This window comes from Rhinopithecus roxellana, chromosome 8 (genome assembly GCF_007565055.1).
Source record: "Rhinopithecus roxellana isolate Shanxi Qingling chromosome 8, ASM756505v1, whole genome shotgun sequence".
Taxonomy (NCBI): Eukaryota; Metazoa; Chordata; class Mammalia; order Primates; family Cercopithecidae; genus Rhinopithecus; species Rhinopithecus roxellana.
Genome location: NC_044556.1, coordinates 31,388,272 through 31,513,213, shown reverse-complemented (window position 1 = coordinate 31,513,213; position 124,942 = coordinate 31,388,272). Strand labels below are relative to the sequence as shown.

The following is a 124,942-nucleotide window of genomic DNA, read 5'->3' as shown; positions in this document are numbered from 1 at the left end:
CCCAGCTACTCGGGAGGCTGAGGCAGGAGAATGGCGTAAAACCGGGAGGCGGAGCTTGCAGTGAGCTGAGATCCGGCCACTGCACTCCAGTCCGGGCGACAGAGCGAGACTCTGCCTCAAAAAAAAAAAAAAAAAAAAAAAAAACTTCTGTTATTAAAAAATACTGTGTTACTCGCTAAGAAAAAGCTTTTAAGACCCGGTGACAAAACTAACCTGCTTAGGAAATGACAAAGTTGATACATGTGCCTGTACAAGTTTAACACAGTTTGATCCTAGGTCTTCATTTAGAAAATAGTTTCCAGCTATAAAAATTTAAAACCCTCATTATGTTACTGGTAATAGAAAGTTGCTTGCTGCTCCCCTGTGTATTACACTTGTTCCTTCAAATGATAAAAGGTTTTGTAGCTACCATAGTTCATCAGAAAACTTCAGCACAAGTGTATTACATAAAACACTATCGCTCTGTCTCCCAAAGAGACTCAGAAAGTAAAAATAAAAGTGAGAACTCCCACTAATTAGTGAAAATTCTCAAAGTGGGGGTTAAGGAAGGAGACCACTACTACTCCTGCTGCCTTCCTCCTCCCACCTTGCCTAGTTCACAAGACAGGAGGAAACAGAGAAAGAAACAAAAGTGAGATAAATAGCCAGACAACCTTGGCACCACCACCCAGCCCTAGGAGTTAAAAAAAGTAATAACAATAACATCAACCCCTGACCTAAACTATTGTGTTATCCGTAAATCCCAGACACTGTATGAGAAAAAAAAGCATTGTAAAACTTTTTGTTTTGTTATCTGACGCATGTAGCCCTCAGTCATGTTTCCCACACTTGCTCGATTTATCACGACCCTTTCACGTGGACCCCTTAAAGTTGTAAGCCTTTAAAAAGGCCAAATATTTCTTTTTGGGGAGCTCGGCTCTTAAGACGCGAGTCTGCCGACGCTTCCGGCTGAATAAAAAACCTCTTCCTTCTTTAATCCAGTGTCTGAGGAGTTTTGTCTGCGGCTCGTCCTGCTACACCTCCAGGTAGCTGGTGTCAGAATCAGAATAGAATTCAATTATAGAATGCTCAGCCAATATCCCCTGGAGAATCTCTTGGTGTGTGAGGAACTTACCCCCCAGGGCCCCTCACCCCTGCTTCTGGTCACAGAAATGTTGTATGTTGAGTGTGGGTCTTTTTTTTTCTTTTTGGCCTCTTGCACTATCCCTGCTCCCCAGAAAGCCTCTGCCAAGCCAACCCTGAAGTGTAGGTCAGGGCTAACAACAATGATAGAGCTAAGTAGAGACCCTGAGGGAGGCCGAGGAAAGGGGCTTGTCTGGGTGTGCTCCCCTTGGTTCAACCTGCCTACGGTGTTAGATTTAAAACCAGTGGAAAGGAAGGGTGAGGAGCTGTAGTCTCTGAGGAAAACATCTAAGAAGACTCTCCCCAAAATGTTGGGTTCCCTAAAACCTTCTAAGGGCAAGGTCTGTGATGGGGGCGCTGCCTGCTTCCATGTCATTGAAGGCACCGTCAAAGTGTATTGCCAATTAAGTTTCCAAAATGGTGACAGGTGTTTCTGAGGCTGAAGTGGTCCCAGGCCTAGGGGAGGAGGGCCACTGGGTCAACCCTTTAAGGAGGTCATCAGTATCATTCAACAAGTGATCTTAAAATTCTGATCTCTCCAAATTTATTCATGAATTTTCACAATTAGTCTTATCATTAGATTACAAACATCTCCCTTTAAAATATTCATGTGGGCAGGGGTGGTGGCTCATGCCTGTAATCCTAACACTTTGGGAGGCCAAGGTGGGTGGATCACCTGAGGTCAGGGGTTGGAGACCAGCCTGGCCAACATGACAAAATCCCGTCTCTACTAAAAATACAAAAATTAGTCGGGTGTGGTGGCACATGCCTGTAATCCCACCTACCTGGGAGGCTAAGGCACAAAAATTGCTTGAACCCAGAAGACAGAGGTTGCAGTGAGCTGAGATCATGCCACTGCACTCCAGCCTGGGTAACAGAGCGAGACTCTGTATCAAAAAAGAAAAAAAGTTCACGTTACCTGATGAGTACGATAAATTAACGTAATAGCATACTTCATCAGCTTAGAATTGTGGGAGTTTTACAGTTGGAGGGGAGCTTTAGCTATCTGTTAACTTAATAATTCCCGATTTTTTCATCATCGTGTCTCTCATATTTTGAAATATTTTTGTCTAATGAACATGATTTTTTAAAAATAACTTTTTGCCTTTTTTGTTAATCAGATCTATATGGCTGCCAACTAGAAATTCTGATCAGCAGGAAATAGGCAAGTGTTACTGCACCAAGTAACTCCTGCCAGAAGCTAACACAAAAACAAATCAACAGAAAAACTTGGGTTACGGAGTGATGGTGTGAAGCCCTGCCACCTTTGGATATGTGATTCCTGTTAGCCCTTACTACCAAGAATGTTCTTGAGCACTGCCTCTGAGGACGGAAGTGTTCAAGAAGCCCCGACTGGAAACAGTCAGCCAGGCTAACCCTTTTATTTTCTGTATAAGGAAACAGCCCCAGAGAAGGTGAGTGATAGAATCAGAACCAGGACACAGGTAAATACCGAAGATAGCCTCATGTTTGGGCTTTGCCCTTTTACTAGCATTCCTCAGCAGAAAACAGGTCAGTAAGGACCCTGACTATGCTATGGGGCCTGATCTTATAGGGTAGAGACCATTGCGTATTTGCGTTTTTCTCCTCACGGGACCTAGCACACCACCTTACCCATGGTAAGTGCTTGTTACATCCTCCCTGAGTGAGTGGGTTGTGAGGGAGTAGGCTGAGAGGGTGGTAGCTTGTTGCAGGTCAGTGAACCAAGTCCTGGGTGAAGATACTGCCTTGGGGATCCTGGGCAGCTAGTGGGCAGCCTAGGGGGAAAGGACAACTGCAGAGAGGGAGCAAAAAAAGAGGGTGCAGGGTACCCAACCAAAGCTGCCTACCTCCATTTTCCCAGTTTGGAGCTGGCTAACTCAGAAGGGTTCTCTTAGGCCTCAATGTGGCAGCCCTTTGTGTTCCTCTGTCTTGGATTTGGAGGAGGGTTTCTCAATGTTCAATGAACAAGTCCAGTCCTGTCACTCCCTTGCTAGAAGTCTTCTGTGGATACCTGTTACCCTCGGGGCATCCAAACATGGCTGGCAATGCTATTGATGATCTGTCCCTACCAGCTTCTCTAACATGTTCCCTCTTTATACGTGTGCGTGTGCGTGTTTGTGTGTGTGAGAGAGAGAGACACAGTCTCACTCTGTTGCCCAGGCTAGAAAACAGTGGTACAACCATGGCTCACTGCAGCCTCGACATGTCCAGCTTCAAGGGATCCTCCCACCTCAGCCTCCCGAGTAGCTGAGACTACAGATGTGTGCCACCGCACCCAACTAATTTTTGTATTTGTTTTTGTTTTGGTAGATATGGGGCTTTGCCATGTTGCCCAAGCAACATGTTGCTCGAACTCTTGGGGTCAAGCAATCTGCCCACTTTGGCCTCTTAAAGTGCTGGGATTACAGTCATGAGCCACTCTTTATCTATTATCTCTTTATCTCTTAACATTTCCCCCTCATAGTCCCCATTCCAAACTTCCTGTGGCTCCCTTCCTTCCCTCTGAGCCTTTGGTTGCACAAGTTCCTTCTACCTGGAACTCCCTTTCCCTTCTCTGTTCCTTCTACCTGGCTAATTCCTTCTTTCTCCTGGAAGTCTTCTCTGACATCCTATTTACCCCTTCCTGCACATTGGTTAGGCATCCTTCCGGTTTCCCACAGTACAGTAGTATTGATGATACTGTTACAGGAGGAATTGACTACCCAGCCTCCAGTTCTGGCTTACCCATTCCCTTCTATCAGAGAGACACAGTAACAAAGGAGGTCCATGTTGCTGCCCTTCAGCAACTACGCAGGAATCATTTAAAAATAGCGTGAGTCCGGGAAAGCTGTCAGGACCTGGGGGAACTTTGATCCAGCCTCTCCATCTGATAGAATTGGGGTGCGAAATCATTTCTCCCACCACACCATATTATACAGTAGTCCCCAGTGGATGCCTGAAACCATGGAGAGCACAGATTCCTACATATACTGTGTTTTTTCGATCTGGGAACTGAGATGGCTGCTAAGTGAGTAATGGGTAGATAGTGCAGACAGTGTGGATACTCTGGACAAAGGGATGGTTCACATCCCAGGTGGGAAGGAGTGAGAGGGCACGAGATGTCATTATGCTACTCATAATGGCATACAATTTAAAGCTTATGAATTGTTTATTTTTGGAATTTTAATTTAATATTTTTTGACTTAAGTTGACTTTGGGTAACTGAAACTGTGGAAAGTGAAAGTACTGTTAAGGCTGAACTACTCTATAGGGAATTGCGTTTTATGTGGGATTGTTAACTTTGGCACTGAGACAAAATTAGTTTATGTTCCAAATTCTCTTTGAATAGCTCTTAAATTATTCATAAAGTTTTGTATTGCAACCCTAAATCAATTTCTCTATCTCTTAATACTCAGTGTTGCTCTGTGCTTCCCAGTTAATTGTCTTCCTTAAGATTGAGACCAAGTCATAAGTATGTTCTTGCCTGGTCACCTGATAATGTATTTTACTTCTTTGTCAGTGATTGGGAAATTCTTAAAATCATTTCCACATCATTACATACCCCTCTCCCTGCCCCGCAGTTTCAAGCTTGATTTTCTGTTGCATTGCACAGTATATGGTTGAATTCATGAAGACTCATAGCAGCACTCCCATGGGATTGTTTTCACCCTGTTATTTCCCACAGTGGGATGACGTGGAAGGCAGAGTGGGATCTGTGAGGTGAAAAAGGAAGCAGAGGGGCAGAGAGGAGAGCACATTCTAGTGCTGGAGGCATGAAAGTGCTTATGACTCAGAGACCATCAAAAACTTGTGTGGTTAGAGTAGAAACAATGTTGGGAGGGTGAGCAGGGTGGGCTGTTAGGGATCTTGTAGGCCACATAACTGAATCTGTTGGAGACACAGTTTCTTCCTCTATTGTAATGGGGATAGTAGCTGCCTCCAGGACTGTTCTGAAAATGAAAAAAGGCAATGCCATGAAAGCATGAAGTCCAGGCTTGACACAGAGATGCCAAATGAATTCATTTTCTTTTCTACTTTCCTTCTTAGAGTTTGGACTTTATGTTATAAGCAGGGGTGATGTTCAAAATATTTAACCACCAGTACAACCCAGGTACCACCCAGTCAAAGCAGATGTGGGTCATAAACAACCAGCCTTGGAGTGTCGGTGGGGGCTGCTGCCAATTGCTCCTGCCTGGCAGCAGTAAGGAGCCATCAGAGATGACACATTTGAGTGCCATCAGATGTATTAGAAAAACGGCTCTGAGTGTTCCAGCTCTTTTAGAATTTTTTTTTTTTTTTTAAACAGACAGGGTCTGCCTCTGTCACCCAGGCTGGAGGGCAGTGGTGCAATCCACAATCACAGCTCACTATAATCTCAACCTCCTGGCCTCAGGCGATCCTCCAGCCTGGCCCTCCCAAAGTGCTGGGATTACAGGCGTGAGCTGCCACACCCTCTTTGAGAATTTGGTTAGCAGGTTTTCTGCCTTTTACCAGAAAATGTTTCATGAAAAAAAGATCTGGCTACAGAGCAGGGGGTTGATACTGGCGTGGGAAGCACTGGCGGGGAGAGGCCTGTTTGAAGGCTAGAAATTACCTAAGGACCCTGAAGAAGAACATCTGGCACTTAGTGCATTCAGTCTGAAAAGTGTGACGTTCCCAACTCATCTATTACTAGCTGAAAGAATTATTTTTGGGGATCAAGTGCCCTCAACTAGAATGAAGTTCTGAAGCAGAAAAATCCCTCCAGGCACGCTGGCTCACGCCTGCAATCCCAGCACTTTGGAGGCCAAGGTGGGCAGATCTCTAGAACCCAGGAGTTTGAGACCAGCAACATGGTGAAACTCCGTCTCTCCAAAAAGTACAAAAATTAGCTGGGTGTGGTGGCACATACCTGTAGCTACTCAGGAGGCTGAGGTGGGAGGATCACTCGAGCCCATGAGGCTGAAGCTGCAGAGATTGTGCCACTGCACTCCAGCCTAGGCAACATAGTGAGCCTAAAAAAAAAGAAAAAAAAAAAAAGAAAAGGAAAAGAAAGAGAGAAAAAGAAAAAAAGAAAGCAAAAATCTAGTGACCCTGGGAAACGGTAGGCCCTTGATATCGTCTAGGATTTTCTCCACATCTAGTCTGTAATAATCTACCTCACACCCAAAGAAGTTAATTTTGCTTCTACTTGTGGATTTATTGTTATGTGGCTGGCCTCATGCTCCTCGAAACAAACCTAAGCAGGCCGGGCGCGGTGGCTCATGCCTGTAATCCCAACACTCTGGGAGGCCGAGGCAGGCGGATCACGAGGTCAGGAGATCGAGACCATCCTGGCTAACACGGTGAAACCCCGTCTCTACTAAAAAATACAAAAAAAAAAAAAATTAGCTGGGCTTGATGGTGGTTATCTGTAGTCCCAGCTACTTGGGAGGCTGAGGCAGGAGAATGGCGTGAACCTGGGAGGCGGAGCTTGCAGTGAGCCAAGTTCGCGCCACTGTACTCCAGCCTGGGCAACAGAGTGAGATGGTTTATGAGTTATCTCTTTTGAGCTCATTCAATCTTGGGGTGTTGGGTATCATTAGATGCATTTTATTATTGTGGAAACTGAGGCTTTGGTTATTGACTGATTCCTCAACAAGCAGTGGGAGGTTTCTAGCCTATGTCCATCTTGTTCCAAAGTCTGTGCTTTTTTCTCTGCCTCTCTGCGAGTGTGGAATCCTTCTCCTCTTTAGTTTAAGCTTCCAGGACATTTACATTTCCCACTCACTCCTCCAGCCACCCAACCCATGTTCAAGAAAAACAACTTGTAAGGTATGTTTTTATTTTACAAAAACAAAAAAAGTGACATGCAATACCCATCTTCTAACAAACTATTAATGCTTGGAATACAAAGTAAAAAGGAAATCCAATCAGTCCTGATGAGACAAAAATTCGATTTCACAAAGCTGAAAAAATCTATTACAAAGTTTCTGTTGTATAAATATAGTCAGTCTTATCTTTAATGTAGTCAGACAAAAAGAAGTTTTGTTGGCATTAAAAACAAAAACAAAATCCCTGCTGCTTGAATACACCATAATCTTCATTTGTATTCCCAGCCAAGTACAGGTGATGACTACAAGATGAGAGTTACTGCGTGTTCCAGGACTCAAGGTAACCAAATGAGATTTAAACATTTTATCACACTCCCTCTACCAACAACAGCTTGGACAGACCACTATAGCCCTGGGTCAAGGACTAAAGACTTTGTTCATAGAAAATTGAACATGTAGGCTGGGCGCGGTGGCTCACACCTGTAATCCCAGCACTTTGGGAGGCCGAGGTGGGTGGATCACTTGAGCCCAGGAGTTTGAGACTAGCCTGGCCAACATGGTGAAACCCCATCTCTACTAAAAACACAAAAATTAGCTAGGCATGGTGGCACATGCTTGTAATCCCAGCTACTGGGGAGGCTGAAGCAGGAGGATCGCTTGAACCCAGGACCGGGAGGCTGCAATGAGCCAAGATCATGGCACTGCATGCCAGCCTGGGCGACAAAGCAAGACTCTGTCTCAAAAAAAAAAAAAAAAGGAAAAGAAAATTGAACATGTGTTCACTCTCAAATGGGTGCACAACTCTGTGAGTAGGCAAACGCCACTGAATGGTATGTTTTGAAGGTGAATTGTATAATATGTGAATTATATCTCAACAAAGCTGTTAAAAACATATGACATATCTAACTTGCTAGGGGAGCAACAGGTGACCCTGGTAGCGTAACTCAGGAGTTCCTGACAGGTCACAGGGCAGACCTGCAGAAGTCAGCACAGTAAGGGGTAGTAAAAAGTAGCTCCTTAAAGTATTATGGCTAAAATCAGTGGAGTCAGAATAAAGAAGTCAAAAACGTATGTACTTTTCCTACTGTTTCCAGAATAGTCTAAGGGCTGTCTGTGGCCTTTGTCACAAAAGAAAGCTATTCAGTGAGATGGCAGGTGCCTGGGTATTGCTGAGGCTACAGAAGATTTTAGGCCCGAACTCAGGAGCTGCATATCTGCATCCACACTGGGGGGAAGTTCCAACATGGACACAGGTTCTGAGAGCTTGACTCCTACAGAAGGAGGGAGAATGTGGATACCCAAAGAAAAACTGGATTTATTAAACCAGAGGGACTCCCTGCCATCAGCAACACTGTTGATGGCCAGGGACCACAGCATTGCTCTAGTTCTCATTGACTCTTACAAAGCCATCACCAGGGCAGCAGTGGCTAATCAGATGAGCATTTTGTGGCAGACCAGTCACTTGCAAATGCCATCCCCTTTCTGTATCTACCATCTGTCACCAAATGGTTACTGGAGAAACGACACAGGCACAAATCATGGGCAACTGGGGCTTGACCAAGGGAAGGTCACCCTAGCCTGATAGTGATGGAGGCAGAATTGCCAGTAGAAGAAAGAAGGTAATTTTATTTTATTTTATTTTATTTTATTTTATTCATTTATTTTTTGAGATAGAATCTCGCTGTGTCACCCAGGCTGGAGTGCAGTGGCGCAATCTCCGCTCACTGCAAGCTCCGCCTCCCAGATTCACGCCATTCTCCTGCCTCAGCCTCCCGAGTAGCTGGGACTGCAGGCGCCCGCCACCATGCCCGGCTAATACTTATGTATTTTTAGTAGAGACGAGGTTTCATCATGTTAGTCAGGATGGTCTCAATCTCCTGACCTCATGATCTGCCCTCCTCGGCCTCCCAAAATGCTGGGATTACAGGCATGAGCCACCGCGCCGGGCCCCAAGAAGAAGGTAATTTAAAGTCTTGCTCTGGTTTTACCCGTTCTAGGTACTTAAAAGTTCATTGATGCCGGGCGCGGTGGCTCAAGCCTGTAATCCCAGCACGTTGGGAGGCCGAGACGGGTGGATCACGAGGTCAGGAGATCAAGACCATCCTGGCGAACATGGTGAAACCCCGTCTCTACTAAAAATACAAAAAACTAGCCGGGCGACCTGGCGGGCGCCTGTAGTCCCAGCTACTCGGGAGGCTGAGGCAGGAGAATGGCGTGAACCCGGGAGGCGGAGCTTGCAGTGAGCTGAGATCCGGCCACTGCACTCCAGTCTGGGCGACAGAGCGAGACTCCGTCTCAAAAAAAAAAAAAAAAAAAAAAAAAAAAAAGTTCATTGATAATAGTTGGTGTAAAATTGGGGAAAACGGTCATAGAAGACACCCACTCTACTCACCTTTCAGAAGGGATGTTGCCAGAAATTGGACCAGAAGTCTCTTTAGTTTTTTATCACACAAAGCAATTGAGAATGAAAAAAAAAAGAGAGAGAGAAAGATAGGGGCTTGAAAGTGAGAAGTATCCCAGCATGGTGAACACCTTGTTTATTTTTTAATTTTTTAGAGATAGGGTCTCACTATGTTGCCCAGGCTGGTCTTGAACTCCTGAGCTCAAGCGACCATCCTGCCTTGGGATTACAGGTATGAGCCACCATGCTGGGCCGGTGAACATCTTGTTAAACTCTCCTAGCCTTCCTTCCTTGAAGACTGGTTTGATTCTGCTGCTGGGGTATGGGCCTGGGATTCAGTTTCTTTTGTGGCCAGTCTAGACATTGATTCTGTGCCTGAGCAGATGGGTTAAGCTTAGAAGCAGATATCACGGCCACTGCAGGTCCATGCCATTGTGGGCTGGATCCCCTAAAGTGCCCCATTAAAATCTTGGCCTCCCTGTGCTCTTTTCAAATAAGAGACCCCTGTTCCATAATATGGCCCAAACTTCTAGGATGGGGGCACTCAAGGATGGGGAATTTTCCTCGCTGACAGGGGTTTGCCATCTCTATGGGTAAACCCAATTGAGGATAAGGCTGGAACATCTGGGTTTGGGGCTTACCTGGTTCTTTTCAGTGTCATAGAGTGATAGTGGGAAGTTAAAAAAAAAAAAAAAAAAATAGGGAGATGTATCCACAGGGCTTTGGGCATTTTCTTCATGAACTTTTTCCTTTGGCTTCAGTGAGAATATCTATCATTTACTTAAGAGAAGGGAATGAGTTACCTGGTTTAAAAAACAAATAAAAGGCTGAGTGCAGTGGCTTATGCCTGTAATCCCAGCACTTTGAGAGGCTGATGAGGACAGATCACTTGAGCCCAGGAGTTGGAGACTAGCCTGAGCAACATGGTGAAACCCAGTCTCTACAAAAAAAAAAAAAATACAAAAATTAGTGAGCCTAGTGATGCACACTTGTAGTCCTAGCTACTTGGGAGGTTGAGATGGGAGGATAGCTTGAGCCCAAGAGATTGAAACTGCAGTGAACAGTGATTATGCCATTGCACTCCAGCCTATGTGACAGAGCGAGACCCTGTCTCATAAACAAAACCATTCCTTGTTGCCTCTCTTTGTGCTTTTCAAGCCTTTTCTTACCCAGACCTTACTCACCTTGCCCTCAGACTGCCCATTTCACTCCCTTTGAGCTGGTTATCCACGGGAAATGGATCCAGGCTGCTATGAAGATTGTCCACCAGGGAACCCCGACACCCTCCTCACCCAGCCTCTCTCCTAAAGAGATCATGAGCTGAGGGCATGCGAGGAAAACTCCCAGCTGTTTCTGCACTTAAGTTAGAGGACAGAGGAAATAGTTTCTATACTTAAGAAGAGAGAAATATCTTCATTCCAGAGCTGTAAGAATTATGAGCAGACAAAGCTATGGCTCTGGCGGATGGGCCATTTTGGGAAACAAGATACAAGCAAGGGCATAATTTACAAACAAAGTGTGGGTATATTTGGCAGGTTTGAGGCAAGCAGAAAGGAGGGTTTGGGTACTCTATAAAAAAAAGATCTGAAATTCAAACATCTGATAAGGCCACAATGAAGAGATTTCCAGCAGTGGGTGTTGCAGGATGCTGGCACCCAAATCGCCGCAGGCTTGCAAAGGTGCTATGTAAGGTGAGGAGGCAGGTGAGGCAGGCAGTGCCTCTCACAGGTCCATGTCTGGGCCTCCTGAGGATGTCTTCAGCGGCACTGAGTCAAATCCATCAGGAGTCCTCTGAAAGAGAGATGGTGACAGGAGCTGGCTGCTGCATAGGGGCAAGTTTGGGGACAAAGGAGAGAAATGGAAAATAGGTGACAGAAGGAACCCTTATGAAATTACCGTTTCAGTGGCTTTGTGGAAATACAGAAATTAGATACCCTCTATTCTGCTTGCTCCCTTCAGTGTCAGTTGGAGAACAATAAAAATATTTTTCTTTTAGGCCGGGTGTGGTGGCTCATGCCTGTAATCCCAGCACTTGGGAGGCCAAGGCAGGCGGATCACCTGAGGTTAGGAGTTCGAGACCAGCCTGGCCAACTTGGTGAGACCCCGTCTCTACTGAAAATACAAAAATTAGCCAGGCATGGTGGCAGGCGCCTGTAATCCCAGCTACTCAGGAGGCTGAGGAAGGAGAATCACTTGAACCCGGGAGCAGAGGTTGCAGTAAGCCAAGATCATACCACTGCACTCCAGCCTGGGTGACAAGAGCGAAACTCCATCTCAAAAAAAACAAATTTTTTTTTCTTTCAAAAAAATGTTTTTGGCCAGGCACAGTGGCTCACGCCTGTAATTCCAGCACTTTGGGAGGCCGAAGCAGGCAGATCACCTGAGGTCAGGAGTTCAAGACCAGCCTGGCCGACATGGGGAAACCCTCTCTCTACTAAAAATACAAAAAAATTTAGCCAGGTGTGGTGGCATGCACCTGTAGTCCTAGCATCTAGGGAGGCTAAGGCAGGAGAAATGCTTGAACCCAGGAGGTAGAGGTTGCAGTGAGCTGAGATCACGCCACTGCACTCCAGCCTGGGAAATAGAGCAAGACTCCATCTCAATAAATAAATAAATAAATAAATAAATAAATAAAAAATAAATACATGTTTTTTAGAGACAGAGTCTCGCTCTGTTGCCCAGGCTGGAGTGCAGTGGCACAATCATAGCTCACTGCAGCCTCCAACTCCTGGGCTCAAGTGATCCTCCCCCCTCAGCCTCCCAAGTAACTAAGAGTACAGGCATGCTCCACCACACCCAGCTAATTGTTTTTCATTTTTTGTAGAGATAGGGTCTTGCTATGTTGCCTAGGCTGATCTTGAACTCCTAGCCTCAAGAGATCCTCCAGCCTGGGCCTCCCAAAGTGCTGGGATTACAGGCATGAGCCAAAAATCTTAAAACTCCTCTGCTTTGCACCTTTGCTGAATTCTAGCAGTCCCAGATAGACTCAAGAGTCCCAGGGTGAACTGTTCTCCCATTGGTTTAAAAAAAAAAAATCGCAGTCTAAGGAGGCCAAGGGAGTCTCCCTAGCAGGTCAGCACAAAGGAAACAAGACTCAGCAATCTAAACACCCAAGCACGGTCCTTTCTTCACCACCTTCCAATACCCTCCTTCCTCTTTCTGCCCTCCCAACCCACTCCTATTGGGATGAACTGGTTCAGAGCAGTAGTCAGATATGGGCACTGGCAGAGTGGGGCTGCAGAGGGCTATAGCCCTGGAGGACTTACTTGAATGCTCTCAGCTGGCCCCCACGCCCAGTGACAGTATTGTCTGTATTGCATTTATGAGCTTCATAGTCACTCACCCACCCACACAAACTCACCCAGCCCTCCCAGCTCAGAATTGCTCAGTGGGGAACAGCTGAGACTGAATTATGATTCAGCTCCCAAAGGACTGGACCCAGATACCTGGAGGACAGCGCCCCCCACTGGTCAAAGGAGAGCCTGACTTCTATCAGAAATTGATCCCAGAGATCATCTTTTCCCCCTTTCAGTGAAAATAAAAAAAGGGGTGGGGGATGATTCTTACAACATGGATGGTTCAGTACTCCTTCTGGCAGTGAAAAGGCCCAAGCAGCTCACTAACTGGAGTACATGTTGAGATGTTGAGAGAGAAGCAGCCTGATCAAGAGCAGCCTTGGGCCCCAGGAGGGAAAGAGTATTGGTGTAGAAATACAGAAGGCAGAAGGCAGGATTTTCAGAGTGGGGAAATGGAATTGTATGGGGCGTGGGGAGCAGGGTGCCCATCCCTGAACGGTACAGGACCATTCAGTGTCTGAGGAGCAGTGTCTCCTCCAGCCCTCCAGGCTGACCTCAGTGCACTGGCCAGGCCCCCTACCTTGGAGGTAAATGATTTGATCTTCCCAAAGAGTGACTTCTTGCTGGTAAAGATGAGGTCGTCTTCCACATCCTCGCCTTCCATGATGGCACAGCTGTCAGCTGCTGGCAGGTCACAGTCCTTGAGGGTAGCATTCATCACCAGCTTGGAGTACTTGTACTCTAGTCTATAAAACAGGAGGATGGGAAAGAGAAGATCCCAAAATGTGGGAATAAGGGGGAAAGAGGTAGAGAGGTTGGGCTACAAACAGGTCCTATTCCCATGCCATGGGTAAGGAGACTGAAGCATGGTAAAATGGTGTCAGGGCTGCAGGACTAGAAGGAATCTTGGTTCCCAGTTCAGAGATCTTTGTTCCTTAAGCCTGTTTCTGTGATCTCAAAGTTTAATAGAAATATCAAAATCTTAATGTCATTCTCTGTATTGTTAAGAATAACAAATTAAGGATACTCTTTGCTTTTGAGAATTTAACATCCATTTATAGACTGCCACATGGTACCATCCCTGTTCAGGAGTCAGGATAACCAAACCATGCACTGGATAAGTGGTTCAACAAGTCTCTGGCCAGAGTCACAGAGTCTGTATGTAGCCAATTCCAGGGAAAACCCCATTAATTTACACTTTCAGATATTCTCCCTGATCAATAATCCAACCCTGTCCATCCCCAAACTCCAATACCGCATCATGTACTTTTGATTCTTTTTCCAAAAGTAGCAAGTCAAGACGGTGAGCAGGATGGCAGTACAGGTGCCTGCAGAGATGCCCACTTTCAGCCAGAAATCTATGGTTTTGCAGATGGTGACTCTCTGCTCAGGCAGAGAAATGCCACCAAAGCATAGCTTGGGTTCTCGCCACACGTAAGTAGTCTTCTGTTGGGGAGAAAAACAAGGAACTCAGATCTCTCATTCCCTTCTGTCGTGGGAGTGCCCGATCAGAGGGAAACCCACCTGGATCCCAGCCACACAGCTGCTGACGATAGCGTGGTAGTCAGCCACTGAGCAGAGCGGGCAAGCAGCCGCACTCTCCCACAGGAAGTGGAAGTTGCAGCCATCACAGGTCCCATCCGAGCATGTTCTAGCAAAGCAGAAAAGAGACCTGAGCTCTCACTTGCTGGACTGGTGGGGAAGATCTGGTTGGAGGCCTGTTGTCTCATAGCTTGCCTGATTCACCCTCTCCCTGCCCAAACCATTAGCCCTACCAGGATCCTTCCAACGAGTCCTTAACACAGGTTTTGATCTCTGATTTCACTGATAAGAGGCCTTCCTGGCCTCCAATGGGCTCTCCACCCTCTGCCTGTTTATGTTTTTGCTGACATCGTATGAGAGCTATTGTAAGGTGTCTGAGCTCCAGCATGGCTGTCCCAACAACCCCTTTGAGGTTCCTGTCCACCCCACAGACTTGTGACATTTGCAATAGCCACTTTGATGCAGCTTCCTGGTGATGGGATTGGAGTTGAGGTGGGGTTCAGGAATGAGCTTCTGGTCATGGATACCTGTTATGCACTTTATTGTGATGTTTACAATGGCAAGAACAGGGATTTGACACTCAGACACCACTACTGGGTCAAGGCGCCCTGCTTTGCTCCCCATCTCCCCAGTCAGTTGTTTAGGCACAGCATATCCAAAATGTCTTCCTCGAGACGCCAGTGCCCGTCAAGATGTTAGTTGCTGTTATGCAGGGAGGGGAGGGGTGTCCTGTGGTCATCTTCATTTGGAACTTTTTGATTTAGTTCACTCAGCTATTAAACTCAGAACTGGGTATTTTCATTGCAGAGAGATTCCTAGGATCCCTAAACCTTTATTAATCCTCATAATAGCCAGAGATCACGAAACGTCCTAAAGTCTCCTTGTCTCATTTCATCCTAAAAACAACCCGCTGAGGGAATTTAGCATTATGCCTATTTTTACAGATAAGGAAACAAGAGGCCTAAAGAAGGTAAGAAATGTAGCCATGATAACATAGCTAGTTAGTGGAGGAGATGATTCAGTCTGGCTCTCAGCCGAGCTGTTGGTTACTGTGCTACGCAGCTGCCACCATAATGGACCAGGAATATGAGAGTAGCTTTCACTCTTCCTTCTACCCCATTCTTGCCATATGAAGATTGAGGGTCTGGGGCCATGACTCTGCCCCTAAGAGCCCATTAATGGATCTCAAACTCTTTTCTTTTTTCTCCTTTTCACTAATCTCTGGATCTCAGGATGGAATGACTTCAAGAAAGGGAGATTTTGGACTTTGTCAAACCCCTTTGCAGGGCTTACCCTGGCAGCGACAAACTTCCAGGGACAGTTTTCTGTGGACTGCACCTGACACGGATGGTGGTTGATCTCCCAGAACTGCAGGACTGGGTCACATCATTGGACCTGCAGAGAAAGGCAGCCCCCATGGGGGAATGAGTCACTCAGCTGTGTTCCTGGACAGCCACCAAGTGAAATCCGCATGGAGCAATTCCCTTGCTGGGGAAGTCGGGACTTGGGCTCTAGCCTGGCACACAGGGAGTGAACAGGCCTTGGTTTATACGTGGAAAGGGTGGGGATCAACAATATGTAGTCAAGGGGGAAATGCCCTGATTTAGGAAAGTCATGGCTAGCATCCACTGGAGCCTGCTTAGGCTGGAAGGGAAGTCCACTGCAGATCATCCAATATTTCTCCTTGCCTCAAGGGCAGATCTGCTCCAATAATATCCAAGAAGCTGGGATCAGGAACTCCCAGCCTTTAGCTATCATGACTGGGCAGATCTGCTAGACCTCAGACATGTTCTGGCTTGATAAGCAGTAGGTGGCTAGAGAGGGAGGGATGCGGCAGAAATTATGGAGGAGTCCTAGGTTTCACTTGCATAGCCTAGCCTCTCATCTTCACCTATAAAAGAAGATCACGTCCGGTATTCCCAAGGACTCCGGGTGGAAAAGTTCAGCGGGGGAGGTGATTCCATCCAGAGTCATATTTGTTGTCACCCCTGCCAAATTAGAGCTCCTAATTAGTTCTTGCTAGTAGCATTAGCTGGCAACCACTTGAATTCTTCCAATACTTGTCAACATCCAACCTCACTTCATCTCATCACATCCCTGATTGACTTATGAAAGGGTGAAACAAGGGTTTGTCAGAGTCCCCGGGAGCACTTTGCACACAGAGTGGAATAGAAAACACAGGTCAAGAGGTTGGGCCCCTCATGTGGGGCCTTTTACCTCCCAGCCTGGTAACCTCACACTCTCTTACACATACATACACACATGCACACACTCTCTCTCTCTCAAACAAGGCTGAGGCAGGCAGCAGAGTTACTCACCAATAAGTCGGTCAGCAAGGCTGACAGGCTGTGAGGAAACCCCAGCCTTGTAGCCTGTCACCTCTGGGGGGATGATGACTGCCTGGCAGACGTAGGCTGTGATAGATTTGGAGAACCCTGACTCACCCTCAGGAATCCGGAGGTCAGTGACATTGTCGGTGCACACAGACATTTTCCTGCCCTGGTGGGGGAGTGGGGAGGAAGAAGTGGGAAGAAGTGAGTGGTCACAGAGGAATTCCCAGAAGGGAATAGGGAAGGCTTTTTTACATCTAAATTTTCAGCGTTCCAATGCTATGTTCCAGGGGAATGATTCATCCCAGGTCTAATGACGAGACAGATTTGATTTTTTTGTTTTGTTTTGTTTTGTTTTGTTTTGAGACAGGGTCTTGATCTATTGCCCAGGCAATGGTGCAATCATAGTTCACTAAAGCCTTGACTTCCTGAGCTCAAGCAATCCTCCTGCCTCAATCTCTCAGAGTGTTGGGATTACAGGGGTGAGCCACTGTGCCCAGCCAACATTTTCAATGTTATACATTTTATTATAAATGGTGCTGGCCGGGTGCAGTGGCTCACACTTGTAATCCCAGCACTTTGGGAGGCTGAGGCAGGTGGATCATGAGGTCAAGAGATTGAGACCATCCTGGTCAACATGGTGAAACCCTGTCTCTACTAAAAACACAAAAATTAGCTGGACATGGTGGCATGCACCTGTAGTCCCAGCTACTTGGGAGGCTGAGACAGGAGAATCGCTTGAACCCGGGAGGCGGAGGTTGCAGTGAGCGGAGATTGTGCCACTGCACTCTAGCCTGGCGACAGAGTAAGACTCCGCCTCAAAAAAAAGAAAAAAAAAAAAAGTGCTAAATCTGGTGTCTCAGCCTTTTTTTTTTTCCTCTAGATTATAAGAAGTAGATGAGCTTCAAAACTGAAGGAAACCTTTACATTACAATAAAATAAAGAGTTCTTCTGTCTTTGAACTAAGGATCTGTAGTGTGGCAGTACACTATAAGCATTTCTAAACAGGAAAGGAATAGAGAAAAAAATACACCATGGGCCGGGCGCGGTGGCTCAAGCCTGTAATCCCAGCACTTTGGGAGGCCGAGACGGGAGGATCACGAGGTCAGGAGGTCGAGACCATCCTGGCTAACACGGTGAAACCCCGTCTCTACTAAAAAAAAAAATACAAAAAACTAGCCGGGCGAGGTAGCGGGCGCCTGTAGTCCCAGCTACTTGGGAGGCTGAGGCAGGAGAATGGCGGGAACCCGAGAGGCGGAGCTTGCAGTGAGCTGAGATCCGGCCACTGCACTCCAGCCCGGGCGACAGAGCGAGACTCCGTCTCAAAAAAAAAAAAAAAAAGAAAAAAATACACCATTTCCCCAAATCACCACCTTCGTTGCTCTCCATAATTCGCTGACTCTTTTGCTACATGGAGCCTGCTTTATTCAGTCTTATTTCCTAAGTGATCATGACCTGTTATTTCTGAGGCTTCATTTTAACTGCTTCGAAGACTTCTGAAAACAAGATAGAGATGCCTATCTCCAATCTTTCACAGATTAGTTTCTTTCTTGACACATTCTCTAAACACCCATCAACTTCTTTGCATGCTGCAGAAGATGGGTCAGAGCTCTATGATGTGAAGGCCTTACCACCAACAGAGTCAAAGACGAGATGCTCAAGATGCACTTTATATTGTAACTTTTTTTAGATGGAGTCTTGCTGTGTTGCCCAGGCTGGAGTGCAGTGGCATGATCTCGGCTCACTGCAACCACTGCCCCCTGGGTTCAAGTAATTCTCCTGCCTCAGCCTCCCGAGTAGCTGGGACTACACACGTGTGCCACCATGCCCGGCTAATTTTTCTATTTTTAGTAGAAACAGGGTTTCACCATGTTGGCCAGGCTGGTCTCGAACTCCTAACCTCAGGTGATCCGCCTGCCTTGGCTTCCAAATTGCTGGGATTACAGGCTTGAGTCACTGTGCCGAGCCTATTTCGTAACATTTGAAATGAACTTTCCAACTGCTAATCGTGGCTTGCTTGCAGTTTAGTCAAGTGCAGTGGTGGGATTAACCTTTGCTTTTCTGCCTTTGAATTTTGGATCTGAAATATTTGCAGCAGCATGAAATGGCTGATGGTGACAATCTTTCCTTATAAAGCATTTCATTTTACTTGCTTTCATGCTGTCAGCAAAGAGACATGTGGATGAACTAGAAACAGCTGATTTTATCCAGCCCCTAGGAAACAAGCAACAAATGCAGTGATTGCTGAAGACTGCTTTTTCAAGAAAGGGAAAAAAACCTTTCCTCCTGCGTATTTCTGGGTTTTCGTCTGTTTGTTTTGTTTTGTATTGTTTTTGTTTTGTTTTTTGAGACGGAGTCTCACTCTGTCGCCCAGGCTGGAGTGCACTGGCGTGATCTCGACTCACTGCACGCTCCGCCTCCCGGGTTTATGCCATTGTCCTGCCTCAGCCTCCCAAGCAGCTGGACTACAGGTGCCCACCACAATGCCCAGATAATTTTTTGTATTTTTAGTAGAGACGGGGTTTCACCGTGTTAGCCAGGATGGTCTCGATCTCCTGACCTCGTGATCCGCCCGTCTCGGCCTCCCAAATGCTGGGATTACAGGCATGAGCCACTACGCCCGGCCTTCCTCCTGCATATTTTTAAATAGACTCATTCTGAGGAAATAAAGGTCAGGTAAGAGTAAAAGAAAACCTTATTTTATTTTATTTTATTTATTTATTTTTTGAGACGAAGTTTCAGTCTTTTTGCCCAGGCTAGAGTACAATGGCGCCATCTCAGCTCACTGCAACCTCCACTTCCCAGGTTCAAGTGATTCTCCTGCCTCAGACTCCCGAGTAGCTGGGATTACAGGCATGCGCCACCACGCCTGGCTAATTTTTTAGTATTTTTAGTAGAGACGGGGTTTCTCCATATTGGTCAGGCCAGTCTCAAACTCCCCACCTCAGGTGATCCGCCCACTTCGGCCTCCCAAAGTGCTGGGATTACAGGCGTAAGCCACCGCACCCAGCACCCAGCAAGAACACATTATTTTAAACATCTATATTTTCTTAAGTGTTTATAATCCTGATTATTTAACCTGAGGGAAAAAAGTCCTCAGGGAGAATAATATTTAAAAACCTTTGAAGCTCCTCAACCCCCTGCTGCCTGAAGAATTTCTGATTTTCTCCTGTGTCTGTCTCTGGCCTTTGATCTATGGGCCTCCCCCATTCAGTTCTCACCCTGTCAACTGGTATACCTTACCTGGTTTCCACAGAGACTGAGGGTAAAGTGATGGAAGTATTTCAGCCCTTTGGAAGTGAAGCTTGGCCCTCCAGCAAGAGTGACAGTGTTTGCCAAAGCGGAGAAGTTGTAGTTGAAAGTCCTGGTCGGAGTGTTGCGTGAGAAGATGCAATCGTTGTAGCACAGAGAGTGGATCTGATGGGGAGAGGGACGGGTCAGGCCCACTGGTCAGGCAGGGCCTTGAGGGGCCGCAGCCGAGAATAGCAGTTTTCTCCCCAGTCTGGTCCCGCCCAAATGGGGTCAAGAGGAGGAAGAAAGGTTTAGGGGTGACTAGCAAAGGAAGTAAAACAGGCACTAGGGGATTTATGTACATTTGCCATTCAGTTATTAGCACATATGTGATGGACAAACCCAAACCTGTTATTGTTCAGAAGGGAGTTTGGTCAAATTCTATAGCCTTATTCCTGTGTCTAGATTATAGAAGCCTCTCAAGACACGAGGATCCTTTTTACTTTCCAGCAGAAGACAATGAGGTACTAACCAGAAAAGGGTATCTGAGATGGAAGAAGAGAAATTTTTCTTGCTCCCTCCTCACCCCCTCACAGTGTAAAACTCACTGAACTCTGCTTCCTGTTTCTCAGGTTCTCTGTAGGAAACTGAACTCCGAAAGGGGCTTTTCTTCCCATAAACCCGTTCATTGCTCTGTTTTAGGGTCACCATTCAGCGGCAGCCGCACACAATTGTCATTCCCTCCCACAGCAGCAGAGGGAGCTCCAGGGAAGGAAGGTTGTAGCAAAAGTCCAGGGTACTGGAAAGAGGTTGCGAGGGGTCTGTAGAATCGCTGCACTTCATTGCGCAGATGAACTAGGCAACGTTTGCAGAGTACATATTGATAGTGCCTTACAGATGTATGTGCATGTAGTTGTGATCAGTAAAATATAAATTCATTTAAAAGCATCGATTAATAACTGAGAGCTTTTAGTCTAAGTACTTCTCAGATGCAGAAAGTACATGGGGGCAACAACACTGCTCCCTACTTTATTTATTTATTAGTTTTTTAAGGTGCTTTTAAAATTTTATTTTGTAAATTAGAGACAGGGTCTTGCTCTGTCACGCAGGCTGGAGTGCAGTGGCACAATCATGGCTCATGACAACCTTGAACCCCGGGGCTCAAGTGATCTTCCCACCTCAGGCTCCCAAAGTGTTGGGATGACAGGTGTGAGCCACTGCAGGCAGCCTTTTCCCACTTAGGAAAGGAATCCTTATACTTGTAAAGCTGAGAAGCCACTGGGATAGAAGACAGCAATGCCACTTATCATATGTCCCAGCAATGGCTGGGTTTCTATCTTCCCAAAGAAGGGGCAGATTTCCATAATAACAGGATGGATTGAACGATGCTGAATATAAGCCACAGGCCCCACCCCACTGTTCCTTCCCTCTAGGTCTCTGCACATCTGCCAAATAACCCTCTGGACCAGACGGTCACCAACCTCTCTTACCTGCCAACTAAAGAGGAGACTTGTCAGTGACTGAGTCCTGGACCCTGGAAATCAAGCCCTGCTCACCCTCTACAGTCACAGCCTGGATGGGTGTCCTCCAGGACTCCAACCTAGGAGTATGCTGGGGGAGCACTTGGGTATCAGCCTCTGAAGAACCCCACCCAGGACCCAGCATCTTCTGAGCTCATCCAAGCAGAGGGTCAGGTTTAGGATAAATGCCAGACTGCAGGTACCTTGTTGTTCTTGGTCCCTGGACCACAGGGCACACAGGCCTGGACACCGTAAGGCTGGTGGGCTTTCAGAATGGTGTTAGGGGGGCAGGAGTGGCAGGTTCCTGAATCTCGGTCAATATAGTAACCAGCAGGACAAGAGGTGCAGGAGGAGCCCACATCAGAGGCCTCTAGAGCACAGGGACGGCAGTAGGAGGCCACACCATTCATAACATTGGTGACATTGATGGAGTAGATCTTGGCAACGTCATTGGTGTACTTCCTGCTCTGAAGACAAGTAGACAAGAGGGGAGAGGGGAGAGGCCTGAGACACCAGCAACAATTGAGCCCTCTAGAAAGAGCAAGGTACTTAATCTTCCATCCTGTGATACTCAAGAAGAATGTTAGAAGCATCTGACTCTTTTTACTCACCAGTAGCTCTTCATGTGCATTTGGTGATTTTATTTTATTTTATTTTATTATTTTATTTTATTATTTTATTTTATTTTATTTTATTTTATTTTATTTTATTTTATTTTATTTTATTTTATTTTTTTGAGACTGGAGTCTTGCTCTGTCGCCCGGGCTGGAGTGCAGTGGCCGGATCTCAGCTCACTGCAAGCTCCGCCTCCCGGGTTTACGCCATTCTCCTGCCTCAGCCTCCAGAGTAGCTGGGACTACAGGCGCCCGCCACCTCGCCCAGCTAGTTTTTTTGTATTTTTAGTAGAGACGGGGGTTTCACCGTGTTAGCCAGGATGGTCTCGATCTCCTGACCTCGTGATCCGCCCGTCTCAGCCTCCCAAAGTGCTGGGATTACAGGCTTGAGCCACCGCGCCTGGCCTGGTGTCATTTTAAAATGAGACTGAACCATTTATAGGACATATGAAAATATTAAGTCCCATGGGGAAAATACATAATATATGCTGTTTTATGAAAAAAGCAAGTCTTCTGCTTGTAAAAGAGAAAAAAAATGTATTTGTACAGAAACAGTGTATAGGAAATGGTCCAGATGTTAACTGGTTTATCTCTGGGTAGTAGGATTATGGCTGATTTTATTTCTTATTTTTGTTTATTTCTATTTTCTGAGTCTTCTGCAATGAGCCTCTATTCCTTTGAGTTAAGAAAATAAAACCAGAGTTGTTATTATTAAAAACAACAAGTATGGTACCACATGTATCAGGGCAGGGACTACAAGGAGGGCCAGCTTATTTCTTACAGTGTCATCTTTCCAGGAAGTCATCTAGACAAGATGAGGTGGTCCTCAGAGGGCTGGGTTAGGCAGTTTTCTGCTTGACTCCCTAAGATCCTTCTAACCCTTGGATTCTGAACTTCAGACTCACACTTAAGCTAATGCTAGGAATCCTCCTGGGTTCAGAGGGTCTCCCCTGGGAGCTGAGGGTCTGAGGAAGGGGAGGAACTTACTGCCTCATGAAAAGTGGTCCTCTGGAAGGCCCAGGTGAAGCTCGTGGTCGTGTTCTCCTCAATGATGTAGGTATAGGACTGTTTGCCTTTGGAACCTTTCCACGTCTCCACAGGAGTGTTGGTCCTAGAATTCACACCCTGAACCCACGACAGAGAAGTGAAGAAGGGTGCGATGGCCAGAGGGGAAGTGGGTGCCCATGTGGCTGCCATCCCAGGTGCCATCACGGTTGGTGAGACCCTTGTTAAACTGTGAAGTCCCTGCCTGTCAGTCTGGGCCTTTCCTCTGTGGAATCACTACAAGGGAGGTGTCAGTCACGTGGACACACCAATGGGGCAGACGGGGGTAACCCTCCCCTGAAGGCCCTCTAGCGGGCAAAGAAAGGAAAACGTACCACCATGAAGTAGAGCTCACAGTTCACAGAACAGACGGTCTCAAAGACAAATGTGATTCTGGCCACCTCTTTATTCTCTGTGTCTGCCATCACCGACTGCGGAGGTCTACAGGGGCAGAAATTAAAAGTCAGTTCTAGAGGCCAGGCAGTGCTTACTGAAGAGCCCAGACAACAGCAGAGGGTCTGCTGGGGGACAGGGTTAGGTTCTGAGTATGATGGAAAGTGTGTGGACTAAATCCAATTGTGCCCTCCTAGCTATGTGACCTTGACCTAGCCAAACCACAGTTTCCTCATCTGTGAAATGGAGGTGATGAAATACCTTTCTCACCTACCTGCCATCACTGCAGGGAGACCTGAATGCATGACAGATGTGGTGGTCCTTTATCAAATGCTGTATCACCTCACTAGCAGAATATGGTCTACAGACCAGCAGCTTGACCATCTCCCAGAGTTTATTAGAACTGCAGAACCTCAGGCTCCTCCCAGGCCCAGTGAATCGGAATCTGCATGTTAATACGATTCCCAGGCGATTCGTGCGCACATTTAAGTTTGAGAAGCACTTCTATCATAAGACTGTAAATTGTCAACACTGACTCAGCAGCTCTCTCTCCAGCACTGGGGAGATTTGCCGGGGTTAAAGGAGCGGAATTTGTGATCCAGCAAAGTCCTCAGTTTGGTCCTGCTTTTGGGAAATGAGAGCCATGCCCAGGCAGACTGGGGTGGTAGTGGGGATGAGGCAGCACTTTACTGTGGTGATGAGATTTGCAAATTGGAAAGTACTTTTTGAGTGTTATTCCAAAAAGTCTAAAAAGTTTGCTCGCCTTGCAAACACAGGCTTTATCTGGCCAGCTCTGAGTAATGTGTGTTAAGGGAAGGCAAACTGAGCACCATCCCAGGGATGGGAAGCAGGGACCTCGAAGGAGGGAATGAAGGCGTCAGATTGGCACTTGGGAAGCATATTCGGTGGCTGCCCCTTATCTTAAAGCACATATGGGCAGAGGAGTTCACTTTGGCCTTGGAAATGCATTCACGGCTTTCCTTTTGGCTTTAGCCATTTCCTGAATTCTGAGGACCTCCAGTTCTCAGCTTATCTCTATGCAGTTGTGTTAACCAGTGGGCTAGAAAAACCATCTCAACCTCAGTTAGTCCTAAATCACACACTGGTTTTATGGATGAGGGTCCCAAAGCCTGAACAGGTGAAGTGACTTTTCCCAAGGTCGCACAGCCAGTAAGCAGCAAAGCACAAGTGCCCTGTCTTCCAGTCGTGTTCCTTCCACCACACCACACTGCCAGGAGGTGTGTTTGTGTGTTTGTTTAGCGGGAAACAAATTTTCTTGTTGCCCTAGGTCTTCCTGGGATATGGGGACAAATATAAGAACAATCCTTCCCAATCTTCTTGCCCCAAATAAAGATGAACTGTCTACTGACATTTCTGATCCTATTCATTTTTTTATTTTATGTTTTCTAATCTTAAGTGATGCTATGTGGTGGAAAAATTTGAATAGCATGTGGCTAATGGAGGGAGAAGCTATACAGGATGAGACAGCGGTTGGTAAATCAACACGGACAGCAACTTGAAAAATGTATTAGCATTTGGTTACATTGGTCAAATATGACTGTGCCCTCTGTTCTCAACTGACGTTTGAAATGAAATGAAACACAACCCCAGAAGCCCTCTCCTCTACAAGATTCCAAAATACGTGGGAATCGGATATGGCCAAGCTGGCCTGGACTCCCCTGTGCTTTGGATTCCTCACCTAAATCCTGGCACAACCAGAGTGAGAATCATGAAGTCATTGTCTGAGGCTCCAGCAGCTGTGTAAATGTGATCACTAGCCACCTCCCAGCCTGAAAAGGAAAGGGAAGAGTTAATGCCTTGTGCTCTTGGGTGCAAGGCAAATGTGCACCCAGACGACACTCTGGAAGGGAGGTTTGACACTATCTTTTGAGGCACCCAGAACCACCACTGAACAGGAACCATGTTACTTATCCTGCCACTTTGGTCAAAGACCCTGAAGCTCTCAGAGCAAGACCTTTGAAGTGCACGCTCATGTTTCTAGCTCTGTTCCTTCCTCTAAAGCTGTCTTGGCAGAACATATGTCCATGAGGAATGGAACTTTCAAGGGAATGCATGACATAGTTAGCTTATTTTTCTGACATCACTATTATGAAGAAATGTGAAGTTGGAAGAACTGAGGGTGTGCAGGGAGCTGACAGCTCATGGCACAGGGAGAGGCAATTACCTGTCATGCCCTTGTACTCGAAGTTGATCCCACTGAGAACGGTCGTTTCCATGTTTGTGGGCAGTGTGTTCCACCATTTGTATTCAAATCCCACAGCAGGTTCAGTCCCCGCAGGGCAGTGGGTACAATCTGGGGAACCACAAGATCCATGCATTCAGCGGGAAGGCTGCAGTCACTCTGACTGGAGCTGCTGCCACACAGACAAGTGGCAACAGTAGTGGGCAGCCCACAAGCCTGGCTGCTGAGTACCACTGCAGGCAGTTGTATCAAGTTGACTCAAAAACATTCTGACAATGTATTTAGCTAACTCAAGATGTAAACACTGAGCTTTCGTTCCAATATGCCAACCATCCTATTTGCCCACCCCAATTTTCATTTCAAAACGTAGCTGTACCTTCTAGTCTGATACATGTAGTTCATATTATTGTCATATTATCATTAAATGCATTCATATTAACAGGTACACAATCACCCCAAGGCAGCATGGCTTATAGGTTTTGGTTGTGTCGAGCTGGTCATCCCAGCCCCTTAAGCCTTCTAGTCAGCATCTCTGCCATATGCTGGAAGCTCTGCTTTGAGGACTGGGCACTTTCAGGCCTGAATCACATTTGCAGTTGGAGTGAGGAGGAAGGAAGGCGGCCTCAAGTCTGACTCTGACCTGCAGACGAGGCCAGCCCTGACCTCTCTTCTGAATTTAGTCCTCAGAGGTGGCCTGGTCCTTACTGCCTCCCTTGGAAGGGCGGGGTCTGCATTCAGCTGGCCACTCTGAGTGCCCACGCAGCCCACCCACACAGTCGATGTGGGGATGGGTGTGCTGCAGGGAGTGGGGTGGTGAGGAGGTTACCTGAGCCATTGGAGTAGGAACCGTATGGGCAGGGCTGGCAGGTGCTGTTGCTGGTTTTGAAGAAGCCTGGGTTGCAGGGTGGGCAGCTGGTCTTCTCACCAGAGGCAGGTAGCTTCACCGCCCCCTCAAGGTCCTCGCTACAGATTTTCGGCTTGGCCCATTTGTACATGAGCTGTGTCTGCAGAAATGGATTAAGCACAACTCAGCCTGTGTGAGATTTAGGACGTCTTTGGACTCTGCCTTGAGGATGGGGGTTGGGGGCAGAGATCCAGATTCTGGGCCACATAAGAGCTCCCCCGGGGTGGGAACTTTGTGTTGGTCACAGATGTATCCCAAGCACCTAGTGCAGTGCCTGATTCCTGGTTGTGCTCAGTCACTATCTGCCAAATGAATGTTGCCTGGGTGACAAGGAATAGCTCTAATGAAGACTTTATGACAGAGAATATGGGACCAGTTGTCTTAGAGAAAGCTCCGATTCCACTGTAGAATCTTATTGCTACCAAGGTCACAGGAAGAGCAGCTGGTGAAAATCCCAGAACACAGAAAGGCACAGGGTGGAGGTGGCTCAGATGCCCCCTGGGGACTGAGGAGGTGGCAGAGATGTCCCAACTTATTTTTTGAGGGATGCATTCTTTGCTCTTTTATTTATTGGGTAAACGTTTACAGAAAGCCTAATGCATCTATGTGCCAGATCTGGTGTCTCAGAGATGAATGAAACGTGACCCCTGCATTGGGTGCAGAAGTGGAGATGACCCACAGGAGACTCCGGCTGAATCAGGGGTGAAGGTGGGCAGCTCCATTCTTCCCACATGGCCCTTAGATCGAGTCACACACAAAAAGGTGCCCTTATGGGTTGCACTGAGGGGTTGGTGAACATGATCTGTGCAGATACCATACATGTGAAAAAGAAGGATGAATGAGGCCTCTGTCTATATTTTTCAAGATAAGAAACAAGCCCTGAAGGAGGGACACAGACTGCTTTAATGATGGGGAGCCCTGGGCTCCTCCTTCCCCTGCTCAGCTCAGCCTGCTGCCTGCAAAGGGCTGCGGCAGCCAGAGCCCCAGGCTTGAACCTCACCTGACTCCTGTGAGTCTCAGGGAGAGGAGGGTCCCAGGAGCCGGCAAACTGACTCGGGCCAGCTCTTGGAGCAGCACATTCAGTGGCCCCACTGGATGGGCCATCCTGGTCCCTGAGAAACAACTGTGGCACAGCCAAGGTCAGAAACATAATCACAGGAGCCAGCTCAAGGTGTGTCCCTTGATTTTAGAAGACTGTTCAGAAGACAAACTGAATCACCAGACTGAGCAGAACCAGTGCGGGAATGAGGCACAAAGCAGAAGTCTACAAGGAATGGCTGAGGAATGCATATTCATGCGCACTCCCGAAAGCACACGCTTCAGTGCTCCTCCTCTGAGCTGGGCCTTGGCTGTGCTGCAAGGCGGGAACGCAGGCTTTGGTCTGAGCCAGCATCTAAAGGCCCTGGCAGGGGTCAGACCGAGGCAGACACCCGGGCTTGCAGGCAGCAAGCACACTACTGACCCAGAGGGCCTTGGTGTGAGCCCAGAGAGGGAAGAGAATGGGGCAGAAGGGAGGAAAGACAGCCACATTCAGTCACAGGAGGGAGAAGAGGATTAATTGTCCGCCTTTTATTAGTGAGTCGGCTGAGACCAAGAAAATGAAAATAATGTTTACAACGTCATACAGAATTCCAGACACCACAGAACTGAGTCTAAGGTGCAACTGACAAGACACAGCCATTCTCTCTTGGCTGCTGGGGAAGGGGATGATGCCCCAAATATGTGGGGGAGGTGGTGGTGGTAAGACATGACCATGCAAAATATTCATTGTTAAGGACCAGACTTTAACCCACGCTTAGTTAGGAAAAGGAGAATTCAGCCAGCCGCCCAGTCAGCAAATATTTATGCACCTAAGAGCCAAGCATCATGCTTAGTGCTGAGTACAGAATTCCCAGCTCCTAGTTCTATCCCCTTGAGAATCTCTGGCTTACAGACAGCTCAGCCAGATCCTTCTCCGTGCACCCTCAAGCCCTTCCCTGCTCACTTACACTGTTTCTCCACCCACCAGGCCCAGCCACCGCCTCCTCTCCTGCTGTGTCCGCTGCCTGGAAAACTCCATGGTTCCTCCCTCATCTCCTTCAGGTCTCTGCTCAAATGTCAGCTCCTCAGAGAGGACATCCCTACCCTTCTAAAATAGCGGCACTACCCTCCGTCATTCTCTCTCTTCTAATCCTGGTTTATTTTTTTCCTTTCTACCACTTACTACCATTTGCTATATTATACAGCCATATGTTGTCTATTATCTCCCTCTCCACTCCCTCCCCAGCAAGACTTAAGCTCTGTAAAGGCTAGATGCTCCCTCAGTTTTGTTAAGTGATGCATACCTAGCACCTAGCACCTCGCGCCGTGCCTGGCACGGAGTTCCTCCTTGATAAATATTTGTTGACTGATGAACAAATGGCCACCTCTGAGAGACTTTCTCTGCCGCCCCCACCCCATGTCCTGGTCGCTCCTCCTCTGGGCTCCCTCAGTTCCCTGCACATCCCTCTGGTTGCCTTGACTGGGCCTGTTTTTCTCCTCTCTCCAGCCTCCCATACAGGACTGTGAGCTCCCTGGGGGCAGGAGCTTGTTTTAGTCATTTCTGACTCCCCGGCCTATAGTGCCAGGTCTGACACATCAGTCAGCCTCAAAAAGTGCTTGCTGACTCAGTGACAGTGTGGACTAGGAGGAGGGAAAGTTCTTTTCTGAAGCAGAAAGCCTGGAGGAAAGAGAAGCAACAGAAACGGAACAAGTCAAACCATAGGCAGGAATCCATTCCCAGTGCCAGTCCACAAAAGCAGTGCCGAGGGGGCGAGCCTGAAGAGCCCTGGGAGGACATTGTGCACGGACAGGCGGGTTCTGCCCGGAGTAACTCAGCAAATAGAAGAAACCAAGCAAGAGAGAATGAAGTGGGTTTTTGAAACAGAACATAACGTGCATAAACTGTGAAACAGATGCCGCAAAAACAGTTTCTGACCAGAAAATGAATGAAGAGGTCTTGTTTTGACCCCACCCCACCTAGCCCTAGGATCACCTTGAAGGCCTGTGGAGTTTTAACTGGTGCCAATGTCATTGACCACTGAAGCTCCAAATGGTGGCAAAGCTCAGGGAGTGGGAGACAGTCCATCTGGGGCTAAGGGGTTCCAAGACTGTGTTACCCACCTGTCCGTTGGCATCACAGGCTGTGTGTGTGCGGAAATAATCTTTGTCTGTGCAAGCTGGGCGCACGCTACAGGAAGAGGATCCTTTCTCTAAATTGCCAAAGCAAGAAGAAATATTTGGAGTTACATAAGAAAGTTGAGCTCCTGGCCTCTTCATGGCCCTGTAACTCCCAAGCCCCTGGGTGCACTGCCATACAGATATTGCCGGAAGTAGAAAATCCTGCACACTCACCCTTCCCCTTGCCTCAATAGTGTCATTTCCAGTTCCCCAACCCTGCTCAGGCTTCCCTTTGCACCTCTTCCAGGTGCTGATGAGAAACCACTGTTTGCCGCTCCCCCTCTCCCGCCCCATGGGGCAGGGGATGGAGAAGTGGCCTGGTCAAAGGACCAGCAAGGAGGGTAGATGGAGACAGCCTCTTGCAGGTTAACCACTGCCAACCCAAGTTCCCTGAAACCTGGGGAGGTTCAGAAAGTTCACCATCTTCCAGGTCCCTTAGTGTCGACCGTGGGTGTGGTTTTTCTACTCCTGAAGTGTTGAAGTAAAACATGACTTTGCTTTCATACTCATTCCAAGTCTTTCTATGAATGTTCTAATATATGCCTAGAATGAAGGCCTTCCACCTTGGAAATTTCCTTTTCTTTATGCAACCATTCTACACAAATCAGGTTTGTAATTTCCTTGGACTCCACCTAACACACAAGGTTCTTCCCACTTGCCTCAACCCAAGCATCCCAACACTATTATTATTATTATTATTATTATTATTATTATTAAGATGAAGTTTCACTCTTGTCGTCCAGGCTGGAGTGCAATGGTGTGATCTTGGCTCACTACAACCTCCGCCTCCCAGGTTCAAGCGATTCTCCTGCCTCAGCCTCTCGAGTAGCTGGAATTACAGGCATGAGCCACCATGCCCGGCTAGTTTTGTATTTTTGGTAGAGACGGGGTTTCTCCATGTTGGTCAGGCTGGTATTGTGATGTGCCCTCCTTGACCTCCCAAAGTGCTGGGATTACAGGTGTGAGCCACCGCACCTGGACTCTTTATTGTTATTTTATTGTTGCTATTTTTTAGAGACAGAGTCTTGTTCTGTTGCTGAGGCCGAACTGCAGTGGTGCAATCTTAGCTCACTGCAGCCTGAAACTCCTGGGCTCAAGTGATCCTCCGGCCTCCCGCACTGGCCCAACACTATCTTTAACTCTTGATTTATACCTAATGAAAAATGTTAACTGCTGGGCATGGTGGCTCATGCCTGTAATCCCAACACTTTAGGATCTCTTGAGCCCAGGAATTCAAGACCAGCCTGGGCAACATGGCAAACCCTTCCTCCACAAAAAATACAAAAATTAGCCAGGCATGGTGGTGCAGGCCTATAGTCCCAGCTACTTGATGCTGAGGCAGGAGAATCGCATGAGCCCAGGAGGTTGAGGCTGCAGTGAGCCATGATCATGCCATTGCATTCCAGCCTGGGCAATAGAGAGAGACTCAGAAAGGAAGGAAGGAAGGGAGGGAGGGAGGGAGGGAGGGAAAGAAAGAAACAGAAAAATGTGAACTATCAGTTTTCTTCTACTGTCTGAATGTTCTCCTCAAGTCTGTGTTAGCTCTGTGCTAACCCTTGAACATCTGGATAGCGGGAACTACGTCTATGAATCTCTATTCATTATTTATTTATTTATTTATTTGTTTATTCTTCCCATCACATGGGTTTGTTTTCTTTTTTCTCTCTCTCTTTCTTTTTTTTTTCTTTTTTTCTTTTGGTAGAGACAGAGTCTCGCTATGTTGCCCAAGCTGGTCTTGAGCTCTTGGCTTCGAGCAATTCTCCGGCCTCAGCCTCCCAAAGTGCTGAGATTATAGGCATGAGCCATTGTGCTTGACTCTCTCTTCAAAGCAGTGGGTTTAACTTGTTTTGAATTTAAAAATTCTTTTTAAAATTTGAAAAAAAGAGATGTTTCTCTCTACCTAGAGCAAGATGCATAATTCAGCACAGAGGGACCCGTGGACTCCTGCTTTTGACTGACTTGGCCAGGAACAATGTGGGGAGGGAGAGAGGCTGAAAACATGGGGAGGTGCCAATTCCTAGGTCTAGAAAAGTACAAGTTATGTGTTAGAAAATGCATTCTGCACCAAGACCTTTCTCTGCTTGTCAAATATTTGCCCAACCTGACATCCTAGCTCTGGGATTTAGCAAAAATGGCTCAGCTGTTTACACACTGATCTCTGTTAAGGTGGTTTTAATAAATGATTAATCAAGATGCTGAGACTGACCTCCTTTCCCAGCTTGGGTTTCATCAAGGTGTTTAAATTGGATGCCAGTCAAGTTTGGAAGATGGGCCTCTATGTTTGGTTGAGGGAGTGAAAAGTGACTTAAGTAGGATTGGCCCTGGGCAAAACTGGAAGAAGATAAAGTTTATCTCAGGGGCTCCAACTACTCTTTCTGCACCTGCCTCCTCCTTTCAATATCCTCCCACCCTGCCCCCTGCCTCCAGGAGTACAATGTTCTCACTGGGATCTGTTTTATAAACTAAAACATTTCTCCTGAGGGTTTCGGTACTGAATGGACACCGGCAACTGACAGGCACTCAGAATATATTTGTAAATGCATGGACCTTCTGTCACTCCCTGCACACACAGTCTATCATAGGCTATCATCAGAGTCTCCCTGCATTCTCCCAGTCTCTCACTGACCCTGTATTCTGGAAGAGTCAAGTCTCAGAGAAACATGACTCTCTTTGTACCCCAAGATGGTGAAGTTGTCAACAAGTTGACCATGTTCCTCATAGTAAAAACTCACTGGTCAGGTGAGGTGGCTCACGCCTGTAATCCCAACACTTTGGGAGGCCAAGGCAGGTGGATCATCTGAGGTCAGGAGCTCAAGACCAGACTGGCCAAGATGGTGAAACCCTGTCTCTACTAAAAATGGAAAAAATTAGCCGGGCGTGGTGGTGGGCGCCTGTAATCCTAGTTACTCAGGAGGCTGAGGCAGGAGAATCACTCGAACCGGGAAGGCAGAGGTTGCAGTGAGCTGAGATTGTGCCATTGCACTCCAGCTTGGGCAAGAAGAGGGAAACTCCATTTCAGGAAAAAAGAAAGAAAAAGAAAGAAAGAGAGAGAGAGAGAGAGGAAGGAAGGAAGGAAGGAAGGAAGGAAGGAAGGAAGGAAGGAAGGAAGGAAGGAAGGAAGGAAGGAAGGAAGGAAGGAAAGAAGAAAAAACTCACTTCTCAGTCAATGGGGCACATTGAGAAATCAGTGGCAGAAGGAAAATAGATTCCAAGAATTCAGACTCCCAACCTAATGCTTTTATAACATCACTCTGGATAAAAATCAGCTTACATAGAGTTGATCAAAACACTCCTATGCAGTTTTACTAGAACCACCTTGCCATTCAAACCCTTGCCCAACTGCTGGACCAGTAAAGGGAGCCAGAGATTTAGACTAAGAAAGGTTGCTGTTGATAGAAGCAGAGTGGGGAAGAGGAATAAAAAATGCAAGTGGAAAAACAGGGATCTAGACTTACAGATAAAAACTTCCCCCAAGACCTAAAGATGTCTGTTTTGGTTGAAAACTACACCCATTTGGCAAGATCTGTGTAGGTGAATATGACTTTTGTGTTAGGAATAGTGTAGAAACAAGCAATTTACAAGGTCAGTGGCTGGTCTTGGCTGAGCAAACACATACTTCAACATCTGTGTGAAGTTTGGCATGTCTTTGTAGGGACAGGTGGGTCTGTCTGAGAGAGGGCCTCGTGCTGGGTTTACATTTAAACTGTGTAAGAAAGGAAAAGTAGAATAGTTGTGTTTCCAGGGAAAAAGATGGGACTGTTTCTCTCTCCCTTCTTGTTTGTTTCAGAACCTGTCTTGGAGACTGGCCCTCATACCAATGTCTGGACTGCCTGAGCAGAAAGTCATCCGCTGGCACTGCCCATCTCACACCAGAGCCTCGATACCCCCTGGAACTCCCTCAAATGACCACGTCCTATTTTTCAAATTGGAATGCTTTAGGAAGCTATCCTCAAACTGTAAAAACAGGCTGCTTCCAGCTGTCCCCTTACTTTCCCTCAAAGCAGTGGTTTGCAAATTGTGTTCTGAGGAACCCTAGATTTCCCAAAATGCCTGATTGGACTTCAACGAATGCTCTCAGGCTGATACAAGATTGTAATTTGCATCTTTAGACCTTGTTATCAAAATGTTTTTGTTCCTCAATATAGCCTCATGAAATTAACTTTGATAATAATTGTTATATGTTAACATGTATAAATTTATACGTTTTAACTCTACCGTATCTACTGTTTATATTATAATCTTTTTTTTTTTTTTTTTTTTTGAGACTGAGTCTTGCTCTGTCACCCAGGCTGGAGTGCAGTAGTGCGATCTCAACTCACTGCAACCTCCACCTCCCGGGTTCAAGTGATTCTCCAGCCTCAGCCTTCCGAGTAGCTGGAATTACAGGCACATGCCCCTACGCCCAGCTAATTTTTGTGTTTTTAGTAGAGACGGGGTTTTGCCATGTTGGCCAGGCTAGTCTTGAACTCCTGATCTCAAGTGATTCCCCTGCCTTGGCCTCCCAAAGTGCTGGGATTACAGGTGAGAGCCACCACCCCTGGACTATATTATAATCTTATACAATGTTTCACTTAAAATTTCACCACTGGCCAGGTGCGGTGGCTCACACCTGTAATCCTAGCACTTTGGGAGGCCGAGGTGGGCAGATTACCTGAGGTTGGGAGTTCGAGACCAGTCTGGTCAACATGGTGAAACCCCATCTCTACTAAAAATACAAAATTAGCCAGGCGTGGTAGCACATTCCTGTAATCACAGCTACTTGGGAGGCTGAGGCAGGAAAATTGCTTGAACCCAGGAGGCGGAGGTTGTGGTGAGCCGAGATCATGCCATTGCATTCCAGCACTCCAGCCTGGGCAACAAGAGTGAAACTCCATCTCAAAAATAAATAAATAAATAAATATAAATATAAATATAAATATAAATATAAATATAAATATAAATAAAAATTCACCACTTAAAAAATGACTGGACCGGGCACAGTGTCTCATGTCTGTAATCCCAGCACTTTGGAAGACCGAGGCAGGAGGATCACTTTGAGGCCTGAAGTTCGAGACCAGCCTGGGCAACACAGTGAGACCCTATTTCTACAACAGCAACAAAAAGATTGCAACCCTTTCCTTAGCTTTCCTAACCCCTCTAGCTCTAAGCTGCTTTTTCCTTTTGACATGACACCATGGCACTTTTTACCATCCCACATACTATATAATGTATTATATATGTGTCATCTATTTCTTTTTGTTTATTGTCTCTCTTCCCCACACCCCCGAATGTAAACCCCATAAAAACAGGGAACTCTGTCTGTTTTGCTCTGATGTAGCCCAAGTACATAGAATAGGGCCTGGTGGACAGGAGAGGCTCAATATTTATTGAATGATTCATTTTTATTTCATTTTTTTAGAGACAGGGTCTCACTCTGTCACCCAGGCTATAGAGCGGTGGTGCGATCATGGCTCACTGAAGCCTCAACCTCCCAGGCCCAATTGATCTTCCTGGTTCGACCTCCCAAAGTGCTGGGATTATAGGCTCACAGCTTGAGAGGCTGAGGCAGGAGGATCACTTAAGCCCAGGAGTTCAAGACCAGCCTGGGCAACTAGCAAGACCTCTGTCTCTATAAAAATAAAAACAAATAATGAGATGGGTGTGGTGGGGCACGCCTGTAGTCTTAGCTACTCAGGAGACTGAGGCGGGAGGATTGCTGGAAATGGGGAGTTTGAGGCTGCAGTGAGCCATGATTGCACCACAGTACTCCAGCCTGGGTGATAAAGTGAGATCCTATCTCAAAAAAAAAAAAAAAAAAAAAGACAAAGTGATTAATGGATATATGGATTGGCAAGAGTATTCCAGGATCCAGAAAGGAAGGGTTTAAGAATCATCATCCTCAGCTTGACCAGAAGATGGCTCTATTCCCTGGTTTCTCCTTGTGTGTTTTGGTGGTACCCTCTATCTCCAAACTCCTCCCACCCTCAGAAACATCACCTGAGTATTTGTCAGGGTCACACTGGTGGCAAGAAGTTTCTCCTTTATTTGAATAAGAGTTGGCTGGACAAAGTTTGCAGAAAGAGGAGCCCTTTTTGGATGCATACGTGCCGGGTTTGCAGGGGAAGCATTCTGAAGTGTAGGCCACCCCTAGGGAGGAGGAAGAGCCAGAAAAGCAAGGATTCAGCCTGGAGACTGAGTCCCCAGGAGACTGCAAAGTCAAGAGCCCAGGGAGTCAGTAACCCTGGTCTCAGTACCTGTTATGGCGATGTTTCTCACCAGCACAGGCTTGGATACTTTGGACCATACCGAGAAGGCTGTGGTTCTCCAATAGAGGACATTATTGCCTCGATTTAGCTCCACCTAAAAACCACAAACAGGAGTGTTCGTTCATCACAGAGAGAAATCTCGTTAATCTGTCGGTATAGCCTCTTGTTGGGACGACTCCTCTTACTAACTGCATGGTAATGCTTCTTCTTCTGACCCTCTTCCTCCTTGTCCTCAGCTCTGCCCTTCCTCCCAACTTAGCACAGCTCCTCTCTCTTTCTCAGCCTCCTCTTACAACCCTTCCACTGCTCCCTGGATCACATATACCATGAGCATCTCTTATGGTGAGACCAGTAAAGAGACCTGAGGATCCTGACAATAGGGTGACTGGCACTCCCTCATTCTTCTGTGGTTTTGCAGGAGACAGCCCCCCTCCCCAGAAGGCCCAGTCTTAAAGCTGAAAAGCTGCTGGTCTTTGGAGTCAAGCCATAGAAGCGACAAGTCAGCTCCCACCCATATTCTGTCAATGCTAGAGGACAGCAACTACAGCATCTTCATCATATCACACTCCTGCCCTCCAGGGACATCAGGGTGGAGGCTCAGACTGGGAGGAAGCACTCTCTGACGAAGGCCCCTGGGTCCCTTTTCTGGGATCTCTGGGAGAAGGCTGGTGTGATACTCACACTGTGGAATTCCCATCCTTTCTCTGTGGTCTTCATCCACCTGGAGTCATCTGCATTGGGCTGGCACTGGTCATTCTGAACCTGACATAAAAGAGTTTGGAACCAGAGTCTCAGCTTTCTAAGGAAATAGATATCTTTCCCCACGTTGCACCAGTCCTCCAGAGGGCCCTTCTTTATATGGGAAGAGTTGCCAATTTCCTTTAGGGACTGAGCTCAAAACATATGAGCCTCAAAGTAGGGCAGGAATTAGTCACATACACAAAATGAGCATTGACACCAAAGAAATAACTTGTAACTCAAATATGCTGTTTTCATGTCTGAGCTGGATAAAACACTTAGAAATCTCCCAGACAACTCTTCCCCCGAGTCCTTTCACTTTTGCCTTTTCTCCTTGCCTCCTGGGGCCTCAGCTCATTTTGCCCACAGCTCTCTCCAGAGGGAAAACAACAGTGATTTCCCAAGCAGGGCTACACTCACGATGGATTCCTCAAATGGATCTGAGCCCCAGAGAGACTTTAGCTCCCACCCTCCACCTTGGCCAGGGGCTTACAAAAAACTCAAAGATGATGCTGGAGTCTGGGTAGTAGTATTCGAAGTTAACGGTGCCGGATTGCTTCAGGTTGACGGCGTACATCAGTGTGGCTGTGCATTCGTCCGTGTTGGAGGCGATGTAGTCGCCCTGGGGAACCCACTTGGACCTGTGAAGGAACAGGAACCAGGTTTATAGGCAGGAGCACAGCCCACCAGGCTTTGTGCCGTGTGCAGGTCTCATGTTCTGCTGGGTCTTTGGGAATTTTCAGGCTTGTGATTCACAAACTGAAACTTGGACCTGAAAATGCTCAGTGAAGAAAGACAAAAGAAGCTCTCAGGTAGGTCAAGGACCTGGAGTGCAGCTAAGAAGAGGAAGGCAGACAGATGAGGAAGACAAGCAGGCTTGCCTCCACATTGTGCAGAACTACCTGGGATACGGGTGGCAGGTGAAGTTGGGGAGGGATAACTTTTTTTTTTTTGAGGCAGAGTCTTGCTCTGTCTCCCAGGCTGGAGTGCAGTGACGTGGCCTCAGCTCTCCGCAACCTCTGCCTCCCGGGTTCAAGTGATTTTCCTGTCTCAGCCTCCCGAGTAGCTCGGATTACTGGCATGCACCACCACACCCGGCTAATTTCTGTAATTTTTTTTAGTAGAGACAAGTTTTCACCATGTTGGCCAGCCTGGTCTCGAACTCCTGACCTCAAGTGATCCACCCACCTCGGCCTCCCAAAAGGCTGGGATTACAGGCGTGAGCCACTGCACCCACTCAGGGAGGGGTGACATTTATTGGTTGCATACTACCTCCAGGCATTGCACTACGTGATTTATATTCATGATTTATTTTCATCAATAAGAGGAAATGTTTTTCCTGTTTAAGAGATGATGAAACTGGGGCTTGGAGAGTGCCAAGCCCAATATTATGAAGCCAGCGAGTGGCAGGGCTGAGATCCGGTCTGCCAAACTCTAAAGCTGTCAAATAACTCAGTAGACACAGACATTCTTCAGAACTCAGACATCCACCCAGTCTAGTCTACCTGTTTTTCCAGAAATGTCTACTATAAAGATGCCACATGTAAATGGTTTTTATGGAAAGGGGGAGGGCCAGAGAACCCCGGAGACAGCCGACCTGGTCATGTCTGTTTTGTCTCCTAAATATGTGTTCACTCTATCCACCCTGTCCACGGGCTGTCCCTGTGCTCACCACCACAACATCTATGAACTAGCCCCCAAACTTGTCTCCCTGAAGCCAGTCCCGCATCCTCCTAGCCCTCTTCATGCTGCAGCCCAGCAGACAGATCCTCCAGAATAAACATCTGACCATGGCACTCCCTTGCTTCAAATTAAAATCCCTGGGACTGACTCTCTGTGGCCCTTAGGATAGGGTACAGATTCCTGATGCACTCTTTATACTCCAACTCTATGACATTTCTTTCAATTCCTCTGCCAAACTTTCTCTTACCTCTGGGCCTCCTGACATCCTCTTCCCTCTTCCTGGAACAAACTTCCTCCTCTCTCTCTCAGTTTAACTCCTACACTGTCTTAAATGCCACTTAATCTAAAAAGTCTTCCTTGATTCTATCTGCTTCTGCTATGGGTGCCCTTAGTTCTCTTTGCTCCCCTTCTCGTAGCCATAATCCCATGATATTTTATTTATTTTTAGTATATTATGAAATATTTAAGACCTATACAATGGTATAATGAACATTCACCGACCCACCACCCTGCTTAAGAAATTCAACACAGCAGAAGCCTCTGTGTACCCTCCGCTAACCTCATCTGAGCCTTTTCCTGGAACACACTGCCTTCCCCACTGCCAAGTGACCACTTTCCTGAATCTGGTGTTTAACATGTGCATGCGATTTTCTACATATATGTATCTCTAAACAATAAACTGTATGGTAGTGCTTCGCATGTTTTAAAGCTTCACATAAATGGTATTATATTTATAGGCTCTGAAACTCGCTTTGGGAAGGGAGGGACTTCAATATACTAACTGTGAGATTCATCCATATTCACACATCCAGCTCTTCTGGCTTCATCTTTACTACTGCATAACATTCCTTTGCATGATTCTACCATATTTATTTGTGCATTACTTTGATGGACATTTGGATTGTTTGCAGTTTCGTGTGCACATTCTGCTGTGTTCCTGTCTCCTTAGGCACATGTCTGAGTAGAATGCCTGGGAGGAGAACTGTATGTGAGCCTCCCATTTACCAGAGACTGCTGCACTGTTCCTGTTGCTCCACATCCTCTCCAAATTTGAAACTGTCAGACCTTAAAATCGTTGCCAATATTATGTGAGGGAAGAGATCAAATTTACCTTGCTCACTAAAGTATTCCCAGTACCAGTCTGGGCCTGGCACATAGTGGGGACTTGCGGGGTTAAAGAGCTGAACGTGGAAACAGGTAATCAAAGACCATCACACTATTGCACTGTTTTGCCTGAGACCAGCCCAGGTTTCCAGTTGCTTGGTAATGGTCAGTTGGGTGGGCATGGTGGCTCATGCCTGTAATCCCAACACTTTGGGAGGCTGAGGCAGGGATCACCTGAGGTCAGGGGTTCAAGACCATGGAGACCAGCCTGACCAATATGGTGAAACCCCATTTCTACCAAAAATGCAAAAATTAGCTGGGTGTGGTGGTGCATGCCTGTAATCCCAGCTACTCAGGAGGCTGAGGCAGGAGAATCACTTGAACCCAGAAGGCGGAGGCTGCAGTGAACCGAGATCATGCCATTGCACTCCAGCCTGGGTGATAAAGCGAGACTCCATCTCAAAATAACACTACTACTACTAATAATAGTAATAGCCAGTTAAAGGATTCTCAGATTAGCCCACAGATTTCCCCGTGTTTGCCAGAATAATATGGTTATTTTCAGCTCTTTGACAGTCAGTGTTATTCTCAAAACGAAAACATATAACATGAGCTCATCCAAAATATCCCAGCTAACCTAACAGCATTGACTTCTCCTTGTGGAGAGAGATAACCTTTAATGCTCATGTGCTCAATGATGTCAGCTATAAATAACTCTTGAAGTTTGATGAATAATTAAAAAGATGCCATAAGTGGGTTACATTTGCAAAATGCATCACAATTCTGATTTTTGTCAGAGTTGCCCCTGGTGAAGACATTTCATATTCAATAATAACAACATGTTTTGATTGATTTCTAGTGTCAGGCATCGCTCTAAATTCTTTACAAGTATCATCTCATCGATCCTTACCTCAACCTATTAGAGTACTATTTTTACCATCCTTTGTAGAATGAAGAAACTGAAGCCCAGAAGTGCTTAGGAAACTTACCCTAGGTCATCCAGTTGTGATCTGCATATAATGTTTTTCATTTTTAATGTTTACATTTATCTCTCATTCTTGTTTCACTGTCACAGTCTTTGAGCGTCTGCTCAATCTTTTCCACTAATATATGACATTTTTTCTATTGCTCCCACGTCACTCCTGTTCCCTTAGCTTATGCTAGTCTCTGATCTCAGACTGTTGCCAGTACCTTAGCCCTGGGACATCAACCCACCACCCATGGAGGATCCCTGAAGGCTCAGGATCCTGCCATGGAGATTCCATTCAGCTGTTTTGTCACCAATTATTTATTTTGTCTATTTTGGGCCAGACACTATGTTAGATGCTGGAGACACAGTGATGAACAAGACAAGTATGATCCTTTCCCGCTTGGGGCTTGCATTCGCTTTCTAGTTGAGGAGACAGCAGCTTAACTAATCACACAATCACATAGGAATGACTGTGATAAGTGCCACTGGAGAAATGCAGGATGATAAAGAGCGTATAACAGGAGTCTATGGGGTCAGGGATGGTTTCTTTGAGGAAATGATTTTTAGGTAGAGACGTGAGGGCTAAGTAGGAGTCATAGAAGAGGGGACAGAGAGTCACATGTTCAAATGCCCTGAGGAGGGTAAGGAGTGCGATGGTCAGTGTGGCTGGAACACAGCAAGTGAAGACAGAAGGTACTTGGGAGAGGCTGGGGAAATGGGCAGAGGGCAGAGGGCAGGGCAGCAGGGCCCTGCAGGCTGTGGGAAGGTAGTGGACATTGTCCCAAAAGCAATTGGTAGCCATTGAATCTAGGGTTTTTAGCAGGAAATTATTGTGACTGGATTTAAGGAGATGAGGCTGGGTGTAGTGGCTCACACCTGTAATCCCAGTACTTTGGGAGGCTGAGGTGGAACGATCATTTAAGCCCAGGAGTTTGAGTCCAACCTGGGCAACGTACTGAGACCCTGTCTCTAGAAAAAATAAGAAGTTAGCCAGGTGTGGTGGCGTGTGCCTGCAGTCCCAGCTACGTGGGAGGTTGAGGTGGGAGGAAGGTTTTAGCCCGGGGAGGTTGAGGCTGCAGTGAGCTGTGATTGCGCCATTGCACTCCAGCCTGGGTGACAGAGTGAGACTTTGTTTCTAAAAAAAAAAAAAAAAGAAACAAAAGAAAAGAAAAAAAGAAAGATGAATCTGGCTCTTGCTGAGTGGACAGGCCTGGAGGAGGCTGGGAATGGAAGCAGGAGACCAGCTTGGAGTCTCTTGAGGCAGAGAGCAGGCAGGATTTGGGTAGTTGCACAGCTGAATAGGAAAGCCAAATACTTGCGCTCTAGGTATCAGCTCAATTATTGCCTTTCTGAGGGATGACAGGAAAACCACAAAAACCTCTCCAGATGGCCATTTCCTCTCCATTGAGGGAGAAATATCCTCTTCCTCCCTCCCAGGGATGTGGTGGGATGCCTTAAGATGCAGGCCCTGAAATAGTCCTGCCGTGGAAACACAAGTTGTTATTAACCCGCCCACATCCTGGCTCGCTGAGAGATAATGATTTCTGGACTCTCGGAGCAGTCCCCAGAGCGAGAATACATCCTTCCTTTACATAGCTAGGAATTGACTGAGCCAGGTCTGCACCTTGTCCAGGGCCTAATGACAGTCTCCATTAGGACTCAAATGGGGGTTGGTTGTCTTAACCCACACATTCCCGCTCCTTCCAGCTTTAAAGCTCTCTAGCTTTATCTCTGCCTCCAGTGTTGTCATGCTAATGAATTTGACACTTCAAATTGAACTCTAAAATAACATAACATTAAAATTGGACTACAGATTAAATAGCCACTGCTTGGCTTAGACAAGATTTAAGTATAGGAATGGGAGACATTGCTCCCAGTTTTTAGAAATCCAAGTGTAATACAATTCTTGAGTCCTTTTTATCCATTTGATTGTTTGGGTATAAACGAAACTTTCATTTACTTTCCTCCTGTATTCATTGTCAATATTTAATAAGGAACAATATGACTGCCTTTCAAATCCCCATATTGCCCCCATTTTCGCTCCCTAAGACCCAATATTTCCTTGCCCATAATGAATGTTATTTGAATGTGGCATTATGGAGCAGTGGAAGCTTGGGTTTGAATTTCAATCTCGCCAGCTGTAAGCCAGATAACAAAGGGCAGGTCATAACCTTGCTGAGCTTCCAGTTCCTCATCTCTGTAATAGAAATAGTAATGCCTATTTCACAGGGTTCTTGTGAGAATTAGAGAAAATAATATATATAAAGCATCCAGAATAGTGCCTGGCCTACAAAAGACATATCTGAAATAGATATCCAGTTCTCCAAGCACCCTGGACTGAGCTTTCCAAGAAAATTTTCTAGTTACTGGGATCTCACAGCGTTTGGAAGATTTCAGCCAGCACTGAGCAAAGGCTAGGCAGAATCAGTTTTAGAAGTTAGCACCCAAAATGGCTCATGCCTGGAATCCCAGCACTTTGGGAGGCTGAGGCGGGTGGATCACCTGAGGTCAGGAGTTTGAGACCAGCCTGGCCAACATGGTGAAACCCCATCTCTACTAAAAAAATACAAAAATGTTAGCTGGGCATTATGGCACACACCTGTAATCCCAGCTACTCAGCAGGCTGAGGCAGGAGAATCGCTTGAACCTGGGAGCTGGGGGTTGCAGTGAGCTGAGATGGCACCACGGCACTCTAGCCTGGGTGACAGAGTGAGATTCTGTCTCCAAAAAAAAAAAAAAAAAAAGTTAGCACCCAAGCCAGGAAAATACCCAAGCTTTGCATATTGTGTTCCAGTTAAGCTGAGAAAGTATATTGGCTGATCCAAAATTCTGTGGTGGAAATCCAGTTGTGTTTTTTTTGGTTTTCATTTTTCTTTTCCTTTTTTTTTTTTTTTTTTTTTTTTTTAAGACGGCGTTTCGCTCTTGTTACCCAGGCTGGAATGCAATGGTATGGTGCGATCTCCGCCCACTGTAACCTCTGCCTCCTAGTTCAAGCGATTCTCCTGCCTCAGCCTCACGAGTCACTGGGATTACAGGCGCCTGCCACCATGCCCGGCTAATTTTTTGTATTTTTAGTAGAGCCGTGGTTTCACCATGGCCAGGCTGGTCTTGAACTCCTGACCTCAGGTGATCCACCCGCCTTGGCCTCCCAGAGTGCTGGGATTACAGGCGTGAGCCACCGCACCCAGCCGGTTTTTGTTTTTAATTGAGACAGGGTCTTGCTCTGTTATCCAGGGGTATGGTGGTGTGATCATAGCTCACTCTACCCTTGAATTCCTGGGCTCAAGTCATCCTCTTGCCTCAGCCTCTTGAGTAGCTGGGACTACAGACATGCACTACAACACCTGGCAAATTTTTTAACTTTTTGTAGAGATGGGGTCTCGCTGTTTCCCAGGCTGGTCTCAAACTCTTGGTCTCAGGCAATCCTCCCACATCAGCCTGTCAAAGTACTGGGATTACAGGGGCAAGTCACTGTGCCCAGCTCCAATTGGGTTTTGTTTTAAATAGACTGGGCCATTTAACCCTTGTCCCCTTGTCCACTCTCTTATTTTCCCATGTTTTTTACCTCCCACAAATGCCTGTCCATCACTGGTAAGTTTAGGCCAGTAAGAGTGGGCCAGGCAGAGTCACATCCACCAGTCCTGTGGGCATGGCTACAGGCCTCACCCTGGCAGCCTGGCTTCCTCTTCCCTCCATCCTCCCTGCCTAGCCTGAGGGGCCGTGGAGGAGGCTGTCCAGTGTGCCCTGCAGCCCCTTCCCCAGTGGGCTGGGGATGGGGTGGGTGTGTGTGCAAACTCACGAAGTGCAGTTCCCGGTAGACTCAGCGGCACTGTCATCCAGCTCCATGTTGGCTGAGAGGCTGGCAAAGCCATGGGGCAGCTCATCCCACTCATCAAACCGAATGCCTGTGCCGAGGGAGTAGCGGCCCTCAGCGCATGGCTTACACGACTGGTCCTTCATATCCAGAAACTCCCCGGCGTTGCAAGAGAAGGCTGGAAAACGGCAGAGACAAGGCGGGGCAGTGAGGTCACGGCAGCCTCAGAAGTGCATGGGCTGCGAGCAACTGAAGGGAGGAGTGCTGGGTTGGGATCTAGGAGTTTGGCCCACTAAGGTTTAGGGCCATGGCATTTACTGTGTGATTTTATTTTATTTTTCTTAAAAAAATTTTTTTCTTTCAGCGGTGATATTCCTTGCTATGTGTGATTCTATTTGTATGGAATGGCCAAAAGAGGCGAAGCCATGGAGACAGAAAGTAGATTTGTGGTTGCCAGGGGCTGCGGGGAGGGGCCTGGGGAGAGATTGCTAATAATATGAGGTTTCTTTGTAGGATGATTAAAATGTGAAATAAGAGTGATGATGGTTGCTGTGAATATTCCAAAAACACTGAATTTTATCCTTAAAGGAATGAATTTCATGGCATATAAATTATATACCAATAAAGCTGTTATTTAAAAAAAAAAAAAAGATCTAGGGCCATGGATACTCTGCCTTGCTGTGGGACTTTGGGCTTGTCCCTGGCACTCATTTCCTTTGGAGAGGTGCCCTGACCATTCTGAGAGCTCTCCGGTGAAGAGGATGCCAAGGTCTCTTGTGCTGACCCCTCTGAACGACATATGGCCCTTCAGCCTTGAATTTCTCCCTTGAGCCTCTGGCCTCTGCCTTTCTGGTTGTACTGTCACCATGCTAGGTAGGATTCTCATGACCTGTTAACTCAATCATTGCAATATCCTCCTAAATAGTTCCCTATTCTTATTTTTGCTCATTCTGTGGTCAGAGGTACCTTTCTAAAACACTGATATGATCAGGCACAATGGCTCATGCCTGTAGACCCAACATTTTGAGAGACCAAGGCAGGAGGATCACTTGAGCCCAGGAGTTTGAGGCCAACCTGGGCAACACAGTGAGACCCTGTCACTACAAAAAAAAAAATGTTTAAAGTAGCTAGGAGTGGTGGTGTGTGCCTGTAATCCTAGCTACTCAAACGGCTGAGGTGGGAAAATTGCTTGAGCTCAGGAAGTCAAGGCTACACAGAGCTACGACTGCATCACTGTACTTCAGCCTAGGAAACAGAGTGAGACCTTTTCTTTTTTTTTTTTTTTTTGAGACAGAGTCTCGCTCTGTCGCCCAGGCTGGAGTGCAGTGGCGGGATCTCAGCTCACTGCAAGCTCCACCTCCCGGGTTCCCGCTATTCTCCTGCCTCAGCCTCCCAAGTAGCTGGGACTACAGGCACCCGCCACCTCGCCCGGCTAGTTTTTTTGTATTTTTAGTAGAGACGGGGTTTCACCATGTTAGCCAGGATGGTCTCGATCTCCTGACCTCGTGATCCGCCCGTCTCGGCCTCCCAAAGTGCTGGGATTACAGGCTTGAGCCACCGCGCCCGGCCGAGACCTTTTCTTTAAAAAAATAAAACGTAAAACACATATGTACTATTACTCTCCTTATTTAAAAAAATAAACAGGCACTCCCTTTTGGTTCTAGAAGTATGCTCTTGGCCTGGCACTCAGTTTTCCATGGTTTCCCTCCAGCCTAACTTCCCAGCTTGACCTCCCACTACAAATCCTTCTCCACCTCAACCCCATCCATCACCTTCTCTGTGTTGTCTCTACCCTGGACCACAAGCTCTTCCTCAAATGTGTCACTCTTCATCCACATCTAAGCTTTTGCTCATGTGGCCCTCCCAGCTATGCCTGATCCCTAAATATTCGTAACTCTCATTGTTCCTCATATCATATATGAGAAACTACACTAGGCTCTGAGCTCCTCCGGCAATGGCTGGCTCAGTGACTGGCACAGACTGGGAGCTTCATGAATGTTTCTGAAACAATGAGTGAATGAATGAATGTCTGCACTTTCTACCACCTAAGCTTCTGAAAGCAGAGACTGGGCCTTATTTGTATTTGCAGTTCACACTGCATGTACACATCATGGTGCTTACACATAGTGGGATTCACTGAAGTCAGCAGAGTTCAGCAGAGTTCAGTGAAGATGGCTCATTTGTTTCCACTAGTCACACCTCAGTTCTGCTCAGGTCTCAGCAATATCCAGTCATCAATTTAACAAGTATTTATTTGCTCACTTACTCAACCAGGCACTGTACTAAGCTGATTTGATAATTTGAATATCTTCAAACTCCTTTCCAACTCTTCAAATAATTCCTTAAATCTAGTGCCTGGTTTTTCTTGTTATTCCCTTTGCATTCCTAAAATAATAATGCAGGGGAAAAAGCTGCCAATTGTAGAAAAGTTGTGACTGCAGAATCACAGAGGCAGGCGCTGGGGCTGCGACAAGCCACTGCCTTTCGTATTGCACAATCAGATCCACAGTCAGGAAGATTCTTGTCCCCTGAAGTGATGCCTGGAGCATTTTAAAGGATGTCTCTGCAGAAATTTAGCCTCTCTGACTTCCTTTTTAAGAATGAAAGCAAATCTCAATCTTTCCTAATGACTGATTGTGGCTGATGAGTGAGTGTAGATTGGAGAGACATACACAGGCAAAAATGAAAATGTATGCAAACAGAAAAGAATATCTGAGTGCACACAGCTGGCGTTGCTTATGCTGTATCCACTGATGGGATTTTAATTCCTTTAAAAAATGAAAGCAAATTCAGATATCCAGCTTGCTTTCATGAAATACTTCTGCACCAAATCTCATAAGGGTCTGGGATGTGGGGACTAATTGGGGAAAAAGATCTGATTCCTTAATGCAGCTGCTCTGCCAGGAAGGGCCCAGATTGGATGGCAGGAGACTTGGGGGAGAGACCAAAGCTGAGTGACAGGGAGGCCCTGAGCAGGACAGCTGCTTACAGCACTCGGTGCCCTTCACGGGGTCGGGCAGGCTGGTGCACAGGCCCGGGGTATGCGGCACGGCGACCCTCCACCTGGAACCCGTGCTGTCACACGCGGTGTACTCATAGTGGTACTCAGACTGCAGGGGAGAGAACAGTGGGCAAAATGTGCATTAGCAGTGATCATACATTAAGAGTTTCCCACCCACTTCCTGCCCAGCACCATGGCTACTATGCTCATCCTCTCAGAAATGGGCCCTGGGACCCCCGGCAGGGAGCTGATGATTATGAGCCGAGTAGAAGAACTACAATGATTTGGATCATTCCTTTCCACTCCGCCACGGTCTAGTCCCTAGAAATCATTTTTGTGTGTGACTCTCTTTGTTGTTATGTTTAAGTAATATCCTTATGGAGCAGAGGAATGTGGGAAGGTAACTAAGGAACAAGCTAGAAATAGGTGGAGTTTTTCTTATTCCAAAGTGTAGCATTTATGAACGAGGACATTCTAAATGGAAGGATGTTCTAAATGGAAGCCTTAGTCCACAAAAAAATTTACAAAGCCTCATTACAGAAGTGGTATGTATTTCCCTGTGTTTCTTTTCTTTTCTTTTCTTTTCTTTTTTTTCTTTTCTTTTTTTGAGATGGAGTCTCGCTCTGTTGCCCAGGCTGGAGGGCAGTGGCACCATCCTGGCTCACCGCAACCTCTGCCTCCCGGGTTCAAGCAATTCTTCTGCCTCAGCCTCCCAAGTGGCTGAGACTACAGGCGCCCGCCACCCTGCCAGGCTAATTTTTGTATTTTTAGTAGAGACGGGGTTTCACCATGCTAGCCATGCTGGTCTCAAACTCCTGACCTCGTGATCCTCCTACCTTGGCCTACCAAAATGCTGGAATTACAGGCATGAGCCACCGCACCTGGCCCTATTTCCCTGTGTTTCTTATGCTCCTTTCCACTCAGAAAGACTACAAATTCCCAATTGCATTTTATGAAAATATTATATTTGGCCGAGGCAGGTGATGTGCTCTCACTTGAGCCTGTTCATCCCTGACTCGTCTGTGCAATGGGAAACTCATAGTTTAATTGTTTTACCTGAGCTAAAAATAAATGGGATAAAAACAAAACAATCAAATCAAGCATTAAGTAAAACAACAACAACAACAAACAGTTCTACTCAGAACAAAGAAAACATAATTGATGTGTCAAATGCCCTTAAGCATTTCTTCCTCCTTTAAATCTGGTAAAACACAACAGACCATGGAATTAGTGATGATTTTGGCTCTGACAAGTAGTTTATAATCTGCACTTACCTAAAACTATATTCAAGCCCAGAGGTACTTTGTATTACTGTATCCATAAGAAAAATAGAATTAATTTTCCCCTTAACCCACGTGAAAGCATGATTGCATAACATGTACAACGTCAAGGAGCTAAGACAAAAAATACAACAGTTTTGAAGTTTGCTAATCTAATAATGCGTCAGGACCAAAAGGAAAAAGCTTTATTTTTGGGGAGAGGTAAACACACTGCATTTCATCTATTCCAAGATGCGTATTTTTTCCACATCTAACGTCTATGAAATCAAGACATTTCTTAAAATTGACACAGTAAGGAAGCATTGTGTTATGTTTCAAGGGATAGAGCCTTTTCTTTCTTTGTGACACATTAAAAAAATGGTGTCTTAGAAGAGTGGTGTTTCAGACTTGTTGCAATATAGTAAAGACGTAGTTTCTCTTCTTTCTTTTTTTTTTTTTTTTGAGACAGTCTTTTGCTCTGTCACTCAGGCTGTAGTGCAGTGGCGTGATCATGGCTCACTGTAACCTTGACTTCCTGGGCTCAAGTGATCCTCCCACCTCAGCTTCCCAAGTAGCTGAGACTACAGGAACCACTATGTGCACCACCATGACCAGCCAAGAGATTAACTTTTGACCAGAATCTTTGGCTTTGGATGTAGATGTCAATGTCATCTAGGAAAGAAAGAATATCAGGATGGGAATTCTTTGTGCCCTTGGGCTACCGTCTCTCTGGGTCTATTTTTCCTAATAATTCTTGTCTTTTCCTCATCTCAGAGGACTCTGAGGATAAATAGGGCAACTATGCATATGTGATGTCAATCCACTTCTTAAAATGATACTCTCAAAAGGGTTTTGCTGCAAGAATGAGGGGTAAAGTCCACTGTGTATAAATTAAATGGAGAATTGAGTGAGCAAGGCAGAAAGGACTGTGTGGTGCTCGTGAACATATCCATGCTGGTCTTTTGTGTAGTGTGTTCACAGTTCCCAAATACCATCTCGTTTGATCTGCAGGACTCCCTATAAGGCAAGTAGACCAGGGGTTGTTTCCTTCATTGTACAGACGAGAAAACAGACTCTCAGTGGCGAGATAGCTTGTCCAAGGTCGCACAGCCTGTAAGTCACTGAGCTAGAAACCAGGCCTTCCCACCAGGAATCCTCCACCCTTATAGACTCTGATCAAACACAGACTCACACAGGGCCAAATTTAACAGCCAAATCTAAAAATTAAACATGACAGTGTTGGTTGTCTGCCAGCAGCCAGGCTCACTTCTGAAGCATGAGAATTGGTGTTAAAATATCTAATCTGTTCGAAGATCATCTCAGTTCATTCTGACTGCATTTGGCCTCTTGGAGGCACATGGGCCACATCCGTTACTTTTCATCGTCTTTCATTTGATGTCCCCTGGGTCCCACTCAGGTGGGAGGTTTGCTGAGGAAATGGTGGTTTCAAGCCTAAGAAAATTTCCCTTTCCATATGTGTTCGTTTACTTCATGCCACTTGGGGATATTTACATCATTCAAGGTGGTTGGCTTTAATACACCTGCTTCAAATCTGAACTACAGTTTGAGGTCACACCATTCAAGACATAAGCTTAGGGCTGGGCACAGTGGCTCACACCTGTAATCCCAGCACTTTGGGAGGCCAAGGTGGGTGGATCACCTGAGGTCAGGAGTTTGATACCAGCCTGGCCAACATGGTGAAACTCTGTCTCTACTAAAAATACAAAAGTTAGTCAGGTGTGGTGGCACATGACTGTAACCCCAGCTACTCAGGAGGCTAAGGAAAGAGAATCGCTTGAACCCAGGAGTCGGGGCAGAGGTTGCAGTGAGCCAAGATCACGCCACTTCACTCCAGCCTGGGCAAAAAAAGCGAGACTTTGTCTGAAAAAAAAAAAAAAAGACATAAGCTTAGAGAGAGTTAAATCCGGGATAGAACTGGCAGGACTCCTCAATTATATTCAGCGTTCTGTGAACACATAAATTCCCTGACAGTACCTCAGTTTACTCAGTGATCTGTCTGAAAGTATATAGTTTGCATAAAGTGCAGGTCTACAAAGGAGCACATAAACACATTCAGTATATACATCCAGCATGTAACTCCTTCCTCCTCCTTGTGCACAATTCTATGACGCACACCCAAATTACACTGCTAAATGGGACACAGCAGGCAGTGGGTGCTGTCTGTTCATCAGGAAAATAAAGGAAGGGTTTAGAAATGAGGGGGTGGGGAACTTTAGTTAGTGCATCCTTCCTTAGCATCACCCAGCCATGTAATACTCCTGGGCACAAGTGAAGGAAGAGGAAAAATAACACCTGAAACTGGAATATGCTTTGCCTGTATTGACTGATCAGTCGGTAACACTGATCTCTCAGCTCTAGAAGAATTCACTCAGACTCACAATACTTTTAGTCCTTACTGTCTAGGTATTGAATGGACTGCTGAAATGACTAAAAAATAAGAAAACTGTCAAGTCAGGATGGTACCTGGATGGAAATCTGTCCTTCCTTCTACCTTCCCACCACTTGCTTTCAAAATAGTATCTGTTACTTTTTAAAATGATTATCAAAGTAACAGTTTAGAGGCCAGGTACAATGGCTCACACCTGTAATCCCGACACTTTGGGAGGTTGAGGCAGGCAAATTACTTGAGGTCAGGAGTTTGAGACCAGCCTGGCCAACATGGTGAAACCCCATCTCTACTAAAAATACAAAAATTCATCGGGCGTGGTGGCATGTGCCTGTAGTCCCAGCTACTCAGGAGGCCAAGGTGGGAGGGTGACCTGAGCCTGGGAGGTTGAGGCTGTAGTGAGCCATGATCATGCCACTACAGCCCAAATGACGGAGTGAGACCCTGTCTCAAATAAAAAAAGGAACTGTTTAAAGACTAGAGATTGGAGGTAATCTATGGATTAGATGCTAGAGCTGTACTTTGTTACCATCCACTGTGGAAGACGAATAAGGTTTAAGCTGGTTAGCTGATGACAGAGATGTGGTCCACGATTCAGGTGGAAGGAGAGTCCTAGGCACTGGGTTAGCCTCTTTCATGTGCCCTAAGTAAACAGGCAAATGAGAAGTGATCCCACTACCCCTTCCCACGTGGCGCTCGACCTCCCTAAGCCATAGCTGCCTCACTGAAAAATGGGGATATAGAAACCTCTGCATCATACAGGGGCTGGGCTGCTGTATCGTTATGCAGGCTCTTCATAGGTTACCTAGCTCAGGGCATGAGTGGAGGGTGAATTTTAGCTCAGACCTTGCATGCTAGGTGGTGTGCCCTATTGAAGGGTTGCATCTGCCCAGAGAGGGAGGGCCTCTTCCCCCTGTGCGATAGGGCCGCCTGTGAGCATGATTAAGATGATGTAGGTCAAGCACATCACACAGCAGGTTTTCCAATCTTCAAAACAATCCAATGGTAAATTATTTTACCATTTTACAGATGGGAAAATTGAGTCATTGAGCGGCAAAGTCACTTGCTCAAAGCCACACAGCCAGGAACTGCCAAACCAGGATTGCACCCAGGCTATCTGAGTCCAGAATCTGTTTTCAAGGCTGCCGGTGTTTGAGAGCAGCCTGTGTAGGCTCCTATCACACTTACAAACAGTGTCTGGGGCTCAGCAGTGGCTCTCAAGATGTTAAAAACTTTGCAAGGAAAGCCAAGCGCATAAAAAACTTTGCAAACAACGCCCAAGGGGAAGGGACCCAAGTCCAAAGCCGTGTGCAATGGGAAGGTGGAAAGGCATTTTGAACCTTGTTGGAGGTTCAACAAAGACATCTATTGTTTGTGCCTACCCAGTGTCCAACCCCCTTCTTCTGAGAACAGCACCTCTCTGGGAGGAACTATTGCCTCCTTATTATATACAGTCTTGATGGGATTGCAAGTGAGGTGGCCCACCTTCCTCTGCCATGGGTGGACACATGACCCACACTAGGCCAATCAGATGCTCTTTGTGGATAAGTGGAAGATGGGATGAGGGGGAAGAAGACATTTAGCCACTAAGCAGGGACCTCAGGTGGGTGGGAACTGAGGGAGGGATGGGGCAGGAAAGTAGGGGAGCTGGGGATAAGGCCCCTCCTTACTTCCCAGTTCTACCTAGGGCTGACCTTGGAGCCCCCCAACCAAACTCCACAGAATAAAAACATAAAAATTATGCCAAGTGAAATAAGCCAGTCACAAAGACAAATACTGTATGATTCTACTTATACAAGGTACATAGTAGTCAAATTCATAGAGACAGAAAGAATGGTGTCTGTCAGGGGCTGGGGGAGCAGGATGGGGAGTTACTGTTTGATGAGTACAGCATTTCAATTCTGTAAGACAGTTCTGTGGATAATGACGATGGTGGTGCCGATGGTAGCACAACAATGTGAATGTACTTCATGCCACTGAACCGTAGATTTAAAAATGGTTAAGCTGGTACATTTTATTATGTGTATTTTACCACAACTTTAATTTTTTTTTTTAAAAAAAAGGTGATACCACAGGTCCTACAGAACATGCCCAATCTCTAAATTATTCTATTGAATACTCCAGAAGGCAGAAGCCTGATGATCTGATAGTCTAAATTTGAGAAATATCTCCAAAATAAAAAATATTTTTATAAAATATAAATCTATATATATTTAGAGATGGTGTCTTACTCTGTTGCCTAGGCTTGAGCGCAGTGGTGTGATCACAGCTCACCATGGGCTCAAGTGATTCTCTCTCCTCAGCCTCCTGAGTAGCTGGGACTACAGGTGTGAATCACTATATCTGGCTAATTAAAAAAAAAAAATTTTATAGAGATGGAGTCTTGCTATGTGGCTAAGGCTGGTCTTGAACTCCTGGACTCAAGCAATCCTTCCACTTTGGCCTCACAAAGTGCTAGAATTACAAGTGCGAGTCACCAAACCCTCCAAAAATATTTTAATTATCATCCATATGATTGGCCAAACTCAGAAACACCAAGAGGGAGGAGTGGAAGGCAGCAGGCAGAGTGCACATTGTGGCAGTGTCACTGGACATACCCGGGCTGTGGTGGGTCCCTCATACTTATTTGGTCGCTATTGACAACTTTCAAAAACATTGCATTGCAGTTGTGCAAATAAATATTAAGTGCTAATTTTTTTCAAACATTCTGTTCTTTTAGAATTAAAGTGTTTAAATGTCTTGGCATATATTTTATTTTTTATTTTATTATAAAATATAAAATGTTTTTATAGCTCAGGAACAATATCTCGGAAGATATTGTTAACTTGGAATATGTCTGTTCTTCTACATTCTAAGAAAATAATGTTCACTCATCCCACATTCAACAAGCACATACTGAGGCCCTGTTATGTGCTAGGTTCTGGTGAAGCAGTGGTGTTTAAAACCTGTGGATTTCTAGAGCTTTTATGTGTATGTGGTGGGGAGTGTGCTAGCAAGGGTGGGATGGGGAGGAGATAGACCATAAACACACATCCCAAAGAGGTTTAGTTGCCATTGCAAGGTGTTGCTTGCCCCTATTTCTCAAGAGCAGGGTCTTGGTGTCTAAGGACTGTGGCAAAAACAGTAACACATCTCTAACTCTGATCTGACTAAGCATTAAACCACATTGTTTCTCTTCCAAGTGATGGTGGTTTGAAAGCCAGGACAAGCCAGCTCCCACAGACGTTTAGCCTAGTTGCTTCGAAATAACCCCTGCAACAGCAGAGCTAAGAAGACAGGGATGACTGGTCAGAACTCTCCAAGAGAGAAGCACAAGGTGACCAGGTGGCAGTGAGGTCTACTGTTCTACCAGCCTTCTTCTTCCTGCCAGGGCACTTTTCCAGCCCAGCTGGCCAACAATTACTGCAACGGATGGCCCAGACTGGCTGGAAAGCCCCTCAAATGGGGCCTCTGGGGATTAACATGGGCACTCCCCAGCCTGCGAAGGTCCTCGGGGGACGCGAGGGCTAGTGGTGAACTAAAACAAGCAGTCTCTGATACTAGGAACAAATGACCTCGGTGGTCATTTGACTCATTCTACCCTCAGTCTCCTCATCTGTAAAATGAGACAGTTGGACTTCTAAGATTAGACTTCTAAGATTCCTTCTATTTCCAAGAACTTATTATTTCGTACTGGTACCGACATGGAAATCTGTCCTTGCTTCCATCTTTTTCCCCTTTTCTTTCTTTCTTTCTTTTCTTTTTTTTTTTTTTTTTTTTTGAGATAGAGTTTTGCTCTTGTTGCCCAGGCTGAGTGGAGTGGCGCGATCTCGGCTCACCACAACCTCTGCCTCCCGGGTTCAAGCAATTCTCGTGCCTCAGCCTCCTGAGTAGCTGGGATTACAGGCATGTGCCACCACATCTGGCTAATTTTGTATTTTTAGTAGAGACGGGGTTTCTCCATGTTGGTCAGGCTGGTCTCGAACTCCTAACCTCAGGTGATCCGCCTGCCTTGGCCTCCCAAAGTGCTGGGATTACAGGCGTGAGACACCACGCCTGGCCCCTTTTCTTTCAAAATAGCACATCTTAGTTAAAAATAATTATCAAAGTAATACCTGTTAAGTGCAGGAAAGATGAAAATACAGACTAGAATAAAAAAGAAAATAAAAATCTGGGCCGGGCACAGTGGCTCACGCCTGTAATTGAGGTCAGGAGTTCCAGACCAGCCTGGCCAACATGGTGAAACCCCATCTCTACTAAAAAATACAAAAATTAGCCTGGTGTGGTGGCGGGCGCCTATAATCCCAGACTGGAAAATCGCTTGAACCCAGGAGGCAGAGGTTGCAATGAGCCGAGATTGCACCATTGCACTCCAGCCTGGGCAACAGAGCGAGACTCTGTCCAAAAAAAAAAAAAAAAACCTGCCACAAGTCCACCAAACAGAGATAACTACTTTTAACATTTTGCTGTATTTCTTTCCAGATTCTGATTATATATATGCATGTACACATGCAGATGAAGATCATATGGTATATAGTTTTGTATTCTGACTTTCTTCCTTTTAATTTTAGGTCGAAAGCACTTTCCCACGTCCTTAATGGCTGCATCATAGTTTCTTTCACCATTCCCCTATTGTTGGACCTGGAGTTGTGTTCCATTTTTCCTTATTTTAAATAATATTGAAATGACACTTTCTTTGAATCTCTAATTATTTCCTTTGGATAAATTCCCAGAAGTGGAATTACAAGGTTAAAGAGTATGAGTTTCTTTGAGACTGTTGATCAAGAAGGGAGATTTCTAAGAGAAAACAGACATCCCTAAGTCTTTTCTCCCACTTTTACCTTTTGATATGGTAAATTTATAAAACCTATTATGGCAAATTTGAAATACATTATTTCAAATATATATTCAAAAAAACAAAACAGTGCAATGAGCCCCCGTCTCATCGCCCAGCTTCAATACTCACCAATTTCTGACATTCTTTGTCTATCTCTACCCCACTACATCTGCCTCCACCCGCTCCTCCCCACATGAGATTGTCATTTTTCATGGTCCTTTTTTTTTTTTTTTTGGAGACAGGGTCTCACTCTATCACCCAGGCTGGAGTGCAGTGGTGTGATCTCGTCTCACTGCAACTGCAGCCTTCAACTCCCGAACTCAGGCCACCCTCGCCTCAGCCTCCTGAATAGCTGGGGTTACAGGCGTGCACCACCATGCCCGTCTAATATTTTTGTAGTTTTAATAGAGATGGGGTTTCACCACATTGCCTAGGCTAGTCTTGAACTCCTGAGCTCAAAACGATCTGCCCGCCTCAGCCTCCCAAAGTGCTGGGATTCAGGCGTGAACCACTGTTCCAACTTCGTGGTCCTTTTTTAAAAGGTAAAATTTATATACATTGAAATGAACAAATATTAACTCTACAATTTTGATAGATGGCTATATTTGAGTAAAACATTAACAGGGCTAAGAATAACCACCCAAAGACTACTGGGGAAAAGGGAACAACTTCCCTACCACTCCTACCTTCCGGAGCGAAAAGACAGAGCCAAGCAGGTGTCTCACATTCTGAGTCTTAAATCCACTGCTGCGTAAAGTCACAAGCAGCCAAGGAAGCAAAAGATCAACATGACTTGGGTTTGTCTTGGCTGAGACAGGATCTGCGTCAAGAAACAGGTTCTTAGGCCGGGCGCGGTGGCTCAAGCCTGTAATCCCAGCACTTTGGGAGGCCGAGACGGGCGGATCACGAGGTCAGGAGATCGAGACTATCCTAGCTAACATGGTGAAACCCCGTCTCTACTAAAAAATACAAAAAACTAGCCGGGCGAGGTGGCGGGCGCCTGTAGTCCCAGCTACTCGGGAGGCTGAGGCAGGAGAATGGCGTAAACCCGGGAGGCGGAGCTTGCAGTGAGCTGAGATCCGGCCACTGCACTCCAGCCTGGGCAACAGAGCGAGACTCCGTCTCAAAAAAAAAAAAAAAAAAAAAAAAAAAAAAAAAGAAACAGGTTCTTAAGTAAACCTGGGTTTTATCTGGAGCCAACTTTAGACTGGATGCCTTGGGGTCTGGAGGAGGCCACTTCTTCCCTTGTTCCCAAAAGATCTGCTTTCAGAAGAGAAGTTTCTCTTCTCCTCTCGCAGTCCCTAAAAAGCAGATTCTTTAGGGAGAATGTCAAAATTAGGGCCTGGGCGCAGTGGCTCACACCTGTAATCCCAACACTTTGGGAGGTCAAAGCAGGAGGATTGCTTGAGACCAGGAGTTCAAGACCAGCCTGGGCAATATGGCAAAACCCTGCTCTACAAACAAATATAAAAATTTGCCAGGTGTAGTGCCACGTGCTTGTAGTCCCAGCTACTTGAGAGGCTGAGATGGGAGGATTGGTTGAGCCTGGGACGTGGAGGCTGCAGTGAGCTGTGATCATGCCACTGTACTCCAGCCTGGGTGGCGGAGTGAGACACTGCCTCAAAAAAAAGGATGAGGCTGGGTTGCCAGGCAAATGCCCTGGAGCTGGGTATAACAGGGTCAATAGGTAGTTGTTGATCAGTTGCACATACTTCTTCACCTGAAAAGTACTTGACCCAGACCAGAGCAGATTCCATTAATCAACCCCAAATTAATGGAAGCCCTGTGTTACTTCTGACAAACTCTAAAAGTTCCCTGACTGTTAGGGAGAGACTAGCCCTTTGCTGGAAAGTACCAATGAATTCCGCTTAGCATTGGAACGTGGAAAACCGTGGAGAAATGTCAGAATTTGGAATATGAGTCCCCCAGATGAGATTTTCTCTCAGGTCCAGCCCTTGCGGGTGTTTTGTGAACTCCTGGTTTTCGTACTTTTTGCTTCAGAGTTCCTCTGCTCAAGCTTTGGGTGGATGGACTGGTTGAGGCTCAGGGGCACTGCGACCTCACTGTGTCCCATTGTGAAGAGGAGTCCTGAGGGGAAAGGACGTTTCCCATTGTTCTCCAGCTGGTCACACCTGACCTGGGAAAGTCAGCTGGGCTCCTCCCACTCTCCCTCTCTCCTCCCACTCCCTTAGGACTGCTGACTCAATAGGCCTGGGTGCACCAGCTCTAGACCTCTGGGGCCTATGTTTGTCTGATCAAAACTGCCTGGAGATCATGTTAAAAACACATTCCTGGGCTCTACTACCAAGATCCTGATTCTCTAGCTCTTCTTCTCCTTCCTCCCTTTTTCAAAACTCACTCTTCTGTGCCCCAAGCCTTAAATATTTATCCCATTTGAAAGTAAATCACATAAACAAATATCCCACAAGATAGGGGTCCTTAACCTATGGTCCACGGACCATTGCCCATATACGGCCAGATGCAGAATTTCAGATATGTGCATTTTTCTGGGCAGTGGGTCTGTTGTATGACTTCAAATCCTCTAAGGAGTCTATTATCCCCCTCCTCCTCCCCACACAGGAAAACATTACCACCTGCCATCATGTATTAGTAATTTTAAAGTAGCTTAATATTTTACCAGACCAAGGCTGTTTCCTTTTAACAGGATGGCTGAAATGCTTTAACCCAGTGATTTTCAAACTATGCTCCAGAGTCTAGGGTTTAGAAGAAAGCCAGCCCCTTCAAAGGGGGAAGTAGAGAGTCCTCCATTAACGGAGCAACATTTTAAAATATCTTTTTCTTGTTCATGCTTCTAAGTTAAAATTTTGTTTGAACCAAAAATTTCACACATCAAAAATGTTAGGATGCCAGAGTCTTGACTTGAACGAGTTGCTAAAGGTGAAACTGCAGGCACCGAGGCAGACGCACAGGGTCAAGGGTGACTTCTCGCTTCCCTTTAGTCATCCCACGTAATTAGTTGCTTCCTCTACCTACAAGTAAGACCTCTTCTCCCCCAGCACAAGCACCAGACCCAGCAGCAGTCGAAGAAGCAAATAGACCCCAGTCCTGCCAGCCTCTGCTGGCTGTCCTCAATCCCTAGACCGTGACCTAGCAACATAGAGCCGGGGCGCGGGGGCTCCCAGTCTACAGGAGTCTGGGGGAACCCTGGCCTTACACTGCCCTTTCTTTCAGCATTGCAGTATTCTACTCTGGCTTTCCAACTTCTATTTTGATCAAAAACCGCAGAGACAGCACCTGATCCCCCTGGCAGGGCCTACCCCGCTGGCTTGGCTATGAATACATCACACAAAGCAGACAGTGGCCTCCACACGGACCTGGGGTAGTTTGTACCACCGTGCTCTGGGCCAGGCAGGACCTTGACCACATTGTCCAGTCTGTGTGTAACTTAAGCTGCCTGTCTATTTTAGGCAGAGCCTTGGCGTGAGGGTTCTTGGGAGACACTGACCAGTCCAGTGAGGGAGACAGGATTGCGGCAATAATAACAGCACCCTAGTGAGCACCTCTAAGCTCCCATGTGCCAGGCTCGGGGCCCGGCACTGTACCTGCATCTTCTTCCCCTTTAGCCCTCACAAAAGCCTCCTGAAGTGCTGCCAATAGTATCCCTTCCGCCTCGACCTCCTTGTTCACAACAGCAGTTGGCTCCCCCATCTCAACGATCCATTGATCCTTCAAATCTGGAATGACTGAATTTTTTTCCATAGCACTTACCACCTTCAAACACACACTTTATACCTTTACTATTTGCTGTGTTTATTGTCTGTTTCTGCCCCTGTCCCCGTTCTAGATCAAATGTAAGTGTCATCAGAACACAGGTCTTTGTTTTTGTCCATGGGCGTAGCCCAGACACCCAGAACAGTGCCTGACATAGTAGTTTTCAGTAAGTATTTGTTGAATGACTGAATGGTGGGCCAGGGTGTGGCCCTAGAACAGCTTGGGAGCTGTGCAGGTGCTGGGATTACAGCCAAAAGGTCTAGACCCTGCTCTTATCCTGCCATCCCATGCTGCATGACCGTGGCCAGTCGTTCAATCTGCCTTATCTATAAAACAGGGATGGTAACACCCTTCTAAGATGATTAAATAGTTCAGCAGCTCTCCCCCACAAACCTGAGTAACACTGATCTCTCTGGATGATTAGGGGATTATGTTTAGGAAAGCTCTTTGTAAACTGGTTTAAAAAAAAAAAAAAAAAAAAAGTCAGCTACTGCCCTGACCCTGCCTGAAGAGGGTTTATGAGGGAGCACCCAGGTGTTCTCTCCTCTCCCTGGCAGCAGGGCTGAGAGAAAGGAGCCCCGCTGACATTTCTGGCCTAAATGTGATAATCCTCAGCAGTTAGACCCTCCTCAGTTTCCCCGTCATGTTTACCACCTGCCCGATGCGCCCTCTTTTCTAATCCCAGCCTTCTCATACATATGGAGCAACACCTGTCCTCTCTCCACTTTTTCTCTCCTAGCAACTCCCCAGAGCTAATCTCTCCAAGAGAAAGCCTGGTCGCTGACATTTATGACAATCTGTAACTGCGGCCAGTCCCTCAGGTGCAGAGGGTTTTCCAGCAGTACTGGTTGTAAATATCCCTAGGATTGAAATGGCTTTGTCACCAAGAAACAAAATGTCCCTTTATAAATTCCAATCTCTTTCTGATAGGAGAGAATATATAGCACACACATCTGTCTACAAGGCAGGGCTCTATGAGGTTATATTCTAAAGATGTGCTTCTATCACTTTTTAATGAGACCGAAATGTTCTATTAAATGTTTTTCACCTGAGCTTTTAATCATACATATCAGAACCAGGCAATCTAGGTTGTGGCCTATGCAAAACTCTCCAAGTACATTGCTTGTTTGGGTATGTTAGCTGTCTGTGATGGAGAGAACCTGGAGGACAGAATTCCAGCCTGCAGAACCAGTTCAACAGACAGGGCTTCTGTAACTCTACTGGAGCAAATGGATATGAGCAGCTGCAGTACTCAATCTCCTGTAACACTGTTTCTCCAAATGGAGTCCTTGGATCCCTGAGAGTTCCCATATGTGTTCTCAAGGGTCCTCAAAATAATATTCTCTAAGATAATTTTTTAAAAATAATAGACTTGGCTGGGCACCGTGGCTCATGCCAGTAATCGCAGCACTTTGGGAGGCTGAGGTGGGCAGATCACCTGAGGTCAGGAGTTCGAGACCAGCGTGGCCCACATGGTGAAACTCCGTCTCTACTAAAAGTACAAAAATTAACGAGGCGTAGTGGCAGGTGCCTGTAATCCCAGCTACTCGGGAGACTGAGGCAGGAGAATCGCTTGAACCTGGGAGGTGGAGGTTGCAGTGAGCTGAGATTGTGCCACTGCACTCCAGCCCGGGTGACAGAGTAAGACTCTGTGTCAAAAAATAATAATAAAATAAAATAAAGTAAATAAAAATAAAATAAAACAATAGACTTTTTTTTTTTTAGAGCAGTTTTATGTTCACAGCAAAACAGAACAAAAGGTATGGAGCTCTCCCATATCTCCCCTGTCCCCACAAATTCATAGCCTCCCCATCACCAACATCCCCCACCAAAGTAGTACATTTGTTACAATTTGTAAACCTACACTAACACATCATTATCACTCAGAGTCCGTGGTTTACATTAGGGTTCACTCTTGGGGTTGCACATTCTATGGGTTCAGACAAATGTTTAATGACATGTGTTAACCATTATAGTATATAGTTATACTATAGTAATTTCACTGCCCTAAAAGTTGTCTGTGCTCTGCCTCTTCCACAGCCCCCCACACAAACACACATAATCCTTGGCAATCAGTGATACTTCTGCTGTCTCCAAAGTTTTGCCTTTTCCAGAATGTCATATATTTGGAGTCATACAGTATGTAGCCTTTTCAGATCAGCTTCCTTCACTTAGTAATAGGCATTCAAGTTTTCTCCATATCTTTTCATGGCTGGATAGATCATTTTAGACTAACTGTTTAATTTTGTTATCATTTGATGTTACTTAAAAAAATTAAATAGGCCAGGCGTGGTGGCTCATGCCTGTAATCCCAGCACTTTGGAAGGCTGAGGTGGGCAGATCACCTGAGATCAGGAGTTCGAGACCAGCCTGGCCAACATAGTGAAACCCTGTCTCTACTAAAAATACAAAAAAAAAAAAAAAAAATTAGCCAGGCATGGTGGCAGGAACCTGTAATCCCAGCTATTCGGGAGGCTGAGGCAGGAGAATCTCTTGAATCCGGGTGGCAGAGGTTGCAGTGAGCCGAGTGTGCGCCACTGTACTCTATCCTGGGTGACAAAGCAAGTCTCCGTCTCGAAAAAAAAAAAAAAAATTAAGAGCCAGGCATGTTGGCTTGCACCTGCAGTCCCAGCTACTTGAGAGGCTGAGGCGGCAAGATCACGTGAGCCCAGAAGTTTGAGGTTACAGTGAGCTATGATTGCACCACTACACTCCAGCCTGGAGGACAGAATGAGACCCCCATCTCTAAAATAATAGTAATAATAAATCTTAGTTTAGACATATCTAAGTTCACCTTGATGAATACCTTCCCTTAAAAACAGCCACAAGGTTACAGTGCCTGCCTTTGTCTTTGTGTTGACAATTGCTGTCTCACCTAGTGTGGCTGGAAATTCTTTGACATTTCTCTCTTAGAAAAGTGGATTCTCAAAAGAGAAAAAGCAAGAGAAAAAACAAAAGTGGGTTCCATTCCTGCACCCTCCAGCCTCCTTGAATCTGGGCAGGCTTGTGACTGCTTAGACCAAGAGGCAAAACACAGTGGAAGTGACACCAAGTGACTGCCAAGGCCAGGCCATAAAGAGTCACACAGCTATGGCCGGGCGCGGTGGCTCAAGCCTGTAATCCCAGCACTTTGGGAGGCCGAGACGGGTGGATCACGAGGTCAGGAGATCAAGACCATCCTGGCGAACATGGTGAAACCCCGTCTCTACTAAAAATACAAAAAACTAGCCGGGCGAGGTGGCGGGCGCCTGTAGTCCCAGCTACCCGGGAGGCTGAGGCAGGAGAATGGCGTGAACCCGGGAGGCGGAGCTTGCAGTGAGCTGAGATGGCACCACTGCACTCCAGCCTGGGTGACAGAGCGAGACTCCGTCTCAAAAAAAAAAAAAAAAAAAAAGAAAGATACAAATCCCAGATTCAAAAATTAAGAATTCCAGGCCAGGAAGAAAAAGATAAATCCGTGTTTAGATAGATATATCAGTGTGGAAGCTGTGTGACTCTTTTTTTTTTTTTTTTTTTGAGACGGGGTCTTGCTCTGTCACCCAGGCTGGAGTGCAGTGGCCGGATCTCAGCTCACTGCAAGCTCCGCCTCCCGGGTTCACGCCATTCTCCTGCCTCAGCCTCCCGGGTAGCTGGGACTACAGGCACCGCCACCTTGCCCGGCTAGTTTTTTGTATTTTTTAAGTAGAGACGGGGTTTCCCTGTGGTCTCGATCTCCTGATCTCGTGATCCGCCCGCCTTGGCCTCCCAAAGTGCTGGGATTACAGGCGTGAGCCACTGCGCCCGGCCTGTATCTTTCTTTTTTTTTTTTTAATCGAGACACAGTCTCACTCTGATTACCCAGTCTGGAGAGCAGTGACTCAATTTCGGCTCACTGCAGCCTCGATCTCTCCTCAGGTGATTCTTCATCTCAGCCTCCCGAGTAGCTGGGACTACAGGCATGTGCCCCTATGCCCGGCTAATTTTTTTGTGTTTTTTTTTGTTTGTTTGTTTTTGTTTTTGAGACGGAGTCTCGCTCTGTCGCCCAGGCTGGAGTACAGTGGTGCGATCTCCGCTCACTGCAACCTTCATCTCATGGGTTCACTCCATTCTCCTGCCTCAGCCTCCCGAGTAGCTGGGACTACAGGTGCCCACCACCACGCCCGGCTAACTTTTTGTATTTCTAGTAGAAATGGGGTTGCACGGTGTTAGTCAGGATGGTCTCAATCTCCTGACCTCGTGATCCACCCTCCTCAGCCTCCCAAAGTGCTGGGATTACAGGCGTGAGCCACCGCACCTGGCCTTGTGTGTGTATTTTTAGTAGAAATGGGAATTTGCCATGTTGCCCAGGCTGGTCTCGAACTCCTGAGCTCAAGTGTTTCACCTGCCTCGGTTTCCCACAGTGCTGGGATTATAGGTGTGAGCCACTGTGCTGGTCTGAGATTCATATCATTTATTAATTCTGAAATTTTTAGATATATTCTCTTTGAATATTGCCTTTTTCCTGCTTTTGCTATTCTTTCTCTCTTCAGAAATCCCATTAGATGTAAGTTGGACCATCTGATTCTATTCTCTCTTTCTATTTCTATTCTATTTCTCATTCTACTCTCTCTTTGGTCTGTACAAAAAGTACAAAAATTAGCCAGGCATGGTGGCACATGTCTGTAGTCCCAGCAACTGTAGTCCCAGTTGCATCTCTCTCTATGCAGCACGGAGTAATGTTTTCTTCATAGTCATCCACTTCATTACCTAGTCATCTCTTTCAAATCTGCAAGGGAACCTAGTCACTGAGTTTTAAATTTCTTTTTTCTTTTCGTTTTTTTTTTTTTTCTTTTTTTGAGACAGAGTCTCTCGCTCTGTTGCCCAGGTTGGAGTGCAGTGGCACAATCTTGGCTCACTGCAACCTCCGCCTCCTGGGATCAAGCGATTCTCCTGCCTCAGCCTCCCAAGTAGCTGAGACTACAAGTGCACACCACCACGCTCGGCTAATTTTTGTATTTTTAGTAGAGACGGGGTTTCGCCATGTTGGCCAGGCTGGTCTCAAACACCCGATCTCAGGCGACTGGCCGCCTCGGCCTCCCAAAGTGCTGGGATTATAGGCATGAGCCACTGTGCCCAGCCTTAAGTTTCAATGAATATTGTCTTAGTCTGTTTGTGCTACTACAACTAATTACCTAACATTGGGTGATTTTTAAAGAACAGAAATGCATTTTTTTTTTCACAGTTCTAGAGACTAAGAAGTCCAAGATCAAGGCACCAGCATTTGGTGTCTGGTGAGAGCCTTCTTGCTGCATCCTCACATGGCAGAAGGTGGAAGGGCAAGAAAAGGGATCTACTGCCTCTGTCATGCTCCTTTATAAGGGTACCTAATCCCATTCACAAGGGAGAGATCCACACGGCCTAATCGCCTCATAAAGGCCCACCCTTTCCCCAGCAAACAGATCACAAAAAAGACCCCATCTTTTAAGATATCACATTGGTTACACCCGAATTTTGGAGGAGACCTATTTAAGCCATAGCAAATGTATATATTATGTATATGCATAATCTATAACATACATTTGGCTTTGTTTCCAGAAGTTGTTTGATTCTTAAAGCAAGCAGAGAGAAAAGACAAAATACCTATAAAAATACTAAATTATACAGCAAAATTCTGCACAATACAATAACATCTAGGAGACAATGGGAAATATAACCAAAGTACTGAGAGAAAAGGCCAATCCTATAATTCTATTGCTTTTTTTGTTTTGTTTGAGACAAAGTTTGGCTCTTGTTGCCCAGGCTGGGGTACAGTGGCACAATCTGGACTCACTGAAACCTCCGCCTCCCAGGTTCAAGAGATTCTCCTGCCTCAGCCTCCTGAGTAGCTGGGATTACAGGCATGCACCACCACACCCGGTTACTTTTTTGTATTTTTAGTAGAGACAGGGTTTCGCCATGTTGGGCAGGCTGGTGTCGAACTCCTGACCTCAGGTAATCCTCCCACCTCAGCCTCCCAAAGTGCTGGGATTACAGGCATGAGCCATTGCACCTTACCTAGAATTCTATTTCTAAGAAAATTATTCAAGAATGAGATTAAAAAGTCAAAGTTTGGGCTTCAGAACTCTTCAATCTACCCTCATCACTTCTCAAAATATAATTTTAGTCTGGGTGGGATGGCTCACGCCTATAATCTTAACACTTTGGGAGGCCAAGTTGGGCAGATCACCTAAGGTTGGGAGTTCGAGACCAGCCTAGCCAACATGGAGAAACACCATCTCTACAAAAAATTAGCCGGGCGTGGTGGCACATGCCTGTAATCCCAGCTACTTGAGAGGCTGAGGCAGGAGAATCGCTTGAACCCAGGAAGTGGAGGTTGTGGTGAGCCAAGATCACGCCATTGCACTGCAGCCTGGGCAACAAGAGCAAAACTCTGTCTCTAAAAAAAAAAAAAAAAAAAAAATATATATATATATATATATACACACACACACATATATAATATATAATTTTAGATAATTCACCTTTCCTCTCCAAAAATATTGGCACCCAGTAATCCTTAAGATTAAGTTCAAACTTTAGGCCAAGAGCAGTGGCTCACACCTATAATCCCAGCACTTTGGGAAGCTGAGGCGGGTGGATTGCTTGAGCCCAGGAGTTCAAGATCAGCCTGGGCAACATGGTGAAACCCTGTCTCTACAAAAATTAGCTGGGCATGGTGGCTTACGTCTGCAGTCCCAGCTACTTGGAGGGCTGAGGCGGGAGGACTGCTTGAGCCTGGGAGGTCAAGGCTGCATTGAGCAGTGTTTGTCCCACTGCACTCCAGCCTGGGTGACAAAGTGAGACCCCTTCTCAAAAAAAAAAAAAACAAAGTTCAAACTTTACAGGCAACTGAACCTCACTTTACCATTTATTTAAAAATTGAGATGTAAATCATATGCTCTAAAATTCAAATTTAAATTATACAATTTAGGAGGTTTTAGTATATTCACAAGATTGTGCAAGCATCACCACTATCTAATCCCAGGATATTTTCATATTCTGAAATTATTTTCATATTTCATATTCATCAGCAGTCACTTCCCATTGTACCCTCCCCACAGCTCCTGGCAACCATGAATCTATTATCTAACTCTATTTATTTACCTATTGTGGACACTTCATTTAAACACAATCATACAATATGTGGTCTTTTATGTCTGGCTTCTTTTACTTAGCATAATGCTTTCGAGTAGCAAGTTGTACCTACTGTACCGTGATCAGTACTTAATTCCTTTTCGTGGCCAAATCATATTCCATTATATGGGCCGGGCATGATGATTCATGCCTACAATTCTAGCATTTTGGGAGGCTAAGGCGGGTGGATCTCTTGAGGCCAGGAGTTCGAGATGAGCCTGGCCAACATGGCAAAAGCCTATCTCTACCAAAAATACAAAAGTTAGCAGGGTATGGTGAAGCATGCCTGTAATCCCAGCTCTCAGGAGGCTGAGGCAGGAGAATCACTTGAACCCAGAAGGTGGAGGTTGCAGTGAGCTGAGATTGCACCACTGCACTCCAGCCTGGGTGACAGAGTGAGACTGCTTAAAAAAAAAAAAAAAAAAAAATCCACCGTATGGACATAGTACATTTTATTTTATCCATCCATCAGTTGACAGACATTTGGGTTGTTTCTACTTTTTGGCTATTATGAATAATGCTGCCAGAACAATCATGTACAAGTTTTTGTGTGAATATATGTCCTCAATTCTCTTGAGAATATATCTAGAGTATAATCGCCAGGTCATATAGTAACTCTATGTATAACTTTTTGAGGAACTGCCAAACTGTGTTCCATAACAGTGATACCATTTTATATTCCCACCAGCAATGTATGAAGGCTCCAATTTCTCCACATCCTCACTCACACTTGTTATTATCTGTCTTTATGTGGTCCACTTTATCTTTGAAGCACGTCCTTTACATCTCCCTGACGGAAACCTCTCTTTCTGTCAGGACTGTGCCCGGCTGTGCACCAGCGTACACTTGTATGAGATCACAAGATCTGACTGTGCTCACCTCTTCCCAGTTCCATGCTCAGTGACACTGATAGCTTGAGATTGACTGTGATGGGAGTATTTACGCCATGGAATTCAGCAAACACTATAAATCGGGACTTCCCTTCACCTCCCTAAAGAGCCAGTTGTTAAACATTTACCAGCACACCACTGACAGTATCCATTTACTCCTAACTTCATAGCTTTCTTTGACTTGCTCTTTTCTTCAGCTTCTACCTACACGTCTTCTAGTTCAATTAAAGTCCTAGTCTTTTCTAAAGCTCAGTTCAACTCTTTTTTGTTTTTTTCTTTTTCTTTTCTTTTCTTTTTTTCTTTCTTCAGAGTGCCAGAATTCAATCAACTCTCTTACACAAAGCCATTTTCATAGTTTCAGTTGTCTTTATGGCCTTATGATTCCTAGATTATATTTTGAGCTTACTCTTGAGCTCCAAATTATTATCCTTAACTGCTTATGGGGGCATTCCACAGGCACCTCAGACCCAACTTTTAAAATATAGTTCTCTCCAACATGTATTCTGGAAAGAAAGAAAATAAAATAGGCCAGGCACAGTGGCTCATGCCTATAATCCTACCACGTTGAGAGGCCAAGGCGGAAGGATCACTTGAGCCCAGGAGTTCAAGACCATTCTGGGCAACATGGCAAAATACCCCATTTCTAGAAGAAAAAAAAAAAGATTAGCCAGGTGTGATAGTGCACTCCTGTGGTCCCAGCTACTTGGGAGTCTGAGGTAGGAGGATCATTTGAACCCTGGATGCCAAGGCTGCAGTGGGCCATGATTGTGCCATTGCACTCCAGCCTGGGCACAGAGCAAGACTCTGTCTCAAAAGTGAAATAAAATATAGTGCTCAGCTACTCTCCCCACCAGCATTCCATATCTAATTGAATAGTGACATCAGCCACCTTGTAGTGGCAATACTGGCTCTTCAGGGTTTTTAAAATAATACTTTGGGCCGGGCACGGTGGCTCACATCTGTAATCCCAGCACTTTGGGAGGCCGAGGTGGGCAGATCACGAGGTCAGGAAATCGAGACCATCCTGGCTAACACGGTGAAACCCCGTCTCTACTAAAAATACAAAAAACTAGCCGGGCGTGGTGGCGGGCGCCTGTAGTCCCAGCTACTTGGGAGGCTGAGGCAGGAGAATGGCGTGAACCTGGGAGGCAGAGCTTGCAGTGAGCCGAGATGGTGCCACTGCACTCCAGCCTGGGTGACAGAGCGAGACATGGTCTCAAAAAAAAAAAAAAAAAATTGGCTGGGCGCGGTGGCTCAAGCCTGTAATCCTGGCACTTTGGGAGGCCGAGACGGGCGGATCACGAGGTCGGGAGATCGAGATCATCCTGGCTAACATGGTGAAACCCCATCTCTACTAAAAAATACAAAAAACTAGCTGGGCGCGGTGGCGGGCGCCTGTAGTCCCAGCTACTCAGGAGGCTGAGGCAGGAGAATGGCATAAACCCGGGAGGCAGAGCTTGCAGTGAGCTGAGATCCGGCCACTGCACTCCAGTCTGGGGGCAGAGCGAGACTCCGTCTCAAAAAAAAAAAAAATCAAAATCAAAAAGAAAAGAAAAAAGTTTATTATTAATAATATTTCATTAATTTTATCTGCTAACAATTTATATTAGAATAAGTAATGTTTATATTTTTATTATTGTGTCCTTTACTTGATGTTTCATAATATATTAAATGCATTTGGCCGGCCATGGTGACTCATGCCTGTAATCCCAGCACTTTGGGAGGCCGAGGCAGGTGGATCGCCTGAGATCAGGAGTTCGAGACCAGCCTGGCCAACACAGTGAAACCCCATCTCTACTAAAAATACAAAAATTAGCTGGGTGTGATGGTGCATGCCTGTAATCCCTGCTACTCGGGAGGCTGAGGCACAAACATCGCTTGAACCGGGGAAGGGGAGGTTGCAGTGAGCTGAGATCACGGCACTGCACTCCAGCCTGGGTGACAGAGAGAGACTCTGTCTCCGAAAAAAATAAATAATTAAAATAAAATGCATTTGAAGCGTTTAAGTATTTAGTTTCACTTATTTCTTTAAAATATTTCATAAATTCTGGACACTTAATACCAGTCTCAGCACTGTCCTTTTGCTCTGTTAATGAAACTGCTACGTTCAGCACCTCCTCAAGCCGGGAGCTGTGCCCTTGTGTACAATCCTGAGATCTATCTATTTTCTATCTCCAAAACATCTCTTGAATCAGTCCACCTCTCTCCATGTGCACTGCTGCTGATGAAATCAAAACACAGTCATTTCTTATCTAGAGGAGCCTCCTTACTGGTTTCCCATGTTTTCCTCCCCTCTACCCTCCAATCCATTATCTAGGCTACAGCCAGAGTGATCTATACGAAATGCAAGTCAGGTTGCATGGCTGCCCCACAGCTGCCCTCCAAGCAAGGCCAGATTCCTGTAAGGTTTATGAGGGCCTTCACTCTTTGGCCTCTGCTTACCTCTCCAGCCTTTCCTCTCTTTATTCCAACCCTGCGCCCTAGCCATAATTGTTTGTGATACTGCCCACTTTACCTCAAAGTAATTCAACTAAAAATATTCACTAAGTATATAGTGAGGGGATACAAATACAATCAGGACAGTCTTGGCATATAGAGAGCCAGTATGTACAGATGTACAGGTTGTGCACCCTATAACCCCAGGGAGTGCTATTCACATAATAGTCTACAAGACACTATCCTATAAAATATATACCACATTGTTTAATACAGATGTTAAAATAAACAAATAAATAAAAGATATATACTACAAAATAAGAATGCTATGAATATATAACTGGGTGGGGTGGTTCACGCCTGTAATCCCAATACTTTGAGAGGCTGAGGCAGGTGGATCTTTTGAGCTCAGTAGTTCGAGACCAGCCTGGGCAACATGGCAAAACCCCGACTCTACAAAAATAACAAAAATTAGCCAGGAGTGGTGGCACACACCTGTGGTCCCAGCTACTTGGGAGGGTAAGGTGGGAGGATGGCTTGAGCCCAGGAGTCAGAGGTTGCAGTGAGCCAAGATCATGCCACTGCATTCCAGCCTGGGTGACAGAGTGAGAGACCCTATCTCAAAAAAAAAGGAAAAAAGAAATGCTATAAATATACACATAAACATAATATCAGATAGAAAGCGGCAGACATGGGCTGGGCGCGGTGGCTCACGCCTGTAATCCCAGCACTTTGGGAGGCCAAGGCGGGCGGATTATCTGAGGTTGGGAGTTTGAGACCAGCCTGACCAACATGGAGAAACCTCATCTCTACTAAAAATACAAAATTAGCCAAGTGTGGTGGCACATGCCTGTAATCCCAGCTACTAGGGAGGCTGAGGCAGGAGAATTGCTTGAACCTGGGAGGCAGAGGTTGCAGTGAGCTGAGATCGTGCCATTGCCCTCCAGCCTGGACGAGAGCAAAACTCTGTCTCAGAAAAAAAAAAAAAAAAAAAGAAAGTGGCAGACATGACAGGTGAGAAATAATATTCCTCAAGAATTTTAAAAAGTGATTTATTGAATGCTCCCTAGCTTCTTTTTTTTCTTTTAACCTCCAATTCATATCAATATCTGGCTCAAAATTCAGCTCCTCCAATCTCAATCCAAATAATTAAAGCTAATTTAAAGGAACCCCTCATTCTTTATGTATTATACTTTGATGTTGTGACTAACACACTGGCCCATGAGCACTCTCCAGTCTCTGGTTCTGTTGTTCCAAAGAGAGAAGCCTGTGGTCAAGATTGCTATAATGTCTTCTGTGTATCCCCAGTGTCTATAGTGTGCCTCGGGAGTGCTTGTTCATACAAACTAACTTTATTTATTTATTTTATTTTTATTTATTTTTATTTTTTGAGACTAGGTCTCGCTCCGTCACCTAGGCTGGAGTACAGTGGCGTGATCATGGCACAAGGCAGCCATGGCCCAAGCAATCCTCCCACCTCAGCTCCCCAGATAGCTGGGACTACAGGCGGTGCCACCACACTTAGCTAATTTTTGTATTTTTAGTAGAGACGGGGTATTGCCATGTTACCCAGGCTGGTCTCTAATTCCTGGGCTCAAGTGATCTGCCTGTCTCAGCCTCCCGAAGTGCTGGGATTACATGGCATGAGCCACCGCGCCCAGCCACAAAGTAACTTTAGCAATAAGTTCCAAGGCAACGGGGGCTACTTCCTAGGAGGAGAACTAGGGGGCCAGGATAGGGGTAGGAGGACACTTACTCTTCATTCTGTACCCCCTTATACTTTTTAAATTGATTACCATGTGGATGAATTACCTATTTAAAAAATTGTTTTAAATTAAGTTTTGAAAAAAAATTTAACCCCTCTTTTAGGGAGAAGATTCTTTTTTTTTTTTTTTTTTTTTTGAGATGGAGTTTCACTCTTGTTGCCCAGGCTGGAGTGCAATGGCATGATCTCAGCTCACCGCAACCAGGGAGAAGATCCTTTAGCAGGACACTCAGAGCTGGGACTATTGGGAGAAGGCTGAAGCAGCATTTCACCACCCTGGGCAGGACCTGATACCGTCATTGGGTTTCTCATTTGACTCTGATCCATGGGAGAAAATGTTCCTTCATGAGAACATTAGGAAATCAGGAAGTTTTAGCCTGCTGCTGCTGCTGGTGGTAGGGAAGGAGGAGGTGAAAGAAACAGTTTCTCGGCTCGGCTGGGCATGGTGGCTCATGCCTGCAATCCCAGCACTTTGGGAGGCAGAGGCGGGCGGATCACAAGGTCAGGAGTATGACCAGTCTGGCCAATATGCTGAAACCCCGTCTCCACTAAAAAAATACAAAAAAATTAGCCAGGCGTGGTGGCACATGCCTGTAATCCCAGCTACTTAGGAGGCTGAGGCAGGAGAATCACTTGAACCCAGGAGGCGGAGGTTGCAGTGAGCCGAGATTGCACCATTGCACTCCAGCCTGGGCAACAGAGCAAGACCCTGTTTAAAAAAAAAAAAAAGAAAGAAAAAACAATTTCTCATACTGTGTTTGACATTTTTTCTATGCCTCACAAAGGGATCTTATCGGCTGTGGACACACTTGTGATATATGAGCGCTCTGAGCCATAGAGGCCAAATAAACACCTGGCAGGTGCCTCTGTGTCCTGTAAAATGAAAACTGTGCCAGTGACTGGTGTGGCTATGGATATCTGTATCACATTTGTGAAGGAAACACTGAATAAAACCACAGGCCATTCTCTGGGACAAAGCTGCACCCTCAGCCATCACCTAGTGTCACCAACTGAGATTCTGACCCAGCCTCTGCCATCACCAGGTGAATTGGAGATGTATGAGTGGAGAATTATCTCTAGAATGTCAGGCTTCCTCTGGTCAACCTGATCTTAAAGGCAAACAGAAGCCAGGTTCTTGCTTAAGCAGGTTCAGCTGCAACCTGGGGCCACGCTCTAGGGGCAGGGTTGGGTGGACGTATACCTGAATAGGTGCTTTTAGAAGAGATTCCCACTAGTTGATAAAGTTTCTGCACCAGTAAAATCCTTTCACTGTCCCATACAGCTGGAATGTAGTCTTTCTAGGCCTCAGCTAACTTGACCTTCATTCTAGAAACAGCTAAAGAATCAGAAAAGTCTGTATACTTTGTGGAGAAAAGAACAAAGATCTTTCTTGTGTCCCTTTATACTTTTTGGATTGATTACTATGTGGATTACTTGTTAAAAAAAATAAATTTAGGCCGGGCGCAGTGGCTCACGCCTATAATCCCAGCACTTTGGGAGGCTGAGGCAGGCGGATCACCTGAGGTCGGGAGTTTGAGACCAACCTGACCAACATGGAGAAACCCCATCTCTACTAAAAACACAAAATTATCTGGGCATGGTGGCGCATGCCTGTAATCCCAGCTACTTAGGAAGGCTGAGGCAGGAGAATCGCTTGAACCCAGGAGGCAGAGGTTGCAGTGAGCCGAGATGGCACCATTGCACTCCAGCCTGGGCAACAAGAGTGAAACTCCATCTCAAATAAATAAATAAATAAATTTAGGCCAGGCATGGTAGCTCACACTTGTAATCCCAGCACTCTGGGGGGCCGAGGCGGGCAGATCACTTGAGGTCAGGAATTCGAGACCAGTCTGGCCAACATGGAGAAACCCCATTTATACTAAAAATACAAAATTAGCTGGGCATGATGGTGCATGCCTGTAGTTCCAGCTACTTGGGAGGTTGAGGCAGGAGAATCCCTTGAACACAGGAGGCGGAGGTTGCAATGAGCCGAGATCGTGCCACTACACTCCAGCCTGGACAACAGAGTGAGACACTTCTCAAAATAAACAAATAAATAATCAAATATTTTTAAAAATTATCACCTTGCCTTTATCACTTACCCCTCCAGAGTGACATGGGTTTGCAACTGAAACTCTAAGTAAAAGCATCAGAAGAGGGCATTATACCTGCTCCCCCACCTTGCAGAATGCCCTCCTGGTCCCCTTCACCCCTCAAATTCACCAGTCCTGGCTGAAGTGCCCTTTCCCGGTCCTTTGTGATAGGGCCCCTAATCCTTCTGGCCAGTGGGAGCTCCCTCCTCCACAACGGTCATGGTGCAAAGATCACAAACTGCCTTGCTGTGTTGTTACTGTTCAGTTCTCCTGGTCCCAGTTAGATGGTAAATTCTTTGACTCAAGTGTGTCTGTGACCTAAACATCTAAATGTGTTTTGCCTACAAACAGACACTCCATGGCTATTTTGAAGAATTCCCTGATAGGTGGACACACGGTCAGAGGCTGTTGCTAACTGAGAGGTTTAAATTTCTAGAGGCACAGGAGTTCATTCTTTTCAGGGTATTTAGCAGTAATTATACCTATAATTAATTTTTTAAAATCACAAGCACAGTAAAGAAATGTGTGGAACAAAAACTGGAAGTCCTCCTTCACCTCTCCTCAATGTGCCCTGTTCGTGAGGGATGCTCTACCTCACCCGGTTCCTGCATTCATCTTAGGGCTGCTGTAACAGAGTGCCACAAACTGGGTGGCTTTAAACAACAGAAATTTGTTGTTGCACAGTTTTGGATGCCAGAAGCCCAAAATCAAGGTGTTGGCAGGGCTGGTTCCTTCGGAAGCTGCAAGGGAGAATCTGGCCCCTGCTTCCGCCCTGGCTTCCGGGGACAGCCAGCCATCCCTGGATTCCTTGGCTTGTGGCAGCATCACTCCAACTCTCACATGGCATTTTCCCTGTGTGTTCATCTTTGTCCAAATTTCCCCCTTTTTATAAGGACCCCGGTCATACTGGATTAGGGCCTAACCTAATGATCTCATTGTAACTTGACTATATCCACAAAGATCCCATTTCCAAATAAGGTCTCATTCTGAGGTGCTGGGGCACACAGTGGCTACTCTAAGGTACATATGAATTTTTGAAGGACACAGTTGAACTCAAAACAGTACCTGTACCTCAAATTTTCCATCTAGACAAGGGGAGAAGCATAGCTCTTTGTTTTATGCTGTGAAATTTGAGAATTACTTCTTAGACCCCCCCAAAAAAAAAAAGAAAAAGAAAAGCAGAATCATGTTACCTCCTTGAAGGAAATAAAATTGTTTATTGGGCGTCCCTCATGGTCCTTGAACTTTGAACATTTTATCTCTTTAATTTTCCTATCCACCCAGAGATCCTTGACATCAAAGACTGTCTCATGCATAGGCATGTCCCCACCACCCAACTCAGGGCGTGGTACTGCAGGATTTGTAGAATCAAGAAACTCTGTGGGGGTAGATATTATTTCCTCCATTTTAAGAATGAAGAAACCAGTTAAGAGATGGTCAGTCATGTGCTGCAAGTCAAACAGCTGGTATGTAAGCTATGGATTTAGGATTGAAACCCAAGCCTGCCTTTCTTCAAAGCTCTTGTACTTTCCATGAAGCTTAAACCAATGGTTCCCAAAGTGTGGTTTCAGGACCTGTGGGGGCAGCAGCAGCGGCAGTAGCCCCTGGGGACTTGTCAGAAACTGGAATTCTTGGGGCCGGGCTCGGTGGCTCACGCCTGTAATCCCAGAACTTTGGGAGGCTAAGGTGGGCATATCACAAGGTCAGGAGTTGGAGACCAGCCAGCCTGGTCACATGGTGAAACCCTGTCTCTCCTAAAAATACAAAAATTAGCCAGATGTAGTGGCGCATGCCTGTAATCCTAGCTGCTGGGGAGGCTGAGGCAGGAGAATCGCTTGAACCCAGGAGGCAAAAGTTGCAGTGAGCACAACTGCACTCTAGCCTGGGCGACAGAGCGAGACCCCGTCTCAAAAGAAAAAAAAAAAAAGAAAGAAATTTGAATTCTTTTTTTTTTTTCTTTTTTTGAGACGGAGTCTCGCTCTGTCGCCCAGGCTAGAGTGCAGTGGCCGGATCTCAGCTCACTGCAAGCTCCGCCTCCCGGGTTTACGCCATTCTCCTGCCTCAGCCTCCCGAGTAGCTGGGACTACAGGCGCCCGCCACCTCGCCCGGCTAGTTTTTTTTTTTTGTATTTTTAGTAGAGACGGGGTTTCACCATGTTAGCCAGGATGGTCTTGATCTCCTGACCTCGTGATCCGCCCGTCTCGGCCTCCCAAAGTGCTGGGATTACAGGCTTGAGCCACCGCGCCCGGCCAGAAATTTGAATTCTTAGGCCCCTCTCACTGACCCATTGAATCAGAATTTCAGGGGTAGGCCTACCAATCTGGGTTTTAGCAAGCCCTCCAGGGGATGCTGATACCTACTGCAGTTTGGGAACCCTGCACTAAACCAGGAAGCTGCCTCGGAAAAGGCAAGAGTAGGTATGGAGTTAAAGATTAGCTTGGTCATTTTTTTTTTCTTTTAAGTCATCTGCAAATTGCCAGATTTCCAGAAATCTTACCATGTCCTCCAAACATTATTGCCATTATTTATGCTGAAAAATTACATGATCCCATGATTTTTTTTAAAGGGAGGGAGGAGAGAGAGAAGACTGCCTGGAGGCAATTATTTAAATCCATTCTTTCTTCAAGTTTCTTTCCTCTGCTAGAAATGATGAGACCTCCTATGGACAGCCCTGATGAGAATTCCCGAATTCAGCTTCGGCTTTCCCACCTAGCAAGGAGAACTGGCTGTCCTCTCTAGGATAAGACTGGCAAGATGTTGTTAAAGCCTCCAGAGGGCTTCAAAGTTGTAATGACAAAGGTGAAACCAGCTCAGCTCCGCAGGGCTTTATCTACACAAGCAGGAAAGAAACGGCAAGAGCAGCAGGTGCAGCCACCGCCTGAGCAACCACGGTTTCTTATCAGTAGGCCAATAGGGCACTGCCATAAAAGCTGGCTGTTCACTGGACAGATGTTCTTTTTTATGCTACACAGAGGACCAGGGCTAAGCTTCGCATGAATAACCTGGTTTTAGAGGAAGCTACTTTTCTTCTTGGGGGTCTTGGTGGCAGAAGAGCAGCCAGATGCCAGCCAGAGGGGAGAGGCCCAGTGCCCTGTGAGGTCAAGAAGCCCACACCAGGTCTTCACCACTGGGCTCCACCTGGAGAACCTATGAGGCTTTGCAGAGTAAAATCTGAAAACACCCAAAGCTATGGCAACAGGAGGGAGCACTGCCATTGAGTCGCTTTCAATGTTTCCTCCGGGAAACTGTGATATTGACCACTGTGAAAAAGAGAGGAGAGGCTGGCAGGAGTGGATTTGAAGAACAGAATTTACAGCAGAACACTCAAGCACAAGCCATTTGCCTAAGTTCACTTTCTCAAGTGACTTCTGCTACAAGGAATGAAAGGAACTGCTCCTTTCTACAGTACTAAAAGTGTTAACAGCGCTCCTCTGCCACCCCCCCCCCCACTTCCTCCCACCCATGACCAGGCACTGACAGTTCCCCTGGGCCAGCCTGCCACAACATCACTGGGAACAGGAGTCTGCATTAGCACCTCACACTTTGCCAAAGTGGAAATGGCCTGGATCCAAGAGTGAAATTTGGTGGAAGTAATTAAGACAGGCTGCCATTTTCCCTAATTTTCAGGAAGGCCTCAGATGATCCTCTGCTTTTTAGCAGGCACAGGAGGAAACAGGACAAATCTTGCCATTTCTTTATTTTTATGCCCACTGATAAACAAGCTATCTCTTTATTTCCTCGCACTCTGAGCAGTGCCAACTTCCATAACGGTTCGTAGACAGTAAACATATCCCCTGCTAGTCCAATTTGAGACAAAATAAAATTACCCTGACCTAAAAAATAAGATAGATTCCACTTCTACTTCACATATATATGATGGAGAAATAATAATCATTGATCCCATAATAATCTCGGTAGATACTGGGAGACAATATCCAGAGATACTATAGTCTTAATAACCATAGTAACTAATCAGTGAATCTCTCTGCAACGTCTTCCTCTAATGTTGCTAGTCTTTTCCATTTTCATGCCACAGACAGACCATCAGTACATCTTTCTGTTGCACCTGCCTGCTAAATGATTTTCCCATGTTTTTCTTCATGGGCTTTCAGCACTACATATTCTAAGTTTTTTGTTTTTTGTTTTTTGTTTTTTTGCTTCTACTTTGGCCACTAGGAAGCTCAGGGTCAAGTTTCCAGTCCATTTGCTTATATCACATTCATATATTCATTTAATGATTCTTTCTCCATTTGTCATTCTAAGTTGTATTTTTTTTCTTTGAGACAAGGTCTTGCTCTGTCACTCAGGCTGGAGTGCAGTGCTGCCATCATGGCTCACCACAGCCTCAATCTCCCAGGCTCAAGGGAGCCTCCCACCTCCTGACCTCATGATCTGCCTCCCACCTCCTGACCTCATGATCTGCCCACCTCAGCCTCCCAAGTTACTGGGACCACAGGCACGGGCCACCGTGCCTGGCTAATTTTTATGTTTTTTGTAGAGACAGGGTTTTGCCATGTTGCCCGGGCTGGTCTTGAGCTCCTGGACTCAAGTGGTCCTCCCACCTCAGCCTCGGGAAGTGCTGGGATTACAGGCATGAACCACCACACCTGGTCTTAAGTCGTATTTTTTTTCTGCCATAATTTTTATTTTATATTTAGATTTTACTATTTTGATGGAGGTATTTCCCAAAAACTGAAATCCTTGTAGATAGGGGCACAATTAATTCATTAGTTAATTAAGACCATTCATGGTTTGATCCTTGCCTTCCTCTCCCACCTTATTTCTAACTGTGTTCTCCTTCTGTCTTTGCTCCTCCCATTACACTGGCCTTCCTTCGGTCCTTTGTAACTCATCTCAGGGCCTTTGCCTGTGCTGATCCCTACTCTTGCATGGCTTATTACTTCTGGACATTCTTCAGGCCTCACTCGGTTATCATTGTCTCAGAAGAGTTCCCTGAACTTCTGGCTTAAGTCAAATCCCCTAATATGTGCTCTCATTGCACCATGTACCTTTCTTTGTAGCACTGTCAAAGTTGTCATTTTATCCTTATATGATTTGATTAATATGTACCTCTCCCACTAGCCTATAAGCTCTCTAAAAATAATGCTTGGTAGGCTGGGTGCGGTAGCCCACAGCTGTAGTCCCAGCACTTTGGGAGGCTGAGGTGGGCAGATCATGAGGTCAGGAGTTCGAGACCAGACTGGCCAACATGGTGAAACCCCATCTCTACTAAAAATACAAAAATTAGCTGGACATGGTGGCGGGTACCTGTAATCCCAGCTGCTCAGGAAGCTGAGGCAGGAGAATCACTTGAGCCCAGGAGGCGGAGGTCGCAGTGAGCTGAGATCATGCCATTGCACTCCAGCCTGGGCAACAGAGCAAGACTCAGTCTCAAAAAAAAAAAAGCCTGGTGGGTCTGCAACAAATTTTGAATAAATGAATGATTTCATACACACATACACATTAGTTTCTCTGGCTCCAATTTTTTCTGTTCTCCAAAACAAGCATCTAAGTATATCACTCCCCTACTCAAAAAACACAAGTCGTTCTCCAGTGTGTTCATAATCAAGTCTAATCTTTCTCCTTACCACATTCCCCAAGGGCCTCCAAAACTGGCCTCAAACTCTTCCTTTTCTCCCCCTTCCACTAAAGTGACCCTGGACAACCTGACATTCCCCAGTACAAGTCCTACACATTCCCATCTCCAGGAGCAAATGTCCCTCTTCAATGACCTGCCCAGGAACTACTCTATACCAGGGGTTAGGCTAAGGTTTGGGTACTGCCCTTGGCCCTCAGATGCCTCCTACCCCTAAAGCTTTCTCTGATTTCTTCAGTTTCCCTCTTAGAGTTGCAAACCCAAAGCCCTCTGTTTATATTCACTTTCATCTCTTATATACGTGCATTATATTTACAGACTATTCTCTTTCCCTCACTAACCTGTAAACCCCTTGAGGACAAGCACTGGACCAATTCATCCCAAATTCCCAGCTTCAAGTACAGCACCTGGCACACTGTGAGTGCTCAAAATGATTATTTTGCTAACAAATAATAATAACATGGAGATTTAAGAACGTCCAATGTAGGAAACTAGTTCAACAGCTAAAGGAATGGATGCTTTCATTATACACCGTGGTGTGGTTCTCCCTTCAACAGGAATTAGAGGTTCATCCTCCTCACCTGGAAGGTGCGCTGAATTTTGTGACTTGCTTTTAATGAACAGAATGTGGTGAAAGTGATGGTGTGTGACCTTCGAGATTGAGTCATAAAAGGCATGGTGGCATCTTCCTTGCTCTCTCTCTGATTACCTGCTCTGGAGGGAGCTGGCTGCTATGTCATGAAAACACTTAAGCAGCCCAGTGGAGGAAGCCATGCTTGAGGAACCAAGGCTCCTGCCATAGCCGTGTGAGTGAACCATCTTGGAAATGGATCTTCAAGTTTCAAACAAACTTTTGGATGACTGCAGCCCTGGAGGACATCTTGACTATAACCTCTTAAGAGACTTTGAGCTAGAATCACCCAGCTAAACTGCTTCTGAATTCCTGTCCCACAGAAATTGTGAGATAATAAGTGTTTGGTATTTATTTTTAGAGAGAGCGTCTTGCTATGCGGCCCAGGCTGGTCTCAAACTCCTGGGCACAAGTGATCCTCCTGCCTCAGCCTCCCAAGTAGCTGAGACTACAGATTTACATCACCACGTCGAGCTAATATTAATAAATGTTTGTTATTTTAAGATGCTAAGTTTTAGGGTAATTTGTTAGGAAGCAATAGGTAACTAATATATGTATCAATAGTTAAACCATTTCAAAAAAGATTATAGTTTTTAATTCCCATTATTGGGCCAAAGGATATTTCTGTCTCATGAGTAGCTGATTTTACAAGGTTAATAACTCTATTGTTAAAATGTTGATATGCTGGTTGGGTGCAGTGGCTCGCACTTGTAATCCTAGCACTTTGGGAGGCAGAGGTGGGAGGATCACTTGAGCTCAAGAGTTGGAGACCAGCCTGAGCAACATAGTGAGCCCTTGTCTCTATTTTCAATAAAAATAAAAATATGTATGTATAATTTTAAAAATAAAATAAATATTGATATGCTATTCTTCCCACCTGATAGACTCTACACATTTTTAGTTCTTATCTAAATTTTACTACTTCTTTGAAACCTTCCATGACTCTTACTTCTTCTGTGAAGCTCTCCTTAACCACTCCAACAGAGAAAATAATTTTTCTCTGCTCATTGGCGCTTTGGCACCTGATAACCATAACAGTTTCTACTTATTGAGTCTATACTATGTGCCAGTGCACTGGGTTGTATAGTGTCCCTCCAAAATTCTTGCCCACCTTGGAGCTCAGAATGTAATCTTCTCTGCAGATACAGTTAGTTAAGATGAGATCATAATGGATTAGGATGGGCCCTAATTTCAAGGCCTTATGTCGTGTGAAGACCCAGAGACACACCCAGGAGGAAGGCCATGAAACAGTGAAGTCAGAGGTTGGAGTGATGAAGCTATAAGCCAAGGAAGGCCAAGGATTGCTGGCAACCACCAGAGGCTAGAAGAGACAAGGAATGTTCTTCCCTAGAGCCTTCAGAGGGCTTTGATTTTAGACTCCTGGCTTGTGGAACTGCAAGAAAATTAATTTCTGTTGCTTTAAACCACCCAGTTTGTGATACTTTGTTGAGGCAGCCCAAGGTAACTAATACAACTAGTGCATGTCTTATTTCTCCTTTCTAATTTTCACAGTGGTCTTTCAAATTAAATAGGATTAGCTCCTTTGGTAAATGAGATGCTGAGATTCAGCAGTTTGCCTGAGTCTCACAGTGAGGGAAGCTCCAACTGGGGTATGAACCCCATCTCCAGAGGCTGCGCTCTATCCACTGCTCCTTCCCAACTGGCCTCATTCTATCACACACTTGATCTCGCTCTGTAACTGCCTGCAACCACTCATTCCCTTAAAGGCTGTATGTTCCATCAAAGCTGGGTTTTTTTTGTTTTTTTTGTCTTTTTGGTGTTTTTGAGTCGGAGTCTCACTCTGTCACCCAGGCTGGAGTGCAGTGGCATGATCTCGGGTCACTGCAACCTCCACTTCCTGGATTCAAGCAACTCTCCTGCCTCAGCCTCCCAAGTAGCTAGGATTACAGGCGTGTGCCACCACGCCCAGCTAATTTTTGTATTTTTAGTAGAGATGGGGTTTCACCATGTTGGCGAGGCTGGTCTTGATCTCCTGACCTCAGGTGATCCACCCACCTCAGCCTCCCAAAGTGCTGGGATTACAGATGTGAGCCACTGCACCCAGCCCAAAGTTGGTTTTCTATCATGTAATTCTTCTATGTCTCTTTCAGCCCATTATGTTTAATAAATACTTAATGAGGGGATTATTTTAAATTTCAGAGGATTAAAAATTAAAACTATAAGAGGAAAAATAACTATTTGGTAAAAACAAAAACATGACAATGACCCATGAGCCCTAGAGGCAATCTGTCACTGACATCTTCAAACTGTAAAATACTCTGATACTTGTTCTCTGGAAGCAAGTACCAAAATGGACAGTATTTGTCAATATTCCTAACAGGAATGAAAAACAGAAAGGGTATTAGAAGGAGGAAATAAATGTCAGAGATAATGTGGTCATCAAGTGACTGGTTATGTTGCTCAACTCGTAGATGTGAAGCTTCTTGTGTTAAAGGCAAAGACATTTCCTTTCCCTGCATCAGACATTTGGATTCTAAAGCCCCTCCAGGGTTCGCGTAATCCTTTCTCCTCAATGGAAGATAATGGGTATCTGTAAGATTTTAAAGGCATTTCAGTTAAAGAATGTCCACAATTTCTTCAAGACTCCTTTCTAGTGTCTAACAACCTTCTATGCGTTCTAACAACTCACAACAACATCTTAGGAAAGAATTTTGCACTTTCTTATTCTTAGTACAGTGACCGCTGGAGATTAATCTTAAATTGCTTTCTGAAATGCATCCCAGAATGAGCTACAGGTAGATGTTAAATGTTCAGGGCTCAGATTCTCAGTCTAACCTTTAGGAAACTGATGATTTCTCTTATTTAATAAGCTGGGAAACGGCACTCTATGGAGATAATATCCTTGGTCTTGGGCAACAAAAAATGAGAGAATTTGCAGAGCAGTGCAAAGAGCCTGTTTAGATCCATTCGGGCTCTGGTCTCAAACCTAAAGGAGAAAATTCTGAAGCATATAAAAGCTAGAAAGGGAGGCGACAAATTTTGGCTCAAAATATTCAACAACTGCTTAACAACTACCAATGTTTAAAAATTAATACTTTTTTACCCCAATGGCACAGTTTTCCTTTAGAAATAGTGAGCTCCTCATTACCAGAAAGGTTCAGGCCTACCAAAAGATAAGCGCCCATCCAGGTATTGTAGGCAAGGATGCTTTGGGACTGGAGGACCACTAAGATTCACCCCAACACCAACAATGTTATGAAGTGACAGTTTTACATCTAGGTGACACTCCCCAGAGTGGGTAACTAGCCACTCTATTTTCATGTGATTGGGATGGGAGGTCAAAGTAATTGAGTCCAAGCACAAAATTAGGCAATTTCAGTTTTCCTTTATTGTTTTGCATCAGGTCAGGAAAGGGCTGCTCCAATTAGCATGTAGGTTTATCAAAATTAGAGTCCAATTTTTTTGTTTGCGTTTCATTTTGTATTAGCAGTAAGGTTCACACTTAGAAAACCACATTCTAGGCCTATGAAACTCAATTTATTTTATTTTTCATGCTGCATAGTTTTGTGGATCTTTTAAAAGTGCCTTTAATAAGACCAGGTGCAGTGGCTGACGCCTGTAATCCCAGCACTTTGAGAAGCCAAGACAGGTGGATAACTTAAGGTCAGGAGTTCGAGACCAGCCTGGCCAACATGGTGAAACCCTATCTTTACTAAAAATATAAAACTTAGCTGGGCATGGTGGCATGTGCCTGTAATCCCAGCTGCACGGGAGGCTAAGGCTGGAGGATCCCTTGAACCTAGGAAGCAGAGGTTACAGTGAGCTGAGATCACGCCACTGCACTTTAGCCTGGGTGACAGAACGAGACTCTTGTCTCAAAGAAAAGACTTGAAAAAAAAAAAAAAAGCAGGCCAGGTGCAGTGACTCATGCCTGCAATCCCACCACTTTGGAAGGCCAAGGTGGGAGGATATGACCTGAGCCCAGGAGTTCACGACCAGCCTGGGCAACACGGTGAGACCTAGTCTCTGAAAAAATTTAAAAATTAGCCGAGTGTGGTGACATGTGCCTGTAGTTCCAGCTACTCAGGAGGCTGATGTGGGAGGATCACTTGAGCCCAGGAGCTCGAGGCTGCCGTGAACAGTGATCATGCCACAGCACTCCAGCCTAGGTGAAGAGTAGGACCCTGTCTCAAAAAAATAAATAAATAAAATAAAAAGGTAACATCATATCAGGCTTCTCAGTCTTGAAAGAATTTGAAGGCCGGGTGTGGTGGCTCACACCTGTAATCCCAGCACTTTGGAGGGCCAAGGCGGGTGGACCACAAGGTAAGGAGATCAAGACCATCCTGGTTAACATGCTGAAATCCCGTCTCTACTAAAATACAAAAAATTAGTCAGGCATTGTGGCATGCACCTGTAGTCCCTTCTACTTGGGAGGCTGAGGCAGGGGAATCTCTTGAACCTGGGAGGTGGAGGTTGCAGTGAGCCGAGATTGCACCATGGCACCCCAGCCTGGTGACAGAACAAGACTCCATCTCAAAAAAAAAAAAAAAAAGAAAAAGAAAAAGAAAAAAGAATTTGTGTAGTGGAGGGCCTAGGAAGTATGAAAATATATTTTCGTATTTTCAGCAGTTGTCAAGCACTGACTATAATTATCTCTTGTGTTCTTTATCTGGTATGACATAGAAGGAGAGCTTAAGAAAGAAATGTGACAAACAGCCCAATTTTTATCACTCACCAGAGGGACAATACAGACTGAGGAAAAGATGAGTTTCACTTATTTTCAAAAAATTTGGCAGAATTCTCCACCCGGCCCATCTGCCCTGATCTGGACAAGCTGGCAGCCTGACAAAGCAGACAAGCTCTTGAGCCTGGCCCTCCATGTCTCAGTGATTCCCTGGTGAAAATGAGCACTCTTGGCCTTTCTTACAGCCAAAGCTGTCCGAGCCTATCAGCTGACCACAGATGGAGAAGGCTATTGATGTCATTAAAAATCCATGCTACAGGCCAGGCACGGTGGCTGACACCTGTAATCCCAGCATTTTGGGAGGCCAATACAGGCTGATCACTTGAGGTCAGGAGTTCGAGACCAGCCTGGGTAACATCAAAAAACTCCATCTCTACTAAAAATACAAAATTTAGCTGGGCATGGTGGAACGTGCCTGTAATCCCAGCTATTCGGGAGACCAGGCAGGAGAATTGCTGGAACCCAGGAGGCAAAGGTTGTAGTGAGCTGAGATAGCATCACTGCACTCCAGAATGGGCGACAGAGCGAGACTCCATCTCAAAAAAAAGGGCTTTTTCAGAATTATTTCTGAGTGATGAAAATTGGGGTAAATTTTTATTTTCTTTACTTGTACTTTCCTGTATTGCTTGTTTTGTTTTTTTAAGGATCATACCTGGGATTACAGTGGTGAGCCACTGTACCTGGCCTTGAACTTTTTTATTTTACAAGTGTAAGTTTATGTGGTTCAGCTACACTGGCTTTCTGTCCATCCTCTGAGCACCAGGCTGAGTTTGTTCCTCATATTTGCCTGCCAAACTCCTCCACACCCTTCAGATCCATGCTTAAACTCACTCCTCAGAAAGGCCTGCTCTCACTTTCCCCATCTAAGTCTCCTTGAAATAATCTCTCATCATATCTTTCACTTTTCTTTTTTTTTTTTTTTTTTTTTTTTTTTGAGACGGAGTCTCGCTCTGTCGCCCAGGTTGGAGTGCAGTGGCCAGATCTCAGCTCACTGCAAGCTCCGCCTCCCGGGTTTACGCCATTCTCCTGCCTCAGCCTCCTGAGTAGCTGGGACTACAGGCGCCCGCCACCTCGCCCGGCTAGTTTTTTGTATTTTTTAGTAGAGACGGGGTTTCACCATGTTAGGATGGTCTAGATCTCCTGACCTCGTGATCCGCCCGTCTCGGCCTCCCAAAGTGCTGGGATTACAGGCTTGAGCCACCGCGCCCGGCCATATCTTTCACTTTTCTTGCAGAGCACTTAACGAAATGTATAACTACAAGTCGATTGGAATGGTTATTTGTAAGTATCGACTCGGCTTCCCAAGCCAAACGAGCTTCTCCCTGGGACCACCTAAGTTGGGAAATGTGAAAGGGAAGAGAGGAGGCTGGCGTAGTGTGGGAGAAGCGTGGAACACTTTACTCCTGGTTGGGTGGAGAGGAAGCAGCTGAGAAGGGATTTGGAAGATTAAGAATGATGTATGGGGATTTTTATTCTGTTTCTGTGAATAAATTAAAACTTTTCCTCCTGGAAAAAAAAAGTCCTTAGTGAAGACTACGTTGCTCATTAGTATCATCTTGCTGTAGTGGTGGTGTTTTTTGCTTGGTATGTGTGTTTTTATATATGAAGATGAATTCTTAGCACCCTAGGAAGTGCTAAATTGTGTATCCAGATTGTGCAGGGTTAAAAACAGACTGCTTGGCCGGGCGCGGTGGCTCATACCTGTAATCCCAGTACTTTGGGAGGCCAAGGTGGGCAGATCACGAGGTCAAGAGATCGAGACCATCCTGGCCAACATGGTGATACCCCGTCTCTACTAAAAATACAACCGGGCGTGGTAGTGCATGCCTGTAATCCCAGCTACTCAGGAGGCTGAGGCAAGAGAATCGCTTGAACCCGGGAGGCAGATGCTGTAGTGAGCCAAAATTGTGCCACTGCATTCCAGCCTGGCGATGGAACAAGACTCTGACTCAAAAAAAAAAAAACACAAAAAACAAAAAAACAGACTGCTTGGCCAGGCATGGTGGTTCACATTTGCAATCCCAGCGCTTTGAGAGGCCAAGGGGGTGGGGGTGGATCACTTGAGGTCAGGAGTTTGAGACCAGCCTGGCCAACACATAGAGAAATTCCATCTCTACTAAAAATACACAGAAATTACCAGCTGGGCACAGTGGCTCACGCCTGTACTCCCAGCACTTTGGGAGGCCGAGGTTGGTGGATCATTTGAGGTCAGGAGTTCGAGACCAGCCTGGCCAACATGGTGTTATGCCATCTCTACTAAAAATACAAAAATTAGCCAAGTTAGTTGGTGGGCACCTGTAATCCCAGCTACTTGGGAGGCTGAGGCAGGAAAATCACTTGAACCCAGGAGGTGGAGGTTGCAGTGAGCAGAGATCGCACCACTGCACACTCCAGCCTGGGCGACAGAGCCAGATTCTGTCTCTCTCAAAAAAAAAAAAAAAAAAAAAAAGAGACCACACACAAGGAAGCAAAAGTGGGAGGGTGAGGAGCCAGAAAATCTCCCTCAGTTGAAGTAATAACCCCTAGAAATGCTCTGAGGTCACATGGAAGCTCCAGTAGGGTCCTTTTGAAAACTGGTGGGATTCCTCAGTTACGGACCAAGAATGAAGTATGTGTGTGTATTGCCTATTAATTTATGAAAGTTTTAAAGGATTGATAGCATTGCCAAGGATGTGAGAAAAGGTGAGGGTGTGCAAGGTTAATGAGAAGTAAAAATTGATGCAATTTCTCCAAAAGATAAATTGAGTAATAGGGAACAATATGAAATATATATGTCCTTGGTCAAATAATCCTCATTTCTAAGAACATAATTTAAGGAGTTAACTGAATGACAGTTGAGCAAATGTTTACAACTATATGTGCAAAAGTGTTCACTTCAGTGTTGTTTATACTAATAGAAATTGGTTGGTTATCTGAGTTGGTTAGTTATATAAACTATATTACATACAGCCTACAGAACTCTATGCAGCCTTAAAAATAATAAAGTAGCCAGGTGTGGTGGCACAAGCCTGCAGTCCCAGCTACTTGAGCCTAAGGCAGGAGGATAACTTGAGCCCAAGAGTTCAAGGTTATATTGCACCATGATGACACCTGTAATAGTCACTGCTCTCCAGCCTGGGCAACATAGTGAGACTCTATCTCTTAAAGAGAAAAATGATGATATATATTTATATTTATTAACGTGTATGTGTATGTGTGTGTGTGTATATATATATATATATATATATTTATTAACATGTAGCAATGGCCCCTGCAATATTATTGCATGAAAAAAGCAGGTTATGAAACTGCATATATGGAATAATCACACTTACAGACAATTATATATTTATGACTGGACATGGTGGCTCACACCTGTAATCCCAGCACTTTGGGAGGCTGAGGGGGTAGATCACCTGAGGTCAGGAATTCGAGATTAGCCTGGGCAACATGATGAAACCCTGTCTCTACTAAAAATACAAAAATTAGCTGGGCATGGTGGCCCACGCCTGTAGTCCCAGCTACTTGGAAGACTGAGGCAGGAGAATCGCTTGAACCCAGGAGGTGGAGGTTGCAGTGGGCCAAGATTGTGCCATTGCACTCCAGCCTGGGCGACAAGAGAAAAACTCTATCTAAAAAAAAATTATATATCTGTATCCATACATATAGAAGTCTAGAAAGTCTATCAGTATGGAGAGAAAGCTGGAAAGATATAATGAAATGTTTACAATGAGTTTAACCAATTATGAAATTCTGGGTAAGTTTCGTGGTCTTTTTGGCATTCTGTATTTCTTGAATTATTAGAATAAGCGAGTATAATTGTTGCAAAAACAATAAGATTATTTTAAAATAGCATTCAATAAGCCAAAAGGGAATAGAGAAATTTAAAGTTCATCTCATTCAAATCAACACATTGTATGCTTTTCCTTGAGTATGCAATTTGAATACTGCGCTGTAGTTTTCTTGCTGCATTCCTAAAGCAGTGATCTATACCAACAGATATGGTGATTTAAAATGTTCATATGTCATCATTATAGAAAGATGCTGAAAGTATATAAAAGATCTTGTGGCATACTGTAAAGTAGGTGTCTTTGTAATAATCTCTCATATTCTTGATTTTTCTTTCCTAGTACTTAACCAAATTTATAACTATAGGTCCATTGGAGTGGTTGGTTATTTGTATCAACTCTGCTTTTCCTAGTGGTATGCTTCAAAAATGGCAACAAATTCTTCCCATCCCCATATGTATGCCCCTACATAATGACTTTGCAGGGGCTCCCATAGAGAAGTGAAGTCTAGTTCATGGCCTGACCATGTGACTTGCTTTGGCCAATAGGACATTAGCAATGATGACATGGACAGAGGCTTGAGAAGAGCTTGCACACTGGGGCTTGCTCTGCTACTGCACTTGGAATTCTGAGACCATCCTATAAATGAGTGTAAACTAGCCTGCTGGAGGATAAGTGGCCATCTAGAAGAGAACCTGGGCACCTCACTCAACAGCCTGTCAATGTCAGACCTCTGGGTGAAGCATTTTAGGTAATCTAGCTTGCAGTCAATCTACCAGCTGACCACAGTCACACAAGGGAGCCCAGCTTAGATCAGCCATGCTGCCCTAGACCAGTCAAACTACAGGATTGTGGGCTGAACAAGGGGTCCTGTTTAAGACAATAAGCCTCAGGGTGGATTGTTATATAGCAAAAGCTAACTAATACAGATCCCTCTACCTTTTTTGTGAGACAGGGTCTTACTCTGGTGCCACTGCAACCTCAGCCTTCTGGGTTCAAACGGTCCTCCTACCTTAGCCTCCCAAGTAGCTGGGACCACAGGGACACACCACCACGCCCAGCTAATTTTTGCATTTTTAGTAGAGATAGGGTTTCACCATGTTGCCCAGGCTGGTCTCAAACCCCTGAGCTCAAGTGATCCACCCACCTTGGCCTCCCAAAGTGCTGGGATTACAGGTGTCAGCCACTGCACCCAGTCCTTTTTTTTTTTTTTTTAGAGAGAGAGTCCCACTGTGTTGCCCATGCTGGAGTGTAGTGGCTTGATCACAGCTCACTGTAATCTTTAACTCACAGGTTCAAGTGAACCTCCCACCTCAGTCTCCCTAGTGTCTGGGACTACAGGCATGGACCTCCACACATAGCTAATTTTTAAAACTGTTTTGTAAAGATGGGGTCTTGCTATGTGGCCCAGACTGGTCTTGAACTCCTGGGCTCAAGCAATCTGCTGGCCTCGGCCTCCCAAAGTGCTGGGATTACAGGGATGAGCCACTGCATTCTGCCTTTTTTTTTTTTTAATGGAAAGGTTATCTGAAGCTGCGCATAGTGGCTCACGCCTGTAATCCCAGCACTTTGAGAGGCCAAGGCAGGGTGATCACTTGAGGTTGCGAGTTCAACACCAGCCTGGCCAACATGGCGGGGTGTGGTGGTGCATGCCTGTAATCCCAACTACTCAGGAGGCTGAGGCATGGGAATTGCTTGAATCTGACAGGCAGAGGCTGCAGTGAGCTGAGATTGCACTGCTGTACTCTGGCCTGAGTGACAGAGCAAGACTCTGTCTCAAAAAAAAAAAAAAAAAAAAAGCCAGCTGCGGTGGCTCACGCCTGTAATCCCAGCACTTTGGGAGCCCAAGGCGGGCGGATCACAACGTCAGGAGTTTGAGACCAGCCTAGCCAATATGGTGTAATCCCGTCTCTACTAAAAATACAAAAATGAACCGGGCATGGTGGCAGATGCCTGTATTCCCAGCTACTCAGGAGGCTGAGGCAGGAGAATCGCTTAAACCCAGGAAGCGGAGGTTGCAGTGAGCTGAGATCGTGCCACTGCACTCCAGCCTAGGCAACAGAGGCGACTCTGTCTCAAAAAAGGAAAAAAAAAAAAAGTAATACACAGACAAAGAAGACCTCCATTATTGGGCCATTGGAGTATGAAAGATCCGTATTTGCAGAAATTGTCTAAATTTCACAGGGCTAGATAGTTCTTGGTAATGTTCTTTTCTCAGAGTTTAGTCCCTCCAGTGTCTAATGCAGGATTAACCCCCTCTTTTCAGGATTCATCCTGAATGAAAAGGGAAACTCTAAAGTCTGACTGAGGCAGGAGAATCCTTCGAGGCCAGGAGTTCAAGGCTGTTATTTCCATATTCCCTTTTGGCCTATTGAATACTATTTTTAAATAACCTTATTGCTTTTATAACAATGATACTTTCTTATTATAATAATTCAAAAGCTAGGCACAGTGGCTCACTCACTTTGGGAGGCTGAGGTGGGTGGATTACCTGAGGTCAAGAGTTTGAGACCAGCATAGCCAACATGGTGAAACACCATCTCTACTAAAAATACAAAAATTAGCTGGGAGTGATGGCAGGCGCCTGTAATCCCAGCTACTTGGGAGGCTGAGGCAGGAGAATCCCTTGAACCTGGGAGGCGGAGGTTGCAGTGAGCCAAGATCACACCACTGCACTCCAGCCTGGGCAACAAGAATGAAACTCCATCTCAAAAAAAAATTTGAAAAAAATTCAAGAAATACAGAATGCGAAAAGGGACACAAAAAGTACCAAAAACTTCAACATTTTGTAAACTGTACCAAATCTGGATATGAAGAGTTATTTTTGCCAACAGTGCACTTCCCTGAAAGACATTACAATAGCTAAGGCTCCTCTCAGATAGAGTAGAGAGCAGTAGATATCTCCTATTGAGTGACATTTCTGTTTTACCCTAAGATGGTACCTACCTTGAGACCTTAAGATGCTACTAATTTCCAGAAGCCTAGCCCTAGAAGTTGCTTTCACCCAGACTCTATTTAATGAGTGATCTGAGTGAGAATTCATCTGTCCAGTTTCCAAAATAGAAGAAAACTCATCCAACCTGAGACACATCAGATTACAAAACTGAAAACGGAAGAGATATAAAAGTCGAGGTAAACAGGACCCCCAAGAGCTCTGAAGAAATGGCGTTACTTGTGAAGGGAGAGTGGCCCCACAGTTAAGCCCTGACTTAGTATGTCTGGGGCTAAAGTGACTGCCTAGTCGGTTTGGTCTACTATAACAAAATACCATAGACTAGGTAATTTATAAACAATGGATACTGATTGCTCACAGCTCTGGAGGCTGGGAAGTCCAAGATCGAGGCAGCAGCAGATTGGGTGTCTGCTGAGGGCCCATTCCTCAGAGATGGTGCTGTCTATGTGTCCTCACATAGTGGAGGGGGCAAAAAAGTTACCTCGGGCCTCTTGTATTTATTTTTATTTTATTTTAAGACACAGTCTTGCTCTGTCACACAAGCTGGAGTACAGTGGCATGATCTTGGCTTACTGCAACCTCTGCCTCCCGGGTTCAAGCAATTCTCATGTCTCAGCCTCCCAAGTAGTTTCAATTACAGGCATGCACCACCACACCAGCTAGGTTTTGTATTTTTTGTAGAGACAGGGTTTCGACATGTTGGCCAGGCTGGTCTTGAACTCCTGGCCTCAAGTGATCAGCCTGCCTCAGCCTCCCAAAATGCTGGGATTATAGGTATGAGTCACAGTGCCCAGCCCCTCACGCCTCTTTTATAAGTGCACTAATCCCATAGGATATAATCACCTCCCAAAGGCCCCACCTCTTAATATCATTGCACTGAGGATTAGGTATCAATGTATGAATTTTGGGGGGGACACAAACATCAGACCATAGTGGTGACTAAGGTCCTTAATAGAATCTCAATCTCTGGAGTCACTGAAGAATAAATTATGATTAATTCCCTGACTTCAGAAAACAATTTGGCATTCTCCTGTGAAGATGAATCTGTATACACCCCACAACCCAGCACCCCACTTCTAGGGTGTACCTGCACACCAGAAGACAGGTTCAACAATGTCCATAGCAGCATTGTTTGAAATAGCAAAACAATGGAAACCCAAATGTCTATTAACAGAAGAACTAATTTTTAAATTGTGGAATATTCACCAAAGGAGTATTTTATAACACTGAAAATGCAGAAAATATAGTAACATACAATAATGTAGACGAGTTTAGAAGCTTAGTGTTGAGGTAGAAAAGCAAATGTTATAACTCTATATACAATGCAATATATTTTTATAAAGGTCAAAAATAAACAGATCTAAATAAGATTGTTTAGGGAGACATACATGTGAAAAAAAAAAAAAAAAAAACAGGCTGAGTCTGGTAGCTCACACTTGTAATTCCAGCAATTTGGGAGGCCGAGGCAGGCAGATCACTAGATCTCACGAGTTTGAGACCAGCCTGGGCAAATGGAGAAACCCTGTCTCCCCAAAACTACAAAATTAGCCAGGCATGGTGGTGCACACCTGTAATCCCAGCTAAGGTGGGAGGATGGCTTGAGCCTGGGACGGGGACGTTGCAGTGAGCTGAGATGGCACCACTGCATTCTAGCCTTCACAGTAGAGTCAGATCTTGTCTCAAAAAAAAAAAAAAAAAAAAAAAAAAAATTAGGCCAGGCATGGTGGCTCACTCCTATAATCCCAGCACCTTTGGAGGCCAAGGCAGGCGGATTGCCTGAGGTCAGGAGTTTGAGACCAGCCTGGCCAACATGGTGAAACCCCGTCTTTAATAAAAATACAAAATCAGCTGGGCATGGTGACTGGCGCCTGTAATCCCAGCTTCTCAGGAGGCTGAGGCAGCAGAATTGCTTGAACCTGGGAGGCAGAGGTTGCAGTGAGCAGAGATCACAGCATTGCACTTCAGCCTGGGGAACAGAGTGAGACTCCATCAAAAAAAAAAAAAAAAAAGAAGAAGAAGAAGAAGAAGAAGAACCACCAAATACAGGAGGAAATAGAAAAGCCTAGACACTGTGCTCATGAAGTGAAATAGCGTGCCAAAGGCTCAGGACTTTCCCCCCTGGGGGCTGATCCCAGGGACATCAGAACTAAACAGGGAACACTCTGCTCCCTAAAGCTGTTCTTTCTGCATTTTGGATAGTAACTCTTACCATTCTCCCACTCTAAAATCCTGACAAAAATCCTTGACCCACCCATCACCATCACCCTACACCATCAGTCAGTTGCCAAATCCTCTGACCTCTACCATCAGCATGTTTTTCACACGGATGCCTTTCCATGTATTCCACTGTCTCCATCCCAGTGCAGTCCCTTTATTAACCTCCTCTTTGACTTCAGTAATATCTTCGGCATTGGTGTCCTTGCCTTATCTCTCTGCTCTCACCTGTTGGCCCACCTCAACTATGCTTACTTTATAATCATGCTAATCCACTCTGCTTAGGCTGCTATCTCTGCCAGAAATCCTTCAGGGATTCTCCACTTAGTTTAGAATTTTTCAACCTTATCAACTTTGTAGCTCACACTATTGCACATTTCAGCCAGCTGATCTGCTTGCAAGTCCCAGGATCATTTGCGTTTTCCACATGTGGACCTTGCGTCAGGCTCCTTCCTCTATCTAGAAAACACCCTTCCTCCATCTCTGCCCACTGAAATGCTACTGATTATCACAGAAGCAGGTCAAGTGCCAACTGTTTAAATTAGTTTTCTTTCTCTCTTTTTTTTTTTTTTTGAGATGGAGTTTCATTCTTATTGCCCAGAATGGAGTGCAATGGCGCAATCTCAGTTCACTGCAACCTCCGCCTCCCAGGCTCAAGCTATCCTCCTGCCTCAGTCTCCCAAGTAACTGGGATTACAGGCATGCATCACCATGCCCAGCTAATTTGGTTTTGTTTTGTTTTGTTTTTTTGAGACGGAGTCTTGCTCTGTTGCCCAGGCTGGAGTGCAGTGGCGCACACATTGCAAGCTCTGCCTCCCTGATTCTTGCCATTCTCCTGCCTCGGCCTCCCAAGTAGCTGGGACTACAGGTGCCTGCACCACGCCTAGCTAATTTTTTGTATTTCGAGTAGAGATGGGGTTTCACTATTTTAGCCAAAATGGTCTCGATCTCCTGACCTCGTGATCCGCCCACCTTGGCCTCCTAAAGTGCTGGGATTACAGGTGTGAGCCACCATGCCCGGCCTAATTTTGTATTTTCAGTAGAGACGGGGTTTAAATGTTGGCCAGGCTGGTTTCGAACTCCCAACCTCAGGTGATCCACCAGCCTCGGCCTCCCAAGGTGCTGGGATTACAGGTGTGAGCCACTGTGCCCTACTGTGAATTAGTTTTCTTCTCTCTTTTCCTATCAACCTCTATATTGCCACTCCTGCATTGTTTACCACGTTAATCTTATGTCATCATTTATATGTCATTATCTGTGTACTTAAATGTTCCTCCTACCAACATTTATTAAGCACCTATGATATAACAAGGAAGTATGCACTAGGCACTTCACATGTGTTATTTTATTTAATTTAATTCCTACAACAGCCCTGTGAGATAGGTATTATCATCCCCCATTTCACGGATCAGGGATTCGATGCTGACAGAAGTTAATTAACTTCTCAAAGTAGCATCCTTACTAAATGGCCTCACTCGTTCAACAAATTTTATTCCAATCCATGTCTGCTAGATTCCTAACCCATGGGCTTTTCAATATAGAGTGGGGAACCCCTTTGAGGGCAATTAGCCCTGGAGCCTCAGGACAAGGCAGAGCGTGTTAAAGGCAGCTTTCTGTTCCTCTTTCATTCGATTTGCTTCACTGCGCCATGGGAAACGCTCCTTTAGCTTGCAGCCAGCACTCAGCCTGGGCTAAAGAAATGATTTGTGGAAACAAGTATCATACAGGATGTTTAGTTCCATGTGTGACCCTGATTATTATAAAACTGTGAGAGGAATGCCAAGCCCCAGCACATGTCCAGCAGTCTAGAACTTCCAGTTCTCTGCCGCCTCAGTTTAGGCCTCAAGCTAAAACTCTCTGTTTCCTGATTACATCCAGAGAGATCCTCAGCTTTCACGAACAAGGCTGGAACGATATTGTTGTCATTAGCATCAGCCTTGGCCTGATAAGAGTCCCTGCCATCAACACCCAACATCATCTCACAAGAAATTCGTATGAAGATCAAGAACAGAGAAGAGTGGCCGGGCGCAGTGACTCACGCCTGTAGTCCTAGCACTTTGGGAGGCCGAGGTGGGCGGATCACCTCAGGTCAGGAGTTCAAGACCAGCCTGGCCAACATGGTGAACCCCATCTCTACTAAAAACACAAAAATTAGTTGGGTGTATTGGCACACACCTGTAATCCCAGCTACTTGGGAGGCTGAGGCAGGAGAATTGCTTGAGTCTGGGAGGTGGAAGTTGCAGTGAGCCGAGATCATGCCACTGCACTCCAGCCTGGCCTGGCTGACAGAGTGAGACTCTGTCTCAAAAAATAAAAATAAAAAAAAGGAACAGAGAAATGCTGGTCTACCTTGAATTGGTTTTTCACCATGTGGGGTTGGAAGGCCCCAAACTTGTTTGATCAGTTCATATTGCCAAATGAATACTATAATAATGGGTTTATTCTCTCCCTGATTGTTTTGGAGTTGAGGGTGTTCAATGGCCACTGTTTGCTCAAGGAGAATGTAAACAGGACTTGCTGACGCCTGCGGTCAATGGGCATGCCTCCCAAGCCATTTCCAATCTGGCATGGAGTGTGGATATAATGGGAAAGAAGCTGAACAGGGAAGGAGGGTAGGTAACTCTATTTTGTGTTTCCAATGTATTTTCTATTTCAATACTCAAAGCAATCTTTTCTGAGGTAGGTGTTATTTTGATACCCATTCTACAAATCCAAAAACCATGTGGTAAGTAACAGGACTAAAACCCTGGTAGGTTGAGCTCCATAGCTTTCCACTACCCTAAGCTTACTCTTTGTGGCAAGACCTTTTGCTTAGGCAAATATTGGTTATTCAAACAAGACCAAAGGCAAAATTCGTACACAAGTTCAAGTTCTCAAGTATTAATAGTCTTCTCTTCCTCCAAATCAAGATAATAGAAGTGCTTAATTTCTGAAATGTCTCATATTTTCCATTGTTGACAAAGATCTCAACAAGAATTGGTAGTTAAACTGTATGATTCTTACCTTCCACTCAGGAGACTCCCTTGTTTGATTCTTAGGCAAGTGGGCTTTCTTCGTCTCATTATTTTGGTTGGTTAGACCACAGGCCATCAAGGCCGGTGAGCCAGAGTCACTGATAAGATCATCCTGTTCTCTGCGATCTCTAAAACAGGTCATTATGTGGCTGGGTGGAAATGTAGACGGCCCAAGGCAGGTTGTCATTGAGGCTAATAAAGGTTATCAAAAGTCTCACTCACTGGGGTCACTTATATCATATTCATGAATCTTCAAAATCAAGTATCTTTATTCACACAAAAATCCTTCCCCCCACACCTGATGTCTTTATGACCTGCTATACTGTAGACTCAGAACATCTTTATAAGAATATATCTCCATAAGGGATGGAGTTGTTGTTGGCAATCACTTCACACTAACAATTTATAAAAAATATTCTGGACTGGGTGCAGTGACTCATTCTTATAATCCCAGCACTTTGGGAGGCTGAGGTTGGAGGATCGCTTGAGCCCAGGAGTTAGAGACTGGCCGGGGCAGTATATTGAAACCTCATTTCCATTTTAAAACATATATATTTTAAAGTTATATATATATATATATATATATATATATATATATGAACGTCTCAAAACCTTAGTCCTTCACATTCCATAGAAATAACAGAACTTTGATTTTGCCTTCCCCAACGTAGTTCTTGTAAATATCTTATTGTTGCCTCTGCCATATGGTTTCTAAAAAAGTTGCTCGGAGCACAACCAAATATCCTTATTTCAATAATACAGAAACGACTTAGTTTTGTTGCTCCTAGTGCTCTTTTGCGTTCCTCCAAGATGACTTTTCAAAAGCTATTTTTGGTTATAAGACATTGACTACCTATTGTCTGAATTCTGCTTCCAACATTTTGGAAATAACTTGAAAAAAACTTTGACATATGTTAGCAGAAGTCAGAGAAGGAGACCAGAGGTTGGCAGAACACAAGATATTGAAGAACTCAAAATCTGCAGAAAGGTGAGTCGTGTGCTGTCAGGTACACTAAACATAGTACACTGCGGGGAGGCCAAGCTATAAGGAGGAGCCACATTTAACAGTGTTCACTAACCGATGTTTAATAAATAAGGAACTAGAGAGCTGGGATCCTATCATCCCTCTTGCACATCTCCCACCTTCACACTCCGTTTTGTGTAGCCATGATAAAATCACTTCGCTCCGGTACTTTTTTCTGGCCTTCCTAACTCCTTTGCTCTCCCACTACTCTCCTTTCCTCTTCCTATTTTGCTTCTCTGTGCATAATCTTTTGTTGTCAACCACTTTTAAGGTGAATTTATCCCAGTTGGAAAACAACTCGTCTTCCTCCCTCATTCTGAGTTCAGGTACCCAGGTAGCTCCCCTTCTTGGGGCTGGGACCTTTCTCGCTGAGCTCAGCATCCCAAGCTGTAAGGTTGATCTATCCGTGAGTCCTCCAATGTGCTGGCCTCCTCATGACGCCAGACTGGCTCCTCTTCCCTCCCCTCACGCCTCATCCCCAAAGAAATCTAAACTCCGTGGCGTCTGAAACTCTCTGCGCCTGGGTCCCCAAGGTCTCCGCCTGGACCCAGACTTTTGTGACCAAAGCGGGGTCGGGTAGGGGGGCGGCAGTACCTCTTTGCAAGCGTGAAGCTCCGGTCCCGTTCCCTGGGTCACCTGGAAGGCGGTCCCAGCCCAGAACAGCAGCCGCAACAGCCGGGGTGTGCGCCTCTCAGTTGTTCCCCTGCCTCTGGCCGAGAGACGGTGGCCAGGCTCAGCCATAGCGTTGGCCTGAGTGAGCGGCAGTAGCGGCTCAGGTGCTGCGGCTGCTGCTTCTGCTGGCAGAAGGCGGAAAAAAAGGGGAGGGAGGTACACGGGCGGTGGGGGGGGGGATGCAAGAGGCCAGGCTCGCTCCAGTCACCTCCCTGCGGCTACGCCAACACCGCCCATCCTTCCTCCTCCCTGAGTCCTCTCCTCCTACCCACGTCGCCTTGACAACCGCCTCCTCTCTGGCTCCGCGCGGGTGGGGCAGGGACCACGCGCGCCTCTGCCGCTCACCTGCGGGTCGCCATGGCAGCCGCCGCAGCTGGTGCGCGCGGCGTGGGCGCGGGAGAGCGCGCGCCCGGGGTGCGCAACCGGCCCAACAGGCATGCCCGGGGCTCGTGTGAAGAACGTGGTGGAAGCATCCTCCAAGCCAGCGCCAAGAAATTTCCGTTTTCTACAGCCCTTTCGGGCTAGATGTTATTTTATGAGCATCTCTGATTTTGTACATGTGGCATGTGAACCGAGAGAAAGAAGATGGAGGGATCACCCTCCAGAAGTCGTCGCCTGGAAGAGGCCCCAGTACGTGTTCCCTCCTACGAAGGCCACTCCTGGAGATCTTACATCCCGCCAAATCCATCCGTGCTTCTACAACCGGCTAGATGAGAAGCCCTGACACTGCAGTTGATGGGAGTTTAAGCAAGGAGTTTGCCTTAGCCGCAATTTTCCAAGTACCGCACGTGCCCCCCCCCCCACCCCACCCCCGCCCCCAGACAGGGTCTCACTCTCTCACCCAGACTGGAGTGCAGTGGCACGATCTCGGCTTACTGCAACCTCCGCCTCTGGGATTCAAGAGATTCTCCTGGCTTAGCCTCCTGAGTAGTCAGGACTCCAGGCGCGTGCCACCAAGCCCAGTTAATCTTTTTCCTATTTTTTGTAGAGACGGGGTTTCGCCATGTTGCCCAGACTGGTCTCGAACTCTTGGGCTTAAGCGATCCGCCCGCCCCCGCTTCGCAAAGTGCTGAGATTAGAGGCGTGAACCACCGCGCCCGGCCCTCTTTGGTCTCTTGACATCCTCGTTCTCTCATGGCTGTGAAAGCCTTTTGTTAGGTGCGAGCCAGAAGGAAATTTCTGGGTCATCTTTAAGGACTTCTTTCCTCAACTGAAGTCTTTTGCAGAAGTCCTGATGGTGAGCGGCCGGCGCTTTTCCGCCGAGGCTCAGGAGTGCAATTCCAAGGCTCGGGGCCTACTCAGCGGCGCTTTCCCTCTGCATTCCCCGAAGCATCCTCCCCAGAGGCCTCCCGCGGTCAGCCGCCAGGTGGCGCCCTCCTCGGAGGGAATTCCTCTGTCTTAGATGGCTGGGCAGTTGCCTGGCAACCGAAACCAGTGTTCCAAACAATTGGGACCCGGGATCATATGCGAGTGAGGCTGTGCTGCGGCTGAGCGGACCTCCCATCCCTCTTAGAAGAGTAGGCATTTAGCCATGCCTCCCACCCGGGACCCTTTCCAGCAGCCTACATTAGATAACGATGATTCCTACTTAGGAGAACTGAGGGCTTCCAAGGTACTGTGGTTGCTTGCGCAGATTCCCAGTAGGGTCGCCGGTAGTCTTCTTTCTCTCGGTGTGATGGGCAGAGATGGTAACATAAAGCACTCTGGTGAAGACACTCAGTCGGGTACCAGAGAAGTCTGTTTTCTGCCTGCCTCCCTATCTCCATACTCAGGTCGGCTAACGTTTCAGAGGAGTTTTTGAGCAGGGGAAAGTAGAGCTCTAGTCTAGAAGAACAAGGGGCTCTGGCAGCTCAAGTCAATTGTGAGTATAAGTTATGGCAGGGCCCAGGTTCCTTCAAGCTACCCATTTCCCTGTTGGGAAGACTGTTCTCTGAAGAGAAATGAGACGTGGAGTGGGAGAGAATCCTCTGAAAGTCACCAGAGGTCATGCTTTATACATCTGTGTTCACACTGTCTCTGTCTTCTGGTTACCACCACAATGTGTTTGTTATGTGTGTGTTTAGCATGATGGTGGTCACTGATTTAGGAACTTAGATGATCTTTTTTCTGGTAGGAGTGATTGGGATATTTGAAGTGGTGCACAATAAGATGAATTAAGTGGTAATTGTTGTCTAACAACAACATTAAGAGCCCCTTTTTATTTATTCAATACTTATTTACTATAAGCCAGACACTCTGCTAGACACCAAGGATATATAAATAAATTAGATGTAGCTTCTGCTGTTAAGGAACTCTAGTAGTAAAGATAGACCGACAATAGCAAAAATGCTTGCACAACAGCACATGTTGTGACAGAGTTGTGTGTAGGGTGCCGTGAGAACCAGGAACTTAAAGGAAAGCTTCACAGAGCAGATGCATTTTGATGTCCAAATATGAGTTAGGTAGGCCGGGTGAGGGAGTGGGTAGAATATGAGTTAGGAAGAAGGAAACAGGAACCAGATATGCAAGGCAAAGGGAGCAGCAGGTACAAATACATGGAAAGGAGAGAGAGAATGGCTTGTCTGGGGAACTGCAAATAATCCAGAAGGGCTGGAGTGCAGGCATGAAATAGAGGCACTCAGAGATCAGAGCTGGGAGATGCCCTTGGTGGGCTGGGTATGCTGTGTATACTATGCTAGCTAGCTAGCTATGGTTTCATCCTAGAGATGTGAGGAATCATGGTGGGAATTTTTTTTTTTTTTTTTTTTTTGAGACAGGGTCTCCTCGCACTGTCACCCCAGCTGGACTACACTGGTGCAATCTTGGCTTACTGCAGCCTCAAACTCCTGGGCTCAAGCAATTCTCTCAACTCAGCCTCCCAAGTAGCTGGGACCACAGGTGGTGCCACCACACCCGGCTAATTCTTATTTTTTTGTAGAACCAGGATCTTCCTTTGTTGCGCAGGCTGGTCTCAAACTCCTAGCCTCAAGTGATCCTCCTGCTTTGGCCTCCCAAAGTGCTGAGATTACAGGCATGAACCGTAGGTCCCAGCCCCATAGTAGGATTTTAAGTACCACAGTGACACAATCAGATGGGTGTTTTAGGAAGCACAAGTGGCAGCAGACTGGATAGGATGAGAGTGAGACAGGAGGGATCAGTTAGGAGGCAGGTGAGGCAATCTCCAGGAGGAAGAGTAACGGATCTACAGCAGTACCACAGGGGATGGAGATCAGGTGCAGATGTGAGAAAGGTGCACAGGGCAGGACTGACAGGACCCGGGGACTGACTGGATATGGGCCCAAGAGAGGAGATGAGTCTAGAATAACTGCTAGGTTCCTAAGGGTTTTATTCTGAGGGTTCACTGAAATGGAGCATCCTGGGGAAGCAGGTTTGGGGAGAAAGATGTTGAGAAACATCAACTATGCAGACGTTTTTGTAGTGACTGTGGGACATTTAAGTGAAGATCAATAGTAGGCAACAGGGTTGAGAGTTCTGGATTAAAGATGTATGACGGAGCTGTGTATCTGTATGAGCTACGGTATCCATATAGTAGTTGAAGCCATGGAAGGGAATCAGCTCATCCAGTGGATGTGAGCATAAGAAAAGTAAAAACGAGTGTATCAGCCACTGTGCTATCACCAAGAATAATGAAGTATGAAAGAAATAAAGCTACAGGTATTTGATGCCAGCATAGGCTCAGTTATCCTTTGATGTGGCCCTGAGCAGCACTCTTCCCACTCTCCTTGAAGACCACTTAAACCTCATCATCTCTGTCAGCAGAAGGATGAGATTGTCTTTCACTGAGAAAGTCCAGACTGTCAAGCACGAATGTCATCTTTACATCCACTTTCTTTCCATCTCAGGGAAAGGAAAGTCCCTTTTACTCCCCGGACCTACACTTCCCCGTGCTTCTGAGACCTGTACCATTCCACATACGCTCTTTTCTGACCCCAGCCTCTCTTCATTTCTTTGTCATGGTCTAGCTACCAGCCTATCACTTTCCCTACAGAACCAGACCTTTTCAGGAGTCAATATTTACTATCTCTACTTCCTCACTCACCATTCCCATACCCTCTTTAGCTCACTGCAGTCTGGCCTCTGCCTCAAGCACCCCCTAAAACTGCTCTTGCTAGTTATCAGTGAACTCTGTGGCCAGTTCAGGTGGATCCTTTCCAGGCCTGATCTTATTTGAACTCAGCTGTTTCTGACATCATAATGCTGATTCCCTCAAATGCCCACACCATGCTCTGTGGGCCCAGCTCCTCTGGGTTTTCCTCTTATTTCTGGCCCTTATCTCTCAGCTACTGTCTCAGCTCCACTTTCTCTCTGTCCCTTAGACAGTGCTATTCTCCAGTTAGCCAGATACAGTGGCACACGCCTGTAATCCTAGCTACTCGGGAGGCTAAGGCTGGAGAATCGCTTGAACTCAGGACGTGGAGGCTGTAGTGAGCTGAGATCATGCCACTGTACTCCAGCCTGGGCAACAGAGTGACTCCGTCTCAAAAAAAAAAAAAAAAAAAAAAAAAAAAAAAAAAAAAGTATGGCTCACCTAGCACTTTGCCATACTGGGGAGAAGGAGGATTACAATGTTGGATAGGTCTAATAAGAGTTTTTTTTTTTTTTTTTGTACAGTTTTTTTGTACAGTTGTAATACTATACAATCCTCACAAACCAGTTCTTCCCTTTTGGCCTGACTCCATTTTGCAGGCTTCAGCTACTACTTCATGTGGACAACCAATCCTTCTGAGTTCTCCTCCAACAAGTTACACTTCCAGTTTTCTACCTGTTATTTGCATTAGAATGTCTCACCTTTTCTTCAGACTCAGTACATCTAAATCTGAGCTCATCATTTTTCCTATCTGCTCCCAACTCTTCCCTCCTCTCATCCCACTCTATACCTTCTCCTATATTCCTGGCCTGTTTCTGTCAGTTCTCACTAAGAAAACTTAGGAGGATCAAGAGCCTGGGGAGTCTTGCCCCATACCATTCTTCTCTTTGCAGATGTCTGAGATTCAAATAAAACCAGATGGGGCCGGGCGTGATGGCTCATGCCTATAATCTCAGGACTTTGGGAGGCTGAGACAGGTGTATCACTTCAGGTCAGGAGTTCAAGACCAGCCTAGCCAACATGGCAAAACCCTGTCTCTGCTAAAAATACAAAAATTAGCTGGGCATAGTAGCACATGCCTGTAATCCCAGCTACTTGAGGGGCTGAGACAGAAGAGTCACTTGAACCCAAGAGGCAGAGGTTGCAGTGAGCCGAGATCATGCCACTGCACTCCAGCTTCTGTGACAGAGTGAGATTCTGTCTCAAAAAATAAAACAAAACAAAAAACACAAATAAAACTGGATGGAATAAGGCGATGCTACTGAAGCTAACCACATCAGCAAGGCTTCCTGTATAATCACGTTGTCCTGGATATGGTTTCTCTTTTGCAGAAATTGCCATACAAGAACCCAACTCACCTTGCTCAGCAGCAGGAACCCTGGAGTAGGCTCAACTCAACCCCCACAATTACTTCCATGAGGCGGGATGCCTACTATTTTGATCCCGAGGTATCTAGCATTGAAATATTCTCTTTGCAGCCATTTAGGGTTTGTTTTGTTTTGTTTTGTTTTTCCTGTCACCTAGGGTGGAATGCTGTGGCCTGATCATGGTTTACTCTAGCCTGAACCTCCCAGGCTCAGGCAATCCTCCTGCCTCTGCCTCCTGAAACTATAGGCATATGCCATGACATGCAGCTAATTTTTTTTTTCTTTTTTTTTGAAGAGATGAGGTCTCAGTATGTTGCTCAGTCTGGTCTCAAACTCCTAGCCTCAAGTGATCCTCCCATTTCAGCCTCCCAAAATGCTGGGATTACAGGCACAAGCCACTGCACCCAGCCCTTAATAATCTTTTTGAAAGTTAGTCTGTCCCTAACTGCTTCAGTACTTTTCCTTTTGTCTCTAACCCAAGATCCTACCAAATCCAAAGCCAAAAACCAATTTATCTGGCCTCTGGGAAGCCAGAAGACTTAAGTTTTGCTCTTAAGTTTTACAGACCTTCTCATTATCTGACTAAAATAAGGACTGAATATAAACATGAATGAGGTAAAGTTCATTAAGCCCATATCAGGAACAATATTCCTAACTCTCCAGTGAGAGCTCACCACTCCCTAGACCTAACCCTAAGAGAATTCCATATCAACCAGAGTTATCACATACAACAATTTAGTGTGTAAGGAGTTGTGGATTCCAGGCCCGAGAGCCTTCACTATACTTTTGGGGAAGACTAGAGCACAACAGAACCTGACTGGAGCAGGGATACAGGTGGCCGAGCTAACCTTGAGGGGACTGACTTCTGTAGATACCAAAGGATGACCTGGACTTCCGCTTAGCAGCCTTGTACAACCACCACACTGGGACATTCAAGAACAAAAGTGAGATACTGTTAAACCAGAAGACCACACAAGATGTCTGCAGGTAAGTGGTAGAGGCAGAGCCTCTCCAGCCTAAACATGCTGCCATCCAGTCATATAAGGTAAAATGTCACCAGGAAAACGATAATTACTAGGTACTCATTTGTATACGAATTTCAGTATTTTTACATCTGTGTCTATAATAGTTTCTGTATTTTCACTGTCTAAGATGAACAGAAATCCCCCAAGATTGTGCTCATCTGTATAAACAAAATCTTTAATCTCACAGAGGTAAAAAAGATCTTTGGCTGCTTTATTCTTGAGATCACATGCAACTACCTTGCCCTCCTCACGTTTCTGATTGATTTCTCCACTGTTCTTCCCTACGCGTTCTTCTAGAACCAAGATCCAATTCCCTGGAGAATTTTTAACCCCTCCCACTCCACCCATCACTTTCCTGGCTAACATCAGACACTGGATCAACCCTAAAAAGGAGTCCATCCATAGCATCCAGGGATCCATAGGTAAGGTTAGAAGACTGGGTAAGCAGATGAAGCAGTGGGGGTCTTTCTAAATGTCCCCATTAATCAGGGATTTCAGGTGACTGGATAGTAGGGAAGATGAGGGATTTCTGTGGGTCTTGGAAAGCAGCGATTAAGTTGGCAAGTACCAGATTAATACCAGGGGATATGCTGACTACACAGCTAGGAAATTAATTCAATTTTTCAGAGCCTCTTTGCTCAGCCTTAGGTTTAGGGGACAAACATTTACAGCAAGGGCAAAAACCTGGGGGTGGAAGACCTATAACTATCTCCCATCAGTCCTCCATATGCCAGTTTTCCCAGCTATTATGAGAAGCTTCTCCACAGTACCCACAAATGTACTGATTAAAGTTTCCTAGAAAAGGCCAAGGATCTGAAATTCAGTCCACTTCCTCTTCTCTTTTCTCCAGTGTCCCCTCACACTGCAGCCACCAATGGAGGCTACTCCCGAAAGAAAGATGGTGGCTTCTTCTCCACCTAGTGTTGACAGATCCCTGAACCAATCACAGTGAAACATACTGCGGCCCACTTCCATTAAACAGATTTGTGCAAGATGAAGTCTGAAGTGTCTGTTATCCATAGATTACAAATTGCCACCTGACCTTTTTTTTTTTTTTTTTGAGACGGTGTCTCGTTCTGTCGCCCAGGCTGAGGTGGGAGAATGGCTTGAGCCTGGGAGGTCGAGACTGCAATTAATTATGATTGCAACACTGCACTCCAGCCAAACAGAGTGAGACTGTTTCCAAAAAAAAGAAAGAAAAACTAAAAAAGGGGCTGGGCGCGGTGGCTCATGCCTGTAATCCCAGCACTTTGGGAGGCCGAGGCGGGTGAATCACTTGAGGTTAGGAGTTCGAGACCAGCCTGGCAAAACATGGTGAAACCCTGTCTCTACCAAAAAATACAAAAATTAGCCGAAGGTGGTGACGCGTGCCTGTAGTCCCACCTATTCGGGAGACAGAGATGGGAGGATCGCTTGAGCCAAGGAGGTCGAAGTTGCAGTGAGCCGATATCGCGGTTCTGCACTCCAGTCTGGGCGACAGAGCAAGACCCTGTCTCAAAAAAAAAAAAAAAAAAGAAAAGAAAAAAAAAAGGAGCAAAAGAAAAAATAGAAAAACAAGGAGAAATGGGAAAGTGGTTGGAAAATAAACCAGCGGCGAACAAGGCCTCCGCGACCCTCCAGCTCCCGGGGGAGGGCCTGCGGCTCATTTACCCTTGGCCACCGCGCTCAGCGTCCCCACCCGCCGCCGGCCGTTCACGTGCTCGCCGCCACGCCACTGGCAGCCCGCAGCCCGGTGGCCGTGCCCAGATCAGAATCGCCTCGATAATCAGTGGCCGGGGACAAGCCCGGCCTCGTCTATCTGATCAATTCATCACTTCTGAGCGCCAGGCCCCGCAGGGCCAGCTCCGGGACCTCGGGGACCGCAGCGTTGCCGCCGCCTACGGGGCCTCTCTGCACAGCGCCTCGACGAGGGGGCTTCGCAGGAGGAGAGCTTTTCATTTCGGGTCGGACCGGCGGGGCTGGGGTCATGACCCGATCAAATAAGATCAAAGTGTAAGCGGGAGGAAGGGGGAAGGGGTGGGCGCACGCACTCGCCGAACACGCTCCAAGCGCACACACTCACGCGTCCACTCACACTCAGTCCGCACGCGCCTCCCACGCGACACCACCGCTCCGCACACAACAACCAGCACCCAAGCCGCTCTCCCTCCCTGAAACAGCGGAAGTCCGCTCCTCCCCACCCCTCAACCTGCGGTTTTTAAACCCCCTACCCCCTCCCGCGCCGTGGAGGATTCTGGGAGGAACCACCGAGCACCGGCGGACGGGTCCTGAGGAACCGGGTATTCCCCAGAGTGCGCGCGTTGCTGCCCTCGCGTGGCTCGGAGGGGAACATAGGTCCCAGGAAAAGGCGGTACTAATTTCCTCCATACAGAATCGTGGTTCCTTTTTTTTTGGAGACGGGTTCTCGCCCTGTCGCCCAGTCTAGAGCGCAGTGGCGCGAACAGGGCTCATTGCTACCAGCTTAAGTGATCCTCCCACCTCAGCCACCTGAGTAGCTGGGACCACAGGAGAGCGCCACCGCACCTAGCCTTTTGACCTTTGTATAACTACATATTTATATCCATATCTTTAGTTTTTCTGTGATCTTGACTTTGTCTTCAATTTCTTTCTTTCCTTCTTTCCTTCCTTCTTTCTTTTCTTTACTTTTCTTTTTTCTTTTCTTACATGGAGTCTCGCTCTGTTGCCCAGGCTGGAGTGCAATGATGCGATCTTGGCTTACTGCAACCTCCGCCTCCCGGGTTCAAGCAATTCTCCTGCCTCAGTTTCCGGAGTAGCTGGGATTACAGGGGTCCACCACTATGCCTGGCTAATTTTTGTATTTTTAGTAGAGATGGGGTTTCACCATGTTGGCCACGCTGGTCTCAAACTGCTGACCTCATGATCCGCCCGCCTTGGCCTCCCAAAGTGTTGGGATTACAGGCCTAAGCCAATGCGCCCAGCCCAATTTCTTTCTTTTTTTTTTTAGACAGAGCTTAGCTCTGTCACCCAGGGTGGAGTGCACTGGCGCAATCTCAGTTCACTGCAACCTCCATTTCCTGGGTTCAAGCGATTCTCCTGCCTCAGCCTCCCAAGTAGCTGGGATTACAGATGCCCACCACCACACCTGGCAAAATGTTTTAGTAGAGATGGGGTTTCACCGTGCGGGCCAGGTTGGTCCTGAACTCTTGACCTCAGGTGATCCGCTCACCTCAGCCTCCCAAAGTGCTGGGATTACAGGTGTGAGCCACTGTGACCGGCCTTTTTTTTTTTTTTTCTTTTTCTTTTTGAGGCAGAGTTTCACTCTTGTTACCCAGGCTGGGGTACCATGGCGAGATCTCAGTTCACCACAGCCTCCGCCTCCTGGGTTCAAGCAATTCTCCTGCCTCAGCCTCCCAAGTAGCTGGAATTACAGGCATGTGCCACCACTTCCAGCTAATTTTTTATTTTTAGTAGAGCTGTGGTTTCTCCATGTTGGTCAGGCTGGTCTCGAACTCCTGACCTCAGGTGATCCGCCTGCCTTGGCCTCCCAAACTGCTGGGATTACAGGCATTAGCCACCACACCCAGCCCTTAAATTTTTAAATATGATTCAACTTCAGGATATTTATAGGTGAGTGACTTCTTTTCCACGAAGACAGCAATCCCTGGTCATTACCATGGGGAGCATTGGCTTCCCCAGTAGCTCCTTCTCCCTAGGGAGAAGGCAAATATTTTACCAAAGGGAAAGGTGAGGAATAGAGTACATATGTATGTATGTATGTATGTATGTATGTATTTACTTACTTATTTGTTTGAGACGGTCTTGCTCAGTCGTCCATGCTGGAGTGCAGTGGTACAATCACAGCTCACTGCAGCCTCAACCTCCTGGGCTCAATTGATCCTCCCATCTCAGCCTCCCAAGTTGCTGGGACCACAGGTAACACCTGGCTACTTTCTTTTTTTCTTTTGTGACCGAGTCTCACTCTGTGGCCCAGGCTGGAGTGCAGAGGCACCATCTGGGCTGACTGCAACCTCTGCCTCCCAGGTTCAAGCCATTCTCCTGTCTCAGCCTCCTGAGTAGCTGGGATTACAGGTGCGTGCCACCACACCCGGCTAATTTTTTGTAGTTTTAGTAGAGACAAGGTTTCACCGTGTTAGCCAGGATGGTGTCAATCTCCTGTCCTTGTGATCCATCAGTCTCAGCCTCCCAAAGTGCTGGGATTACAGGCGTGAGCCACCGCACCAGGCCCACACCTGGCTACTTTTTAAAAAAAATTTTTGTAGAGACAGAGATCTCACTATGTTGCCCAGTCTGGTCTTGAACTCCTAGGCTCAAGCGATCCTCCTGCCTTGGCTTCCAAAAGTGCTGGGATTACAGACTTAAGACACTGCACACAGCCAAGAATACTGTATTTAAATCTAAGTATTAGGAAGTCAGGATATCTATCAAATGGGAAAAGATAGGAAGGCATATTCCTGTCCCCACTTAGAGAGCCCTAAGGCTGCCCAGAACTTAATGCTGTGACATCCAAATTTTTGAGCCTTCATTTATGGTCTTATCTATTAAAACATACATTGACTTCCAAGTTCCAGAATGAGTAGAGTATAAAATAGCAGTGATTATATAAGCAGAATTAGCTCCTCTCACATTAGAAAGCATAATTTTAATGGCTCAATTCCTTCTTTGTCCTTTTTCAATGAAATGGGTGTTGGGGGATAGAAATCTGAAGAATTTTGGAGATTAGTAGAAAATGATTTAAGTTCTAATTTGTACTTATGCCACTCTCACCAGGCACTTGAAATAAATAGGGGGGAACTACCCATTGTATGTGCCAGAATCTTGCTGGCTCAAGGATTTTTTTTTTTTTTTTTTTTTTTTTTTTTTTTTGTGAGATGGAGTCTCGCTCTGTCACCTAGGCTGGAGTGCAGTGGCACAACCTTTTTTTGCATTTTCAGTAGAGACAGAGTTTCACCATGTTGGCCAGACTGGTCTTGAACTCCTAACCTCAAGTGAACCACCTGCTTCGGCCTCCCAAAGTGCTGGGATTAAAGACCTGAACCACTGCACCCAGCCTGGCTCAAGGATTTTTCTAGGTGCCTGGCTGGCTAACTTGTTAACTTCATTTGAATGAAGATGTTTATGACTGTTTAGGGCAGATGATACTTGTTTGTTTGTTTGTTTGAGACGGAGTCTCAGTCTGTCACCCAGGCTGGAGTGCAGTGGCCGGATCTCAGCTCACTGCAAGTTTCTCCTCCCGGGTTCACGCCATTCTCCTGCCTCAGCCTCCCGAGTAGCTGGGACTACAGGCGCCCGCTACCTCGCCCGGCTAGTTTTTTTTTTTTGTATTTTTTTAGTAGAGACGGGGTTTCACCATGTTAGCCAGGATGGTCTCGATCTCCTGACCTCGTGATCCGCCCGTCTCAGCCTCCCAAAGTGCTGGGATTACAGGCTTGAGCCACCGCGCCCGGCCAGATACTTGTATTTTAATAGCAATAGTAGGTGAAATGTATTGGGGGTGCTATCTACCTTATTTAATATGCCTAAAAACTTATTAATTCATATATATGAATAAGATATTCATATATATATGAAATCTTACTACATGCATTTATACATTTAGTTATATATATCTCAGCATATCTTAGGTACATATATATCTAGTTATAGATATCTCTAGATATATCTATCTCAGCTGCCCTAAAGGAGAAAGCTAGGCCAGATGCTTTTTTTTTTTTTTGAGACAGAGTCTTGCTCTGTTGCCCAGGCTGGAGTGCAGTGGCGCGATCTCAGCTCACTGCAAGCTCAACCTCCCGGGTTCACGCCATTCTCCTACCTCAACCTCCCTAGTAACTGGGACTACAGGCGCCCGCCACCACAGCTGGCTCATTTTTTTCTATTTTTAGTAGAGATGGGGTTTCACCGTGTTAGCCCGGATGGTCTCGATCTCCTGACCTCATGATCCATCCACCTTGGCCTCCCAAAGTGCTGGGATTACAGGCGTGAGCCACCGCGCCCGGCCAGATTCTGAACTATATAATATATTCAGTGCTGTCACAACGGGATAACAGGAATGATGGTATTCACTAATGTGAACTAAAAAGGTAGGCTATGAACTGAACCCAGGGGAGTATTGAACAAACTTCAATAAATTCAGGATGTGACAAATAAATTGACAAAGATTGTAGGGAAAAAACGTTTATTTTCAAGGATTTGTGCAGACAATGGTGAATAAAAAATTGTATTTCAACCATAAAAAGGAGCTGACTTCATTCCACCCTGGCCCACAGGGTTTAGGGTGATGCCAGTTTGAATCTGAGGCTATACTGCTATCCCCATTCCTCCACCTGTAAAAGATTTCCCCAGAGGAATAACTTCCTATAACTTTTAGTCAAAAATATGCAAGACATATCAAACAAAGTAATGAGTTAAACAAGTTTCTGCTTATCTGCTTAGGGAAATTCAAGAAATAAAACAAATGTGTATTTGTTTCTTGCTGTAAATTACCTTTACCTTGTGCACTTTTTGGTACATTCTGCTATGAAAACATCTCAAAATGTGACAACACAAGAGTTTAGGTCAAGATGACCCACCCAGGAGGCTGTAAGAACTGGTTTTAACTAGTACTGTGGAATGGAACTAGTTTAAAATATGAAGCAGCTCTAAACACCAAGCTTAGAGACATTAGAAAACAAAAATCATTAAAGCTACAAAATAACAAGTGCAAACATGCTGAACCTGTTTCCAGGGAGTGACATTCCCTTTGGCTAACAGGTCCCAAACTCACACCCACAAGGTGTAACTCTCTTTCCTGTTCCACTAGATTTCCTTTCTCTCATCTCAAAGGTCTTCAGAAATGACAATGGAAAATATAGGAATTGTTGAAATTTACCCTGTGGACCAATTCCTGAAGAGATAACAGCCACAACTCTGAGATGATTAGACATGTAGTGTTTACTTGATGACTTTCTGTATTTCTAGAAACCCTCAAAGCATTAAACTGCCTATTTCAAAATCTAAACTTCCTAGCAGCTTTTATTATTTGGAGTAAGCAGACAGAAGACAATTTACTGCCACACAGGAATCAACCACGGCTAACTTGTCCACCATTAAGTTTTACGATAATGGACAATTCAACTGGAAGACCCATGCCTATGCTTGCTTATAATAATCTAATTTTAGACCCACTCTTTTTTTTTTTTTTAAATAGAGAAGTTCTAGACATCCAATAGCTGATCCTTCTGTAGATATAAGGAGGGAATGGAGCAGTCTTCCTGTCAAATGTTGAGCCATCTAAAATGGTCTCCTCGGGAGTTACTAACTCCATGGCAAAATACTTCAGTATCACTTGCAAAGTTCTGTTTTCTTCTACTTCAGGAAACACCCTCATTTCATTTGTGGATCCTATGCACGGTTCAAACACACTGATGAATATCAGCAACTTCTGTCATTTGAATTTCACATGTCAAAGTAAGTAGAATTTCCAGAGACAACTAAAGAGTAATGCAATGTGAAGAAAATTAAGAGTTGGCTAAGAAAAATAAGTAATCAACTAAAAATTGCCGTAACAACTCAGACTTAAACACAAAATAAGTTTGTTGTCTTTTATGACAAAACTTCAATCTGACATCACAAGTTCTTATACTAGACGAATTTACTAGTATATGAATCAATATACTAAATTTCTTTCTTCTACCCCAACTGCAAATATATTAAACAATTTTTCAATAGTTTCTTTTTCCTTAGTCGGGGCATTTAAAACTGAGTAACAGTATTTAGCACTAAGTAATTTAGAAAATATAAAAAGGTTTTATGAAATAGCAACAGTTGATTCATTTTTCATATACCATCTGATCAAGTGAAGTCTCCATTTGAGGATACTGGTGAACAGAAAAATTTTTTCGTGTCTAAGCCACTGCTTTCTGGTCTCATCACACAGATAATTCTCAAATTTTATGTAGGCCCAGATTTTCTTGGCAAAACTCAAGATACCAGCACATAACACAGCTACTTCATCTGTTCTCTTTTTGCAGTGAGCACTATGCCTCTCTTTTATGTTTCCAGATGGGTACATGAAAAATAAATTTCTAAAGCCAAAGAATATCTTGGCATTTCATAACTGTTTCCCACCCAGCATCCCCTCCCCAATTTGCCAGATCCAAATCAAAGAGTGAAAAGAAGTCTTGAAAATTCTGTCTTCAAAAGAGGTCTGAACACAGCCTAGTTCCTTCCCTAACGAGCCGCAGTTTGAAAAGATCCTGATGAGGAGGTGAAGAACAAAACAGGATGACAGGTTTTTATGAAGGAGGTATGTAATCTTATCACCGAGGGGTGTAATTTATCTGGACATTATATGCACTCTGCCAAGGACTGATTTACACATAGATCAAAGGAAGCTGGCTTTCTGTAGTCCCCTGAAGCATAAATAATGTTCATGACCATGAGTTTTCCCCACATATAGCAGGGGCTGATGCTGTGGTGTCATTCTGGGGACTGATGATTTCAGCTGAACTCTCCTACACTGATTCCAGGTCTCCAACAGGTTCTTCATCCCCGTCCCCTTGGTTGGCAGTTGATGACTTGGATACTTTGGAATTCATTTTATAAATAGGACGTAAAAGGCCATTACAACACAAGCAATTGCCACAGCAGCATGCAGCCTGGTTCCAATCACAGCGGCTAGCAGGCAAAAGAGAGAAGAAATCACACCCTGCCCTTCATATAAGTCCTCACTTTCATGGTGATATTTTGAAGTCTCTAGTCACAGACAGACATATCAATGCTCTCAAGGACCTGGGATGTTTTTATTTTATTTTTTGAGGCAGTCTCATTCTGTTGCCCAGGCTGGAGTGCAGTGGCGCGATCTCGGCTCACTGCAACCTCTGCTGCACGGGTTCAAGCAATTCTCCTGCCTCAGCCTCCTGAGTAGCTGAGATTACAGGCGCCTGCCACCATGCCCAGCTAATTTTTGTTTTTTTAGTAGAGACGGGGTTTCACCATCTTGGCCAGGCTGGTCTTGAACTCTTAACGTCAGGTGATCCACCCGCCTCGGCCTCCCAAAGGGCTGGAAGTACAGGCATGAGCCACCGGGCCCGGCTCCCTGGCTAAATTTTGTATTTTTAGTAGAGACGGGGTTTCACCATGTTGGCCAGGCTGGTCTCGAACTCCCGACCTCGGGTGATCTGCCCACCTCAGCCTCCTCAGAGTGTTGGGATTACAGGCATGAGCCACGGCACCCAGCCTGTGGGATGTTTCTAAATGCTATCCTTATGCTTTAGGGTCTACTGTTTGTATTTTGTCCTTTTTCAAAAAAAAAATTTAGGTAGATAGGATTCCAAATGAATGTACCTCAAATAAACAGTAAAAAAAGCATCCGAGTTAATTAAGTCAAACCTTAAAAGAGACTCCAATGTACCCTTGACAGAAAATTGAGTAAAATTTTCTGTAGAAAAATCTTTTTCCCACTGAAGGGAGGAATTCCACCCCAGCCTAAAATGGTTTGATGTGTATAGTTTTACTCCATGGAGAATACAAAAATCATCTGGATGCTAAAATAGACAATTATATTTTTAAATAACATTTAATTTTTTTTTTTTTTAAGACAGGGTCTCACCCTGTCACCTGGGCTGGAGTGCAGTGGCTCCACCATGGCTCGCTGCAGCCTCAACCTCCTAGGCTCAAGCAATCCTCCCACCTCGGTCTCCTGAGTAGCTGGGACTACAGGCACGTGCCACCATACCTGGCTAATTTTTGTATATTTTGTAGAAATGGGGTCTCACTATGTTGCCCAGGCTGATCTACAACTCCTGGACAGGAGCAATCCTCGCCTTGGCCCCCCAAAGTGCTGGGATTATAGGCATGAGCCACCACACCCAGCAAATTTTAACATTTATCTCTTCCCTCAACTTTGGAGAATGATTAATTTTACAGACTCTCAGACCCAATCTGAGGGATTGTTTTCTAAAAATGAAACCAAAATCAGTCCCAGTTCACTGTACTCCCTACTTTGTAGCTCCACACTGTCCAGAGATGGCAGTCTCTTCTCCCTGTCCAGACATGGCCTCACCTTTGTAAAACACACCCCAAACACCCTTCTTCTCTGATAGCAGCCAGGTTTTGAGACGAGGTACTTTCTTGAAGTAGGCACAGGTGCAAACAAAGAGCAAACCAAACACCAGAATCCCATCCAAGGAGTACACTGTTAAATAAAGAAGAAAAGAAAACCTTAGGTACTGATCTAGCATGGGACCTGTGATCCTGCCTGAGAACTCTAAGGAAGATAGTGTGTGACATAATAACAAAATAATAACCCCAACAGGCAGTACCAACACTTGACAAGAGGGAGCCAGGATCCTGGGACTAACAAGATTAGTTTACTGTTCCCCAAAAATTGCTTGTAGGAGGAAGGAGAATCGATTGAGCCCAGGAGTTCGAGGCTGCAATGAGCTACGATCACGCCACTGCACTTTAGCCTGAACAACAGAGTGAGACCCCAACGCAAAAAAAATAAATTTTTTTTTACATCCTCTTTACCAAAATGTCACTGGTCCCTCCCCTCACCTCTCAAGAAGTAGAAATCCTGGGCAGAAATTAGCATCCCAAGAATGACTAGCATTGGCAATAGATTGAGACATACGAATCCTTAGAGACTCAGCACACAGAATTTAACATGTTCTTGTTATAAATCACTCATATGATAAAGGAGAGCTAGATACGTAGCCAAATATGTCAGATGTGCAACTGTAGGTGAAGAATACGTTAAGGCTAAAAGTAAAGCTTAATGAAAATTACAGGAGTGAGAATGTACATACCTACAATTTTCCTTTTTTATTTTTTTTGAGGCGGAGTCTTGGTCTGTCGCCCGGACTGGAGTGCAGTGGCCGGATCTCAGCTCACTGCAAGCTCCGCCTCCCGGGTATACGCCATTCTCCTGCCTCAGCCTCCCGAGTAGCTGGGACTACAGGTGCCCGCCACCTCGCCCGGCTAGTTTTTGTATTTTTAGTAGAGAGGGGGTTTCACTGTGTTAGCCAGGAAGGTCTCGATCTCCTGACCTTGTGATCCGCCCGTCTCGGCCTCCCAAAGTGCTGGGATTACAGGCTTGAGCCACCGCGCCCGGCCCACTACAATTTTCCTATCAGTATTTTACACTTCATGCATGATATTCTAACAAACCGAATTTCTGTCAGAATAATAACAGATTTTTCTAAAACAAAGAAAAAGTATCTAAGGCTTCAACATAGAAAGCTTCAACTTCTTAGCTTTGTTTCTTAAATATATAAACCAAGCTCATTTCTTTTACAGGTAATCACAGTGAATCACCTAATTGCAAAAACGAGAAGATATTGGACCACAAAATGGGGGAAAATGACTAAAATTTATTCAGCAATTACCGTGTCAAACTGCTGTCTTACTTCCTGGTTCAGATTCTGTCTTCCTCTGGGTAATGTCCCTTTTCTTACTGTGCCTAGTATCCTGAGACCTCTGACTTCCCAGAAAGCTCCAAATGAATATTCTATATAAACAGTGTCTGCCAGTTCTAGATCACACTATCTACCTCTCTCCCTCCAGTAAAACTGTCTCACAGCTAGGTGTCACTAAGAAAGGGTCCAGTAAATTAATACATACACTAAGGTTTTCTGAGGAACTATACCTTTACGTGCTACCCTTTTTCTCTCATAAGTTTCTGCAGACAATGGCAAAATTCACAAGGAGGTTAAATTCGAGTCTTCAATGCCAGGTCTATGGACAAAGTACTTTTGAGAAATGCTTTCCGGAGCACCTCAAATCATTGTAATGCCTAAAAGGCTTTCTCTTCTCCTTTCCTGTAAGGTTGACGCTAAAAATCATGAAGGCCCTCCTTCCTGTCCTCTGGAATTCAGAATTCGTATCTATAAAGTTTTTGAAGAGGCCTGGAAAATGAGGTCAGATAAACAGGGTGACAACTGCCTCATCATCTAGAAGAGGCAGTGTCTAAATCCACCCCTTTCAACACTAGTCAGGGTCTCCACGTGAGATCACCCCGCCAGGACTTTAAAATAAAAAATCTTTCCAGCATTTCTCCGTAACAACAATCTTTTGTGGGGTCTACATTCATCAGCACCCACAAAACTGTGAGGCTTGATATTCTATGTGATTTATTGGCCCTCTCAACAAAACTACGGTCCGAAAGTATGAGAACGTAGGGGGCTGGGAGGAGGAGCCTCTGTCTTCCCTGGGTCTAAATAGCAGCAGTACCTCTGGGACTGACCTCTCCAAGGGCCAGAAAGAACTAAGAAAAAGAAAAGGGAAAGCAAAGGATAGGGATAATAACTCGAGGTATGAGCATAAGAGGCACTGGGGGTCCTAGATGAATATGGGAAGGGGGAACCCGCGGAGGAGAATAGGGGTACAGCAGTTAGGGGCGTCGAGAAGCCAAGGGGGGCTGGGCTGGGAGGGGGCGGGGAGAACGGCCACGTCAGTCCCGGCCCCGCCCGCCACGTTTTCCCTTCGTCCTTCACTCCCACCCTCCGCTCAGGGTATCGGTTCTCACCGTTCGTCATGGCGGCTGGCCCTGGACCTGGGTAGGGGGTCCGGGTTCAGTGGTGATAGCTGCGGAGGTCGGGGAACTCGGCACCCGCTTGACACTTCCCGATCCGGGCCCAGGCAACTGGAAGAAGCCGAGTACGCAGGAGCAAGGGCCGAGAGGCGAGCGCCGAACGCTATCAGGAGTGGCTAGCCGATTGTCGAGCTCGGGGAAACAGCGTGTTGACGTAGGTTAAGAAGAACGCTATCCCGGAGGCTTCCTACTTGGCCAGGAAAAGGAAATGTTTTCTGCGTGCCCCTGCGGGCGTAGTGCTGGGGCTGGCCCGCGTCGGTGTGTTTGAAAAGGTAAAGGCTTATAGTTTTGTAGTTTATTTTGCGCCGTGGCGGCCGTTGTGTGTAAGCAGCAGCCCACCTATAAGGTTTTCATCGTCGTGGGCTTCCACTTGAGAGAACTCCAGCACCGCGGGTGAAGAAGCCGCACCTGCGGCCTGGTTGACTGCCCTTGAGCGGCTCTTCCTTACTCCGGATGGAAATGTAGTTAGACTGTGTCTGAACGGTCCAAATGACATGAGGAAAAACAATGACAAAAACAAGTCGCGGCCGGGCGCGGTAGACTGCGTCTGAATGTTCCAAATGAGGAAAAACAAATGACAAAAACAAGTCGCGGCCGGGCGCGGTGGCTCAGGCCTGTAATCCCAGCACTTTGGGAGGTCGAGCCAAGCGGATCACCTGCAGTGGGAGTTCGAGACCAGCCTGACCAACAAGGAGAAACCCCGTCTCTACTAAAAATACAAAATTAGCCGGGCGCGGTGGCGCGTGCCTGTAATCCCAGCTGCTCGGGAGGCTGAGGCAGGAGAATCGCTTGAACCTGGGAGGCGGAGGTTGCGGTGAGCCGAGATCGCGCCATTGCACTCCAGCCCCGGCAACAAGAGCGGAAATTCCGCCTCAAAAACAAACAAAACAAGTCGCATCTTTCAGATCCTAAAGCACCACGTCGTCGGAAAACATTCAAATGGTTGCCCGTTTGCTCGTGTGAATTTTTCCTTTCCTTAAACTATCAGGAGAATCTCGATTCTCCTGCATTTAATTAATTCTGGGATCACCTCAGCCACTTTAACCAGAAATCGGCAATATCTAGACACCGCTCCTCTGAGAACATTTTGACAACGTGACAAAAGACATTGCCAATCTAATAATGGGGATGGGGTGGAGGAGACAAAACTACAGATTCCGATTTGCATCCTGAAATCCTTAATTGCACACAATTCGGCCTGTTTTATTAGAGTCCGGGCGGAAGTGCGACACCGAGTCCTCCAAGACTAACTGGAGGGTTAAATTATAAGGTTACTAATCCGCCCTCCTTACCAAGGGCCTTAAGGGACTCTGCCCCTTTCTGCTGCGGTGCCATCTGCTGGCTGCAGCCCGCTTGGTTACCCAGAGGGAAAACTGCCAAAACATCCTCTGGAAGCTGGCCTGGAAAGGCAAGCCAAAGTCTAGTGCAGGGCAGACGCCTTGAGAAAATATACATACATGCAGAAAGAAAAAGAAAAAAAAAAAAAGGCAGAATATATACGGGACAAAACCTAGGACAAGGCCAGGCAGCCATCAGTTTACATATATGTTTGCACATTCACACACAAATTCCCCTGCCCAAAAGAACTGTTCAGGATCACTCAAAACAACAAAAGCTCAATTGTGTAGGCCTAACAGCAGTAGCTGGCCGGCGCGGCTCACCTGTAATCCCAGCACTTTGGGAGGCTGAGGCAGGCGGATTACCTGAGGTCAGGAGTTCAAGACCACCCTGACCAACATGATGAAACCCCGTCTCTAAAAAATACAGAAATTAGCCTGGCGTGGTGGCGTGCGCCTGTAATCCCAGCTACTCAGAAGGCTGAGGCAGGAGAATCGCTTGAACCCGGGAGGCAGAGGTTACAGTGAGCCAAGATTGTACCACTGCACTCCAGCCTGGGCAACAGAGCGAGACTTTCAAAATAATAATAATAATAATAATAATAATTGCTCCTCTTTGACCGGGCACAGTTGCTCACGCCTGTAATTCCAGCACTTTGGGAGGCCGAGGTGGGCGGATCACCTCAGGTCGGCAGTTTGAGACCATTGTGACCAATATGGAGAAACCCTATCTCTAGTAAAAATACAAAATTAGCCAGGCATGGTGGCACATACCTGTAATCCCAGCTACTTGGGAGGCTGAGGCAAGAGAACCGCTTGACCCGGGGAGGCAAAGGTTGTGGTGAGCCGAGATCCTGCCATAGCACTGCAGCCTGGGCAACAGAGTTAAACTCTGTATAAAAAAAAAAAAAGAAAAGAAAGGAAAAAAAAAATTGCCCTCTTTTAATCCTACAGCCATCACCCTAACACTCACAACTGCCTGATTACCCCTGTTTTAGAAATAAACCAAGGTTTAGGGTAAGGACTGCCAAGTATTACACTGGCACAATAATTCCAGTCTTCTGAAAGCAGGACTAGAAAATTTTCCTCCATACCACACTGGTGTTTCCTTTGACAGTAACCACTACCTACTGAATGATGCCAGGTCCTTAGCCTGCTATTCAAGGCCTTCCAATAGTATTTTCCACTGTTCCCTATATGGACTTTAAGCTTTGTCTATAAAGACTATGTTCTAGGCCGGGCGCGGTGGCTCAAGCCTGTAATCCCAGCACTTTGGGAGGCCGAGACGGGCGGATCACGAGGTCAGGAGATCGAGACCATCCTGGCTAACACTGTGAAACCCCGTCTCTACTAAAAAATACAAAAAAACTAGCCGGGCGAGGTGGCGGCGCCTGTAGTCCCAGCTACTCGGGAGGCTGAGGCAGGAGAATGGCGTGAACCCGGGAGGCGGAGCTTGCAGTGAGCTGAGATCCGGCCACTGCACTCCAGCCTGAGCAACAGAGCGAGACTCCGTCTCAAAAAAAAAAAAAAAAAAAAGACTATGTTCTTCAGTTACATTCTTTGCTTTCTCATTTTTGCTCATGCCATTCACTTTTTAGAGATAATTTTTTCTCCCCCTTTTTTTTTAACTAGATGAAAACCTCTCCAATTTTTGTCATGCTCTGAAAGACAAGTTTTTCCTCTTCAGTAAGTCTCAGAGGTTAGAATAAAAGTTAATCGGCCAGGCGTGGTGGCTCACGCCTGTAAGCCCAACACTTTGGGAGGCCGAGGCGGGAGGACCACCTGAAGTCAGGAGTTCGAGACCAGCCTGGCCAGCATGGTGAAATCCCGTGTCTACTAAAAATTCAAAAAAAATTAGCCAGGAGTGGTGGCAGGTGCCTGTAATCCCAGCTACTTGGGAAGCTGAGGCGAGAGAATCGCTTGAACCCAGGAGACGGAGGTTGCAGTGAGTTGAGATTGTGCCATTGCACTCTTATCCTGGGCAACAGAGTGAGACTCCACCTCAAAAAAAAAAAAGTTAAGCCCAGGTGCAGTGGCGTCACGCCTGTAATCCCAGCACTTTGGGAAGCCAAGGCAGGCAGATCACCTGAGGTCAGGAGTTCAAGACCAGCCTAGCCAACATGGTGAAACCCCATCTAAAAAAACAAAACTAAAAATACAAAAATTAGCCAGGCATGGGGGTGTGTGCCTCCAATCCCAGCTACTCGGGTGGCTGAGGCAGGAGAATTGCTTCAGACTGGAAGGCGAAGGTTGCAGTAAGCCGAGATTGTACCACTGCACTCCAGCCTGGACAACAGAGTGAGACTCCCTCTCAAAAAAAAAAAAAAAAAAGAATAAAATTTAAAGACTGGGCATGGTCACTCATGCCTGTAATCCCAGCACTTTGGGAGACTGAGGTGGGTGGATCACTTGGGGTCAGGAGTTGGAGACCAACCTGGCAACATGGTGAAACACTGTCTCTACTAAAAATGCAAAAATTAGCTGAGCATGGTGGTGTGCTTGGGATGCTGAGGCAGGAGAATCACTTGAACCAGGGAGACAGGTTGCATTAAGCCGAGATCGGGCCACTACACTCCAGCCTGGGAGACAGAGCAAGACTATGTCTCATAAAACAGAAAAAAAAAAATTAAGGATGAAATCAAAGCTGAAAAACCATCAGGAGTGATGAATTGGCAAATTACTTTTTTTTTTTTTTTTCCCAGACGAAGTCTCATTCTGTTGCCCAAGCTGGAGTGCAGTGGTGCAATCACGGCTCACTGCAACCTTCGCTTCCTGGGTTCAAGGAATTCTCCTGCCTCTCCTCCCAAGTAGTTGGAACTACAGGCACGTGCCAGCATGCCCAGCTAAGTTTTGTTTTTTTAGTAGACATGGTGTTTTACTATGTTGGCCAGGCTGGTGTTGAACTCCTGACCGCGTGATCCACCTGCCTCAGCCTTCCAAAGTGCTGGGAATACAGGCTTGAGCCACCGCAGCCAGTGGCAAATTATGATTTTTATTTTATTTTATTTTCGAGATGGAGTCTCGCTCTGTTGTCCAGGCTGGAGTGCAGTGGTGCAATCTCAGCTCACTGCAAGCACCGCCTCCCGGGTTCACGCCATTCTCCTGCCTCAGCCTCCCGAGTAGCTGGGACTACAGGCGCCCGTCACCACGCCTGGCTAATTTTCTGTATTTTTAGTTGATACGGGGTTTCGCCATGTTAGCCAGGATGGTCTCAATCTCTTGACCTCGTGATCCGCCCACCTCGGGCTCCCCAAAATGCTGGGATTACAGGTGTGAGCCACTGCGCCAGGCCTCAAATTACTATTTTTAAAAGGCAGTGATAATGCACAGAGTATTTTATTCTTATTAAATAGTTTTTTTTTTACTCCGCTCAAAATTTACTTTTCTCTTTCTTCATTTTCCACGTCTGTCTCTATTCTTCCTACTTTTTTTCTCCCACTCTTAAATTTATTTCTTCTTTCTCCCTCCACCGTTTTTTTTTTTTTTTTTTTTTTTTTTTTTTTTTTTTTTTTGAGACGGAGTCTTGCTCTGTCTCCCAGGCTGGAGTGCAGTGGTGCAATCTCAGCTCGCTGCAAGCTCTGCCTTCCGGGTTCACCCCATTCTCCTGCCTCAGCCTCACCAGTAGCTGGGACTATGCAGGGGCCCGCCACCACGCCTGGATAATTTTTTTTATTTTTAGTAGAGACGGGGTTTCACCATGTTAGCCAGGATGGTCTCAATCTCCTGACCCTGTGATCCACCCGCCTCGGCCTCCCAAAGTGCTGGGATTACAGGCGTGAGCCACTGTGCCCGGCTCCCTCCACCATATTTTTTCTTTTTCATGTTGTATAAGATATTTTACATTTTTTTAATTGAATAGAGTGAGTCTTACCAGGCTATTTCAAAATTAGTTGTATCAAGACTTTTATATTCTAAAAAAAAAATGTTGGCCAGGTGCGGTGGCTCACGCCTGTAATCCCAGCACTTTGGGAGGCCTAGGTGGGCAGATCACAAGGTCAGAGATCATCCTGGCCAACATGTGAAAACCCGTCTCTACTAAAAATGCAAAAATTAACTGGGCGTGGTGGCAGGCACCTGTAGTCCCAGCTATTCGGTAGGCTGAGGCAGGAGAATCGCTTGAAGCAGGGAGAAGGAGGTTGCAGTGAGCTGAGATAGCACCACTGCACTCCAGCCTGGTGACAGAGCGAGACCTCATCTCAAAAAAAAAAAAAAAAAAGTTCAGTTTTCTGTGAAATTGAGTTAGCTCCTTTCTAAGGTTATTGGAGGATTAAGTGAATTACTATTTACTGAAGGGGTGGCCTGCCCCTCCACACCTGTGGGCGTTTCTCGTTAGGTGGAACGAGAGACTTGAGAAAAGAAATCAGACACAGACAAAGTATAGAGAAAGAAAGAGTGGGCCCAGGAGACCGGCGCTCAGCTTACAGAGGACCCACGCCGGCACCAGTCTCTGAGTTCCCTTAGTATTTATTGATAATTATCTTTACCATCTTAAAGATAAGGGAGTGGCTGGACAATAGGATCATTGTAGGGAGGAAATCAGCAGTAAGACATATGGATCAAGATCCCTGTGACATGAACAAGTTCAAAGGAAAATGCTGTGCCTTGAGATGCATATGCAAATATCTCCATAGACCTTTTAGCAGCATTGCTCCAGCAAGTCCCACCTTATTCCGTAAGACGGTTTTCTCCTATCTCAGTAAACAGAGCATACAATTGGGTCTTACACTGAGATGTTCCATTGCCCAGGGACGGGCAGGATTTTTAACCAGCAAGCTGCCTTCGGGCACTTGTTTAACAAAGACACATCCTGCACAGCCCAAAATCCATTAAACCTTGAGTCACCACAGCGCATGTCTCTTGCAAGGACAAGGTTGGGGGTAGGGTCACAGATTAACAGCATCTCAGATATAGAACAAAATGGAGTCTCTTATGTCTACTTCTTTCTATATAGACACAGTAACAGGTTGATCTCTCTTTCTTTTCCCCACAATTTACAACAATATCTGACATGAGTAAGTGTTCCATAAATGATAGCTATTATTGTTGTTGTTCATTTGTTTAAAAAGTATCTGTGGTTGGCCTGGTGGCTCACACCTGTAGCCCTGGCACTTTGGGCACTGAGGTGGGAGGATCGCTTGAGCTCAAGAGTTCAAGACTGGCCTGCACAATATAGTGAAAGCCCGTCTCTACAAAAAAATACAAAAATTAGCCAGGCATGGTGATGCATGCCTGTGGTCCCAGCTACATGGGAGGCTGAGGTAATAGAATCACCTAAGCCCTGGAAGTGGAGGTTGCAGTGAGTCATGATTGCACAACTGCACTCCAGCCTGGATGACAGAGCCAGACCCTGTCTCAAAAAAAAAAAAAAAAAAGTATTGCCAGTGTCTACAACTGTGTGCTAAGCACTTTGCTGGATTTTGCAGCAATGAGGCAAAAATAAGTCCCTGTCCTCAGAGAACAAAATATATTGAGTAAGATAGATGAATAAACACATTTTAATAGAACATGAGCATTGTGTAAAGACAGCATCTTTGATTTTCACAACTGTTTTACAGATTTTTTTTTTTTGTTAATGAAATCTTGAGACTTAAAGAAAGGATGTGGGTGAGATAACATAGCCTGTTAGAATCCAAACCCAGGTCTAAGTTCAAACCTCCCTTTCCCTTGTTATCACACTGCCTCAAATTACAGTGCTTTCCACTAATATTGATCTTTGATTATTTTGTTACAATCATTAATGTTTCTGTCACCCTGGAAAGTCTCATAGCCTCACTGCCACCCAGTGCAATCGTGTCTCACATCAGGCCAAAGCCTGGGTCACCAGCTCTTGCAGCCCAACTGCAAAGAATAAATAGAGCCTACCGGCCTTAGGGATTCTCAATTCAGACAGTCCTTCCTCAATTCATTTCAGTGCACTGGAGAACTGGTAGTTGTTGCCAAACGCCTGTCAGTCAAGAACAGTGGCCTGTTTGTTAGGGTTGTTGCAGTTATTGTGGTGAACACTAATCAGTCATGGGGACCATGACTGTGGCATTCTGGTTTAACCAAGGAGTAAGTTCAGCCTCAAAGGCACAGCTTGCAACAATAGCTTCATTTGAATTACAACATATTTGAAAAGGGATGTCAAATAGGCATTAATTTATGCTACAACATTTGTTCCAGGACTTCTAAATCTAAGGAATGTGTTAGCCTTTGGGAACTCAAAGATGAATGAGAAATAGACTCTCTTCTTAAAAAGTTTAAGATTTAGTAGAAAAAGATAAGCCGTGTTTATAAATAACGAAAAATACAGTAGAAAGTGAGAAGTGTCCAAGGAAAATGAAAACGAAGTGCTGGGGGAGTAGAAAGGAGAAACTGCCTTC

The 124,942-nt window shown here is 45.8% G+C and overlaps 3 protein-coding genes and 1 non-coding gene across 10 annotated transcripts; 1 reads left to right on the top strand and 3 right to left on the bottom strand.

The window, feature by feature from the left end:
• Positions 1-10,777: 10,777 nt before the first annotated feature.
• Positions 10,778-98,501, bottom strand: KIAA1324 (KIAA1324 ortholog). 4 transcript variants are annotated; one of them, XM_010355341.2, is made up of 22 exons: positions 98,137-98,501; positions 47,095-47,215; positions 44,091-44,283; positions 37,028-37,175; positions 36,478-36,558; positions 35,785-35,890; positions 35,528-35,677; positions 29,495-29,583; positions 26,276-26,453; positions 25,432-25,560; positions 24,946-25,036; positions 23,189-23,294; positions 22,797-22,934; positions 21,399-21,662; positions 19,688-19,861; positions 16,433-16,613; positions 16,006-16,102; positions 15,408-15,509; positions 14,097-14,223; positions 13,840-14,018; positions 13,153-13,318; positions 10,778-11,067 (listed from the first exon to the last, which is right to left on the bottom strand). In XM_010355341.2, the coding sequence occupies exons 1-22, from the start codon at positions 98,281-98,283 to the stop codon at positions 10,999-11,001; spliced, it is 3,036 nt and encodes a 1,011-aa protein (XP_010353643.2). In that variant the 5' UTR covers positions 98,284-98,501; the 3' UTR covers positions 10,778-10,998. The 4 variants fall into 4 exon arrangements, with proteins under 4 accessions (XP_010353643.2, XP_030792901.1, XP_010353658.2 ...); XM_030937041.1 differs by lacking the exon at positions 98,137-98,501 and adding an exon at positions 56,275-56,313; XM_030937040.1 differs by having other exon boundaries at positions 10,781-11,098.
• A 142-nt stretch (positions 98,502-98,643) lies between these two features.
• Positions 98,644-105,691, top strand: C8H1orf194 (chromosome 8 C1orf194 homolog). Of its 4 annotated transcripts, none has more exons than XM_010355331.2 (5): positions 98,644-98,844; positions 103,633-103,749; positions 104,540-104,655; positions 104,991-105,115; positions 105,544-105,691. In XM_010355331.2, exons 1-5 carry the CDS (start codon positions 98,800-98,802, stop codon positions 105,612-105,614), a joined length of 474 nt encoding a protein of 157 aa, XP_010353633.1. In that variant the 5' UTR covers positions 98,644-98,799; the 3' UTR covers positions 105,615-105,691. The 4 variants fall into 4 exon arrangements, with proteins under 4 accessions (XP_010353633.1, XP_030792899.1, XP_030792897.1 ...); XM_030937037.1 differs by lacking the exon at positions 98,644-98,844 and adding an exon at positions 99,679-99,826; XM_030937039.1 differs by lacking the exon at positions 103,633-103,749.
• A 744-nt stretch (positions 105,692-106,435) lies between these two features.
• Positions 106,436-106,850, bottom strand: LOC115899498. The gene has a single exon (XR_004059191.1).
• Positions 106,851-110,830: 3,980 nt separating this feature from the next.
• Positions 110,831-117,327, bottom strand: TMEM167B (transmembrane protein 167B). The gene is made up of 3 exons (XM_010355320.2): positions 117,178-117,327; positions 114,715-114,846; positions 110,831-113,327 (listed from the first exon to the last, which is right to left on the bottom strand). The coding sequence occupies exons 1-3, from the start codon at positions 117,185-117,187 to the stop codon at positions 113,245-113,247; spliced, it is 225 nt and encodes a 74-aa protein (XP_010353622.1). The 5' UTR covers positions 117,188-117,327; the 3' UTR covers positions 110,831-113,244.
• Between the last annotated feature and the right edge of the window lie 7,615 nt (positions 117,328-124,942).

Coding starts and splice junctions, on each gene's coding strand:
- KIAA1324 (XM_010355341.2), bottom strand. CDS start 98,283: ATGGCTGAGCCTGGCCACCGTCTCTCGGCCAGAGGCAGGGGAACAACT. Junction 35,891..36,477: donor AAGGATGGGAATTCCACAGT/GTGAGTATCACA, acceptor TGTGGTTTTTAG/GTGGAGCTAAATCGAGGCAA. Junction 21,663..22,796: donor GGACCACTTTTCATGAGGCA/GTAAGTTCCTCC, acceptor ACTTGTCTTCAG/AGCAGGAAGTACACCAATGA.
- C8H1orf194 (XM_030937037.1), top strand. CDS start 99,746: ATGCCTCCCACCCGGGACCCTTTCCAGCAGCCTACATTAGATAACGAT. Junction 103,750..104,539: donor CCTACTATTTTGATCCCGAG/GTATCTAGCATT, acceptor TGACTTCTGTAG/ATACCAAAGGATGACCTGGA. Junction 104,656..104,990: donor ACCACACAAGATGTCTGCAG/GTAAGTGGTAGA, acceptor GCGTTCTTCTAG/AACCAAGATCCAATTCCCTG.
- TMEM167B (XM_010355320.2), bottom strand. Junction 113,328..114,714: donor TTGGGGTGTGTTTTACAAAG/GTGAGGCCATGT, acceptor TTTGCCTGCTAG/CCGCTGTGATTGGAACCAGG.